At 33.9% G+C, this 110783-nt stretch overlaps 2 long non-coding RNA genes across 2 annotated transcripts; both read right to left on the reverse strand.

Moving 5' to 3' along the window:
* Positions 1-8079: 8079 nt before the first annotated feature.
* LOC127718462 (uncharacterized) lies at positions 8080-11288 on the reverse strand. The gene is made up of 3 exons (XR_007989851.1): positions 10604-11288; positions 9802-9870; positions 8080-9035 (listed from the first exon to the last, which is right to left on the reverse strand). It is a non-coding gene; the product is annotated as an uncharacterized LOC127718462 (long non-coding RNA).
* Positions 11289-30985: 19697 nt separating this feature from the next.
* Positions 30986-70080, reverse strand: LOC127718457 (uncharacterized). The gene is made up of 4 exons (XR_007989840.1): positions 69610-70080; positions 51654-51862; positions 33201-33401; positions 30986-31214 (listed from the first exon to the last, which is right to left on the reverse strand). It is a non-coding gene; the product is annotated as an uncharacterized LOC127718457 (long non-coding RNA).
* Positions 70081-110783: the final 40703 nt, after the last annotated feature.

Consider the following 110783-nt stretch of genomic DNA (forward strand, 5'->3'; position numbering starts at 1 on the left):
AAACGGTGTATCTCTCTTTTAACCTACAGTTTTGAAAACCCAAAATGTCACCCCACACACGAGTATCGGTAAAATAGTTTTGTCGAGTAAATCTTTTTGTCCTTCAAATAATAGAATGTTTCTTTTTTCTACAATTAATTGTTGACTAAATATAAACTATTCAGTCCTAAAGCCGTAATGACTACCTCTATGCAAATAATTCTTAGTATAACTAGTTTCCAGCAGCTTTTTATAGAACGCTGTCTATCTCATTAATAGTATTGCAGGCTGGTCTCATGGATGTACACGCGGGCCAAACTTCTTTCAACGGCTGGCTACACACAATTAAGACTCAAATGTATATTCTACCGTCGAATGTTACCGTCACACAATCAGACTTTTTTTTTTAATTGTTTTGCGTTATTTCGCAAACATCTGCGTTAATTCACAAACTTTTGTGTTATTTCGCAAACATTTCCGTTTTTTTTTCGCCATATTTTGCACGATTTCGCAAATATTTTGCGGGTTTTTTTCGTTAAATTTTCAAAATTTCACAGAAATTTACTTCATTTTGCTAAATTTTTCATTATTTATTAAACAATGCGTTAGTTTACAAACAATGTGTCATTTCGCAAACATTTGCATTCATTTGCCGACTTTTGTGTGTTGTTATATTTTCTAGTTTTCGCCACTCATTGTGTACTAGTAACTTGTTAAATCTTATAGTTCAACAATCATCAGCGATTTTAAGTGAGCCTTGCCAACATAAAGTAACCCCTTTTTATTTACCCAAATACATGTCATACCCTTTAAAATGCCAGAACAAAGAAATCTTGTTACTTGTTCTTTATATAAGAACGGGTTTCTTATATTTGTGAGACAGATGGGTTGTCAGACAAAAGTTCTATGGATTTAGGGGTGTGGGGGTGTTTATGTCGGAAAATTGGGCTATCATACTGCTGTAAGAGGTCACCCAAGTTTTATAAACATTTGTAGCCTTGTGGAACATATGTAGTTTTCAAGATGTCTTCTTGTGTTTGTTCGTTAGGAAGGTCGTACATCTGTTCATTCGTATGTAACTCCTGTATATGGATTCTGCAACAACTCATAAAATGCAACATATTTTTTGCCAAACCTTTATCCTATCTATTTGGAGTACTATGTATTTTTTCGTCATGTATAAGGGTTTTTGAGTTCCATGTAAATATAAGATCAAAAGGCAACATGATTTGAGATACTCGTGAGCTTGAGAAACACTGTAATGGAAAATTATCAATAGGAAAGAAAAAATCGTACCACTCTCATAAAATTCTATTATCAATTAAGTTCTCAATGTTTGTTATTAATTTTAGAATATTTGTAAGAACGAATTCATGGTAAATTTCAATTAATATTATATGCATTTATGATAAATTTTCCTCTAATAAATGGGAGTTATCACATTAGTTCTACATGCAGTCACAAGAACAATTGTTAACTAGGTAACTATTGCACTTGGTTTTGCATTATTACATTCAAATGTTATACCCCCCTGTAAACTTATCCGAACTCGGGCTACAAAGTCTGAAAGGAACAACAACAAAACTGTAGTTACAATTAATTGTCCTGTATTATGGAATCTATTATAATCAATGACAGCGAAAGCAAACGTGTCTTACAAACCATCTCAAGTGACTGTATTTATAAGAGTTTGGTTGGGGGGTGTTTTTATCCGGACATTCCGGTTTGCTCCACCAATAAAAACTAAAATGGCATTAAACGCCATCAATCAACCATTTAATCAATCATTTTTTGATATTCTTTAATTCATTTTGGTCATTTTTTTCTTTTCATTTTGTCCAATGGTATCTATTCTTTGTATGATAGCATTGCGGCGATATAGCCTTTTTTTTTGCTGTTGGTGCGTAAAGCAAACAGCAATCACTTCCATATTTTAGCACCCCATTATTTTATATATAAAAATAAGGAGATGCGGTATGATTGCCAATGAGACAACTATCCACCCAAGTTCAAATGAAGTGGATGTAAGCAATTATAGACAACTGTACGGCCTTCAAAAATGAGAAAACTTCATACCGTAAAGTCGGCTATGAAAGGCCCCAACATTAAAAAGATGAAACAATGCAATTGAGAAAACCAACGGCCTAATTTATAACAAAACAAATTACGAAAAACAAATATGACAGACATGAACCAACGACAACCACTGAACTACAGGCTCCTGACTTGGGACAGGCACACAAAGAATGTGGCGGGGTTTAACATATTTGTGAGCGCTAAACCCTCCCCTAACCTGGGACAGTTGTGTAACAGCACAACATCATAACAATCTATAAAAATCAGTTGAATTAACTCATCAGATCGATACAATGCAGTAAAACATCAAACAAAAACACAGATCGGACATGGCAGGGTATTTATCCATCCCTCATCCCTAACAACAAAAAAGACACTAAGTACAGATCTGAGAGTACTCGCAGTTACTGACAGCTAGTTTAAAGCCAATAATAACTAATAAAAAAAAATCATGTATCTAACACTAAAATATCAATCAGTACGCATCCAACGTCCAATGGATTTAGTGTAAAGACGTCATTAACAATCAGAGAAAAACATGACCTTGTGCAATGCCAAAATATAGGTATCGACAGATTGTAGTACTGTGAAAGTACATATGTGTATAACAATAATATTAAGTATGGTTTTAACTTATTGATAACAAAATTAATATTTATACCAATAAAAACAACATTCAAAGATTTAATTACAATGTTGAATTGGTAACCTTTTAAAATAAGTTTATTTAAAGGATTTATAAGTTTACCCGGATCGTATCTAAATTTCCGGGCTTGGTTAACAACATCACTGTAAAATTTAGGATGTGCTACTCTGTTTTAAATCAGTTTTCTACAGGTACAGCCAAACTTGCAATACATATTTTACGCTCATTGAAATCCAAAACGTCACTACAGACACGGGCATAGCGTACTAGTTGGGATATATAAACACCATAAGACGGTGCCAAAGGAACATCACCGTATAAAAAAGGAAAATTAACAAATTTGTGTAGAATTTCTGGTGTTACATTGTAATGTCTAAATTAAAGAAAGGACACATATTGTTGTTAATATTTGATTAATTTAAGGTAAGTTCCTTTGGGTAAATATCGGTAGTATATTTAGAGAATTCTTGATAATTTAACGAAAAAATATCATCAAGATAACGGTAAGTGTTTTTGAATTTATCAGTGAAGGGCATCCGATACAGTTTCAAGGGAGTTAACTCTTGGCGCGACGTTCAACGTTCAAATTCCAAAAAACGTTACTTTCGGCGGGACGTCATGCGTGTTATTTTCCTTAATAAACTTCTCCTTCCCATTTGAATGCCATGACGTCACTGTAACTGGAACAGGTTGCAGGAACCGCCATTAAAAATGGTAAACTCCGGGCACTTTCTTAGCCATAAAGAGAAAGAGAGACGAGAAAAAGTGAAACAGTGGAAGCAGAAAACGTCAAAAGATTGTCTATCAGAGCATGTTATAAAACTAGCGAAAACAGAAACGGTCACAGTTGATGAAGAGTCATGGAAAAAAAGGAAGAATGATAGATCGATTTTATGTAGCCAAATAGCTCTTTTGTCAACAGTGCAAGGAGGCACTTGCTCTGATAAACATTTCATCAGAGAAAAATATGGGGTATGCAAGCCATTTGTTTATACGATCTGAATGCAGGCAAGTTAATCAGATTGAGACCAGTGAAACACATGTACATGGGAAACGTGGCCCACAGGTGTATGATGTAAACACAAAAGCAGCATAAGGTAATTAAATAATAGAGCTCTTGAATTGATATATCTTAGTGGCTCATTCTCTTGCAATTCCATTCCTTAAAATTTAAAAAAAACCAACCTTGAACAATATTTAGTATAAACGATTCCCGAATTAATGTTTCTCGAACACATCAACTTCTACGTCTTTATAGTAGTGCATTTTATTCTTAAAAATGAAAGGAAGCGGTCACAATGGTATGCAGTCAATCTATACAAAACTAATAATATAACGGCTTTACTTTGAGCTTTCTACATATATTCCATAACAGTCAACAACTTCGTGAAGGCGTCAATAAAAAAATTCGAAGTGATAAACTGCTTCCTTGTAAGCAGCAACCCTCTTTCAATGAGTTTGTGTTCTTTGTGAAGGAGACAGCATCCAACCAACCAAAACAATTTACAGAAAAAAACTAAATAACTAATGAAAATAATCACCTAGAAATCCTCCTAATGTCTTCAACAATAGTTGCGTGTGTAACTGTTACTGTAACAGTACCAGTATATCTAGCTATAAATTGAATTCAATCTATCAATTCAGCCATGAAGAAATTTAATAATCAACAATAAGTACCTGCGATGTTTCTCACTACATAGCTACAGGAACATGAACCCGTGACGGGGTTAAGATAGTTTTATTATATGTAAAATCGGTCCTCTTACTTTTTTGAATAATCACAGTAGCAGACAGCAAGACACCTATCCGAATCGTATAAAATCATACTGCCCCTACATTGTAATATCGGCAACTGTACCTCGGAGTAGATTTCCTATAACAAACCCATATACTATTTCAAAGAATAAAGGTTCCTGTATATACAAACAGATCTTTCATTTTATACCCATTTCTTCTTTTCTGAACTTGATGATTTTAAACACGATGCTATGCTTCCCGAAGAAGAAAAATAACGGAAGCATATGTATTATTTTAGTTTTATTCGCCAGTCCGTCCTACTCCGTTTTATTCGCCAGTCCTTCCTACTCCGTTTTATTCGCCAGTCCGTCCTACTCCGTTTTATTCGTCAGTCCGTCCTACTCCGTTTTATTCGCCAGTCCGTCCTACTCCGTTTTATTCGCCAGTTCGTCCTACTCCGTTTTCAAAACCAAGCATACACAGTCTAGTATTCTGAATACATGCGATGAAAATGTTTCTGTAAATAGGTATGCCAGTGTCAGCTTAATTGATGTTTTGATTTGAATTAAGTAGACTACTAGTATAATCCAATTTAATTTAATTAACCAAAAATTGGATATTTTCAATTTAAGCAATGATGATAGATGTTGGCATAGGTGTACGTAATCTTGCAAGACTTATGACAATAATGGGTGTTCCTGGTAGTTATGAAAGAACGATGAAGAAGAGAGAACGCGAACTGTTTAAACCAATGGTAGATGTAGCACGATATTCATGTCATGAAGCAATTACAAAGGAATGTTCCGAAACAAGGTAATTATCCATATACCGGAATTAATTTTAAGAGTTTAGATTCAGCATATCAAAAGAACCCTTGAATTAATCTTTTTTTATACCCCCACCGTAGCGGCATTAAGTTTTACCCTTGTCCGTCCGTCCGTACGTCCGTACGTACGTTCTAAAATTGGTTTCCGTTCTCTAACTTTAGTTTGCCTTAACCAAATGTTATGAAACTTATATATAATGCTTATTACTACAAAACACAGATCAAGTTTGAATTTTGGTAGCGTCACTTTTACAGTTCTAGAGTTATGCCCTTTACAAATGGAAAAATTTCTAATTTTTTCGTTTCCGTTCTTTAACTTCAGTTTGCCTCAACCAAATGTTATGAAACATGTACACAATGCTTATTACTACAAAACACAGATCAAGTTTGAATTTTGGTAGCGTCACTTTTACAGTTCTAGAGTTATGCCCTTTACAAACGGAAAAACTGCTAAATTTTTCGTTTCCGTTCTTTAGCTTCAGTTTGCCTCAACCAAATGTTATGAAAAATATACACAATGCTTATTACCACAAAACACAGATCATGTTTGAATTTTGGTGGCGTCACCTATACCGTTCTAGAGTTATGCCCCTATAACAAATGAAAAAAAAATGCAAAAATTTTCGTTTCCGTTCTCTAACTGTAGTTTGCCTCAACCAAATGTTATGAAACTTATTCACAATGCTTATTACCACAAAACACAGATCATGTTTGAATGTTGGTGGCGTCACCTACACCGTTCTAGAATTATGCCCATTTATAAATGGAAAAATTGCTGGATTTTTCGTTTCTTTTCTCTAACTTAAGTTTGCCTCAACAAAATGTTATGAAACGTATACACAATGCTTATTACCACAAAACTCTGATCAAGTACAAATTTGTATAGCAATTTTTTTTACAGTTCCTGAGATATGTCCCATTACAACTTTATATGCAAGCGGGGCATCATCTGTGTCCCATGGACACATTCCCCATTTATTTATTTTTTTTTATTAAAATCGAACTAAGTTGAATTTTGATCCCAATTCCAAAACCAGGCATAAAATTTAAATTCACAGTTAAAATCAGTATATCAAATAACCCCAAGAATTCAGTTATTGAAGAAATCAAAATAAAGTTTAATTTTGGAACTAAAGGTGGACCAATTCAAAAACGGGCACATATTCCAAAATCAAAGTAAACAGTTAGATTCAACACATAAAATAACCCTAAGAAATCAAGACTTTTGAAAAGTATTGTTTTTTTTTACCCCTTTTCTCTAAAAAGTTAGGTCCATAACCTCCAAAATCAATCCCAACCTTCCTTTTTTTGGTTTACAACCTTTTGATACAATTCCATAGAGGTCCGTACAATTATTGTCTGGAAACTAAATGTCTTCGGACGAGGACGAGGCTGACAACGTTATAACATTATACGAACGCAAAAACTTTTCGGTCGTATAAAAAGGTAGTGCCTCATCTATGTAATCATTTATGAAATTTCCAGAATTACATGATGAATGTATAGACCATCTTATTTACAAGGACAGAGTATCTACATGTTGATGTCTTAATTTGTTCGGTTCACTTCTAATTGTCTCCTATACACAGATTCCCTTTATTCCTGTACGAAGCATTTTAAAAGTACATCGTCCTGAACATGCATGAAATAATTGCCACTGGACATCAAGCAATCATCAATCAATCAATCCCCAAAACTACGCGTAGCTCATAACATAATTGGCATTAAACGATTTTGCCGCTACATCCGGTTTTGCTTACAATACTAGTCTTTTTAATATACTACGTGGATTTTATAATTAGAATTATAAAACCAATATAATCAAATATAATAATGTAAAATTAATTTTCTTTTTTAAACTCCAGGAAAAGGATTGTCAGTAAAGTACGATATGTGTTGGCAGAAGCGAGGATCAGGTCGCTCGTACAGTAGTTCGTCGGGCGTTGGAACAGCAATTGGTCAGGTAACTGGGAAAATATTAAATTATGACCTTCGTGTTACACATTGCGCCATATGTCACAGTGCTGAGAAAGCCAAAAGAGACGCAAAACCGCACAACTGTCAAAAGAATTGGACAAAAAGCGCAAAAGCCATGGAATCGTCAACAGGAGCATCCCTGATGGAAAATATTGAAGAAGTGTCTGGGGTTCCTGTTGATGTGCTCATTATGGGTGATTATGCAGCTACTTTGTCTAGGGTAAAATAAGCTTTGGACCACGAGGTAAAGAAATGGAGCGATATCAACCATTCAACAAAATCACTCGGTAATGCTTTTTATATTTTGAAATCTAAGCACAAAACACTGAGTACAGATATTAAAGAATATTACAAAATGTGTTTTTCATGTGCTATTCAACAAAATAAAAACAATGAAACTAAGCTCAAAGAAACATTGACAGCAAATGTTCCACATTCATTCGGTAATCATGACAAATGTGGCAATTGGTGCAATAAAAGCATTGAAAATAATTTTCACAAATATCTCCCTCATGGTAAACCGCTAACGGATGATGCTATACGACAAGACGTCCAAATCATATTTGACACGGTAGCTAACCATGCTGAACGGCTAGCACCGGCTGGATCCACAAAGGATGTTGAATCTACACATAATATTTATGCATCAAAAGCACCAAAACGGTTTTGTTTCGGTAAAAGTGAAAATCTTAAAACACGGGTGAGTGCTGCAGTGTTGCAAAAAAACAGGATATTCTTATATTTCTTGCATAAATACACAAGCTAACCTATTAACTGATGAAATCACTAAGGCGTTTAGAAAAGAAGAAATTTAGAAATAAATTAATACAGACAGAAAAAAAACAGGGTGTTACATATAAATCGGGATTGTCTCTTAGTTTAGTAACTGAAGATAAAGAGATTACAGGAATCAAACAGAAACCTGCACTATTGCCCTTTTGCTCTTTTACTGGTAGTTGCATACTTTTTTGCCTAGAAACATCTTCGCTGAAATTAGATTCCGAAATTCTGCAAATAGCTGCACTAAACATAGTCTCTGGTGATACGTTTGATACTTATTTTCAGCCGAATAAATCAAAAAACGCCGAGTTCCAGTGCCGTTACTGGTTTAACAGCAAATGGAAATATCCTTTTTTACAATGGAAACCTGTTCATGCAGTCACTTCTAAAGCAGCTTTCCAGAGTTTTGTACTATGGTTAAAACAATACCATGAATACGGTCAGGTCATGCTTGTCGCACATAATTGGGTCAATATCTTTAATTGTTTTTACATAGGCTGTAATAGTAACGTTTTTTCCTGTAGCTCAGTCAATATCGTAAACTTGGATATGTATGATAGCTCGTTTCAAAGCTGTGACATTTTCACATATGTGGTTAAATTTTCGGGGTACGAAGTGAGATTACTTTTTCCGTAAATTAGCATACCCCGAACATCCTTTCGTGATGCGGCTCCTCGTGGTAAAAAATCCCTTTTTTGACACAATAAGTTCTTTGAAAATTTAATACTTTGAACACATTTAATAGCTCCATAGTTTTTACACATTTATTCTATGTTCCTCTACTTTCCTAATCACCGCAAATGGTTAAGCTCAGTCATTTGTTAAAAATAGAAACATGTCCAATATCACTACACAGAGATTTTTTGTTTACACACAACTTTTGAGTTCCTCATTTCGAGGCGCATTAGGGATATTGACCCATATTGAAATCCATAGTTCTGATTTTTCCAAATATTTTTATGTGATCTTTATCGGTATGACATTTTGAATAAATCTGTGTATTTTTGTTCATTTCTGAAAAAAAATAAAGTTGTTTCAGCACTATAAGGCAATGACACTTTTATCGCTATATTTATTTGTTTTGAATACAGTGTGTATGTATAATTAATTTCTTCCAGTATACCTTCATTAGTCAAAACATGGACAAAACATCTGACGATAACCTTGAATTACAATACACAGACCCTGTTAAAGCATTCAATAAATTTTCTGGTGCTCAAAAGTGCATTTTGACAGAGAAATTATGCAAAAATGTAGATTTCATAAAAAAAAAACACCAAAATACTTAATTATTTTTACCAGTGGAAATCTGGTTTATTATACTGTAGAAACCATTCTAAACTACTGTGAATGTCATTTTTATCATATAATTAGAGTGCAATGAAGTGCAAATTTTCAAAACTTGTCCTTTCACATAATTCTATTTGAAAAAAAAAATGTTTTTTACATGTATTTCAGTGAAAACCTTTTATCAGTGAGAAATCCACATGAGGTTTTAAAGGAAACATTGTGACATCACACGTATTGTGGCGTCACTAAATAACGACGGATCAAAATAATGCTAATTATAGTTTGAAGTGTTACATGAGGAACAGTTGCCGCAAGATTTAACTCGAAATATGGAGTCGAAAAGATCAGTAACTAAGCATTTTTATATAATCTCAAGACCATAGCAACAGTTTTCATATCAGCATATTTTTAACATACCGACTGTAATTTCAATTGCATAAATACCATAAATAAACAGTTTAGAGCTTGCCTAATAAAACAAAATGCTTACCAGTTATTCAGAACTTTTTAAAACCTCTAGTTTGCCGTCTCAGGTTAAAAATTAATGATATGTCTGGAACTGAAATAAGACAACAAATTTTACTCAGGCTGTGTTATCATTTGATTTAAATACACAAGTATTATTGAGAGAGAAAACATTAAATTTTTAAAAGTTTTACCACAAAGAAAGAAAAATGCTTCTCCCTTGTGGCTTATCAACCTTCATTTAAACATTAGGAGTAATGAGTAATAGCTTAATAGTTGAATAGCCCATCACTATTGTTTTCAAAAGGTTTGACCCTCCCCCTTTTTCACTGAGAAAAGACAATATCTTGTGATTTGCTAGTGTGCATTAAAATACATAATAATTCATGATTTTCTTAATACATGTTTGTCTGTTTATTTGCATATGATTTCTAATGACCAGGGGTCAAATTTATTGGATAAAAGCACATGTGATGATGTATCTCACTTTACTCGTATGAAGAGTGTTATTTCCCTTGATTATCAGTTATTCCTGTAGACCGGAATGATAATTACATAACAAAGACTTTATTGTGTTATGTTTACTTACAATTTAATAATATAAATGTTTTCATAAGTTAGTTCATGCCTTTTTCAATTAAATAAGGTGTTCCTTTTGGATCTCTCGGGGTAAACAAAGCTATGATTGTGCCTAAAAAGAAGTGTTCAGCCCCGTGCATGTAATGCATTTTAAAAGCGAAAATTTCATTGAATTTTTGCTGATCTTTATCGATAATGTTTATCTAAAACCAGCTGGGATAACTTGGTATAAATAAAAAACTATTAACCGTCATTTTCACACTTTTCTCTGGTGTACAAGGTGCAATCATCCATAAATCAGTCTGAAAATTGTTGAAAATTTTCTTGTAATTTGGGTCAATATCTTTAATTGTTTTTACATAGGCGGTAATGGTAACGTTTTTTCCTGTAGCTCAGTCCATATCGTAAACTTGGATATGTATGATAGCTCGTTTCAAAGCTGTGACATTTTCACATATGTGGTAAATTTTCGGGGTACGAAGTGAGATTACTTTTTCCGTAAATTAGCATACCCCGAACATCCTTTCGTGATGCGGCTCCTCGTGGTAAAAAATCCCTTTTTTGACACAATAAGTTCTTTGAAAATTTAATACTTTGAACACATTTAATAGCTCCATAGTTTTTACACATTTATTCTATGTTCCTCTACTTTCCTAATCACCACAAATGGTTAAGCTCAGTTATTTGTTAAAAATAGAAACATGTCCAATATCACTACACAGAGATTTTTTGTTTACACACAACTTTTGAGTTCCTCATTTCGAGGCGCATTAGAGATATTGACCCATATTGAAATCCATAGTTTTGATTTTTCCAAATATTTTTATGTGATCTTCATCGGTATGACATTCTGAATAAATCTGTGTATTTTTGTCCATTTCTGAAAAAAAATAAAGTTGTTTCAGCACTATAAGGCAATGACACTTTTATCGCTATATTTATTTGTTTTGAATACAATGTGTATGTATAAGTTATTTCTTCCAGTATACATCACTAGTCAAAACATGGACAAAACATCTGATGATAACCTTAAATTACAATACACAGACCATGTTAAAGCATTCAATAAAATTTTCTGGTGCCTAAAAGTGCATTTTGACAGAGAAATTATGCAAAAATGTAGATTTCATAAAAAAAACTCCAAAATACTTAATTATTTTTACCAGTGGAAATCTGGTTTATTATACTGTAGAAACCACTCTAAACTACTGTGAATGTCATTTTTATCATATAATTAGAGTGCAATGAAGTGCAAATTTTCAAAACTTGTCCTTTCACATAATTCTATTTGAAAAAAAATGTTTTTTACATGTATTTCAGTGAAAACCTTTTATCAGTGAGAAATCCACATGCGGTTTTAAAGGAAACATTGTGACATCACACGTATTGTGGCGTCATTAAATAACGACGGATCAAAATAATGCTAATTATAGTTTGAAGTGTTACATGAGGAACAGTTGCCGCAAGATTTAGCTCGAAATATGGAGTCGAAAAGATCAGTAACTAAGCATTTTTATATAATCTCAAGACCATAGCAACAGTTTTCATATCAGCATATTTTTTAACATACCGACTGTAATTTCAATTGCATAAATACCATAAATAAACAGTTTAGAGCTTGCCTAATAAAACAAAATTCTTACCAGTTATTCAGAACTTTTTAAAACCTCGAGTTTGCCGTCTCAGGTTAAAAAGTAATGATATGTCTGGAACTGAAATAAGACATCAAATTTTACTCAGGCTGTGTTATCATTTGATTTAAATACACAAGTATTATTGAGAGAGAAAACATCAAATTTTTGAAAGTTTTACCACAAAGAAAGAAAAATGCTTCTCCCTTGTGGCTTATCAACCTTCATTTAAACATTAGGAGTAATGAGTAGTAGCTTAATAGTTGAATAGGCCATCACTATTGTTTTCAAAAGGTTTGACCCTCCCCCTTTTTCACTGAGAAAAGACAATATCTTGTGATTTGCTAGTGTGCATTAAAATACATAATAATTCATGATTTTCTTAATACATGTTTGTCTGTTTATTTGCATATGATTTCTAATGACCAGGGGTCAAATTTATTGGATAAAAGCACATGTGATGGGTGTTGTATCTTTACCCTAAGCCCTGGGTTCTCCAAGCTAGGAGCAGATAACTGACACCAGTGGGCCTCTTGATGGATGCAGCTGAGGACGGAGTCTGCGCACGCCTGCAGCGCCCTCTTGCGACTGACCTTCGAAGTGAAGAGACGTGACACACGAAGAGACAGCATCAACGCCCGATAATAGAGGTAATTACAGTAATAGAGCCTTCTCTTGTCATATATCATAAGTCCAGGTCGGGTCCTTTCAGGGGAAATAGTCTTTCCCGAGACGAACACCACATTATTGGTAGTGCGGGTGGTTCGAACGCACATCGTGGGACCTGGGTAGCCATTTTGGTCAGGGAATTTTGACCAGGTGCAATCAAGCGTGACTTGCAGAATTTATTTGGCTATTATGTGACTTCGGAAGTCGGTTTAGGCTCAAATAAAAGCTTTAGAAGCAGTACCTCATTGAAAAAAGCGTTTTGGGATAGGTTTTTCACTGTCTGTGAAAGTTTTCAAACTTTGTTCAAAGTATTGATTTTTTCAGATTGAGTCTCGCGTGATTTCGTGTTACCAGGTAACGACGACACTTGAGATCAATACCGGAAGTGATTTCCGTGATTTGTTTACATATGCAATACACATCTTTGCTATTTGTAAACGGGATTTAGAATCAATAAAGACTTGTTTTTTCTTTAGTTATTGTCTTGTCATTTATTTATATTGAGAGTATCATTGCATATAGGTCATTATTAAACACAATGAGTGGGTATAAAATTAAAATCAACTCCAGTCCGGAGTCTGTTCTCCTACATGTACCTGGCATTGGTACGGCTACCGCTCATAGAATCATGGTTATGAGAAATAATGGCATAACAATTACACCTGAAATATTGGCCCAAATACCATATATGAGAAATAAAATGTCCCAGGTGTCAGAGATGATTGATTTTTCCCCATGTGAATTGAATGACATGGACAATGTTGATGCAAGGTATCAAGGTCAGCCACATGTGTCACAAGACTATGAGACAGATACCCAGGTAAAATCACATGAGGGAGGGGGAGCCAATTTTGAGTCAACACCCTGTACTCCGCGTACTATTAGGCAGGAGATTGCTCATTTCCAACAATTTAAGACGGACACACAGAGGTGGATAGACCAACACGGTTCTACGTACGCACCTGTCCAGGGGGGTGAAATCTATACAAAACCTAAATTACATCAACCGGTTTTTTCTGACTCTGAGATTGTCATGGATTCGACACTTGCAGTGCAACGTACAGTGTGGAACTCACAGGTTGATCACAAGTCGACAAGATCCATGCCATCATGCATCGACGAAAATGAATATCCTACCCAGGAGATGGACCGTTGCAGAATATCAGATGATATTCTGTCCTGTTGTGAGGAATCACTACTTCACAGTCAAACATTACAACCAGAAGTAATTGGCTCTGGACGTGGATCACAATATGATAAACAGGAAAATGTCGAATATGAACCATCAGATAAGCCAGATCCGCCAAGTCAAGATCAGGCCTTTAGGTGTCAAGAAAACAACCAGTCTGTAGGTATTCAACATGACAATAGTGAAAGTATGATAGAAGTTCAGCTGAACCAGCAACCCAGGTTTGTGGGTGGAAACTGTAAAGCATACGAGCTATCAACTGTTATGATAGAGCGAGATTTAGAGAACCCTAATCTCAATGATAGGTTTCAACAAAGTCAACCGCCTACTGAGCAGGACTTCTACAGCCAGAATAGGCAAACAAGCAACCAACACAGTCGGTCGTTAGATAATTCAGTCAACTATATTCAACCGCCTCAACAAACTGTTCAACTCCCTGTTGAACATACCATCAACTTCAACCAGCAACGTCAACAAACTGTCCAACTCCCTGTTGAACATACCATCAACTTCAACCATCGTGAACAAAATGTTCAACAGCCTGTTGAACATACCATCAACTTCAACCAACAACGTCAACAAACTGTCCAACTGCCTGTTGAACATACCGTCAACTTCAACCAACAACGTCAACAAGCTGTTCAACTCCCTGTTGAGCATAACGTCAACTACTCTCGATCACATACTCGAGCCATTCAACTACCTGGTGATCACACTATCACCAACACACACCCAACTCAACACACAAATCAACAATCTACCCGGCATACTTTAAGCAACATACAACATCAACCACAGGTCACATCCATGTCGAGCAGACAAATGCCTACTCAACCAACTTTCAACAGGTCAATTCTGACAACTGTCAATCCACCAGTCAGGGAAAGGAAACCTTGTCAACAACCTCAACCCACCGTCAACAGTGCCCATCAACCACACTGTCCCAGGTCAACAAGACAGTCAACTAGTCAACAGAACTATACCATTCCAAGTAATACAGCCGAACGACAAAACTTCATCAGGGTGATTGATAATCCACAACATCAACCACCGATCAGCCAACCTGTACCTATACCACCTATCAGCAGCCAAGTTCCATCGACACAACAATTTTTTAACAGACCAGGTCAACACCAACCTAACACCAACCAGTCAGGGTTTCAACAACCCCTCATCAACACAATTGGTCAACAGGGGCAGCCGCCTCAGACCATCCTGCACCAACAAGAATTTTACAGACAACAGCCGGTGCGACATCTCCACAATGTTACTGCACCTCTACATCAGCCTCAACAGCCATTTGGAAATATACCATATCAACAAGGGAGGCCTGATCAGCCTTCAACAACACACAATCTTGCTCAGGGAACAGCTCAATCATGTTATTATGGTGCAGCTCCACACTTGCCAGTGTACCCTCAACAACAACAACAACAGATGTACAACAACCGACCAGAGGCTCAGTTTCAGGACCGAAGAAGTATATCTAGGGTTACAAGCTGCTCAAATAGTGATTCAGATTCATCTAGTACTACATCAGGGGTAGTTTACCGTCGGAGTCGTCACAAAAGTAGAAACCATAGAACACATTCTAGACAAAGTGTGTCAAGTAGACATGTTTCTCCCGTTGAGGAGGAGGTGAGTGATCACTCATCGCCACACCACAAGAGCTCAGGCAAAAAGCACGCTAAAAGGAAGTCAGACAGACATAGTCAGTCAGACACAGATGGTCACCATTCATCGAGCAACCGTCATAAAGCTAAGCCAGCTCCGATGAAACAAGATAATAAATTTTTCTTTTCTATGCCCAAAAACCTAAAGTATACAGGAAAAGGCAACTGGAAGGCATTTTACACAAAGTTCACCGGGTACGCTGAGGCTGCAGGTTGGACAGACAAACAAAAACGAGACCAGCTTTGCTGGTGCTTGGAGGACAAGGCTAGTGATTTTTATACAGTGCTGCTGGACTCTAACAAAGACATTGCTTTTAGTGCAGTAGTGACTAAAATGGTGAAACGCTTTGGATTTCAGGAACCACAAGAAACTTCACAGATACAGTTTCAGACGATAACCCAAAAGAAAGAGGAATCCCTGGAGGACTGGGCAGATCGTGTGTTATCTTTGGCAACACAATCCTTCAGAGATCTCTCTGAAGAGTACATGACAAAACAAGCAGTAATGAAATTTTGTCAAGGTTGCAATGATCCAGAGGCTGGCCAACATGCATGTGGATTTAAACCAGTATCGGTTGAAAATGCAATTGATATAATTAAGTGGTTCCAACATTCAAGAAAAGCTGTACAAGCCCACATTGCTCAAGGAAAAACACCAGAGGTGAAACAAGCAGCAGCTCCAACACCAGTAGCACAAGTAAGTGATACACCCTCAGTGCATGGGGTAGGCTCTTCCAAATCAGCCATAGACACCCGAGTGTCGCAGATGGAGCAGCAGCTTCAACAACAACGAGAAGAGCAACAACAGAGCATGCAACAGATGCAAAGCCTACTATCCTCAATGGCTACACTAACTGAGGAGATGCGACAATCAAACAGATCTAATGGTACTTCGCCCAGTCGTGACTATAGAGTAGATACCTCTCGTGGACGTGGACAAGGCAGGAGAGGTGGTTATAATAATCGTTCCGGTAACCGCAGGACACAGATTCCAGATGGGGCGTGTTTTTATTGTCAAAAGCAGGGACATTACAAAAGAGATTGCCCAGAGTTAAATAATTCACCTGGCAGGCAGCCTCCCAAACAGAACAATCAAACAGCACGCAAATCAGTTACAATTAATGTGCCAGAGGACTCAGTTACTGAGGGGCCATCTAATGGGTTTACAGTTGTAGGAACTATTGGGACTGCTCGACTCTTGAGAGTGAAGGTACAAGTCCAGGACAAGCTAGTGACTGCCTTGATTGATACAGGCTCGGAAGTTACCATTATGCAAGACAAGGTTTTTGATTCCTTACAAGAACAACCGTATGTTATTAAAGAGACACTTATGCATGGTGCAGGACGAGACATGCAGATGACCTGCCGGATTACTAACCCTACTCTTTTCAGGATAGATGACTTACTTTTCAGCCATCAGCTATATATTGCTCCAATTGACTGTGAGATGCTTCTTGGCCATGACTTCCTAGCTAGTAATAATGTCATACTCAACATTGGTCAAGGATACATGTCCATCAACGACAAGACGGTTAAGCTCAACCCTCAGTAAACAGAATTACGATACCAACCTCGGTAGTAGTCCCACCGAATTCAGTAATGCGAATGAATTGCACAGTACCAGTACAAGATAATGATTTTGTGATAGAACCAAACTCAAAGACTACACTTTTGATTCCCAGATCAGTTTGTGCTAAAGGACAAAGTCCAGTGGTTTGTTTTATGAATGTGACGGACAACCCTGTCCGACTCCAGAGTGGACTAGAAATAGCTGAGGCACATGCTGTGGCAGTAATTGAATCTATGGAGGATCCTCAAGAGCCAAGTGTTGGTACTTGTTCAACCAGTCAGCAGGGTACCAGTTCAAATGGGTCACCACCCCAACAAGTGGACCTACCAGACCACCTCCAAGAACTCTTTACTACATCCAGTCAGGATTTGACAGTAGACCAGCAATCAAAACTGAGAACCTTGCTTTACACCTACAGTGATGTCTTTGCAAAGACAGAGTTTGACCTTGGTAATTTCAGCCATGTAGAACATGAGATTGACACTGGCGATACCCGACCTATTCAGCTGCGTATGCGGAGAACCCCAGCTTGTTTTGTTCAGGAGGAGGAGGCGCACCTCAAGAAAATGTTAGATGCTGGAGTTATACAACCCTCAACATCAGAATGGGCTTCAGCACCAGTCCTTATCAGGAAGAAGGATGGGGGAGTGCGCTGGTGCATAGATTTTAGAAGGCTTAATTCAGTGACATCACGTGATCTCTTTCCTTTGCCACTAATAGATGAATGTCTGGATACCTTGGCTGGCAACATATGGTACTCCAAACTGGACGCTAATAGTGCGTACTGGCAAATCAAGATCAAGCCAGAGGACCGTAAGAAGACGGCATTTGTTACCAAGTATGGGTTGTTTGAGTGTGTCAAGATAGCTTTTGGACTGTGCAACGCACCAGGGACTTATGCCAGAGTGATGAACCTTGTCCTCAGGGGATTAACGTGGAAAACTGTCTTGGCTTTCATAGACGACATATTGGTTTTAGGACCATCTTTCGATGAACACCTCACAAACTTAGAGAAGGTATTTACAAGATTTAGAGAGTACGGACTTAGATTAAAGCCTAAAAAGTGTGCTTTGTTTAGAACGACTGTAGAATTTTTAGGGAGGAGTGTGAGTAACCAGGGCCTCAAAATAGGTCAGCAACATTTGCAACCAGTTAGTGGTTGGGTGGTGCCTACATGCACAAAGGAAATTGAACAATTTCTGGGATTTGTGAACTACCACCGTTCATTTATCAAGGACTATGCCAGGATCTCTGCTCCACTATATGAAATAACAGGAAAAAATTTGTTTTCATGGAACCATGAACGTCAACTTGCATTCCAGACGTTAAAAGACAGCTTGTTAACTGCACCGGTATTGACATAACCAAACAACAAAGATTATTTCATCCTAGATACAGATGCCTCCCAAAATGCAATAGGCGCTGAGCTGATTCAGGTGCAAAATGGAGAAGAACGCACCATAGCATATGGTAGTTTTGTACTTACAGCAGAACAAAAACGTTATTGTACAACTAGAAAGGAGTTGTTGGCAGTAATTAGATTTACTAGACAGCTTAGACACTACCTTCTGGGAAGACAATTCACGGTGAGGACAGACCACAGTAGTTTGACATGGCTTGTCAATTTCAAGGAGCCCCAGGGACAGCTGGCTAGATGGTTGGAAGAGCTCAGCCAATATGACCTTGTTATAAAGCATAGGCCAGGTAAACAACACATTGATGCTGATGTCTTGTCCCGTCTCCCGGATAGGTTGAAAGAATGTCCACATTATACTGCAGACACCATACTAGCAAGTTTACCTTGCAAGGGCTGTAATTACTGCCAGCGAGCACATCAAAGTTGGGCACAGTTTTTGTGTGATGTAGATGAAACAGTCCCACTGGCTAGAAAAAGAAAGCAGAAGCCAAGATTACTTAAAAGGGTAGCAACAGCAATGATGCTGTTATTTGAAACACCGGAAAAAGTTTCAACCTTGGAACAACCTGCAGTACCAGTTGAACTTGCAGTTATTGAAGATTGCTGCCACACCAGTAGCTTGGACTCAATTGAGCCAGTAGCCAGCCAGCCGACTCCGGAATGTGATTTACTCCCGTTCAGTACAGGAATGGAATTGATTTTTACTCCTTCGACAGCAAGAATTGTAATGGACAGTCATTCTGATTGCGTCGTGGCAGCAACCGCACCAGAAGAGGGCATAACCATCTCAGGTTTCAGTGAGGAGGAAATCAAAACGGGACAGGAGAGTGATCCAGACCTGATGTTCATCCTACCTTATTTAAAAGATGGCAGTGAACCTCTGTCCAATGATTTGTTCTTGGCATCACCAGCAGCCAAGAGTCACTGGATTAATAAGCAAAGATTTTTTATGGACGACAATGGTGTTTTAAAGAGTCAACCCAAGACGGAGGGAGCCAATACAAGGCTGGTTGTACCTGCTTCTTTAAGACAGACAGTAATGGAGCTCAGTCATGAACTGCCAAGCGCAGGACACCAAGGTGTGTCAAGGACGATGTCCAAGATCAAGGATAAATATCACTGGTATAACATGACCAAAGACATAAGCGTGTTTGTACTTAGTTGTGATACCTGCAACAAGAACAAGAAAGCAAGCAGACATGGTAAGTGTCCTCTCACCAAGTACCATGCTGGGTACCCTATGGAGAGAGTTCACATAGACTTTATGGGCCCTTTACCAAAGACAAAACAGAACAACGAACATATCTTGATGATGACAGATCAATTCACTAAGTGGACAGAATGCATACCACTACCGTCACAAACAGCTGAAGTGACCGCTCAAGCTGCCATTAATGAGTTTTTCACAAGATTTGGTTACCCATTCCAGTTATTCTCAGATCAGGGACGTAACTTTGAGAGTGCACTCTTTAAAGCAGTATGTGAATTGCTGCAAATTCATAAGGCTAGAACAACTCCATGTCGTCCTCAGTCAAATGGACAAGTAGAGAGACAGAACCGCAGTCTCATGGATGCAGTGAGATGCTTTGTTGACTCACAACAAGATAATTGGGATCAACACCTTGCTCAACTAGGGGGAGCCATGAGATCTAGTGTCAACAGGAGTACAGGGTACACACCGAACAAGCTCATGCTAGGCAGAGAGACCAATCAGCCAGCGGACCTTATGTTCGGTAGTCAGAGTGAAAAGAAATATGAGGGTGCTGACAGCTATATTGTAGATCTAGAAAAAGCTATCAAAAGTGCACATACCATTGCACGCGATAAGCTTAAGACCTCCCAAGAAAAAATGAAAAGGGACTATGATCTGAGAGTATTGGAAAAATCATACCAGCCGGGGGATCTTGTATATGTCCTCGATACTGCCCAGATAAAGGGAAAATGTAAGAAATTGGGGTCACCATGGAAGGGGCCAGGTATCATTATTAGTAAGGTTACTGGGTATGTGTACAAGGTGAAACTCCAACGGGTGGTTTTTAATACTAACCATGACAGGCTTAAGCCATGTGGGGATAGAAAAATTCCTGCTTGGTTAGAGACATGTAGGGACCAATTTAAAAGGGGTGAGGATGTCTTGGCAGGCAATAAGACCAAGCCTACTACTCCCCAGTACTGTGTGTGTCGGGGCCCAGACACTGGTGAGACAATGGTTCAATGTGATAACTGTAGGGAATGGTTCCACCTGACCTGTATAGGTATGTCAATACAACAGGCCAATGAGATAGATCCCTACATCTGTCCCAACTGTCAACTTGTTCGTACTACTCCACCCTCAAAAGACAAAGGAGGGGGAGAAATCAAGTAGTTTAACAAATTCACTAAATTGTCAGGTTTTCTAATGTTTGTTTTTTTTTTAATATTTTTCACAATGTCAGACTCTGAATCCTTCAGATCGTGCTCCGACGAGGGCAGTGAGAATGAAACAAGGTCTTGGAGGCCAAGCAGTTGTAACTCCCAGCCGGGAGTGGGCATTCAGCCATTTGACACTTCGGTGTTGGATCCAGCCACCCACAGGAGAAGGGTCAGGAGGGAAGAACCTGTCCAGGAAGGACCTGTGGCCACCACAGTATCGCTGGAGGTACCAGTGATACCAGAGGTAAGTGTCTCTAGAGAGCCGGAGGCACCTGTTCTGGTACAAGGTAATCCAGAAGAGACACTGGAGGCTCGAGGAGAGATACCAGCAGCACAGGAAGAGGCACCTGTAGTTAAGAAGGGGGAGCAGTCAGCTCCAGTGCCCGCCAGCACTAAACCCATGGCTTTCAAGAAAGAAATACCAGCGGCCTGGAAAGGGAAAGAGGACCAAGTGTGGACTGGCCCCTACAGCGGGTATAAAGAAAGGACCTGGCGGGTGAGTGACCGGGATGTGGCCTGTCCCGTACCAGAGTGCCCTGTCATCACCAGGCACCTCAGAGAACATGCCCTGGCTGACCACTTGTCACCCATGTTCGAGACGAGATTCTCTCGAGAAGTTATGCAGGACCAGCGGTTCCAGAGATTTAGAGGCCACATGGTTATCTTGCTGGCCAGGTGGCTCACTGGGCAGGAGGACATTACCTCAGGGGAGTTTGTGCTGTGGCTCCAGCAGCGAGCAGGCATTCCCAGGGGATGCAGAATCCAGGGACCAGACATGCCACCACTACGAGCAGTGTGTTCCGCTATGAAATGGCCACAGGTTAGCATCTATTCATTACATCCAGTGAATAGCCCTGTCGTTATCTTGTATTGGAGAGTTATCCTGTCGGTGCTGCGTCACCTGAGCCCTGCCCGTAGAGCTTGCGTGGCAGTGGAGGAGTACAGAGGGAACAACGGCCCTTCTTATGATGTGATATGCCAGATGAACTGGAGGTTCCGCAGTTCACCTAGTGTGGCAGAGCCCGTCGTGGCTCAGTCCATACCTAGTGTTCCAGTGGTCCAGCCAACTGTTCAGGCCAATGTTCCAGTGGTCCAGTCCACAGTTCCACCCAGCACTCCAGTGGTACCACTTACTGTGCCAGAGGTACAACCTGCCCCCAAAGAGGATGAGAGGAAGTCGGCTGGAATGATAACCCCAACAGTGGAGGAGCCAGTGACAGTGGCGGCACCTGCCTTCCGGGAATCCTTGGTGGTTCTGGTTTACCAGAACACCAAGAAGATGGTCACAGTGACCACGATGGAAAACGCGGTGGCACAGGCAAGGGATCTCTTTGACCTGGACGGGCAGGAGGTCGTGCTTACCTACCTAGGAGCGGAATTAACACGATCGGTGAAGATGGAGTTGCTGCCTGCCATGACAGAACTCGAGGTCGTTGTGAAGGAGTGAATGTACAGCATCGGTGTATTCAGAACTCCATGAAAGGATTTTGTTTTTTTGTTGGCTTTAGCCTCCGCTTCCTGTCTGGAAGCTGTACTCCACAGGATTTGAAAGCCAGGCCAGTGTAAAAATTGTAGTATAGTAGAATAGTGTTGGACATTTTTTATATTATCGCCATATTGAAGAACGGTATTGGTGTATACTTCGTTTTTTGTGGTCATGGTTTTCCCTTTTTGTTCCATGCTGGAACAGGTGCTTTGATATAATTATGGGGATTTAGTAGAATAGTAGTACGTAGCTTAGATTAATTGGAAATTCGAGGGGAGATTAATGAACTGGCGATTACAGATATCTATGTATATTTTGATTATTGGAAATATCTTTTGTTTTATGTGTTTTTGAAATATTGTATATGCAATCAATAATTAGGACGATTCTGGGTTGGACAACACCATTTATATCCATTATGTATTGGACTCAGTTCTTAGCAAGAACAGTGAGCTATCGTCTCATGGTGAGATGTTTCCAGGACTAGGTCTTGAGGGGTTGCTTGCACCTATGGCCGGTGCGGAGTTGTAGCTCAGAGTTATAGTGGTTAAGGGAAAGGAAAGATGAGTGAAATTTTTTTTTAATTAATTTTTTTTAGTTGTCCAATGCCGAGTTGTCTATAGTGATTTTTATATGCCATGTTTTTAGGGAAAGGTTAAAGTTAATTAGAAACCCCATACCCAGGGAAAAGGGGGGTGGATTTTAAACAGCAAGTTTTATGATATTTGCTGGGTTAGATAACCCATTCGTAGGTTATGTTAATAATTAAGGATTTTGACTTTTTATGAAATAGGGGCGTCTTCAGTTGTCAGGCCTTTGTCGGAACTTACAGTTCCTCCTTTTTAGGAAGGAGGGGGGTGTTGTATCTTTACCCTAAGCCCTGGGTTCTCCAAGCTAGGAGCAGATAACTGACACCAGTGGGCCTCTTGATGGATGCAGCTGAGGACGGAGTCTGCGCACGCCTGCAGCGCCCTCTTGCGACTAACCTTCGAAGTGAAGAGACGTGACACACGAAGAGACAGCATCAACGCCCGATAATAGAGGTAATTACAGTAATAGAGCCTTCTCTTGTCATATATCATAAGTCCAGGTCGGGTCCTTTCAGGGGAAATAGTCTTTCCCGAGACGAACACCACATTATGATGTATCTCACTTTACTCGTATGAAGTGTGTTATTTCCCTTGATTATCAGTTATTCCTGTAGACCGGAATGATAATTACATAACAAAGACTTTATTATGTCATGTTTACTTACAATTTAATAATATAAATGTTTTCATAAGTTAGTTCATGCCTTTTTCAATTAAATAAGGTGTTCCTTTTGGATCTCTCGGGGTAAACAAAGCTATGATTGTGCCTAAAAGAAGTGTTCAGCTCTGTGCATGTAATGCATTTTAAAAGCGAAAATTTCATTGAATTTTTGCTGATCTTTATCGATAATGTTTATCTAAAACCAGCTGGGATAATTTGGTATAAATAAAAAACTACTAACCGTCATTTTCACACTTTTCTCTGGTGTACAAGGTGCAATCATCCATAAATCAGTCTGAAAATTGTTGAAAATTTTCTTGTAATTTGGGTCAATATCTTTAATTGTTTTTACATAGGCGGTAATGGTAACGTTTTTTCCTGTAGCTCAGTCAATATCGTAAACTTGGATATGCATGATAACTCGTTTCAAAGCTGTGACATTTCACATATGTGGTTAAATTTTCGGGGTACGAAGTGAGATTACTTTTTCCGTAAATAAGCATACCCCGAACATCCTTTCTTGATGCGGCTCCTCGTGATAAAAAATCCCTTTTTTGACACAATAAGTTCTTTGAATATTTATTACTTTGAACACATTAAATAGCTCCATAGTTTTTATACATTTATTCTATGTTCCTCTTCTTTCCTAATCACCACAAATGGTTAAGCTCAGTCATTTGTTAAAAATAGAAACATGTCCAATATCACTACACAGAGATTTTTTATTTACACACAACTTTTGAGTTCCTCATTTCGAGGCGCATTAGGGATATTGACCCAATTGCAATTTATTTGATGCAAGGCGTTTGATTAATAACGTGTCCAAATTAACCTGCTATGCAGCTTTTGGGAAATGTGTTTCTGGATAGCGGCTGACAAGCTTCCGCTTTTCTGGCAAAAATTTCCAGGCCTAAATAGCTACAGTCAGCAAAAATTATTTGAACTTTTTGGTAATGAGCAGTACAATGCGCATAATGCCGTTGATGATGTCGATTCCTTACATAAGTTAATGACTTTTTCCAAAGTAGAGAAACAAGATATACTTGAATTTTCTTTTAGCGTTGAATCGATTGCTGAAAACATGAAATATGATAAAATCGTAAAAGATGATGCTGAGAGTTTTGGAGATCTTGTTAAGGGAAAATATATGTCTGCTCACTCAGATGGCTGTGAGATGTGCCCAATCCGGTCTTAAGAAATGTCATCTGGATCTAGCGTTTAATAGAAAAGGCTTCCATGGTTTACTTGATTTGTTGTCTCAAAGAAGATAGGACGGTTCACCTCGTGTTACAAAAACCGCGGACGTCATAAAAAAAATAACTGGATATAACGAAAATAAGTAATTGAAAAAAACATTGTTTGGAGTTCTTAGTTATTCATTCAAATAACAAACTTTTTTTTTAGAACTGTTCTGTTTTTATTGTACAACTATCATCTATTTCTACAAAATTTAGCTTGGTAATCACATAATCATTTAAAATTGTTGAACATTATCAGATAATCTTAATTAATCATGTTAACAAAATGCTTTTGCAGTTCGTGATTCTCCAATAAAAAGTTTTATCGCCTTTTTTTTTAAAGGAATGCTAGTTTATATATAGTTTAGAAAAAATAATGTAATCTTAATTTGTTCCTTTAGGAAAATATATAAGTACAAAATGTATTGTGCTTTTATTACTGTGTAGAAAGAAAAAAGTATTAGCTTCTTTGATTATAACTGATAACTTATAAATCTTGTTTGAATGATCTTTGTTCGTTTATAGCATGTATATTAAATGCAATATTTTGTACTGATAAATGTATTAACACATTTATTTCTCGTGTTGTTTTTACTTTTTTTCTTTAAAAAGAACTCAAATAATTCTGGAACAATAAAAAAAAAGTTGGGGTATCAATGATCATGACACAAAATCAGCACACGCTCAGCCAAAAAAAAACCACATTAAAAGCAAAGGAACAGCGCCTTTATCGCTGTTCTTCATCTCAAAGTCTCAGTTTGATGTTTATACTAATCATGAGAAGACTTGCCGGAAAAGTACAAGTGTGTATAGAAATGATAAATGGTCCAAGGTTTGTAAGTCAATCAACATGCAAGAGAGTAATTTTAAATTTTTTTAAGTTATCAAATATAATTGTGCTACTATATATTCACAGTAAATATTCATACAAAATCAAAAGGTGTACAACGTTTGAAAATTCAATGACAGAAAAATAGTAAACTAATATGCATATGGTGCATAGCTATCCTTACATGACAAAAGAATGTTTGATCTTATTTTGGTGCTAATTTTTTCTTGCATGTGGATTGTTTGGTCTTGTGTTTGTGACAGCATAATTCTATTAATTTTTTGTATCTATTTAGAAAGAAAGACTAAATATAAAAAAAAACATACAAACCCATTTGTTCATATTGATTACAGAAATATTGGTATTTGCTGCTTCTGCGCTAAGCATGCGCCATAAAGGAGTAAGAGCAAAGACTGGTAAACTTGGATTCGGGTTAATATGTCAAGCTATGGTGACATGTCTTCCTGTGTACGGTTACTTTGTTAACTAGAACGTTAAACTAGAACGACCATAGTGTCTGTCTAGTCCAAAGCATGGTTAACACTCATATTGCATTAACATTCCCTCGTTCTGATTAAAAAAAGAATATGTAGTAAGATTACCAATGAGACAACTCAACACAAGAGACCAAAGGCCACAGAAATTAACAACCATATGTCACCGTACGGCCTTCTACGAATGCATTTGATTTGCCACTGGACATAAAACAGCAATACATCAACATCATTTCTAATACCAGGTATGTAGCACTAATCAATTGATGAAGTGTATAGTCACTTTTGTAGCTTTTCAAAAGGTGAATGTGCATCTGTCTGTCCTTCCGTCCATTCATCTTTTTACATGTTCTTTTCTTCTGAATAACTGGGCGTAAAACATCAAATCATGTATACAAGATCTAGTTTTTAATTCTCCTGTCAATTTTCAATGTTCCCGTTGACTATAAAACTTTATTACATTATAATGGAAAAATGTTTGTTAAAATTTTTGTACCTGCTTATTAATTCTCCTGAACACCAAAATGATTAAAGCAGTACTGAGGTGCGGATCCAGGATTTTTAAGAGAAGGCACTATAGAAAGTCATCGTTGGGAGTGATATTTGTAAAAAGTCTATGCATTTATCATATATGTAGCTCCTTAAGGATTACCCGGACCCTGCCCCCTAAATCCAAGTCTTGAATGGGTAGGAGGATGTCATCCCGAATTCCCGATAAGAAATTCACTAATCCGATTTCCAATTAAAATAATAAGTTTCCGCATCACGATATAAATAAATCTCGACTACCTGTCAATTTAACTTGCTGTTCTTGAACTCCGTCAAATATTAGACGTATTAATCCCAAATTCCTGAATATGGCCCTTCCACCCCTCAAAGTAAAGAGAAATAATCATTATACACCTTAGACAAAATAATTGTATAGTTTCTCTGTCTGGTAAAAGCCTCCTTTAACAAATTGAAGATTCTGCTACACAAGATTTTTTTTGTTTTCTGACAAGTTCCGTTTGCAGGAAAAGACATCATGTAAGTAACGTTTGTGCTGTGATCCAATGGAAAAAAGTATATGTCAAGTTCTAAATTGCCGTGAGTCTTTAAATTAAGCCGTAAAAAAAATCAACAGTCCGCAACAACTATGCTTGAGATGTTTCTCACTTTGATCACAAACGATAGATGTATTTATGATACACATGATTTTTTTTTCCGAAAACAATATTACCGATTTATGGATAGCCTTATATAAGCAATATTTATACATCTGAAAAATGTTACCGATAACTTGCAGATAATTGGCGGGAGACGTCAAAATTGTCTGCCAGCGACGTCGTGCGTTTTCGCGCTAACGTTGAGGTTACATAGAGGGGACGCAATTTTTAGGATAAATCGCGATTTATCTTCGAATCCAACACGGTGACATATATTTTTTATTTGAGATTTGGAGAAAGCATGACAAAATGCAGTTAATGTAGAAAAATAAAATAAATGACATTTTCAGAACCACTCGATTTCGGTATTTTTAGGTTAAAAAATATGACACTTTGAGCATCTTGTCCGCAATGTCAAGCAAGGCTTGAACAATTATATAGTCATTCTTGTAGGGATTTATTTGTTCCTTATTGTCACTTATCACAGCTTCAGATTGAACCCAATCTTATTAATTTACGACGAAGAATATCTACTCCAAAATTTAACAACATTGCCTAACTTTTTTATAAAATTGCACAAGTCCCCAACTTTCGGCCTCAATTTTCTCGTCAACAAGCACGGTGACCTATCTTTTATTTGGTGTTTTTTTTATAACTCGCCAAGGCCTACAACATAATTCAAAATTATAAAAATGACATTGAAACTGTATCGGATGCCCTTAAATGGAATTTAGACGGGTCTTTACTGATTTTGGCCATAAACTGTGATTCATAACACTATAGGAACAAGTCTGCTATTAAAGGGGAACAATAGGTGCCTATGGGAATTATACATACAATCTGTCGATAACCTAATTGCCGAGACGTACATAAATGTTGTCAAGGAGAAAATTTATTGTTTAATCATCTCATCACACCTCCAGTCTCATTTGAGAAAAAAGGCTTTATATGAGTTACAGCAAATAAATTTGCAAACAGATTTATCAAACGAACACTTAATTATATAGGAAAACTTTTGTTTGTTAAGAATGTGTAGAAGTGTAGTATAAAGAGTTGAAAAGTCAACACTGTCAACGGAATCAAAATGACCACCAAAAGCACGTAATTTATCTAAAACATCCAAAGAATTTTTTACACTCCAAAAATGGTTATAAGTCCACTCTTTTCATATGTTTTATTACAAAAATTAATGATAATTTCTTTGATAATATTTAAGGAACTCGTTAAAAGCACTGAAAGATTAGTAGTAGAACACTTACTGGAGGCGGAGACGAAACGATATTTGACGGATAGTTTAGGTAACTAATACATAGTAAGGACCTTCAACTGTTCAGAGGAGGCCTTAAACTGAGCTGTGGTAGTGACATGATTATTTACTATATGACTCTCTGTGGAGCGTACGGCCTTGAATGCAGTTGAATGTATAATTTCATTCCTAAGGACTTCCGTATAGTATTTACGACATACCACCACCAAGACATGGGTGTATTGTTCTTATATCTATTTCTAAGTTATTTTTGAAGTGTGATATGCGAATACCAACAATATTCAGACATTTTACACTAGTCATTTTTGTACCCCTTATAGGTTGCTGTTCGATGTGAGCCAAGGCTCCGTGTTGAAGGCCGTACTTTGACCTATAATGGTTTATTTTTTACACATTGTGACTTGGATGGAGAGTTGTCTTATTGGCACTCATACCACATCTTCTTATTTCTATTTATTTGAATAGGAATCACGTGACTTTTTGTCAGATTTCTCCCGTTTACACCACTTTTTACAATAGGATGAAAGAACATCTTTGATAAGCTGACGACACTCTTCCCAATTATTTTTCGACGATCGGTAGACGATATTTTAGTCCTTTTTTCAGAAAGTTTACATCTCGGTCTTGAACGATTTTGAGGTCCCCTGTAAGTACAAGGTCATAGTGATCATAGCTAAACTTCAATGTTTCATAGTCTCATGTCGAAGGAGCATTATTTGCTATTCTGACATCCTGGTTCTTTGAAGTGGTTGGAATTTTACAAATTTAATATTGTGTTTGTTTTTTTCCAAATGTTGGTAAATTAATTTTTTTGAATTTCTTAGGTTTGCGGAAGCGGTATAGATGTTCTTGTGTTCGTTAGAAAAATTCACGTCCAGTTTGCCCTACAAATTGAATTCTACATTTCGGTTTTGTTCGTGTTACAAGATATATGAGGTTTTGGGTTTTTCAAGTAATGTCACACGAACAGGAGAGAGGAAAGGTTCTTCCGTTCACTGATGACTGAACAGTATTATCCGAAGATAATCTGGAGAAGTTTTGTCATTTTCTGGCATTGCACGGGAATATTTGTTGATATCCACGTGCGTTTTTGTTGAAAAATCTAGCTGCAGAGGCATTGCCTCCTTTAACACAATTGTCATGATTGCGTCATGTGTTATATTTTGAAGGTAAATTTCGATTAGCGGCAGTGGAATTTAAATTATGAACGCGATTTTTAAGCACATGGGTATTCGAAGTGTGGAGAGGTTTTTTGTTATTTTACCGTTTCTTAAAATATAATATAGTTTAAAAGTAGATAAGTAAAAGAGGCCGAAAGTCAAAGCTTTGAATTTGGATCATAATTACGGGATGAGAAGTAAGTAGTGCAGTCGAAGAATTCTAAAAAAAAATTGTAGTTAACTGGCGCGAGACCACAGTTATTTCGTTGTGCATTTCTCTTTTGACAATAAATTCAAATGAAAAAAAACCGCTCCTCCTCTATCTATATGTTCGTTATATTTTAGCACCCCATTTCTTCTATTCGTTATATTTTAGCACCCCATTATTCTCTTTTTTTATAATATCATTTTCTTTTCATTTTTTTGTCCATTCTGTAGTCTTTGTCCATTATTCTGTGTTAACACCCATCCAGACCTTCATTCATGTATATGGCAGGCATCATTATTTGTCTAGTTATATAAAAATATTTAGAACGAAATGTACATTTTAGTCTTTTAGCTTATAGTTAACATAATATTCTTTATTTATATCAAAATATTTTTTATTCCTTTTTTTGTGTCCATTCTGTAGTCTAGCTTTGTCCATCATTCTCTATTATATAAACACCCCATCGAAAACTCATTCATGCATATGGCAGGACAGGCTTCATTATTTGTCTAGTTATATAAAAATAATTAGAACGAAATTTACATTTTAGTCTTTTAGCTTATAGTTTACATAATATTTAAATCTAATGGAGATACTACAAAGCCAATGAAAAATACTTACATTTTCAAAATATTAATTCAAATAAATCCTGACGAAACAATTCAAATTAGGTTAAAAACGAGAAGAAAAAAGTTGTATATTAGATCTTTTTGAAAAAAATACATTTGTGGCTGTATGTGTGATTTAAAAATGGTTGTGGAAGCGCACATCTCGATCGTCAATGTTTCTTTTTAGCAATCCAATATTTTAATTTTTCTCTGAAAACTTAAGATTCTGTGCAAAGGGAGGCAAATCAAATTTAACAAAAAGGTGCCATATTGCCAGCTGATTGTGGTATATCAGCAGGTGCACTATCAGCAACTTAGTGATCTAGACCTTACTGAATGATATATGCATTCTCTTATAAAACCAAAAACAAAAAAGAGGAGATTCAATCTTTAATAAGTTAATTCAACATTCTGCAAACACCTTAACTTCAAGTAGATGGAGGTATTCAAAGGCTTTTAAGGTAATCTTGACATAATGTCCATATATACCACGGTTGCAATTCAGAGTTAAGTGCTGTCCATTCCTAGCCGGGCCTTTGTATCTCTTGCATAGCACCATCCTTCTTTTTAAACTGAAACCAACCGTAACTTCTACTTCACGTAATCTTCTACCTAAAATGAATATGAAAATGTTCAACACTGTGCAGGCAGTATGAATACATAATCATAAGGCAACTCTGAACAAATATAACAGTTCTTGCATTAAAAAGAAATTCGTGCAAATCAGAAAAGAAACGTTCAGAATATCACTGTATCGCCTGTCATTCTAACAATACATGCAAGACAGATTTTTCAATTCAACATTTTTGACATGTATAACTCAATCTTTCAATTTCATGCGGAATAAAGTAGCAGTTTGTTCTTGCCAGAAACTTAAGACGAAAGACCCAAAATCCATCTACGTTTGTTAATTATGGCTACTTTGCTTGTGTAATGTAAAATTAACTATAATCACCGCAGTATCACTTTTCAAGGATTTTGGACTTAAGCTTATTACAAGATTATATACAAAAAAACTTATCAAACGAAAATATAGTCCGACACCCCAATGGTCCGACAAATGAAGAAAGAAAGGGATTATCATTTCAATTGACACGGGAAAGGCGGGTTGGTTGGTAAGAACGGGTAATTTTGCGTTAAAATAATAGTAACTGAAAGTCACAAAAAAGTATAAAAATGAAAACTATAACCTTTAGGTAAAAGGTGGAGAAATAAAAAAATAAATATACAGCAGTCAGGAAAATAAGAATTGAGCAACCTGAACCCCACAAAAAACAGAGATTGAATATATGTTCCTTAGGGATCAGCAGTTCCTAATCCACTAGAGACACCAATCATGTAAATCCTGTCGTAAACTAGCCATTTGGGGAGTCAACATCCTGTATTTTAAGACGTCGTGAAACAAATGATAGCGTAAATATAAAAATAAGAAGATGTGGTATGATTGCCAATGAGACAACTCTCCACATGGACCAAATGACACAGAAACTATAGGTCACCGTACGGCCTTCAATAAAGAGCAAAGTCCATACCGCATAGTCAGCTATAAAAGTCCCCGAAATGACAAATGTAAAGATATTCAAACGAGAAAATTTAAGGCCTGATCTATGTACAAAATAATGAACGAAAAACAAATATGATATACAGCAACAAACGACCACTGAATTACAGGCTCCTGATTTGAGACAGGCACATACAGAATGTGGCGGGGCTAAACATGTTTGACGGGCGCAAAACCCTCCCCTTACCTTGGACAGTGGTGCAAACAGCACAACACAAGAACAAACTATACAACACAATAAACGAATAACAAATATGATATACAGAAACAAAAAACAACCACTGAATTACAGGCTCCTGACTTGGGACAGGCACAACAAGAATGTGGCGGGATTTAACATGTTAGCGGGCGCACAACCCTCTCCCTAACCCGGGACAGTGGTGTAACAGTACAACATATGAACAAACTATAAAAATCAGTTGAAAAAGGATTACTTATCAGATAGATACAAAGCAAAAACAAGTAACAAAAACACAGAGTGGACGTGGCAGGGTACTTATACATCCCCACAACAAAACGACACTAAGTACAGATCTGAGAGTACTCGCAGTTACTGAAAGCTAGTTCAAAGCCAAAAACAACTAATTAAACTAGACAAAGTGATGCCCCCGCACTCCACTCTGAAGTAACTGTATTATAACAATGTCAATGTAGGACTTTCTTTGAGATATTATTGTGTCTAGAAGACACAAATGATGCCCCCGCAGATGCAATGTGTCATTTCAAAACACACAAAGTTGAGCATAGGAGCATATAGGTCTATCATTAACCTTGTTCAACAATCCGCTAACATTTGCAAAGTGCATGGAACAAATCAGCCAGTCATCATCAATTCGATATTCAGACAATCTAATTAAAATATCTCTGATTTCGTTATGCTCGTAAGCGAATTACGATAGATCTGAATTTTAATCAGATTAATATTCAGATAACATGACCATTGAATATTATTTTAATAGAGATGGGTACTTTCATTTCCAGTATTTTTATTCCCAATTTTGTACTTTTTTGCAAACATCAGGGATTAATTTACTTACCTTCTAATCTTGTATTCCACATTTCGACACGACGAATTGCGTAGGGTTTTCCGAAGAATACCCACCAATATGGATCACGTTCCTTGTTCGTACAAAACATTGTAGATCGATCGTTGTCAACACCATAACGTGAAGGGAAACCATGGTTATAGGTTGAACTTTGACCTGTATGTTTCTTGTATGACACTTCTTTAAAACACGCTATGAAGAAAAAATAAAAAAGTCGTTGAACTGCCCTGCTATATCTATAAATATACAATTCGTCGTGACTAAATTGTTCAGGAAAGAAAAGTTGGTGTGCAAAGTTATACGTTTTGAAAAGCAATTTATAACCCAATGTTGTAATGCTTAATCCAAAACAAAGTTCAAACTTTATTTCTATTTGGAGAACCAGGATATACGTCAATAAGGAAACAACCCGACAATACAAACAAGTTGCTTTCTTAGCAACCATTGCAATTCAAAGTCACTATGCTATTTTTTAAGCTACTAGTCGTGCAAAATTGCCAAAATTTGCATAGATTGTTCATGAAAAAACATTTTTGTAAATAAAAAGAAATCAATGAGATAAAATAAGATAAGTTTTAAAATATGCTTTAAGGAAATGAAAAGAAAATAAGGTGTCACCGACCTTGTTTTCTTGCTACTAGTAAAAATTAAAAACTTTATAAAAAAAATTACTATGTGAGTTATCCCCCCTTAAAAGGCTAAGTTGATAATTTGATTCAAACAAACGCAAATATTTGGTATTTGATAAATCAGTTTGATTACTGCAACAAATCACTTATTTTTCTTTATTCCAATAAACAGTATAACCCATTAATTGCAAATCTGTGTCAGAATTTGCAGAATTAAGCAAAGAACTAGACTATTTTACAATCCAAGATGGCGGTATACAATTAATCTACCTTAAAAAAGCAATTCATCCACTAGTGAGGCGGATGATACAAAAAGTATGGACTTCCTGTCTGGCTTCCATGTTGAAAAGACGTACATTTGCAAGAATAGCAATCTAGAAGATTTAAAGTGCATAACAGGCCATCCGTGGTCGGTGGCCTGTCTTCAATCAAGATCAGTATATAAGTCAGGTATTTTCTGAACTTTAGAAAGTTTTTTTTTTTTACTTTTTGTTGAACTTTACCGTTTCCCCTTCACCATGCCTGGTGGTGGGGGAAACCGCATGTGCAAAGAATGTGTTATAGACAATAAGAAAGTTGGACCCTTAAGTGTTATTGAAGAAGCTGAGAGCTTGTGTGGCGATGGAAACGTTTTGGCCGTCGTTCCACGAAGTGGCAATCTATACGAAATCACCGTGGCAAGCAAGGATGCCTCAGATGAACTAAGTACGGGTCCGTTTGTATTAAGCGGACAAAGGTACAACTGTAAAGCCGTTTATTCTGCGAAACGAGTGGTAAGCTTTCTTCATTTACCGGCCTTTATACCAGACGAAGAAATTCGCAAGAAGCTGATAGATTATGGCGCCGAGTTAAAATCATAGATAAAACGACGTGTTCATTCTATAACAGATGTAGCTGACGGCATGAGGTTTGTTGTTGTTAAATTTCCGCCCAATGTTTCAAGCCTTCCATATTCAATGAAATTTGTAGTTGACAATAAACCCGAATATATAAGAGTGAAACATGACCACCAGTCTAAAGTCTGTTCAAAATGTCTGTCATCAGACCACCTTTATGCAGATTGTCCGGACAATAAATGCTACCGTTGTGATGAACATGGTCATCTTTGTAAAAATTGTCCTAGTGAGCAATGTGAAAAATGTAATAAGTATCCGAAAAAGTGTAGATGTTCTGAGTCCGATATGAAAAGCTTTAAACGACAAATGGCGGAGAGAACCCAAGAGATGAAAGACTCAATTAAAAACTTTAAATTCGTTAAAGAATTGAATCGCGAGGATGAACATTCTCAGACGAAAAAAAACACTTAGAGAAGTGGATAAGTCCAAAAATGTTGCAGAACCGTCGGAAAATGCAGAAGTTATAACTGTCGATGTTCACGCGACAGCAAATGATGAAGTTAATATTACTAATGACTCCCATTCACCCCCTAACGAGACTTCCGATCCCGGACAGAAAAATATTGAATTGTGCGAAACCGGAAATGAAGTTCAAATGAGCGATGATCAAGATGATTTCAATGTTAATGATAGATTCTGTGTCAGAAAATTGGGGCACCGATGAAAACAAATGTAATGAATCAGAAGTTGTGGGTCAAACAGAAAATCTTACCTCTCCTGAAGTTGTAATTACTAATGCCATGTTGTCTTCACAAAATAGTGAAGCTGATATGAATGATGAAGAACTAGCAAAAGCAATGGTAAAAACTAGTGGTAAACCATATATGAGGCGTAGTCGTTTAAATGTTAGGCCTAATATTCCTTATGACAGGAGGCAGTCTGTTGTTTATGGTGGTACTCAAAACAAACAAAACTAATAACCTTCTCGTTCATAGTCTATATTCAGAGAGCACTCATTCTATTCCTGATGGTACAGTGCGTATCCATCAATGCAAATGGTCTTAGAGATGTAAATAAATTTATTAAGTTTTGTTCTTTTTGCTCCGAAAACAGATATGAAGTGGTTGCTGTGCAAGAAACATTTTGGAGTCCCGATTAGATTGAAGATCATAAAAAACATTGGAATGGTGTAATCATTTTCTCTTGTTCAGGTTTAGACAGACAAGGGGTTGCTTTTCTGGTCAGTGAGAAATATAAAAATTGTGTAACTTAAATTAAAGGGTTTGATGGAAGGTTTATATATATTCAGCTTGAAGTTGACAATAAAACTATTGATTTGGTTAACGTCTATGCTCCAAATATTGTCAACGAAAGAGATATATTTTTTCAGAAAGTTGGTGATAATATTCCAAAGTCGGATGAAATAATTTTGTTGGGTGATTTTAATACATCATTTTCTCCTCTATATAGAGTTTGAAAACACACTGAAGATAAAGCATTCAAACGTATTTCTAAATTATTAGATGATTTTAATATTTATGACGTTTGGCGTGCACGGTTTTCGAATTTGCGAGTATTTTCTTGGCGACGTATAATTGAAAATAAGTTAGTTCAAAGCCGTATAGATTTCATATTCATTTCGAAAATGCTTTCTACGTTTGTTAAAAATATTTATTACAAGCATACGGCTTTTAGCGACCATTCGTTTGTAATTCTTAACTTCGATTGTAGTCAAACAGAACGCGGTCCCGGTGTATGGATTTTCAACAATATGCTGCTAAATGATGAACATTATGTAAATAAAATTAATGATTTAATCTTAAAAGAAAAAGAATGTAGACTATTTGACGAATCCCAATTAATTTGGATTGATAACCTAAAATATAAAATTAAAAAAGAAACTCAGGTTTATGCTAAAGACAAAAAATATATCGAAAGATCTGAATATTTTAAACTTCAAAATAAATTTGAAAAAATATCAAATCTTGCCGCTAATAATTATAAATATAATGTAAATGAATTTGAAGAAATAAAATCAAAAATAAAAAACTATGAAGAGGAAAAATGTAAAGGAGCAATTTTGAGATCAAAAGCCAGCTGAGCTATTGAAGGTAACAAAAATTCTAAATATTTCTTACAATTAGAAAAACACAGACAAGAAAGTAATTCAATCAAAGAAATTGAAAATGATAATGGTAAATTATTAACAAGTACGCAAGATATTCTTAACGAAATTAAAATTTTTTATGAAAAGCTTTATTCACGTACTAATATAGATGAATCAAAAATGGAGGAAATAGGCGAATTTATTTCAAAACCAGTTTCTGAAGATGATATAAATACTTGTGACGATGACATAACTTTAGTTGAAATTTTTAATCCTTAAGGTAGATTCATGGTATACCGCCATCTTGAATTGTACAATCCCAGTACAAAATCGGTTTAGTTATTTGCCCAAATCTGCAAATTTGGAGACAGATTTGCAATTTATTGGTTAGACTGTTTATTTATATAAAGAAAACTTAATGATTTATTGCATAACTCAAAATATTTAAACGAATATCAAATTTTGTGTTTTTAGAATCATTTTTTTTCAAATAAGCCATATGGGGGGAGTTAACTCTTCAAGTAAAAAATATATACTGGACTAATAGGGAAATTTTTTATTTTTACTTGCAGCAAGAAAACAAGTTCGGTGACACTATTTTTTCTTTTTATTTTCTTAAAATATATTATAAAACCTATCTTCTCACAATTTATTTCAAAATTCCATCTCATAGATTTTTTTTTATGCACACAAATGTGTTTTTTCATGAACAATCTAACCAAATTTAGGCAATTTTCAACGACTCATAGCTTAGAAAATAGCATGGTGACCCATACTTTTTATTATATTTTTGAAAAAAGCATAGTAAAATCTTCATTTTGGCAAAGTATAAGAAAATTCTATCTCATGAAATATATACCTATGATCTACCTTAAATGGTATGAATAAAAATAAAAGTCCGGGTAATGACGGCCTCAGGGTTTCATTTTACTGTAAATTTTGAGGCAAGGCTGTCCAATTTCTGCGTTGTGCTACGTAATAGCTGCGGAACCATTATTACAGGCAATTTTAAAAAATAAAAATATAAAAGGTATTGAAATTCCAAATTCTAAAGAAAATTCTAAAATATTTGCACATGCAGATGATTTTACATTAACTGTTAGTGATAAAGAGTCAATAAATCAAACTTTTGAAGTTTTAGACCTTTACTGTAAAGCCTCCGGGGCTAAAATAAACAAACAGAAATCCGAAATCATGTGTCTGGGATCGGAATCAATTTCCGAAATTGAATTTATTGATTATGGTGTAAAATTAAGTGCAGAAGTTTCACAAATATTAGGAATTTACATGGGTAAAAATTCTGAATTGTGTGACTACTTGAACTGGGATTCAAAAATTAAAAAAACAAAAAACAATTTTATATTTTTGGTCATAAAGAGAGAATTATCTCTGCAAGGTCGAGCTACAGTCTTAAATACATTAATAATGTCTGAAAAATATGAAGTTGAAATAAAGTCTACAATTTTAAAATTTCTTTGGCAATATAAATCGCATTAAGTAAAATATAAAACAATAGTTGCGCCTAAACTTGAAGGAGGATTAAATATCCCAGACATTTATTTAAAAATGCAATCATTCAGACTAAAGTTTTTCAAAAAATATTTAGATGAAAACTGTAAAACAGTTTGGAAAAATACTATGACTTATTTTATAAACAAAATCGAAAACATGAAAATAAATTCAAACATTGTTTACACTTGCTTTCAGTTTTATAGATGAGTCCTCCTGAAAAAATTCACAATAAGTTTTGCAAATTTACACTTGGAGTTAAGAAATGTGCTAGTAATATTGCCTCTAGATCTGAATTAGGAAGATTTCCCCTTTTTTGTTTCATTGCCACACAGTCACTTTTATATGAAGACCGACTTTTGAGTGAAAACTCATCTGATTTACTTAAAGAGTGTTACTCTCTTTCTAAATCACTTCATGATCAAGGTATATACTCATGGTACTCATATGTAAATCATATTAGGTCCGATAATAATATTAGTAAACCCAAAGATGTAACTAAAAACAAAAACGGAGACTGTAAGAATTTCAGTAAAAAATTCTATAAAAATGAATTTCAGCAAAGATATAAAGAAATATATGACAATAAAATATCATCTCTCGACCAAAATAGCAAACTTCTTCTGTTTAAGCATATAAAAGCTGAATATAAACAAGAATTTTATTTGACATACCCTAATCTTGATACAAGAAAACTTATATGCAAATTTAGAATAAGTGATCATTCCCTCACTATTGAAACTGGAAGATATAAAAATATTCCACGCCCTCAAAGACTTTGTAATAAGTGCAAAGTTCTGGATGATGAATCACATTTCTTTTTAATATGTAAAATAAATGATGATTTAAGACATGTCTTTTTTAATGATTTAAAAACTCAATACAAAGATTTTTCTGATAATAAAATGAAATATATACTAAATCCAACCACTAGTCAGCAAGTGAAATCTTTAGGCTCCTTTATTAAACAGTCTATGGAACTGAGGACAGGGGGCACTTGAGGTCATTTGTTGTGTTTAATGTTTTGGTTTATTTTTATTTTTTATGTACATTTAATGTCATCATTATATTGTTGTTATTACATGTAGTTGTCATGCCTTTGGCCCTCTTGTGGGTGTAATTTGTGCTTTAATAAATTTATTTAAAATGAGTCAATTAAAAGTCTTACCACGTGTCTATCAAGAAATGATCCAAGCTTATTATTCACTAAAGTCCGAAGTCGATTTCGATATTGAAATTCAGCATATTTATGTAAATCCAATATTTTGTAACCCGGTTATCAGTAATAACAGAAGAGCATTGTTGTTTAGCGAATTCATTAACTCCGGTATCGTTCAAATAAAAGATATTTGTTACGAATTTATTCCCGGATTTATATCAAAATATTCTATCGTTGAATTGGTACAAGAAAAACATCCAGAATCACAAAGTCGGATTATAGCTGAAGCGTACGCCAAAATTTTAAATGCCATTCCTAAACCGTGGAAAAACGATTTTTAAAGACCAAACAGCCTATTCAGTTCAACCAGAGATTTTTCCTTTAAATTTTGTGTGAAGGTATTTCATGATTTGAGGAACAAAATATGATGAAAAAAATTGGGGGTCACCGACTTAGTTTTGTAACTATAGCAACCTCAGTTTTGTGTCTTCCCGAATATTAACATGATATTTGCTTGTTACTAGTATCTAAACTCTCAAAAATCCCTTTATATCAAACATACAAGCATAATTCTTGTTTCACGTTCAACAGTAGATTTGTGTCTATCAAATACAGGTTCAAGAGTTTAAGACTCTTATTGTTTTGATCTTTGAAAATATGGTTTATTTCATTCCCGCCAAAAATAAAACGTAAGAATGAAAAACGTTTCCAGTATTAAAAAATATCTACCAGTGATTTCTTCATAAAAATTTCAAGAAAGAAAGTGCCATGTGCACTCTATAAAATAGAGCAAAAAAAGTATATGTCACCGACCTTTCAAAAAAGTTATGAGTAATTTTGATATTTTTTTCTAGTTCGTTTTGAAGAAAAGAGTTGTCGTTCTTCAGAACATTGAATCTGACGTCATAGTACATGTTTTCCTTGGTGGCGCACTATTTGAAAAAAATCTCAAATCGGACGTTTGAAACCCACATTGAATTTTCCAGAATAACAACTTTATTCATCTACTTTTTTATCTGGTAATACAAGAGATCACATGTATGTATCAGTATCAGGGCTCAAGGTCATAAAACTGTACTCAGTACTTGGAGTACAAAATTTGTGCTCGAAACTCCAAATTCAGTATTTTGATTGGTTGATATCTGAGTCTGAGTACAATAATCGTGCTCGAAAGTTTTATGACCACAAGGCCATATCTCATGATGTTGTTGCCGCACAAAATTAACCTTCAGACAAATCATCCGTCGGAATGAAAAATAGTTCGAAATAACCTTTTACGCCGCGGTTGAAAGGATCCTCTCCCACTCATTAGCAAAATCTTTTAAAATAAAAAGAGAAATGAAAGATAACACTGGCTAAATTACAGACTATTTGACTATATTAGACTAGATGTGTGGGCTTTTTCGTCGCGTCAGTTTCAGAAGTTTGCCCTAGCGCACTCCTTCGCCACTGTTGACAGACGGACAGACATAAGCACGGACGGACTTCTTTATACCATTATGTGTTCCGACTAAGACGAGCGTATACAAATTATTCCATCTAGCTTGTGGATTCATTATTTATGAATATTTAAAATATAAGGACATTAAAATTAAAGGTATATTATATGAATTAAAGTTTTTGATTCTAAAACGTTATACATCCATTTATCATAAAATACGATCACCGTTATTACTATAGCTCACGTGTTTTTGAATAAACGAGATAGTAAATATAAAATACAAATAAGTTTTTAATTCAAAAAATAACTTAGAATCTAAGAAATTATTTCTCAAAACAGGATGAAATATTATGTATCTAAATTGCTCATTTTGGCAATTAAAACAAAGACCAGGCTGTATGTATAAATTGCCCGCATTGGAAATCGAAATTTGTTTTCAATCTTTCCGGTCATTATAGCTTTTTGAAAGTGAGAAATTTAAGGTTGGATCTTATTCTTGAAGCAATTTTTTTTGTCATACAAGATTAGTTTTAAACACCGTAAATTCTGCATGATTTTAATTCACATTCACTGAGTATTAATTTTTTATATGTTTTGCCTTCAGCTTCAGTGAGATCAGGCGAAATCTTTATTATTTCTCCTTAAGACTAACTAAGACAATTCAAAATGAAACAAATGACAAAAGACAATGAACCTTTATCATTTTCATTTTTACTATAAGATTTTGTCAATTAAGCAGTATAAATAAAATTTAACTTCATTGCAAGATCAGATATCATTTTACAAGAATCATCCAGAAATAAGTTAATCTCAACATACATACGTTGCCAGTTTAGTTTAAACATATTATAGTGTCTAAATATACAATAGGATTGGATACAAGTTATAACAACTTAAGATAATCCTCTCCAAAAAAGAACAATATACCAAACTTCAAGATGACAGCAATTATATAATTCAGTACAATATGAAAAATTATATACAATAAATATATTATGTTTAAACTGTAACAGTTGGATACGAGTACACTTCATGATACAGCAATATTAATCAAAGAATCTTTTTGTATGGCGTACATAACTATGTACATTTCTGAAAAGGATTGTGTTTTGTTCAACAGTAATTTCGTCTGTTCCAAATAAAATATGTTCTATGGAGATAGCAGATAAGTGTTGAATGGATTCAAAGAGCTGATTTCTAAAATTTATGTAGAGTGGACATTCTAAGAAAAAATGAATCGAATCTTCTAATGGACACCCACATTCACAACTTGGGTCATTTACTAAATTAACTCTGTATAAATCAGCTTTTAAAGAACTACATCTATGTCGCAATTTTGTATGCAGTATATTTTCCATCCTGTTTCCAATGAAATAATATTTAGGTACCAAAAATGAAATATTATTTCGCCGGATTGTGTTTTTGAAATTTGGAGATGATTGTATGGATCTAATATCTAACGGTAATAAATTCCATGCACGGATTGAAGAAGGGAAAAAAGATTTAGAAAATATGTCCAATCTACATCTCGGTACTCTATAATGAGAACGGTTTCTAGTATTATAATAATTATCATATGTATAATCCGAGATACAATCCATAAGATATTCTGGAACATTATTGCTGTGTATTTTATGAAATAAACATAATTTACGTCTATTTCTTCTAGAACTCAAAGTTTCCCATCTAGTTTCAAAAAATAGGGACTCTTTACTTGCAAATTGCGGAAGTCCAGTAATAATTCTGGCTGCCTCAAGCTGCAAGCGCTCAATTTTTTCAGAATCTCTAACACAACATCCATCCCATAGTTCGCATGCATATTCTAAAAGTGGAAGTATGTATGCAAGATATATCTTATTAAGATTGTTTCTGTTAAGAATATATTTCAATTTTCTCAGAACAAAAATCTGTTTAGAGGCACTACAGCAAATATTATCTATATGTACTGACCACTTGCAATTATTAGAAAAACTAACACCCAAATGTTTGTGGTCATCAACCTTTTTAATAAATTGTCCATTGAATTTCAAATTAATAGGCTGGGAATCCTTACGGAATTTAAAAACCATATATTCTGTTTTCTGAGGATTAAAATCTACAAGCCATTGTTTTGACCAATCATTTAATGTTTCTAGATCCATATTTAATCTCCTTTCAATATCTATAGCATCATTCGAGGAATACATAAGTGAACTATCATCGGCAAAAAGTCTAACTAAACATTGAATTTCATCTGCTATGTCTTTTATAAACATAAGAAATAATAAGGGCCCAAGTACTGAGCCTTGGGGCACACCTGCTTTTAATGTTCCAAATGCAGATTCTGAATTTTTTAGAAGCACTTTCTGTTTCATATTACATAAATAATTTTCAATCCACACCAATAATTTGCCTTTCTTGTCATAAGTTGCTAATAGACCTTTATGCCAAAGTCGGTCAAAAGCCTTCGAGATATCACAAAAAAATCATACACATAATTTCTTTATCTTCCATAGCTAAACAAATTCTGTGATAAATCTCAATCATTTGATGAAATGTTGAATGACCAGGAACGAAACCTGACTGGAATTTATACAATAGCGTGTGTTCAAAAATGAAATTAAAAATATGTTTATAAACTATTCTTTCAAAAACTTTACCCACACAGCTTAACAATGCAATAGGACAATAGTTTGAAACCATCAATTTATCCCCTTTTTTAAAAAAAGCTAAAACATTAGCAACTTTCCAGCAACTTGGAAATTTTGAAGTTCTCATTGAACAATCAAATATATATGATAAAGGTACACACACACTATTAGCAGTATATTTTAACATTTGATGGCTAATACAATCTTCACCGGATGCTTTACCAATTTCCAAAGATTTGAGTACGTCTTTAATCTCATCTTCCGTTATTTCATCAATATCTAAGCTATGTTGGGTACGAAGTGGTAAATCTGGAGGTGTAACCCCATCATCCGAAGAAGTAGAAATATTACAAAAATATGAGTTAAGTAAATCTGCTTTTTCTTTTTCACCAACAGAAATGTCATTAGTATTTGGATTTAATAATGGAGGAATCGACGTGGAACGACAATTAACCATAACTTTTTTAACGCGAGACCAGAATGCTTTCGGGTTTTTGTTTGACTTTTCATCTAAAAGACCATTAGCGTTTAAATAGAACTGTTCCTTTGCATAAATAATCACATGTTATTTACTTTGTTACGTTGAACTTTAAATTTTTTAGTATTTTGCACAGTTCTCAATTTTCGTAATTTTTATACGCCCGTCAAATTTTTGACGGGACGTATTATGGTATACAAATGTCCGGCGTCCGTCCGTCTGTCTGTCTGTCCGTCCGTCCGTCCGTCTGTCCGTCCGTCCGTCCGTCTGTCTGTTCGTCTGTCTGTCTGTCTGTCCGTCTGTCTGTCCGGCGTAAACATGTCGCACCGTAACTTGAGAATGACTTATCCAAATTTCATGAAACTTAACATAGTTGTTTCTTATGATGGTCAATCGATCTGTATACTTTTTGGTGAAAATAAGATTAAAACTTTTTGAGTTACGGGACTTAGTAACTAAACCAGGTGTGTGTTTTTTTTCACCTGTCGCACCGTATCTCAAAAACAATTTATGATTATTGCTTAAAACTTTACACACTTCTTAGTTATATTAACCTTAAGATGTATACTTTTTGGTGATGATTCAAAATTTTATTTTAGAGATATTGAGTATTTTGTTAAAAAAGGGGGAGGGGTTTTTTACATGTCGCGCCGTATCTCAAAAACAGTTTATGATTATTGCTTAAAACTTTACACACTTCTTAGTTATATTAACCTTAAGATCTGTATACTTTTTGGTGATGATTCAAAATCTTATTTTTGAGTTATTGAGTATTTTGTAAAAAAAGGGGGAGGGGTTTTTCACATGTCGCGCCGTATCTCAAAAACGATTTATAATTATTGCTTAAAATTTTACACACTTCTTAGTTATATTAATCTAAAGATCTGTATACTTTTTGGTTTTGATTCAAAATTTTATTTTTGAGATATTGATTTTTTTTTTTAAAAAGGGGGGTTTTCGATCTTTAAATTGCACAGAATTGATTCTTTCATCAGTGTCTATTTTATTTTGTTATCACTAGCGCCGATACCATATTTGCTTTACGATTAAATACATGTACATGCAGTAAACCTAGAATGTATATTGGTAATATATGGATATAAACAGTGTTCCCTTATGTTTAAGATCACTTACATCATATTTTTCGAGAACTTCGGTTTGACACGAGAAAAAAAAGATGGACTTCGTTGTTGGCAAGTACAACACGTATAGAAAAGATTAAATGACGAGAAAGGAATATATCATTTGAATTGTTTTACATGAGGATGGAAGTTTTTAACGACCTTGACTGGCTATACAGCCCTTGCACGGTCCGTTGTTTTACATTTGTTATTTCGAGGCCTTTTATAACCGACTATGCGGTATGGACTTTGCTCATTGTTGATGGCCGTACGGTAACCTATAGTTGTTAATTTCTGTGTCTGACATTTGGTCTCTTGTAGAGAATTGTCTCATTGGCAATCATACCACATCTTCTTTTTTATATATCAGATGTGTAGCATATAAAATACTCGGTAAGAACAGATAATAATTAATTCATTGTAATACGTTTTTATGGATTTAATTGTGGTGCTTTAAAATGCTGTAAATAGAAATTTACTCCGTGATTTGTATTAATGTAAGGAGAATGCACAGATATCTTTTAAATTGACTTATCCTGCTCGAAATTCTACTCCCACCGCCCCTTTGTGAGCAGGGGACAACAGTTTAATGAGTTATATACATTATATAGTTGACAATTCATAACATATGTATAGCTGGATAACGGAAGAGGTTTATATGATAAATCAAAAAAATAACTTTCACCTATAATTTACCTGTACACAATCGGCGCAAATGAAAGACAAAATAGGCGCAAGTGAAAGAAAAAAAGTTAGATGCAGATCGGCGCAAATGCAAAAAGCCGAGTTCAAATTTAAATTTCATTTTATTAGTACGGAAGTCACAGATAGTGTAGTCCATTCGTGTTTAATTTCCACTTAATATCAGCGCGACGCTTAATTCCACTTTTCTTGGAAGACGTAATTTTAAGCGTACACCATGTTGGAATCCGTGAAAAACGCGAAATAGGACGTTATAATTTGACGTTTTTTCATGAATAGAGCTTTTATGTCACTACCAAGTTGCGTTAGTTGATGCGCATAAACAATAGGCTGTTTGGTCTTTAAACGCAATTAATCCTGTCAACGTAGACAGGTTTCCCTTCTTGACGGTCGCAACTAAAATGATAGAATTTTCAAAAGTTACTACCAAAATTTTTTATAAGCTCCTCCTTCAAAAGTTTTCTGAATCGCCAACGTCGTAACATTTCTGGACTCAACATTATATTTCAATGTGTTTTAAATCTCTATATTTGGTTGTCAATCAATGTCATCTTCCACCCGAATGTGTCAGTCTTAATTATAGGGTGGTGACAAATACTATATTTACACTCAGTAAACTGTGTCGAATAGGTAAACATGATAACAGCACGTGCTTGTCATGTAGAGCAGCTCCAGAAGATATGTTTCATCTATGGACTTATACACCTTATCGCTATTTGTCCGCCATTACTGGACATCACACAAGTTCCCGTAAAATTTTGACGTCATAATAGAAAATATCTGACGCCACAATGGAAAAGTGATTGTTGTATGACGTCAAAAGTTCGAGCGGGACTGATTCTCGGGTCAAGCGGGATTAGCGATAAGGTGTATTGCCCCTCGCTTGTCAATTTCAAATCGTATGTAATTGACATTCTACACAATGTACTTTTGAACAAATATATCATGTTAAGGAGGGGTATTTGCGAAAAATACCAGTCGAGAGAATGTTAAATTTCGCGAGCCGTAAGGCGAGGGAAATTCATTCTCAAGACTGGTATTTTTCGCAAATACCCCTCAAGAACATGCTATATCTGTTTAATTACACCGAATGTTAACGTTCAAAAACGCATTGATGATCGTGACGTTACAAGCGTCCAGTCGGATAGAGTATTTTTTGGCAAATACCATGGCAGAGAGGGTAAAAAAGGCATATCCTTTTTGCATATACCCCGGCGGCGTTAAAAAATGAACGATATTCTTTTGATAACAGTAAATTGGTGAAAAATACACTGGATATCAACCAATCAAAACCCAGGATTCTTACATAAGGTGTAATTATGAACAGATATATCATGTTAAGGAGGGGTATTTGCGAAAAATACCAGTCGAGAGAATGTTAAATTTCGCGAGCCGTAAGGCGAGAGAAATTCATTCTCAAGACTGGTATTTTCCGCAAATACCCCGCAAGAACATGTTATATCTGTTTAATTACACCGAATGTTATTGTACAAAACGCATTGATGATCGTGACATAAAACGCATTGATGATCGTGACATGACAAGCGTCCAGTCGGATAGAGTATTTTTTGGCAAATACCACGGCAGAGAGGGTAAGAAAGGCATATCCTTTTTGCATATACCCCGGCGCTGTTAAAAATGAACGATATTCATTTGATAAAAGTAAATTGGTGAAAAATACACTGGCTATTAACCAATCAAAACCCAGGATTTTTACATAAGGTGTAATTATAAAAGATACACTTAATCAAATTCTGGATTACACACAATTAATATTACATGGGTATCTCAAGAATACAAAAGAAATAAATACATATTTTGTGAACTTTTTGCTCAGTGTAGCAAGGATATCTATATATAAATCTTGTCGAATAAAAGTATTTGATGACAAAGACATTGATATAAAAAGGTTATTTATTTTTACCATGAAAAAGTATGTACTGTATGCATTTACATATTACATTACAACGACAGATTGCTTCTTTTCGAGAAATATTATGTTAATAAAAACCCACTTATGCTATATGACCAAAAAAGTTTTCAACTTCTTATATAAGAAGGACTGACTATGTTATTTGGTGAAATAGTATTTCTTTTTTCTTTTTTTTACTGTGGACTTTAATTGTTCTGAAAATAAAGAACGAGTTACCTCGCCTTAGACGGTAAAATGACAATATGATGAAAAGACAGTCATTTGTGTTTTTTCTGTTGTAACTCTTATTAGAATTAATTATTATTTGTTTGGTCAAAATATGTATCTAGATGGAGTTCTAAAACAATTACTTACAATTTGAGGGATAAAACTAACAAATACTGTTTTTATTACAGTGATCTCAGAGATTTGCTGAATCACTTTTATTTGTAAATATGTGAATAAAACTTTATAAGAGAAAAAAGTATATCCAGGAGTCAGTTTCACAAAAAAACTTACGACTAAGATTGATCGTAAGTATACTGAATTGTTCATGGCTTACGACCAATCTTAGTCTTTTGTGAAACCGACTCCAGTCTCATATGACGAAAACAAAATGACACTGGAGTGGCAGGAGTGGCAGCAAATAAAAAAAGACCAAAGGAAACAGTTAAGTCTATAAAACTCAAGATATTAAACTAAAGACTGAGCAACACGAATCCCATTCTAAATCAGGTGTGATATCGGGTACTCAAAAAGGGAGATCCTGCTCCACATGTGGCACCGATTCTTTTAACAATTAACAGCTGATTTTGAATTATTGACCACAAATAAAAATGAGAATGGAAATGGGGAATGTGTCAAAGACACATAACATTTCTATACATATAACTTAATTAGTCGAAATGATAGCTTGACAACAGATTATTGCTTAGCAATCTCTCTCTCTCTCTCTCTCTCTCTCTCTCTCTCTTTGTTTAAATTGTGCATGATCTGATGAAAAGGCAGCTATTTCATTCACGGCTAAGGGGTTAATTCTGATCCCTTTAAAATTGTTCGCCTAAAGATTAGAGTTATTTAACTTAAAAAATCTGTGTTTCCTGTCTTAGGTGTAAAAAATATGTATCTTGACACAATTGGTATATGTAGTTAAAAAAAAGAGGCGAAAGATACCAAAGGCCAAAGGGACATTCAAAATCATTAGTCGAAAGTAAACAGACAACGTCATGGCCAAAAAAAGAAAAAGACAAACAGACAGACAACAGTACATAAAACACAACATAGAAAACTAAAGACTTAGCAACACGAACCCCATCAAAACTTGGGGTGATTTTTTCACTGAATAATTCTAATATGATTAACATATCTGCAAATGCCTAAATATGACTTAAGGATGTTCGCTACTCTTGTTTTTGACTTTCTGTTTGACATTCGGAATCCTCTGTTTTATCAATGTAATGCCAATAAAAATTTTGCCCACTAACCTTCATGTTTCTTTATATAATTTTAATTCATATAGTTTAAAAATCCATTTTTGTCTCGCCTTGACGGAGCAAAAAAGCGAGACATAGGTATGCTGTTTCCGGCGTCGGCGGCGGCGGCGTCAACAATTTTTAGTTTGCAATTAGGTCTAGTTTATGGTGAACCACAAGTGGTAGGTGACTGGTCAATCATATTTAGTATGCAGTTGTAATAGCATTGGCACATCTCATTTCCATGGAGATTATTTGGCCCTGCCCCCTCAGTCATGGTCTATTGACTTTGAAACTTTTGCTTAGTTTTACATGTGTTAGTTTTGATTAGGTCAGTTTATGGAGAACCACTAGTGGTATGTCAATGATATTTGGTATGCAGTTGTATAAGCATTGGCATATCTTATTTCAATGGAGATTATTTGGCTCCACCCCCTTAGTCATGGTCTATTGACTTTGAAAATTTTGCTTAGTTAACATGTATTAGTTTGTGATTAGGTCAGTTCAAGGGGAACCATTAGTGGTAGGATAATGTTAATTGGTATTCAGTTGTATAAGCACTTGCACATCTCATTTCCATGGAGAATATTTGGCCCCGACCCCTCAGTTATGGTCTATCGACATTGAAACTTTTGCTTAGTTTACATGTATAAGTTTGTGATTAGATCAGTTTAAGATGAACTGCTAATGTTAAGTCAATGATATTTGGTATGCCAATTTATTGGCATTTGCAAGTATCGTTTCCATGGTGATTATATAGCCCCACCCCTCTTCATGGTTCATTGACTTTGAAACTTTTACACGATAGTTTACAAGTTAATGTTTGTGTTTAGGTTTGTTTAAAGGGAACGACTTATAATAGGTCAATGGTATTTGGTATGCAGTTGTATTAGCATTGGCACATCTCATTTCCATGGAGGTTGTTTAGCCATGTACCTCAGTCGTCGTTCTTTGACTTTGAATATTTGCATAACTTACATGATAAAGTATTGCTTTTTTAATTTCAACATTTGCATAATCAAAATTACAGAAAGGCGAGACATATCTCTGTGATAACAGTTTATTTCAAAATATAATAAAATCCTTGTTATTTTTTCATAGTTTTTGAAGAAAAAAGGTTAAATGTATGAAAAACTATAGAGAATCATTCCCGCCAAATTTTCAAAAGCTTATATCTCAAAAACAAGCACACGGACCCTTCATTTTTTTCTGCTTTTTTATTCCCTTTATTCATATACTATCAATTTATAACAGTCTTTTAAAAAGCTTGTTATTTTGAAACAGAGTAGCGAACATCCTTAAACGTGATTGGGTCATTACAGAATATTTTGTTTGCCTCTTATTCAATCTTTGTAAACATTTTGTCGATTTCACGTTGAAATATTCATGCATTTTACATATAAAAGGAATCCAAAGATTCTAAGAAAGAAAACAAGAATATGTGTCAACAGGACACAATGCCCCGCTCGAGCTATCATGTGTCAATGTGTTTATGGTCAGTGAACTGTGAAATCTTATCATTTGGCATCAATTTGAGAAGTGTGACTCCCAATAAAACATGTGCATTAAGATTCAACTTAAGGATGTACTTAGGTGAAATTAAAAAAATCTAGAAACCTGACTTAAGTACATCCTTAAGTCCAAGCCTAGCAGTAATACCACAGTAAACATTACCCATAATCTCGACCAATTCTGATACTATTGTCATTTTTCAAAAATTCGAGTTAGGTAAATGGGAATTTTTTTCATAGACAAGTGCCTGTGGTAAAACGCTAATAAATATGATTTATTAGATCAATTACATAATACGTATGACGGCAGGTGGCCATAGAAAAAACCCAGATGTATTCCGAAAAGACAGTAGACTACAAAAACAACCAATTGTGACTTGGATGGAGAGTTGTGTCATTGGCACTCATACCACATCTTCTTATTTATAATATATATACGTGAACCCTCAGGTGTTCGCGCAATAACCAAAAGAAAAAGACATATAGTAGGGAGTCGGTTAAAGAGCTCTTACGAGCTCATGTTCATTGTTATTATGTATATATGCAACCCGACTTTCAATAAAGATTACTTACTTACTTACTTACTTACTTACTTAACTTACTTAACTTACTTAACTTACTAACTTACTTACTTACTTACTTAGAGAAAACATACAATCTTCAAAAGTAGACAAGTGTCTTATTAAAAAAAAATAGACCGGTGTCTCTACAATAGTATAAAACGATTGTAAATAAGTTAACCGATATAACCACCAGAAAAATCTTCCACCAACAACAACTTTTCATTTGTATGGCCTGGGACTATTATACAAATATATTATGTCCCAGGTGTGGCCAAGGACGTATAACTAACATCTAATATACGTCCTTGGTATCGCAAAATGATATTTTTAGACTTTGGTTAATTTCTTAAACTTGTTTCATATTATTTCCATACCTTTCTTGACTATATTTTTTCTAAGTATCTTTCCTATATTTATTTTTAGCATCTTTTCTTTCAGCTTTTTCTCGACTCTCAGGATAGTATGTTCGGAAAGTTTGCAAGCAGACGACAACATAATACATCCGAATATCAAAACAGTAGCACAGTATAGCATTTTAGCAAATCCCATACTGTTGTAAACAGTCAACAGATAACCATTTGAGCTGTAAATAAAAAAAGGAAACACTGAATAGGATATTATCTTACCTCCTATACATTTCTAGGAATATGATTGGTTAAAAGCGTCCGCGTGGAGACCGTGTATATTCCATATTAGGTAAACGTTAGTAGGGAGACAGGGCTTATTTTATACACGGTTACAGTCGGACAGAGGCAAGCCTTAGAAACGACCGTTGTTGCTACTTTCTTATGACAACAATGGGACTGATATTAAAACCCGCCATTCTGAAATTGCGTTAATTTCGCGGAAAAAATAATTTGGCGCCAATTTGGAATTTTTTTCTTTTTTCTGTTTCTTACTTGCCATTAGGGTCAGATATAGATTTCTTTCGATTTTTCAAGCATGGTTCTTATTATCAAAGAAAATAATACTTAAACATGTTATAACTTGTCCGTCTTTTAAAAATAACTTAATGCCTTTGATCGTCGTTTAAGAATTATGCGAAATTGTCTGTTATTTTTTTCCAGATAAACAAAGAATATACAAACTATATAAAAAATTAATAATAAGTATCTCAAAGTTAAAACAAAAATCAAGTCTAACATTCTATCACCCGTTAAGAAACCCCGTTCGAACTAAATTCCAAACGAAAGACATTTTTTGACATTGTAGTTTTTTTATCTTACACACCGATGTCAACTTGCATCTTTACACAATGTACACACATTTAGTGTGTTTGTTTGAAAAAGCAATGGCGAGTTCAGCTGTGAATATTTGACTGGATTAATTATTCTCTTTAAGTCAGTGAATTGTTTGACTTAACTAAAACAAGGTAAGGAAATCGTATACTGTCTTTACACAACCTTAACCAATACTCATTCATCGTTTATAATATTATAAAAATAAAAAAAATTGTGATGAAGTAATCCTGCAAAACTGCCAAAGGTAAATGAAAAAGTCTTGTCCTAAATATGAACTTTAAACAATCTCTTTCAGACTAGCATTTTAATCACTCTTACTCAAAGCATGTTCATACTGACATGAAGTGTGACTTACTTATGAGTAGTGAACTAAAACATAATAGTGTTGACTTAGCACTCAGAATCTGCTCTGAAATACTTTTATATAAATATAAAAATGCATAATTGTTAAAAAAAATTAAATAGAAGAAGAAAAATATTAGACCCAGTCTTTTTTGTTCTTATCTATTTTCAAGTTCATGATTAGAACCATTTATTTATTGGTTTATTGTTTTTTTTATAATTTGAGTCCATTCATTAGAATCTTCAAAAGTGCATGGAATCAGTGAGACAAAATTTATTGTTATATTTAGTTTGTTCATACAAGATTTGCAAACTAATTTCCTTTTATTTCAAATAATGAAGAATTTACATTCAGAATACTTTCACTATGGTCTCGTTTAAGTTTAAATGAAAAAGGTAGGATCAGGTATTAGTAATCATGAAAAGGAGTTCCTGTATCAGTCGGAAAGCAAGCCCTTAGAAACGACCGTTGTTGCTACTTACTTAAGACAACAATGGGACTGATATTAAAACCCGCCATTCTGAAATTGCGTTAATTTCGCGGAAAAAATAATTTGGCGCCAATTTGGAATTTTTTCTTTTTTCTGTTTCTTACTTGCCATTAGGGTCAGAAATAGATTTCTTTCGATTTTTCAAGCATGGTTCTTATTATCAAAGAAAATAATACTTAAACATGTTATAAATTGTCCGTCTTAAAAATAACGTAATGCCTTTGATCGTCGTTTAAGAATTATGCGAAATTGTCTGTTATTTTTTTCTTCTTTTTTTTCCAGATAAACAAAGAATATACAAACTATATAAAAAATTAATAATAAGTATCTCAAAGTTAAAACAAAAACTAAGTCTTAGGAAACCCCGTTCGAACTAAATTCCAAACGAAAGACATTTTTTGACATTGTAGTTTTTTTTATCTTACACATCGATGTCAACTTGCATCTTTACACAATGTACACACATTTAGTGTGTTTGTTTGAAAAAGCAATGGCGAGTTCAGCTGTGAATATTTGACTGGATTAATTATTCTCTTTAAGTCAGTGAATTGTTTGACTTAACTAAAACAAGGTAAGGAAATTGTATACTGTCTTTACACAACCTTAACCAAAACTCATTCATCGTTTATAATATGAAAAAATTTGTGATGAAGTAATCCTGCAAAACTGCCAAAGGTAATTGAAAAAGTCTTGTCCTAAATATGAACTTAAAACAATCTCTTTCAGACTAGCATTTAATCACTCTTATTCAAAGCATGTTCATACTGACATGAAGTGTGACTTACTTATGACTTGTGATCTAAAACATAATATTGTTGACTTAGCACTCAGAATCTGCTCTGAAATACTTTTATATAAATATAAAAATGCATAATTGTTAAAAAAAATTAAATAGAAGAAGAAAAATATTTGACCCAGTCTTTTTTGTGTGTGTTCTTATCTATTTTCAAGTTCATGATCAGAACCATTTATTTATTGGTTTAGTGTTTTTTTTTTTAATATAATTTGAGTCCATTCATTAGAATCTGCATGGAATCAGTGAGACAAAATTTATTGTTATATTTAGTTTGTTCATACAAGATTTGCAAACTAATTTCCTTTTATTTCAAATAATGAAGAATTTACATTCAGAATACTTTCACTATGGTCTCGTTTAAGTTTAAATGAAAAAGGTAGGATCAGGTATTAGTAATCATGAAAAGGAGTTCCTGTATCAGTCGGAAAGCAAGCCCTTAGAAACGACCGTTGTTGCTACTTACTTAAGACAACAATGGGACTGATATTAAAACCCGCCATTCTGAAATTGCGTTAATTTCGCGGAAAAAATAATTTGGCGCCAATTTGGAATTTTTTCTTTTTTCTGTTTCTTACTTGCCATTAGGGTCAGAAATAGATTTCTTTCGATTTTTCAAGCATGGTTCTTATTATCAAAGAAAATAATACTTAAACATGTTATAAATTGTCCGTCTTAAAAATAACGTAATGCCTTTGATCGTCGTTTAAGAATTATGCGAAATTGTCTGTTATTTTTTTCTTCTTTTTTTTCCAGATAAACAAAGAATATACAAACTATATAAAAAATTAATAATAAGTATCTCAAAGTTAAAACAAAAACTAAGTCTTAGGAAACCCCGTTCGAACTAAATTCCAAACGAAAGACATTTTTTGACATTGTAGTTTTTTTTATCTTACACATCGATGTCAACTTGCATCTTTACACAATGTACACACATTTAGTGTGTTTGTTTGAAAAAGCAATGGCGAGTTCAGCTGTGAATATTTGACTGGATTAATTATTCTCTTTAAGTCAGTGAATTGTTTGACTTAACTAAAACAAGGTAAGGAAATTGTATACTGTCTTTACACAACCTTAACCAAAACTCATTCATCGTTTATAATATGAAAAAATTTGTGATGAAGTAATCCTGCAAAACTGCCAAAGGTAATTGAAAAAGTCTTGTCCTAAATATGAACTTAAAACAATCTCTTTCAGACTAGCATTTAATCACTCTTATTCAAAGCATGTTCATACTGACATGAAGTGTGACTTACTTATGACTTGTGATCTAAAACATAATATTGTTGACTTAGCACTCAGAATCTGCTCTGAAATACTTTTATATAAATATAAAAATGCATAATTGTTAAAAAAAATTAAATAGAAGAAGAAAAATATTTGACCCAGTCTTTTTTGTGTGTGTTCTTATCTATTTTCAAGTTCATGATCAGAACCATTTATTTATTGGTTTAGTGTTTTTTTTTTAATATAATTTGAGTCCATTCATTAGAATCTGCATGGAATCAGTGAGACAAAATTTATTGTTATATTTAGTTTGTTCATACAAGATTTGCAAACTAATTTCCTTTTATTTCAAATAATGAAGAATTTACATTCAGAATACTTTCACTATGGTCTCGTTTAAGTTTAAATGAAAAAGGTAGGATCAGGTATTAGTAATCATGAAAAGGAGTTCCTGTATCAGTCGGAAAGCAAGCCCTTAGAAACGACCGTTGTTGCTACTTACTTAAGACAACAATGGGACTGATATTAAAACCCGCCATTCTGAAATTGCGTTAATTTCGCGGAAAAAATAATTTGGCGCCAATTTGGAATTTTTTCTTTTTTCTGTTTCTTACTTGCCGTCAGAAATAGATTTCTTTCGATTTTTCAAGCATGGTTCTTATTATCAAAGAAAATAATACTTAAACATGTTATAAATTGTCCGTCTTAAAAATAACGTAATGCCTTTGATCGTCGTTTAAGAATTATGCGAAATTGTCTGTTATTTTTTTCTTCTTTTTTTTCCAGATAAACAAAGAATATACAAACTATATAAAAAATTAATAATAAGTATCTCAAAGTTAAAACAAAAACTAAGTCTTAGGAAACCCCGTTCGAACTAAATTCCAAACGAAAGACATTTTTTGACATTGTAGTTTTTTTTATCTTACACATCGATGTCAACTTGCATCTTTACACAATGTACACACATTTAGTGTGTTTGTTTGAAAAAGCAATGGCGAGTTCAGCTGTGAATATTTGACTGGATTAATTATTCTCTTTAAGTCAGTGAATTGTTTGACTTAACTAAAACAAGGTAAGGAAATTGTATACTGTCTTTACACAACCTTAACCAATACTCATTCATCGTTTATAATATTATAAAAATAAAAAAGTTTGTTCATACAAGAATTGCAAACTAATTTTCTTTTATTTCAAATAATGAAGAATTTACATTCAGAATACTTTCATTATGGTCTCGTTTAAGTTTAAATGAAAAAGGTAGGATCAGGTATCAGTAATGAAAAGGAGTTCCTGTATTTGATCATTTTAATCCTGTCTTGATCCATTATTCATGAATATTTTGGCTACCCCTTGTATGATTAAAGTAGAAATTTATTTCTGTGTTGAACTAATTTGGTTACAGCAGTATAAATACTTACCAAAATATAAATATTAAATTAACTCTTGGAATAATAATATTATGGCACATACTGACATAAGGCCTATTTGAGTATTTCACTGAGACTGAGTTCTGAAAAGTGATAAAATGTGTTTCGCTAATTTTTTTGCACATGTCTTTAGTATCAAAATATATTCAATAAAATTATTTTAATAATATCCTCATGTAAATAACAGCATAGGGTGCTTAATATAATAATAGTTTGATCATGAGAGTGTCAAACAAAGGCACGTAACTCGTAAATTACTATCGGCTCCGCTTCGTCAGAAATATCGACACATCGAAGTGGCACATTTGCGTATTACAGCGTATTAAGTGGCACACATTTGACATATCATAGTCAAAGTTATGTTACATTACATAATTTAAATTCAGCATAGCTTCCCGAGAAGTTAAGAAAGAAAATTACGATTTTAATTTCTAGTGACCGATTTTTTTGGTCAACACCTAGACTTTGAAGACATATTTTGAGACAAAAAATCAGTTTAATCCATAATTGAGTGGATCAATATATTTATTATATACTCAAGAATGTTCACTTAAAAGGAAATTGGTTTTAATTCATGCAAAAAACTACAAATTCCAAAAAACGGGCTTCACTTTTTTTGGTAAAAAAATGCCCATATATGGTAATCACATGACTTCCATTGTTGCTTTAAGAAATGGGGTCAAACCGGGGTCAGCTTTCCGACTGGTATTTGATCATTTTAGTCCTGTCTTGATCCATTATTCATGAATATTTTGGCTACCCCTTGTATGATTAAAGTAGAAATTTATTTCTGTGTTGAAATAATTTGGTTACAGCAGTATAAATACTTACCAAAATATAAATATTAAATTAACTCTTGGAATAATAATATTATGGCACATACTGACATAGAGCCTATTTGAGTATTTCACAGAAACTGAGTTCTGAAAAGTGATAAAATGTGTTTCGCTAATTTTTTTGCACATGTCTTTGGTATCAAAATATATTCAATAAAATTATTTTAATAATACTATCCTCATGTAAATAACAGCATATGGTGCTTAATCTATAATAATAGTGTGATCATGAGAGTGTCAATCAAAGAGACGTAACTCGTAAATTACTATCGGCCCCGCTTTGTCAGAAATATCGACACATCGAAGTGGCACATTTGCGTATTACAGCGTATTAAGTGGCACAAATTTGACATATCATTGTCAAAGTTATGTTACATAACATAATTTAAATTCAGCATAGCTTCCCGAGAAGTTAAGAAAGAAAATTATGATTTTAATTTCCAGTGACCGATTTTTTTGGTCAACACCTAGACTTTGAAGACACATTTTGAGAGAAAAAAATAGTTTAATCCATAATTGAGTGGATTAATATATTTCTTATACACTCGAGAATGTTCACTTAAAAGCAAATTAGTTTTAATTCATGCAAAAAACTACAAGTTCCAAAAAACCGGCTTCACTTTTTTTGGTAAAAAAAATGCCCATATATGGTAATCACATGACTTCCATTGTTGCTTTAAGAAATGGGGTCAAACCGGGGTCAGCTTTCCGACTGGTTAGTAGTGGTGTTACGTCCCTTTATAAAAACAAAACGGTACGGAGAAAAAATCTTAAAGGTTTCAACAGACGAAAAAATTGATGATGAAGATTGAAATAAATTCATAAAACACATTTAAACCTAACAAGTTGTTATTATTGGCATCTGTTTTTATAGGATCAATGGAAGTAGTTTCGTAATGCTAACGGTATTGAAGACTTGCTCATTCAGTTGGAAAGCAAGCCCTTAGAAACGACCGTTGTTCCTACTTTCTTAAGACAACAATGGGACTGATAATATGAGGCAGGCGTTACCTGTGAAAGGGGACGAAGTCTGTATGAATAATTTTTTTTTAATTCAAACATATTTTAACTTCAAAATCTGTTCAAAAAAGAAACGGAAATACCCTTACGTTTCCGATTTCGGTTCTGTTGTTCGGAATTTTAGTTGTGACGTTATTTATGTTATGACGTCATATTCAATGTAAACAAAGAAACGCTATCAGGTAACGTTTTTTCATATCAAGCCATTCAAGGAATTATTGAAAATGGAATTGGTATTGCGTTCCTTCCTATATTTTACTAGACTGATAAATATATATTTTACTCAAAGACTCATGCAAACGAGACCGGAAAAAGGAAGTAGATTTCTGCGCAAATGCGGGAAAATAAAAAAGTCTGAAAATAAAAAAGTTAACAATTTTGAGTTCATTAGTAGAATTTTCCCGATTTATTTTTTTTTTTTTTTTTTTTATTGATTTTTCTACCGTAATAGGGGACTTCGTCCCCTTAATATGAGGCAGGCATTACCTGTGAAAGGGGACGAAGTCTATATAAATTATTTGTTTTTAATTCAAACATATTTTAAGTTCTAAATCTGTTAAAAAAGAAACGGAAATACCGTAACGTTTCCGATTTTGGTTCTGTTGTTAGGGATTTTATATGTGACGTTATTTTAATTATGACGTCATGTTCAATGTAAACAAAGAAACGCTATCATCAGGTAACGTTTTTTCATATCAAAGAATAATTAGAAATGAAATTGTTATTGTGTTCCTTCCTATATTTTACTGGACTGATAAATATATATTTCACTCAGTCTCATGACAAACGAGACCGGAAGAAGGAAGTAGATTTCTGCGCAAATGCGGGAATTAAAAAAAGTTACAAAAAAAAAGTTAACGATTTTGAGTTCATTAGTACAATGAAAATTTCGGGAAATTTTCCCGATTTTTTTTTTTTTATTGATTTTTCTACTGTAATAGGGGACTTCGTCCCCTTATTAATGCCCGCCGTTCTGAAATTGCGTTAATTTCGCGGAAAAAATATTTTGGCGGCGATTTGGATTTTTTTTTTTTTTTCTATTTCTAACATGCCATTGGGGTCAGAAAAAGATTTCTTTCTATATTTCAAGCATGTTTCTTATTATCAAAGAAAATAATACCTAAATCAGTCGGAACGCTGACCCCGGTTTGACCCCATTTCTTAAAGCAACAATGGAAGTCATGTGATTACCATATATGGGCATTTTTTTACCAAAAAAAGTGAAGCCCGTTTTTTGGAATTTGTAGTTTTTTGCATGAATTAAAACTAATTTGCTTTTAAGTGAACATTCTTGAGTATATAATAAATATATTGATCCACTCAATTATGGATTAAACTATTTTTTTCTCTCAAAATGTGTCTTCAAAGTCTAGGTGTTGACCAAAAAAATCGGTCACTGGAAATTAAAATCGTAATTTTCTTTCTTAACTTCTCGGGAAGCTATGCTGAATTTAAATTATGTTATGTAACATAACTTTGACAATGATATGTCAAATTTGTGCCACTTAATACGCTGTAATACGCAAATGTGCCACTTCGATGTGTCGATATTTCTGACGAAGCGGGCCCGATAGTAATTTACGAGTTACGTTCCTTTGTTTGACACTCTCATGATCAAACTATTATTATATTAAGCACCATATGCTGTTATTTACATGAGGATAATTATTAAAATAATTTTATTGAATATATTTTGATACTAAAGACATGTGCAAAAAAATTAGCGAAACACATTTTATCACTTTTCAGAACTCAGTCTCAGTGAAATACTCAAATAGGCCCTATGTCAGTATGTGCCATAATATTATTATTCCAAGAGTTAATTTAATATTTATATTTTGGTAAGTATTTATACTGCTGTAACCAAATTATTTCAACACAGAAATAAATTTCTACTTTAATCATACAAGGGGTAGCCAAAGTATTCATGAATAATGGATCAAGACAGGATTAAAATGATCAAATACAGGAACTCCTTTTCATTACTGATACCTGATCCTACCTTTTTCATTTAAACTTAAACGAGACCATAATGAAAGTATTCTGTATGTAAATTTCTTTATTATTTGAAATAAAAGGAAATTAATTTGCAATTCTTGTATGAACAAACTAAATATAACAATAAATTTTGTCTCACTGATTCCATGCAGATTCTAATGAATGGACTCAAATTATAAAAAAAAAACACTAAACCAATAAATAAATGGTTCTAATCATGAACTTGAAAATAGATAAGAACAAAAAAGACTGGGTCTAATATTTTTCTTCTTCTATTTATTTTTTTTTTAACAATTATGCATTTTTATATATTTATATAAAAGTATTTCAGAGCAGATTCTGAGTGCTAAGTCAACAATATTATGTTTTAGATCACAAGTCATAAGTCAGTATGAACATGCTTTGAATAAGAGTGATTAAAATGCTAGTCTGAAAGAGATTGTTTTAAGTTCATATTTAGGACAAGACTTTCTCATTTACCTTTGGCAGTTTTGGCTTTTGCTTGATTACTTCATCACAAATTTTTTTATAATATTATAAACGATGAATGAGTTTTGGTTAAGGTTGTGTAAAGACAGTATACGATTTCCTTACCTTGTTTTAGTTAAGTCAAACAATTCACTGACTTATAGAGAATAATTAATCCAGTCAAATATTCACAGCTCGCCATTGCTTTTTCAAACAAATACACTAAATGTGTGTACATTGTGTAAAGATGCAAGTTGACATCGATGTGTAAGATAAAAAAAACTACAATGTCAAAAAATGTCTTTCGTTTGGAATTTAGTTCGAACGGGGTTTCCTAAGGGGTGATAGAACGTTAGACTTGATTTTTGTTATAACTTTGAGATACTTATTATTAATTTTTTATATAGTTTGTATATTCTTTGTTTATCTGGGAGAAAAAAAGAAGAAAAAAATAACAGACAATTTCGCATAATTCTTAAACGACGATCAAAGGCATCATTACGTTATTTTTAAAAGACGGACAATTTATAACATGTTTAAGTATTATTTTCTTTGATAATAAGAACCATGCTTGAAAAATCGAAAGAAATCTATTTCTGACCCTAATGGCAAGTAAGAAACAGAAAAAAGAAAAAATTCCAAATTGGCGCCAAATTATTTTTTCCGCGAAATTAACGCAATTTCAGAATGGCGGGTTTTAATATCAGTCCCATTGTTGTCTTAAGAAAGTAGCAACAACGGTCGTTTCTAAGGGCTTGCTTTCCGACTGAATATTGGCCGTCCTTTAACAATTACGTTAATAAATTATTCGAAATTGCCTGTTATTTTTTCTTCTTTTTTTTCACAGATAAACAAAGATTATATAGATCTATACTATAAAACAAATCTAAAATAATACGTATCTCAAAGTTAAAAAAAAATCAAGTCTAACGTTCTGTCACCCCTTAGGAAACCCCGTTTGAACTAAATTCCAAAAGAAAGACATTTTTTTACATTGTAGTTTTTTGGTCTTACACATCGATGTCAACATGCATCTGAACAGAATGTACACACATTTAGTGTCATTTAGTGTGTTTGTTTAAAAAAGCAATGGCATGTTCAGCTGTAAATTTGAATGGATTAATTATTCTCTTTAACTAAAATGTTTGAAGTTAACTAAAACAATAAGGTAAGGAATTTTTATACTGTCTGTGCGCCACCTTAAGATGACTAAAAAAAATTCATTCATTGTTGGGAATGTCATTTTTTTTGTGATGAATCAAGGAATCCTGCAAAAGGGTTGTCCTTTGAACTTAAAACAATCTCTTTCAGACTTGCATTTTAATCACTCTTATTCAAAGCATTTTCATACTTACATGAAGTGTGACTCACTCATGACTTGTGATCTAACTTGGAACATAATTGTTGACTTCGCACTCAGAAACTCCTACTTTTAATATGCATACTTATTTATTTTGTTTAAATAGAAGAAGGAAAATATGAAATCGAATCTTTCTCGTTCTTATTTATTCGCAAGTACATGATTATAAACTTACCATTTAAATCCATTGGTTTAGGCTTTTTTATAATTTGAGTCCATTCAGTAGAACTTGCATGGAATCAATGAGACAAAACTTATTGTTATATTTAGTTTAATCATACAAGGATTGCAAACCAATTTCCTTTTATTACAAATTATGAAGAATTTGCATTGAGAATACTTTGATTATTATCTCTTTTAAATGTATATCCTATTGGAAAAAGGTAGGATCAGGTATCAGACAGTATTAAAAAGGAATTCCTATTTGTGATCATTTTAACCCTGCCTAGGTCAAGTATTCAAGCATATTTTAGCTACCCCTTGTCTTTATGTAGTAGAAATTTATTTCTTAGTTTATATAATTTGGTTTATAAAGCAACAAATATATTTACCAAAATATAAAAAAAAGTAATAGAGTTACTCTTGGAATAATATATTATGGCACAGAGTAACATTTACAGTCGGAAAGCAAGCCCTTAGAAACGACCGTTGTTGCTACTTTCATAAGACAACAATGGGACTGATATTAAAGCCCGCCATTCTGAAATTGCGTTAATTTCGCGGAAAAAATAATTTGGCGGCAATTTGGAAAATTTTCTATTTTCTGTTTCTTACTTGCCATTGGGATCAGAAATAGATTTCTTTCTATCTTTTAAGCACGTGTCTTATTATTAAAGAAAATAATACTTAAATTGGCCGTCTTTTAACAATTACGTTAATAGATTATGCGAAATTGTCTGTTATTTTTCTTCTTTTTTGGCCGTCTTTTAACAATTACGTTAATAGATTATGCGAAATTGTCTGTTATTTTTTCTTCTTTTTTCACAGATAAACAAAGATTATACCATATAACAAATTAATAATATCTCAAAATTAAAAAAAAATCAAGTCTAACGTTCTGTCACCCCTTAGGAAACCCCATCCGAACTAAATTCCAAAAGAAAGACATTTTTTGACATTGTAGTTTTTTGGTCATACACATCGATGTCAACATGCATCTGAACATAATGCACACACATTTAGTGTGTTTGTTTGAAAAAGCAATGGCGAGTTCAGCTGTGAATTTGACTGGATTAATTATTCTCTTTAAGTGAAATGTTTGACGTTAACTAAAACAATAAGGTAAGGAAATTTTATACTGTATGTGCACAACCTTAGTTGACTAAAAAAAACTCAGTTCATTGTTAGTATCATTTTTTTTTGTGATAAAGGAATCCTGCAAAAGTAAATGCAAAAGTATTGCCCTTTGAACTTAAAAAAATCTCTTTCAGACGCATTTTAATCACTCTTATTCAACGCATTTTAATACTTACATGAAGTGTGACTTACTTATGACTTGTGATCTAAAACATAATTGTTGACTTAGCACTCAGAAAGTGCTCTGTCCCTCTGAAATACTTTTAATAAGCAAAGCTATTTATTTTTTTTAAATAAAAGAAGAATATGAGACCGAGCTTATTTATTCGCAAGTTCATGATTAGGCTATAAACCATTTTAAATAATTATCCATTGTTTAGGCTTTTTTTTATAATTTGAGTCCATTCATTAGAACTTGCATGGAATCAATGAGACAAAATGTATTGTATATTTCGTTTAATCATACAAGGATTGCAAATCAATTTCCTTTTATTTCAAATATTAATAAGGAATAGAATACTTTGATTATAATTTCTTTTTAATGTAAATGAAAAAGGTAGGATCAGGTATCAATACTGAAACAGAATTCCTGTTTGTGATCATTTTAACCCTGTCTAGATCCAGTAGTCATGCATATTTTGGCTACCCCTTGTCTTTATGTAGTAGAAATTTATTTCTGTGTTGATACTGGGAACAGTCAATATATATGTTCCTGGTTGATATATATTGGTTACAGCAGTAAAATTATTTACCAAAATATGAATATGAAAGTTACCCTTGGAATAATATATTATGGCACAGAGTAACATCAAAGCCCTATTTCAGTTCTGAAATTGTTGTAAAAGTGATAATATGTGTTTACCTAATTGTTTTATATATGTCTTTAGTATCAACATATATTTAGTAAAATTATTTTAATAATAATCACTTGTATATAACAGTATATGGTGCATAATTTTAATAATAATATATATGATAGTACCAATAAGTTTGTTCATGAAAAGTGTCAACAAAGGGACGTAACTCGTAAATTACTATCGGCACCGCTTCGTCAGAAATATCGACACATCGAAGTGGCACATTTGCGTATTACAGCGTATTAAGTGGCACAAATTTGACACGGGCCAGTTTATAAAAAGCCTCATCACATATTTTAAATTCAGCATAGGTTCCCCAGAAGTTAAGAAAGAAATTTCAACTGATGTGTTGAAAAAACTTGACGCGACGAGTGACGACCTTTGGTTTGAAGGCTTTGTATTCTAATTCAGTACGTTTAATCAAAACAATTTTTATGTGAGAACTTCTAAAAAGTATACACAATTGGCATTTGTAACGTACAGCATGCTTTGATTTCATTTGATATGACTTTTTGGAGGAAACAGAGTCGTTTCAGTTGAGGAAAAAATGACCCAAAAAATGCCCAAATATGGTAGTCACATGACTTCCATTGTTGCTTTAAGGAATGGGGTCAAACCGGGGTCAGCTTTCTGACTGTTACTGTAATATTAAAGCCCTTTATTTCAGTTCTGAAATTGTTGTCAAAATGATAAAATGTGTTTACCTAATTGCTTTACATATGTCTTTAAAATCAAAATATATTTAGTAAAAAGATAATAGATTATTTTAATAACATCCACTTGTAAATAACAGCATATGGTGCTTGATAGTACCTATAAGTTTGTTCATGAAAAGTGTCAACAAAGGGACGTATTTCGTAAATTACTATCGGCACCGCTTCGTCAGAAATATCGACACATCGAAGTGGCACATTTGCGTATTACAGCGTGTTAAGTGGCACAATCTTGACACGGGCCAGTTTATAAAAAGCCTCATCACATATTTTAAATTCAGCATAGGTTCCCCAGAAGTTAAGAAAGAAATTTCAACTGATGTGTTGAAAAAACTTGACACGACGAGTGACGACCTTTGGTTTGAAGGCTTCGTATTCTAATACACCTTATCGCTAATCCCGCATGACCCGAGAATCAGTCCCGCTCGAACTTTTGACGTCATACAACAATCACTTTTCCATTGTGGCGTCAGATATTTTCTATTATGACGTCATAATTTTACGGGAACTTCTGTGATGTCTAGTAATGGCGGACAAATAGCGATAAGGTGTATTCACTATTCAGTACGCTTAATGAAAACAATTTTTATGTGAGAACTTCTAAAAAGTGTGAAATTTAGATTAGTGACCTATCAAAATCAGTCGGAAAGCTGACCCCGGTTTGATCCCATTTCTTAAACTTTAAATAACAATGGAAGGCATGTGATTACCATATTTGGGCATTTTTTGGGGCATTTTTTCTTCAACTTCTTCGCTCTCACCAGGGTTTGACACTAACTTATTGTATGTACTAGCCTGCAGGGCTAGTGAAATTATTCTACTAGTCCTCTTGTCGATACACTAGCCCTCCAAGTGCCGACGGTCGTGCCATCCTGTGTTCTGGAGCATTTCCAGAGGGTTTTGAACATATTTAGTTTCATGAAATTTCACTGGTTTGCTAATAAAAAATACCAACAAATTTTTTTTCTCATATTTTATTCATCTATAGGCCCTATTAAGAATGTGTTTGACTTATTTTGAAGACCCCTTTAGATCATTACTTCATCATTATTGCTAGTGTCTTTAATGAAGATGGATAAGTTAGGGATTTAAAAATACACCCACAAAAGAGGAAAGGTTTGCCCTTGCTGTTTTTTGTCATAATTCTTCATCGACTCCTTCTTTTCCCTTGTTGTTTTAGTATATTTCTTTTTGCAGGACAAGATTTTATTCCTAATAATCTGTATATTTTTACCAGAGAACAAGGAATTGTATAGTATACAAATCCTTGCAGAGACCTATAATTTTTTTTTTATGACAATAATTCAGTGATATTGTTCGACTGAAATTACATTCGAAATACAGCTTTTTCCCCTAAAGAAAATTCCCAATTACTATAAAAAATGGATTAAAATTCCTCCCAATAAGTTGTACATTTTCCCCAAACAGTGATGGTATCGGTAGTAATGTATGTAAATTTCGTATTCATGTACAGTCGGAAAGCTGACCCCGGTTTGACCCCATTTCTTAAAGCAACAATGGAAGTCATGTGATTACCACATATGGGCATTTTTTTACCAAAAAAAGTGAAGCCTGTTTTTTGGAATTTGTAGTTTTTTGCATGAATTAAAACTAATTTGCTTTTAAGTGAACATTCTTGAGTATATAAGAAATATATTGATCAACTCAATTATGGATTAAACTAATTTTTTCTCTCAAAATGTGTCTTCAAAGTCTAGGTGTTGACCAAAAAAATCGGTCAATGGAAATTAAAATCGTAATTTTCTTTCTTAACTTCTCAGGAAGCTATGCTGAATTTAAATTATGTTATGTAACATAACTTTGACTATGATATGTCAAATTTGTGCCACTTAGTACGCTGTAATACGCAAATGTGCCACTTCGATGTGTCGATATTTCTGACGAAGCGGGGCCGATAGTAATTTACGAGTTACGTCCCTTTGTTTGACACTCTCATGATCAAACTATTATTATATTAAGCACCATATGCTGTTATTTACATGAGGATATTATTAAATTAATTTTATTGAATATATTTTGATACTAAAGACATGTGCAAAAAAATTAGCGAAACACATTTTATCACTTTTCAGAACTCAGTCTCAGTGAAATACTCAAATAGGCCCTATGTCAGTATGTGCCATAATATTATTATTCCAAGAGTTAATTTAATATTTATATTTTGGTAAGTATTTATACTGCTGTAACCAAATTATTTCAACACAGAAATAAATTTCTACTTTAATCATATAAGGGGTAGCCAAAATATTCATGAATAATGGATCAAGACAGGACTAAAATGATCAAATACAGGAACTCCTTTTCATTACTGATACCGGATCCTACCTTTTTTCATTTAAACTTAAACGAGACCATAATGAAAGTATTCTGAATGTAAATTCTTCATTATTTGAAATAAAAGGAAATTAGTTTGCAATTCTTGTATGAACAAACTAAATATAACAATAAATTTGGTCTCACTGATTCCATGCAGATTCTAATGAATGGACTCAAATTATAAAAAAAAAAAAAACACTAAACCAATAAATAAATGGTTCTAATCATGAACTTGAAAATAGATAAGAACAAAAAAGACTGGGTCTAATATTTTTCTTCTATTTAATTTTTTTTAACAATTATGCATATTTATATTTATATAAAAGTATTTCAGAGCAGATTCTGAGTGCTAAGTCAACAATATTATGTTTTAGTTCACAAGTCATAAGTAAGTCACACTTCATGTCAGTATGAACATGCTTTGAATAAGAGTGATTAATTGCTAGTCTGAAAGAGATTGTTTTAAGTTCATATTTAGGACAAGACTTTTTCATTTACCTTTGGCAGTTTTGCAGGATTACTTCATCACAAATTTTTTTATAATATTATAAACGATGAATGAGTTTTGGTTAAGGTTGTGTAAAGACAGTATACGATTTCCTTACCTTGTTTTAGTTAAGTCAGACAATTCACTGACTTAAAGAGAATAATTAATCCAGTCAACTATTCACAGCTGAACTCGCCATTGCTTTTTCAAACAAACACACTAAATGTGTGTACATTGTGTAAAGATGCAAGTTGATATCGATGTGTAAGATAAAAAAACTACAATGTCAAAAAATGTCTTTCGTTTGGAATTTAGTTCGAACGGGGTTTCCTAAGGGGCGATAGAACGTTAGACTTGATTTTTGTTTTTAACTTTGAGATACTTATTATTAATTTTTCAAATAGTTTGTATATTCTTTGTTTATCTGGAAAAAAAAGAAGAAAAAAATAATAGATAATTTCGCATAATTCTTAAACGACGATCAAAGGCATTACGCTATTTTTAAAAGACGGACAATTTATAACATGTTTAAGTACTATTTTCTTTGATAATAAGAACCATGCTTGAAAAATCGAAAGAAATCTATTTCTGACCCTAATGGCAAGAAAGAAACAGAAAAAAGAAAAAATTCCAAATTGGCGCCAAATTATTTTTTCCGCGAAATAAACGCAATTTCAGAATGGCGGGTTTTAATATCAGTCCCATTGTTGTCTTAAGAAAGTAGCAACAACGGTCGTTTCTAAGGGCTTGCTTTCCGACTGGTAATTATTTTGATATTATGAAAGCACTTTTGAGATCCAGGTTTCTAATTAGAATCATCACGGCGTTTGTAACACACGTGGTTTTCAATGTATTAAGTACCATCATTGTTTCCGTTTCTTTCCCCTCATCAAAAAGTACCTTTCATGTTATAAAAATGTCTGACAATCAAAATATATAAATAAAATAATACAATAAAGACAGCAAAGGTCAGCAAAAATCTGGGATTTGTTGACAATTAAAATTTTGTAAAATTCCTAGTTTTAAACAAAATTTTGACTAGCCCGTCGGACTACTGTGATGAAAACTTTACTAGCCCTCCCTAATTTTTACTAGCCTCAGGCTAGCGGACTCGCGTTAGTGTCGAACCCTGCAGTCACCCCATAAGGAATTTACTAACCCAATATATACCGTATTAGGTCACTAGCACACTATGTAACTAATAATATCACGCAAAATATCAATAAACAAGCTGTGTGTGTGTTACGCGAGGTGTTACGCAACTGATTCGAACGATCCGTAAGTATATAGTACAAACCTTTACTTCAATACCTGTTATTGATAATTCAAAGCGAAGAGACTAAATAATAAAATATATATATTTTTTTAATTCCCTCTCCATTTATCTAGAAAATAAAATACCATAGAGCATACAAGTCTGCCTGTTCTTACCTTGTCGTTCGCCTACTCTTGCTGCCAAAGGCACATTTATGACATTCTACACACAAATCTTGTTGATTGTGTAGAACGTCAAAGGTCCATGGTAACGTCACAATACACCTTATCGCTATTCCCGCTTGACCCGAGAATCTGTCCCGCTCGAACTTTTGACGTCACACAACAATCACTTTTCCATTGTGGCGTCAGATATTTTCTATTATGACGTCAAAATTTTACGGGAACTTGTGTGATGTCCAGTAATGGTGGACAAATAGCGATAAGGTGTATACTGAGGGGCACTGACAACGTCAAAAGACGGTGCCAAAAGGACGATTTTGGCGGGAATTAAGCAAACTGAATAAAATGCATGTTTTGTATACTTAAAACGGATGTCAACAAATGATACAGGATCATAAGTTTGCTAGTACTATAATATCAACTTATTTAACGTGTTTACTAATTATGTAGTTCGTCATTTTCATGTAAAATGTTCCAAACTTTCGAGAAATTTGAGGGGGGGTAGGACCTTTATCGGGACTCCGGGATCGGGTGTTTTTAAGCACGGGATTTCGGGATTGATCCTTTCGGGATCCGGGAATTCTTTTTTCGAATTTCGGGATGTCGGGATTTAAATTTTTTAAAATTCGGGACCTCGGGATTCCATGTTTTTAAGCCCGGGATTTCTGGATCAGGACCCCTCCTACCCCCCTCAAATTTGTTAAACGTTTTTTTTCCATACATCTTTCAATCAGAATATCTCAAATAATAATTGCATTCCTAATAAATAATCATAGAAAAGGTAACTGTTATACATGATAACGCGAAATAATAATATTCACAATACACGCTTTACTTTAAAAGAGAACCGCTGGAAAATTTATTTAAGGCACAAACTACCATGATTGAATTCTCAGTTAAGATTTTTTTTGTATAAAATGTTACCCGATATATATACTTGTATTGCCATACAATATTTCAATACATTTTATATCCGTTTTGATAATTGAAGCACTAATCTAAAAATATTTATTTTCATTCGAAAATGGGGATGTTATATTAGTAGGTGACCCAACGATTACTATTCCTATCCTACATACCATCATTTCCCTGTGGAACCTCAATTTTCAGCTATTCATCACATATCTGAGGGTGGTAAAGGGTTATTTTCGTGCAACGTGATCGGCGCCGTTTTTTGTTTCACGTTCAACGTGTTTTTACTTTTTTATTTGACGTTCAGTCGTGCATGACAAAGGCCTCCTTCAACGTATTCTGCTTATTTAATTTTACGTGCATCGTGATTTTCAAATGCTTATTTTACGTGCTCGGCATTTTTCAAATAAAATTCAAACATTTGGCAGGGATCGTCAAGAAATACTTTTTTAAAAGCCGTAAACCATTTATATCATAAATGTGTATACTAAATCGGGAATAACAAGTAAAACAGAGAGTTTATATATACAAGAAGACAGTGACTCAGTCACAAAAGGTTCACATCAAAGTCTTTATTTTTCGTGCAACGTTCATGACAGAAATTATTTCACGTTCAACGTGAAATTATGTCTTATTTCACGTTTTTTCCGTGCAAGCATAATAATGAATTATTATTGATTCAGGTTCACTTGTAGACAATAGAAAATAATTTAAGAGAATTTCTTCCCCCGTTTTTCTGGGTTCAGCGTTCCAAGCATTCCAAAATCAAGCACTTTTCTAGCTTTCAGACAATAACTTGTGTTTAAGTGTATGGATCTCTCTAAAATTGTACTACATGGTTCCATACCGTAAAGGGAATGCTGGGATTGAGTAGGGGTAATTTCTCCCAGAGGGGGGGTTCAAAAAGTTTGGGGGGATTTTTTTTTTCCATTTTTTTTGGGGGGTTCATATTTTTTTTCTTCAAAATTTTTAAAATTTCAAATAATTGCACAGTATTGCGCAATAGCACAGTTTTGTACAATACCACAGTATTGATCAATAGCACAGTATTGCGCAATAGCAAGAAATCTTCAATTGCACAGTATTGAGCAATATTACAGTATTGCACAATAGCACAGTATTGCGCAATAGCAAGAAATCTTCAATTGCACAGTATTGAGCAATAGCACAGTATTGCGCAATAGCAAGAAACCTTCAAGTGCACAGTATATATTACACAATAGCAAGAAGTCTTCAATCGCACAGTATTGCGCAATAGCAAGAAATCTTCAATTGCACAGTATTGCGCAATAGCAAGAAATCTCCAATTGCACAGTATTGCACAATAGCAAGAAATCTTCAATTGAAAATAAATACAAATCTTTTAACCAATTTCAATGGGATTAATTTTAAGTCTTAAATTTTTGGGGGTTCTAACCTTGTATTACTTTTTTGGATATTGGGCCCCATTATGAATTGGTCTACATTGAGGTCAAAAGGGTCCAAAATTAAACTTTGTTTGATTTCATCAAAAACTGAATTATTGAGGCTGTTAATATGCTGAATCTTATTATGCATTCAGTTTTTTTATTTTGGCCCTGTTTTCAAAGTAGTCTATATTAAGGTTTGAAGGGTCCAAAATTAAACTTTGTTTGATTTCAACTAAAATAAAATTTTTGGTGTTTTTTTATATGCTGATATTTTTCTAGTTTCAGGATAATAACTTGTGTATAAGTATTTCGATTGCTCTGAAATTGTACCACAATGTTTAATACCACAAGTAGAAGGTTGGGATTGATTTTAGGGGTTATGGGGCCAACAGTTTAGGAATAAAGGGCCAAAAAGGGGCAAAAAAAAACCCAGGCATTTTTCTAGTTTCCAGACAATAACTTGTGTGTAAGTGTACGGATCTCTCTGACATTGAACCACAAGGTTCCATATAACAAAGAGAAGGCTGGGATTGAGTTTGGGGTTAATTGCCCCAAACATGTAGGAATTACGGGCCAAAAAGGGCCAAAAAGAAGCATTTTTCCAGTTTCCAGACAATAACCTGTGTTTTCAATGTATGGAACTTTAATGTGCGTAAATATAGTTTATCCATGTCTATATTATAGTTCCACAATTGTTAGTGTTCTGACTCAATGGAAGAAGTACGTTCTTTTTGCCTTTATTCTATAACCATGATCCAACCAGAAATGGCCTCTCAATATTTTTTTGAAAAAAACACATCGATTTATACGAAATGTATAGCAAAATATTGTAAGTGACGAATTCTTATGGCCATGTACTCACACGGTATATCCCACATATTCTTTCATTCAAAGAACACAATACGTATTCTATACATTTCTGTTTACTACAGAACACAAACTGTATACCTATATCTTGTTTTAATCACATAAAACAATGTATAAAAAAGATATACTGAAACGCAATATTACAACACATCAATATGTATATATGCTTTTTACGTTAACATTCGACGTTACAAAAAGTGACACCAATATTGTCCATTCGTTTGATGTGTTTGTGCTTTTGATTTTGCCATTTGATTAGGGACTATCCGTTTTGAATTTTCCTCGGAGTTCAGTATTTTTGTAATTTAACTTTGAAGATATTTAGGCAACTATTTGAAAGTAAGGGGCAAAGTTAGGTGTTGTCTCACTGATTTTTTTTTCATTAGTTTAACTCATAAAAAATTTTAAAAAATGTTTCGTATATATAAATGAACAATAGTATTCCCACACGCATTTTACCGATGTTAACTCGATATGTACCGTAAGCCTATTTGCAAATTCCCCGGCAGTTCCAGCTCCGATCCACAAAGGAAACGGTCACTGTACTGAGTTTAGCCTATTTGTATACTAACAAATATGTATGGAATATATCTCTTATTACATTTTTTTTTTTTGTAATTTTACTGTAACTTGGTATAGTTATTAAACAAAATCCGAATTTGATTTATTGCAGTTGTACCCAAGTTTGGCTTAATTTATTATAAGTTAAAACGATCAACATTTGAATTAATATGAATATTATACTTACATTTTGTATATGATGTAAGTAATATTTGATTTCTACTTTGGTAATTGGAAGATTTTAGTAAATATGTATTGAGTTGCTGTCTCATTGAAATGTACCCATATCACGTTTTATTAAAATAAATGTTATATTGAAAAAAGGAACCATTTCAACGAGGTGAAATGAAAAATATATATTCTAATTTCATATATTAGGTATTCTTTTATTAGAATAGATACGTTACAAATACATAATAATACACCATAATGCGAACATACGTTGCCTATATATAGTTAACGTCAAAAACGTCAAATTAGAGATGCTGTGACATTTTGGTAGACCACCATGTGACCACTTTATTTTGATGATTTATGCATTAATCTTTATTTCAAATATATCGAAAGGTTCCTTTTGCAAAGGAATTTGATATTATGATATTTTTTTTCAAACAACTGATGTTGTTTTCACTCTTTTTTGAAGATTTATAATAACTTGCCCTTCATAATTCAAAGCAAAAATGAAGACGCTAACATTGTGACATTTTGGTAGACACCCTTTCAACGCATTGATATTCGATACTAATCGATAAAAGTATAAATGAATGCATTGAATATTTTCATTTTTATTTGGAATTTATCATACTGGTTTCATTTCTCCGTTCTAAAATGTTTAACACATTATTTTACATTGTTTTCTGTAACCTACCCCGGAATTACTAACCTTAAACGTTGGTTAAAAGTTTTGTGACGGGATCCCTTTGAGAATTCATATACCTAGTATTTTTTGGTTTAATGCTAAAAATGAGATTGACGTCTGAATAAATGCTGTTCAAATGTTATAGATTAGGAGACATGTTACATTTTCTGACTACATGAAATGTTTTGCAGAGTTTTACTCAATATTGATAATTTCTTTATACAACAGTTTTTTTTAAACGTTGTTGTGACAGTGTACTTCGGGCTAGGTTTTTGGTAATGATGTCGAAGTATTCATGGGATTTGCTCTTTTCCATTGGATTTCTTTGCTTTCAAAGAGTTTTCCAAACTTGTTTTACAAAAGGATATGCGCTATCCTGAATTTGATAACATAAATATCTCGCTATACATGGACTATGAACTGTTGTGCCGTAAGTGAGTGATATTTATCAGTGATGTCTACAATCAATAATGACTTCTTTCAAGGTCTACTCAGTCCAAAAATTGCGTTTTTTCCGTCTTAAACACATGTCATCCCAAAGCCCTAATTTTACTCTTCCACATGGTATAGCTTGTTATGTTTCATATACTTATAAGTAACCGAAAATAGGAGGAATACTCAAAGAACAACATTAGTATGTTACCCGTCTACACGGAAAATATAAGATTTTTCTCGTTAGTATTCGGACAGCTGATTGACAAAACCGAATAAAAAACAATAAGCCATCTGTAATTTAAATTCTTAAGTGCTTTAAAGTTTTATACACAACATTACACTTTATCTGTCCTGTATTTTTCTTATCTAAAGCTGATTTTTTTGTCAAAGGTACATGAAATCAGAAAACGTCACCAACATTGTGCGTAACGTCTTTATATTACCAGGTATATACAAATAATGACCAAAAATGGGAAATTAAATATATACTTTAAAACGTGTATGTACATGACTCCTCTACTAGCTATCCATACTTCTGCTTGTATAGTTCACAAAAGTTCTCCAGATGGAATTGTTCACAATTTAGCGGTTTCAAAATTATTGTCACTTGTATAATTCTAGATTATTTGAAGTAGCAAAGCTCTGATGCAGTCTATAGCAATAACCTCTAGATATGCATTCGATTATAGAGATGGTGGATTCATCTAGGAATTCCAAGGATGAACAGTCAATAATAACTTTGAGTTGCAAATCATCAGATGACAATATTTCATTATACACTCCTACATCAACACTGTCATATAACTTTACTAGCATAATATTTAGGAAATGTTCCTGTATGTCTCTCAATTTTTCACAACATAAAAGGAAATGTTTAATGTCCTCGCTTCCTTTGCCACATAATTTACATGCTGAATTAGTTCCACCAGACAACTTGGCAAAAAAAAAGGCAGGACGACAATTTATGTTAAAAAAGTCAGGATAAACTAATAAAAAAAAAAGGCAGGCCCGAATAGAGTGAAAAATAAAAATGCAGGACAGAGATTACAACTAGAAAAAAATGCAGGACAAAATTTTTCATCCTAGCCCCCCCCCCCCATAAAAATCAAATGGTAGCTCCCTTAGAAGCTTGTTTAACCATGGAAAAATATAATACTTCCATGGTTTAACGTACATATCGAGCACCTGTCTTGTCGTCTGGTGAAGGAAGGACTTCTTCTAAATGTGAAATAGACCGCAGTTTTTTGTTTTTTTGTTTTTTTGTTTTTTTGGTATGACAATTCGCGTCACTGCTAGGACTTAAAAACTCATTTAGATGGGTTACACTAATATAAAATGAAAAATGCTAATAACTTTTTTGTTCTTCAAAGGATCGACTTCAAATTTGATATAAAGGAAGATTATAACATTAAATATAGAAATATAATAAAAAAAATTGAAAAAAATAATTTAAAGAGTTAGAAAACTTGACCTTACCAACGTCGACACTGCCCTGACTAATGTCCTGACCGATAAGAAAATGCTAATAACTTACTTTTTAATGAAAGAATTGACTTCAAATTCACTACCAAGGAAGATTATAATATTCAATATAAGAATTTAAGAAAAAAAAATGAAAAAACATATTTTGAAATATTAGAAAACTTGACCTGACCAACTGAGACTTTGCCGTGACGATCGAATGTCCTGACCGATATAAAATATCAACAACTTTTTTATTATTGAAAGAATTGGCCTCAAATTTAGTATCAAGGAAGATTATAACATAAAACATAAGAATATAAGAAAAAAATTACGTAAGTGAAAATTCATCCTGAAAATAACCGCATTTACGTTGATTTTGGTGTCCGAAAGCAGATTTTGTCTAAAAGTTTGATCACATGTCGACTAACCCCACGTGTTTCTCGGCTGCTCATATAATATCCCGTTTAAAAGTGTGGCGGCTATTAACTGTCCCTTAGATATGATACATTCCATTTGCTAAAAAATATTAAGAGGCGATATGCACAGTGATTTTGTCTGAAAGTTTGAACACATGTCGACTAACCCCACGTGTTTCTTGGCTGCTCATATTATATCCCAAGTTTACAAGTGTGGCGGCTATTAACTGTCCCTTAGATATGATAAATTTCATTTGCTAAAAAAGATAAAGAGGCGATATGTACAGAAAATGATAACCTCAATATGAATAAAACCAGACGGAAGAAGGAAGAGGCCTACAAACAGTCAAGGGTGTAACTTGAATAAGTTATTAGAGAAAAATAACATACATGTGTTATTACAGATACTTTAATGAGTTGTCTACTCTTTTTAGCTCACCTGGCCCAAAGGGCCAAGTGAGCTTTTCTCATCACTTGGCGTCCGTCGTCGTTAGCTTTTACAAAAATCTTCTCCTCTGAAACCACTAGGCCAAATTTAACCAAACTTGGCCACAATCATCATGAGGGTATCTAGTTTAAAAAATTTGTCCAATGACCCCGCCAACCAATCAAGATGGCCACCATGGCTAAAAAAAAACATAGGGGTAAAATGTAGATTTTGGCTTTTATCTCAGAAACCAAAGCATTTAGAGTAAATCTGACCTAGGTAATACTGATTATCAGGTCAAGATCTATCTGCCCTGAAATTTTCAGACAAATCTGACAACCCGTTGTTGGGTTGCTGCCCATGAATTGGTAATTTTAAGGACATTTTGCAGTTTTTGGTTATTATCTTGAATATTATTATAGATAGAGATAAACTGTAAACAGCAATAATGTTCAGCATCTACAGTTATCTACAAATAAGTCGCCATGACCAAAATTGTCAGTCGACCCCTTTAGGAGTTATTGCCCTTTAAAGTCAATTTTTAACAATTTTTCGTAAATTTTTGTAATCTTTTACAAAAATCTTCTTCTCTGAAATTACTGAGACAAATTTAACCATACCAGGCCATAATCATTATAAGGGTATCAAGTTTAAAAAATTTGTCCGATGACCCCGCCTTCGAATCATCATGGCCGACATGGTTAAAAATAGAACATTGGGGTAAAATGCAGTTTTTGGTTTATATCTCTGAAACTAAAGCATTTAGAGCAAACCTGTTCATCAGATTTAGATTTATCTGCCCTGAAATTTTCAGACGAATCCGACAACCCGTTGTTGGGTTGCTGCCCCTGAGTTAGTAATTTTACAGAAATTTTGCAGTTTTTTGTTATTATCTTAGATATCATTATAATATCTAATATCTAATACTATTAATCATGATTTTAACCTTATTTTACATGATTTCCAAATCATCAGTAAATACAGGTGAGCGACACAGGCTCTTGAGAGCCTCTAGTTTTATTTTCTTAAAAATTTTCCATTTTAAGTTGGTTATTTTTATACGACCGCAAAACATTTTTTGGGATCGATGATGTTGTCGTCGTCGTCCGAAGACACATTGGTTTCCGGACAATAACTTTAGTTAAGGTTAATGGATCTCTATGAAATTTTTCAAGAAGGTTCAATACCACAAACGAAAAGTTGGGATTGATTTAAGGGATGATGGTCTTAACCGTTTAGGAATTAGGGGCCCAAAAGGGGCTCAAAACAAACATTTTTCTAGTTTCAGGATACTAACTTGTGTATAAGTATTTCGATTGCTCTGAAATTGTACAACAATGTTTAATACCACAAGTATAAGGTTTGGAATCATATAAGGGGTAATGGGGCAAACAGTTTAGGAATTAAGGGCCTAAAAGGGGCCAAAAACAACAATTTTTGTATTTTCCGGACAATAACTTGTGTGTAAGTGTATGGATCTCTCTGATATTGTACCATTAGGTTCCATATAACAAAGGAAAGGCTGGGATTGAGTTTGGGGGTAATTGCCTCAAACATGTAGGAATTAGGGGCCAAAAAAGGACCAAAAACATGCATTATTCTAGTTTCCAAGCAATAACTTGTGTTAAATGTGTATGGATCTCTCTGAAATTGTACTACAAGGTTCCATATTACAAAGGAAAGAATTGGATCGAGTCTTGGGGTAATTGCTCCAAGGGGGGATTCCAAAAGTCGCGAGGGGGGGGAGGGGGTTTCAATTTTTTTAAGGAATTCATATTTATTTCAAAAATGTTTAAATTTCAAATTTTGTAAAAGTTTCAAGAAGTAATCTTCAATTGCACAGTATTGCGCAATAGATTTGTAAGATCTTTTACCACATTTATTTTGTGTCAGAAACCTATATTATGTCAAAAATTTGATCACAATCAAAATTCAGACAGTATCAAGCTAAAATATTATATCCAAATTTGCCCCAACTGTTCAGGGTTCGACCTCTGCGGTCGTATCAGGCTGCGCTCAGCGAAGCATTTTATTGATTTATATATACAAGCTAATAATAATGATATGGTTTGATTTCATCAAAAATTGAAATATTGGGGTTCTTTGATATGCTGAATCTAACCGTGTATTTAGATTCTTAATTTTTGGTCCCTTTTTCAAATTGATCTACATTAAGGTCCAAAGGGTCCAAAATTAAACTTAGTTTGATTTTAACAAAAATTGAATTCTTGGGGTTCTTTTATATGCTGAATCTAACCGTGTATGTATTTAGATTTTGGATATTGGACCATAATAGATAAATTAAAAATTTTCAAGTTCTAAGACTATATTTATTCTGTGTCAGAAACCTATGCTGTGTCAAATATTTAATCACAATCCAAATTCAGAGCTGTATCAAGCTTGAATGTTGTGTCCATACTTGCCCCAACTGTTCAGGGTTAGACCTCTGCGGTCGTATCAAGCTACGCCCAGCGGAGCATTTTATTGGCTTATATCTCTGAAAATAAAGCATTTAGAGCGAATCTGATATGGGGGTAAAAATGTTCATCAGGTTACAATCTATCTGCCCTGAAATTTTCAGACAAATCAAACAACCCGTTTTGGGGTTGCTTCCCCTGAATTGGTTATTTTAAGAAAATTTTGCAGTTTTTTAACGACCGCAAAAATTTTTGGCAGTCGTATATTGGTATGACGTTGTCGTCGTCGTCCGAAGACGCATTGGTTTTTCGCACAATAAGTTTAGTTTAAGTGAATGGATCTCTTTGAAATTTTACCATAAGGTTCAATATCACAAAAGAAAGGTTGGGATTTATTTTTGGGGTTATTGTACCAACAATCAAGGAAAAAGGGGCCAAAAATAAGCATTTTTCTAGTTTCCAGACAATAACTTGTGGAACGGTGTATGGATCTCTCTGAAATTATACCACAAGTTTCCATACCACAAAGGGATGGTTAGGATTTTCTTTGGGGGGTTATGGCTCAAACCGTTGAGGAACTAGAGGCAAAAAGGGGGAAACACAAGGGTGTCTAGGTTAATTGACAAATACTTTACTACAAAACATAATTTAAAGCAGTGTAAGGGAGGTAATTCAAATACATCATTTGAATTATCTCCCTTACACTGCTTTTGAATTATTTATAAAGTAATGGTTAATGAACAATTAAGACAATTTAAATACAACGTTTTGATTACCTTCCTTACACTGCTTTAAAATCATGTTTAAAGAAATGCATATTTATAAAGACATGAGAGGAAGACCAGTAAAAATATCTGCAAATGTTGCATCTTTTTTTTTTACAAAAAATCCATATGAAAGATTTGACACCATATGTAAATATCTATTATAAAATAAATTAAGTTAGCACTATGGTAAATTTAAATGGGTAATTATGGTTGCAAACTCCATTTGAAATTTGAATTGAGATTATGACCATATCTTGAGGGAAAGAATTTTTTTGGGGGGAAAGGGGGGGGGGGGGGGTAAAAAGAAATTGTTGGGGGTCAATCTCATTTCAGATTTCAGAAATTAAAAAGAAAAATTCCTCAAATATTATTTAATTTGCAAAAAAAAAGTGTGTGTGGAAAGGGGGGGGGGGGTTAATACGTAACAGCGTAGTGTATTGCACAGAAGCAAAAAAAAGGGGGGGGGGTCAATTCACAACAGCAAAGTGTATTGCACAAAAGCAAAACATTTAATATAAATTCAAATCATATAACCAATTCTAAGTTCTTTGACTACAGTTATTCTGTGTCAGAAACCTTTTATGTGTCAAATATTTAATTACAATCCAAATTCAGACATGTATCAAGCGCGAATATTGCGTCCATTTTTGCCCCAACTGTTCAGGGTTGGACCTCTGCGGTCATATCCAGCTGCGCTCGGCGAAACAATTTATTGGTTATTATCTTGAATATTATTATAGATAGAGATAAACTGTAAACAGCAATGAAAAAGTAAAATCACAAAAATACTGAACTCCGAGGAAAATTCAAAAAGGAAAGTCCCCAATCAAATGGCAAAATCAAAAAAACAAACACATCAAACGAATGGATAACAACTGTCATGTTCAGCAAAGTAAGATCAACAAATAAGTCAACATGACCAAAATTGTCAATTGACCCCTTAAGGAGTTATTGCTCTTTAACAATTTTTCTTTAATTTTTGTAATATTTTACAAAAATCTTCTGCTCTGAAACTATTGGGCCAAATTTAATCAAACTTGGCCACAATCATCATTATAGTATCTTGTTTAAAAAAATGTGTCCAATGATCCCGCCTGCCAACCAAGATGGGCAACATGGCTTAAATTAGAACATAAGGGTAAAATTAGTCTTTAGCTTATATCTCTGAAACTAAAGAATTTAGAGCAAATCTGACCAAGTTAAAAATGTTCAGCAGGTTAAGATCTATCTGCCCTGAAATTTAAACGAATCAGACAACCTGTTGGGTTGTTGCCTCTGAATATTGGTAATTTTTAGGAAATTTTGCAGTTTTTGGTTATGATCATAAATATTATTATAGATAGAGATAAACTGTAAACAGCAATAATGTTCAGCAAAGTACGATCTACAAATAAGTCAATATGACCAAAATTTTCAAGTGACCCCTTAAGGAATTATTGCCCTTTATAGTCAAATTTTTTACATTTTTTTGTAAATTTTTTTAATCTTTTGCAAAAATCTTCCCCAATGAATTTAGTGGGACAAATAGAATTAAACTTGACCACAATTTTCAATAGGGTATCTTGATTGATAAATGTATCCGATGACCCTGTCATCCAACCAACATGGCCGCAATGGCTAAAAATAGAACATAGGAATTTACTATAGAAGTCTAAGGGAAAATTGTAAAAAAAATAATTTCAAATGGTCACAACTTGAAAACTACTTTAAAAAATGATAAGGGGTCTTCAGTAACTATTTTAAGTCTAGTTACTAGGGGGATGACCTGCTTTTGATTTAACTACTGGGCCAAATTAAACCAAACTTGGCCTCAACCATTATTAGGGTATCTAATACTATTTACTATGATTTAAACCTTATTTTACATGATTTCGAAAACCACAGAAGATGCAGGTGAGCGACACAGGCTCTTGAGAGCCTCTAGTTTTCTTAATCTGTAGTAATATATGTTTGTTATCAGTTAAATGTATCATAAATATTTTTATTTTCAGTGGGCACTTGGGAATTCTTGAAACTTGCGCAGTAACTTAAGACATAGCCTTGAAAACTAATTTTCCAATTCAATTAATACATTTTCGATCAACCATGGTAAATCAATGAGACAAGGCTTTTAAGTGATAAACTTAGCTGTTATAACAAGGCTTAGTTATTACAGGCATGCAACTTATTATATGAGACATATGGGAATTACTTTAAAGCTTGCGCAGAACCTCATTACATGCTCTGATCATTATTTATTACAATAAATTAAAAGGCATAATTAAGTCTTTGAAGAGATGTAGAAAAGCTGTAATAACACCTTTTAGTTATTACAGGCATATATTTTCTGTAATAACATAGGTGTACTATGCATGATCGGCAAACTATGGACTGTTATATCTTTCTAAAGTTTAATATACATAAAGACAATTATAATATCAAAAGAACTTGTATAAAATTTAACAAAATAAAGGATGTATATTGCCCCTTTGAAACATGTAACATACATATGTTATCACAGATTTTTGATTTTTTAGCCCACAATAACAAATGTATGTTATTTTTCTCTAATAACTTATTGAAGTTACATGTACACCCTTAACTGACAAAAATGTACATATATATATTACCTAAAAACAATTGCCTGTTATTCAATCTGATAGATAAAAAAGTAGAAATGTCCATTTGATTTTAAAACCAATAAGAATTATAACCAATTGATCTTTAGCTAGCTTTTATCAATAGTCACTGATGTACTTTTCTGTGTTCAGTGGCGGATCCAGAAATTTTCGTGAGAAGGGGCCCGCTCCAGTCATGCTTCAGTGATTTCCTATATAATCAACCAAATTTTTCCCTCAAAAGGGGGTCTGACCCCCCTCCCCCCCCCCCCCCCCCCCCCTTAAATCCGCCTCTGGTGTTCCTCCAGCTGACTTTGTCCATTTTCAAGTTCTGTCATATGCACCATATAGCTGTGGAACCGTAGCTCTTAGGTCCTTATGATGTTTTTTTTTACTATTTTCTAAGCTGGTCCTGGTCAGCAAATAGTAAAAATTTATAAGGACCTAGTATAAGAGCTGCAGCTCGTGCACAATATAACATACAAGTCTCATTACTGAGGGAAATGAACTTCTCTCTTGTCATCTCCTACCAATTCAAACCAGTCATTCTACGTAATTTGAACCAATTCCAAAAAAAAATATATATGTAGTATTTTTTCCTTCATATAAACACACAATGTGATAAGAAAACAACAAAAATACCCACAAATATTCTTTCATTTTTATATGCCTGTTTATGGGACGTATTATGGTATACTGTTGTCCGTCCGTCCGTCGTCAACATGTCGGACATTAACTCAAAAACGCTTTAACCAATTTGCATAAAACTTTGGTGAATTGTTATATCTATTGACGTGAGCTCCCTTTCGTTTTTTATAAATTTTAGATTTTACGTTTGCGAGTTATGGGGTTTTAATCATTAAAAAAAGGGGGATTTTCCAGTTTTCGGACAATAACTCAAGAATGCTTTCACCAACTTGCAAGAAATTTTGGTTACTTGTTTATATCTATTGACATGAACTCCCTTTTGATTTTATAAATTTTAGATTATACGTTTCCAAGTTACGGGTTTTTTTTTTTATTCATAAAACAAGGGGGGATTTTCCAGTTTTCGGACAATAACTCAAAAATGCTTTCAGCAGTTCTCATGAAACTTTGATGAATTGTTGATATCTATTGATGTAAGCTCCCTTTAGAATTTTATAAATTTTAGATGAAACATTTCTGAGTTGTGGGGTTTTATTCATTAAAGAAGGGGGGATTTTCCAGTTTTCGGACAATAACTCAAAAATGCTTTCAGCAATTCTTATGAAACTTTGGTGAATTGATTTTATCTATTGATTTAAGCTCCCTTTAGAATTTTATAAATTTTATAAATTTTATTTGTTTATAGTCTGACAACAGATTTACTAAGTATTGCGCAACAGCATAGTGTATTGCACAACAGCAAGAAATTTTTAATTGAATATAAATTCAATTCATATAACCAATTTCAAGTTACATTTATTCAGAAACCTATAATATGTCAAATATTTAATTACAATCCAAATTCAGACATGTATCAAGCTTGAATATTGTGTCTATTTTTGCTCCAACTGTTCAGGGTTGGACCTCTGCGGGCGTATCCAGCTGTGCTCAGCGAAGCAGTTTATTACATGTATATTTTGACCCTTTACAAACCTGTAAAAAATCTCGTTACGAAAGTTATAAGTAAGAAAGAACAGAAAAATATGATAATTGACGGACCAGTATTTTACTCTTCTTCTTTCAAATGTAATTTTCATGCTTTTTATAAAAAAAAAAATGTATAGGATCATGCATCAATTTGAAATATAAGTTCAAAATAAATCTTGGAAGGACACTCCTTTTGTTTTAGACGAGTACCAGACAAACGACAGCCAATACTATACAGATGTTTGAGAATGTTGCCCAATTTCATTACAATGTCAAAGTATGCATATCATATTTCCAAAAAAAGAAGTATAACATTCGCAATTGACATGAACTTTGCCTTTATTAAGATGAATAATTGACCTACTGAATTGTGTAACGGAAGTTAATATGCAAATGAACAGTCAAGAATATCAGTGAAAACACAAGAAGTAAATCAATAAACAGTTTGTATACTTCAATATTTCTTTTGAATAAATAAAATATGATTCATTACAAGATATTCATCTAAATTTTAAGTAATCTAATCTTTTATAAAATCCATGATCAATAAAAATAAAATATCATTCAAAGGAGACCAAAAATGTTCAATTTAAAAAAAAACTTTATAGTTTCTAGAGAGAAAGTTGTTGTATGTCATAAGGAGATATAAAATAACAAGAACAAATATTGATTTATTGCTTGAACCACTTTCTATCTTAAATTTAAAAAAAAAAAGAAATTTTTGATAAATTTAAAAACATTTTGCCATAGATTTCATGTAAATATTAACCTTTCTTGTCTTTGGTGATAATCAAACATTGATACAGACTTAATACTGCACTGAAATCTAAATCTTTATTTGTCATGATCTATTTAAAAAGAATTCCTAAATCTATAGATTTAACTTAATAGTCTATACGTAACTATACTCAATGTCAACAACAAAGTCTCCCTATTTTTCCCGCCTAAATGACAGGAAGTAGATATAAATAGATTTAACATGTGCTTATGGATAAATTTGCAAGATTACTTCTGTTATTCATTAATTGTGGATATAGATATCCAGTTTGAAGATTCAGTCATACATTTTATTTATTAAATAGAATAGATTGCAATTAATTGCAAATAAACTTTAATATTCTACGTGAACTAACTGGGTCATGTGATATGTACATATGTCCGTCCCCTTCACAGATACTATAGTTTGAAACCCGACATCATGCACTATCTATGTCATAATTACAGAAAATTTTGGCCATGGTTTAATCAGAAATATTATACTATACTAATGAGCCAACTTTATTATGTACAAAAAATGTACAGGCGTGTGTGCAACTATCGGGTTCACACTGTTTGTGTACTCTTTAGAAACTATAAAGTGTTTTTTTAAATTGAACATTTTTGGTCTCCTTTGAATGATATTTTATCCGTAGTTTGGTTTTCAATTATAGTCATGAATTCATCTTTTTTTACTGTTTCTTCTATCTCTTTCCTTCTTTGTTTGTTTCCATCTAAAAACAATTTCCACTGAGTGAACTTTACCTCTTCAGGTAGCCCAGTGTGTTTCTTAGTTTCTAATTTGTATCCTGGTCTTTAATAAATGAGTCTGGACTCTTAGAAAAATGCAATCCTAATGATCTCATAGCTTTTAATTTAAGTGCCATGTTTTGATGTCTAGAACAGAGACATGTTTTTCTCGATGCAAAATTGGCCAGAAGAAAATAGTTTGGTCTTGAACGGTAAAACTGTTTGGGAAACTTTCACCTCTGGATTTTCTAAACGAAATGTATCGTGGAGATTGTGCATATAGTCAGACAAAATCTTCTTTTGGTACTCAATCTGGTCAATATATACAGCATCATTTTTGTTGAGCCTGCGACTTTTGTCGAAACAAAGCTCGACATAGGGATAGAGATCCGGCGGCGGCTACGGCGGCGTTAACTAACTTCTTAAAAGCTTTATAATTTAGAAGCTAGAAGACCTGGATGCTTCATACTTTGTATATAGATGCCTTATGTTACGAAGTTTCCATCTGTCATATGTCCATTGTCCTTGACCTCATTTTCATGGTTCTGTGACTACTTGAAAAAAAAGTCAACTTTTTTTGTAATGTTAATTTCTCTCTTATTATGAGTAATAGGATAACTATATTTAGTATGTGCGTACCTTGCAAGGTCCTCATGCCCGTCAGACAATTTTCATTTGACCTCGATCTCATTTCATGGATCGGTGATCAAGGTTAAGTGTTCGTTGTCAAGTCCATATATCATATACTATAAGCAGTAGGTCTACTATATTTAGTATATGGAATGATTGTAAGGTGTACATGTCCAACTGGTAGGTGTCATCTGACCTTGACCTCATTTTCATGGTTCAGTGGTCAAAGTTAAGATTTTTAGTTTTAGTTTTATTTTCTAATACTATATGCAATAGGTCAACTATATTTGGTGTATGGAAATATTTTATGATGTACATGTCAGTCTCGTAGATTTTCTTTTACCTTGACCTCATTTTTAAGATTCATTTCTCAGTGTTAGGTTTTGTGTTTTGGTCTGTTTTTCTTAAACTATAAGCAATATATCAACTATATTTGTTGTATGGAACGATTGTAAGGTGTATATGTCTGTCTGGCAAGTATCATCTGACCTTGACCCCATTTTCATGGTTCATTGGTCAATGTTAAGTTTTCATGGTTAAGTTTGTTTCTTAGATACTATAAGCAATAGGTCAACTATATTTAATGCATACATTGATTGTAAGGTGTACATGTCTGTCTGGCAAGGTTCATCTGACCTTGACCTCTTTTTCATGGTTCATTGGTCAATGTTAAGTTTTCTTGGTTAAAACTGTTTCTTAGAAACAATAAGCAATAGGTCAACTATGTTTGGTTTATTGAATGATTGTAAGGTGTACATGTATTTCTCGTTTGGTTTATCTGACCTTGACCTCATTTTCTTGGACCATGTTAAGTTTATGTGTTACTTGTAGTCAAGCTTTATATTCAAAACTATCAACATAAAATTAATGGTTAGTAAAGAAGGCGAGACATTTCAGCGTGTGCACTCTTGTTCCTCTTTCCAACAAGTATTGAACTGTTGTCTTCTCGTTCTAAGAAATTGGTAACTTGCCCTTGCAGTTTCAGTTTTGCAGACTCTTTCTTTGTTGGTTCAGTTCTTTTTGTCGTTTTCTTTCTATCTATTCCAGTTTTTGTCGAGCCAAAAGTCGCAGAAAGCTTGACATAGGGATAGTGATCCGGCGGCAGCTTTAACTAACTTCTTAAAAGCTTAATATTCCAGAAGGTAGAAGACCTGGACGCTTCATACTTTGTATATAGATGCCTTATGATATGAAGTTTCCGTCTGTTATATGTCCATTGTCCTTGACCTCATTTTCATGGTTCAGTGACTACTTCAAAAAAAGTTTAAGATTTTTTGTAATGTTAATTTCTCTCTTATTATGAGTAATAGGATAACTATATTTGGTATGTGCGTATCTTGCAAGGTCCTCATGCATGTCAGACAGTTTTCACTTGACCTCGACCTCATTTAATGGATCAGTGAACAAGGTTAAGTTTTCGTGGTCAAGTCTATATTGCAGATACTATAAGCAATAGGTCTACTATATTGGGTGTATGGAAGGATTGTAAGGTGTACATGTCCAACTGGCAGGTGTCAACTGACGTTGACCTCATTTTCATGGTTCAGTGGTCATAGTTTAGTTTTTGTGTTTTGGTTTGTTTTTCTAATACTGTATGCAATAGGTCAACTAAATTTGGTGTATGGAAATATTTTACGATGTACATGTCAGTCTGGCAGGTTTTATTTGACCTTGACCTCAATTTCACAGTTCATTGCTCAATGTTAAGTTTTTGTGTTTTGGTCTGTTTTTCTCTAATATACTGTATGCAGTAGGTCAACTATATTTGGTGTATGGAAATATTTTACGATGTACATGTCATTCTGGCAAGTTTCATTTGACCTTGACCTCATTTTCACGGTTCATTGCTCAATGTTAAATTTGTGTTTTGGTCTGTTTTTCTAATACTGTTTGCAGTAGGTCAACAATATTTGGTGTATGGAAATATTTTACGATGTACATGTCAGTCTGGCAGGTTTTATTTGACCTTGACCTCATTTTCATTGTTCATTGCTTATATTAATTTTTGTTTTGGTCTGTTTTTCTTAAACTTTAAGCAATAGGTCAACTTTATTTGGTGTATGGAATGATTGAAAGGTGTATATGTCTGTCTGGCAGGTATCATCTGACCTTCACCTCATTTTCATGGTTGATTGGTCAATGTTCAGTTTTCCTGGTTAACTTTGTTTCTTAGATACTTTAAGCAATAGGTCAACTATATTTGATGCATGGAATGATTTAAAGGTGTACATGTCTGTCTGGCAGGGTTCATCTGACCTTGACTTCATTTTCATGGTTCATTGGTCAGTATAGAATTTCAATGGTTTGGTCTGTTTCTTTTATACCATAAGCAATAGGTCATCTATATTCTGTGTATGGAATGATTGTATTAAAGGTGTACATGTATTTCCGGCTTGGTTTATCTGACCTTGACCTTATTTTCTTGGATCATAAATAATAATGTGATACTTGTAGTAAAACTTTATATGTAGAACTATCAACATAAAATCATTGGTCAGTATAGTAGGCGAGACATTTCAGCGAGTGCACTCTTGTTCTATTTAGCTCAGACATAAATGTATATTTTCTTGATGTAAAAAATGGTAGTTTCTTTATTATGCCCTTACTTAGAGTACCCACAGCTTCTTTCAAATCTCTAGTTATACAGCTGGCAAATAAAAGTCTATTTCGAAGTATTTTTCTTCCTGTTGGATTAAGTTTTAGTCTTTTTAGGAGAGCATCTGTTTTTGATCGTGGAGTCATATTTGTTGAGTTTGGTGGTGTTGTCAAGGACTCTGTTTCAGGCGCAGTACTAGTTTGATTATCGGCATCTGAAGATTGATTTATTTTTATGCCCCTGCCGTAGCGGATTGGGCAATAAGTTTTACCCTTGTCCGTCTGTACATCCCAAAATTGGTTTCCGTTCTCTAACTTTAGTTTGCCTCAACCAAATGTTATGAAACTTATACACAATGCTTATTAACACAAAACACAGGTCAAGTTTGAATTTGGGTGGCGTCACTTTTACCGTCCTAGAGTTAATGCCCCTTTACAAATGGAAAAATTGCTTAATTTTTCGTTTCCGTTCTCTTACTTTAGTTTGCCTCAACCAAATGTTTTGAAACTAATACACAATGCTTATTACTACAAAACACAGATCAAGTTTGCATTTGGGTGGTGTCACTTTTATCGTTCTAGAGTTATGCCCCTTTACAGATAGAAAAATTGCTGAATTTTTCGTTTCCGTTCTGCCTCAACCAAATGTTATGAAACTTATACACAATACTGAGTACCACAAAACTCAGATCAAATACAAATTTGTGTAGCGTCACTTTTACAGTTCTTGAGTTATGTCCCTTTATAATGTTATATGCAAGCGGGGGCATCATCTGTGTCCCATGGACACATTCCCCATTTATTTGTTTTGCTAGTCTTTCAATTCTTTTCTGTATACGTTTATTGCCGCGAACCAATTTGTAATTTTTACATTCTAATTCTTGTATTTTACGGTAGGCATTTCTTAGAGATTTCTTATAACGTTTTTTTCGTATAGTGTCCTTTTCTTTCATATGATGGAAATTTGACTAAAAGAACATCTCTCTTCTGTAGACTAGTCATGCTAGTTGCTTTTCTAGTTGATGTGCTAGGGCCTTCATCAGGCATATTTATTACGGACATTTTTGCAAGCCTTTTTCTTTCATAATTTTGTTTCACATGATCTCTTACTTGTTTTCGTCTCTTCTTACCTAAATTGGCAATAGTAATACATGATTCCCTTTTTCTTTTCCTTTCTGTATTTTGTTGTTTGCAGCCGAAATGTGGTTTATTGTATAAGGATGGTTTCAGCGTTTGATTTAAGGAAAACCTCCTTTTTAAGGTAGCACAATACAAAAGCAACTAAATTTTATCAAAATTTCATTTTCAGCTGTTTTTGTTACTTTTTAATATTACAAAACCACAGAAGAAAAAATTATTTACATATCTTGCACTGTTAATGAGTTTTGATGATAATTAGTTTTATAAACAAATGCAGGTGTCTTACTGATACAAGATAAGAACATGTGGGCAGTACTTTGTGGTTAATCAATAAAATCATTTGATATCTTTATGACCACTGACCAGCAATAAAAATAACAGTTATGAAAAAGAGGTGGAATGATTGTAAGGTGTACATGTCTGTCTGGCTTGGTTTATATGACCTTGATCTCATTTTCATGGATCATTGATAATATTAAGTTTATGTGATACTTGTAGTAAAACTTTATCTTTAGGACTATCAACATAAAACGAATCATGGTTAGTAAAGCAGGGGAGACATTTCAGCGTGTGCACTCTTGTTGTACATGTATCAGCATTATAACATCTTATCCATGGAGATTAGTTGGTCAACCCCCTTTGTCATGGTCTATTGATATTGAAAATGACAATAAGACAACCACATCAACATCATCTAACATGTATATTGTTTAGCATATTATCAATATGGTGAAAGAAGTTAATCCACTCGATCTACGTTGTCATGTTCCCTTTATATAAATAAGAAAATGTGGTATGAGTGCCAATGAGACAACTATATATCCAAGTAACAATGTGTAAAAAGTAAACAATTATAGGTCAAAGTACGGCCTTCAACATGGAGCCTTGGCTCACACCAAACAGCAAGCTATAAAGGGCTATAGACTACTATAAAACAATTCAAACAGGAAAACCAACGGTCTAATCTATAAAAAACGAGAAACACTTATGAACCACACCAACAAACCACAACCACTGAACAACAGGCTCCTGACTTAGGACAGGTGCATAAAAATGCAGCGGATTTATATAAATAAATCCAACATCGATATTACAACAATCAGACAACAACCCAACGCCAAACTGAAAGATAAAGACATCTAGAGGTCAATATACTGTCTCAAACAATAGACAAAATAAAAAAATTCAGCCAATTATTGAAAAGAATTATTATTACATATATTTGCAAGATTTAAAATATTATATCTTTCTCAAGTTTTTGAGTTTTAGGTTCCACCTACCATTATATAAAACTGTGATTTCATTGCGACAAGTCTGTAAAAGGATGTCAATTAAAGAAGCCAATACTATTGGGACATTGATAGACGTCTATTAGAGGGGTATATATTTGGTCGTAGATTTGGAATCTTATTGTATTATGAGGTCAGATTAGGACATCGACTTGAGGAATGGAGGTCGATTAGAGACGGGATATCAATCTGAGTCTTATATATGTATACATAAATTATTGATTCAGTTGTGACGGTAAATAGACACTGATAAGTCTGATAACATTTTATAGTTTTAAATGTTTGTTCACCTGTTTCCTGTGATTAGGTGGAAGTATGTTCTTGTTTCAAAAAGAGGGGCACTCAGCGTATATTAATTTGTGCATAAAGCGATTGCTACTTGCTAGGTATCCAATGTTTTTACCACAACTTTGTATAAGTTTTAACCGGTGTATGTACTTATAATATAAAAAAAAATCATGTCTTTTTCAGGACTTCTGATCTATGTATTATGGCATGTTTGTGAGATGTGGTTATGAAGGATGGATGTTCATGAAGTGTCTGTAGTCCAAAGTATAGAACTGGATTAAGCTCTTTGTCTAAGTGTATTATTAAAGTGCTTTGCTTTGAGCTCAGTTCATTGTTATGCAATTCATTCTATTTGAAATAAAGATTTGACAGACAACTCACATCTACACAAGGAGTTGTTGAAGTAGCATTCATTCTATGTACTGTTAAATTCGTTAAATAAGCAGCAGGTTTTTTTCTCTGTCACTGGAAAAAATTTTATGAGCAGTATAGTATAGGATATCATAAAGGTTTGTTATTATTACTTGTTCTGTTAAGAATCATGTTATTAAATAAAATTGAGAATGGAAATGGGGAATGTGTCAAAGAGACAACAACCCGACCATAGAGCAGACAACAGCCGAAGGCCACCAATGGGTCTTCAATGCAGCGAGAAACTCCCGCACCCGGAGGCGTCCTTCAGCTGGCCCCTAAACAAATATGTATACTAGTTCAGTGATAATGGACGTCATACTAAACTCCAATTTATACACAAGAAACTAAAATTAAAAATGATACAAGACTAACAAAGGACAGAGGCTCCTGACTTGGGACAGGCGCAAAAATGCGGCGGGGTTAAACATGTTTTTTGAGATCTCAACCCTCCCCCTATACCTCTAGCCAATGTAGAAAAAACAAACGTACAACAGTACGCACAGTAAAACTCAGTTTAAGAGAAGTCCGAGTCCGATGTCAGAATAGGAAACAAAAGAAAATAAACAAAATGACAATAATACATAAATAACAACAGACTACTAGCAGTTACTGACATGCCAGCTTCAGACCTCAATTAAACTGATTGAAAGATTATGTCTTCATCATATGAATATCAGGCACAATCCTTCCCGTTAGGGGTTTAGTATCATACCATCATAAAATATATGAGAAGAACATAACCCGTGTCATGCCAACAACTGGTTTTAGAATAAATATCATGTTTAATTCCGATGCAAAAACCCTATAAGTGAATCAATATTAAAGCCAAAATATGCAATCTTTAATGACCTGACAACAGTATCGTAACTATATCCCTTCTTAATAAGTCTGTATAAAGGTTTTGTTAGCTTTTGAGGTGAATACTGACATTTTTGTGCTTTGTAAAGAATATTACCATAAAAGATTGGATGTGAAATACCCGAACGTATAAGATGTCTGCATGTTGAGTTATATTTACGAATGATGTCCTTATACCGATGATAAAATTTAGTAAATGTTTTGACTAGTTTATGATATCGAAAACCCTGGTGTAATAATTTTTCAGTAATATATAAATTTCGCTCGCTAAAATCTAATACGTTGTTACATACACGAACGAATCGTACAAGTTGAGATATATAAACACCATAAGATGGTGACAAGGGAACGTCACCATCTAAAAATGGATAATTAACGATAGGAAATGAAAAATCATCTCTTTTATCATAAATTTTTGTATTAAGCTTCCCGTTAATGATATAGATATCAAGATCGAGGAAAGGACAGTGGTCATTGTTAGTATTAGCTTTATTTAAAGTAAGTTCAAAAGGATAAATTTCTTTAGTATACATACTGAAGTTGTCATTATTGAGAGCCAATATATCATCCAAATATCTAAAAGTATTGTTAAATTTTTGTATCAGATATTGTTTCGATGGGTCTTTGCTGATTTTAGTCATAAATTGTAACTCATTACAATACAAAAACAGGTCCGCAATAAGTGGTGCACAGTTAGTCCCCATTGGAATTCCGATAACTTGACGATATACGGAATCGCCCAAGCGAACAAAAATGTTATCAAGTAAAAATTCAAGGGCAGATATAGTATCAAAGCATGTCCAATTGACATAGCTCTTTTGTTTGTTGCTACTAAAAAATGACCTAAAAGAGTTTGAACATATATGTATTCGCATTCCGACTTTTTAAATGCCCATTTAATTAGGTGTGTGAATTTTTAATTTTTTCTTAATAAGAATATTAGGCAAAGTGGTATATAGGGTAGAAAAATCAAAACTTTGAACAGATTCAAAATCACCAATATATGCATGCAATTTATCAAGTACTTCCAACGAGTTTTTGACACTCCAAAAGTAGTAAATTCCACTATTTTCAAAGGCCTTATTTGAACAATTTATTATCAGGTTTTTGATTGTACCAAGTGTACTTGTAAGAAGAATAGGCAATTTAGTAGTGGAACAATGAATTGAAGACGAAATAAATCTTTATTTGTAAGGTGATTTGTGTAGCTTCGGAAGCCAGTACATAGTTGGGACTTTCATTGTATTTGGTTCTGCTTGTAAATAAGTAACTAATAGTTTATGTTTGTTACAGATATCGTTTTCTGAAAATGAAGTCAGTTGGAATGTTGGTGAATTCGTGAATTCGTTATTTCCTTTTGCAGAACCTCAATGTAAAATTTACGTCAAACTATAATGATATTATTAGCAGCTTTATCAGCCGGGACAAAAACAAATTCCTTGGCTAGTTCTTTTAGTTTATGTTTGATACGAGAGATAGGATTTTTATGGTTGTTGTTAAGAGTAAAATGTTCTTTAAAATGTTGTATACGTATATCAAGTTACAATAATAAAATTGAGTTATTTTTGCGTTAAAAAGAATATTTATTCGCCTTTCAATACAAAAACACACGCTATAGTGTATAGCCATTGATGTTTGTAGTACTTCTAATGGTCCGATAAAAAGGACGCACATCCACTGAGACTAATTTTAAAGCATGCAGAATTTTCCATATCAACCAAATAATCTTGATTCAAAATTTTAATCAAGTTCAACTTTCCATTACTAGCTGGTAACTTAGCTAAACCCCAGTACAAAATGTTAAATTACTCGCGTAAGAGTAGTAAAATATGAGGTACAAAAAGTTCCCTCCCCAATCAAACTCATCTAAGAAAGATCTATTCCAAGTCTAGTTGTGGGAAGAATTTTACTCTCATCACATTTATGATATTGTCTTATTGGCAAACATCCACGAGTCACTTCTTGAGGCTTTGAAAAACCGATTTTTTAGCCTGTCTTTGTTTCTTTCGTTTCCGCAAAGAACTGTCGAAAAAAATGGTTCCTGTAAAAAAAAATTATAATGTATTTTTCAGTTAAAAAACAGGGCATAAAATGTGACTAGTATTCTGACATATTTCAATAAATTTCAGTGACAAATTATTTTGCCTTTAAATTTAATAAAATAAGAATTGGTTTTCCTGTTTGAATTGTGTTACACTGATTATTTTGGGGCCCTTTATAGCTTGCTGTTCGGTGTGAGCTAATGATCCGTGATGAAGGCCGTACTTTGATCTATAATTGTTTACTTTTTATACATTGTGACTTGGATGGATAGTTGTATCATTGGCACTCATACCACATCTTCTTAATTATATGTATTCTTAAGGTAGATCATAGGTATATATTTCTTGAGATAGAATTTTCTTATACTTTGCCAAAATGAAGATTTAACTATGTTTTTTTCTAAAATATAATAAAAAGTATGAGTCACCGTGCTATTTTCCAACCTATGAGTCGTTGAAAATTGCCTAAATTTGGTTAGATTGTTCATGAAAAAACACATTTGTGTGCATAAAAAAAATGTATGAGATAGAATTTTGAAATAAATTGTGAGAAGATAGGTTTTATTATCTCGAACTTGTTTTCTTGCTACAAGTAAAAATTAGAAATTTCCCTACCAGTCCAGTATATATTTTTTACTAAAAGAGTTATCTCCCCTTAAATGGCTTATTTTTAAAAAATGATTCTTAAAACACAAAATTTGATATTTGTTTAAATATTTTGAGTTATACAATAAATCACCAAGATTTCTTTAAATAAATAAACAGTCTAACCAATAAATTGCAAATCTTACTTCACATTTGCAGATTTTGGCAAATAACTAGACCGATTTTGTACTGGGATTGTACAATCCAAGATGGCGGTATACCATGAATCAACCTTAAATGCCTAGGTAAAATGGACTGATGTGAAATATATGTAGAATTGGCTCTATCATCATTAAACTTATAATGCAATTTGATTTTCTACCTCTGGCATTGAAGATTGTTTGGTTTTTATTGTTTTCAGCTTTAAAATTGACTTTTTAACTTTTCGAATAGACCGTCAATGATGAGTCTCCAGATGACGATGGATGGATGGTTATTTAACGTCCAGTGGCAAGTATGATGCAAAGTGGAGAGGGATTAATATAAGTTACGATAGCTTGTTTCCCAGTCCACTATAAATAAATATGTTTAAACTAAACTAAGTCGGGTGCATATTCAGGAAAAAAACATGATAATGAGAAATGAATATGAACCCCGCTTTGTACTAGGCCGTAATTTTAACGTGCTATCTCACAAGGTAACAGTTCGAATAGAAGACATGTCACCTTACGTCGGACACATTATTCTGACCCCGGGGGTCGACCAGTCTTTTACTCTAACTATTAAATGCCACGTGATTGGAGGAGAAGCAGCAAATACCAATGTTCAAGTCTTCAAGTTGGCTTGACACGGCCAAGGTTAGAGGCCACAACCTACAATACTCACGGTGAGCACAGAGGCTGTCTTTTGTTAGTAAACAAAACTCTGTCTTGAGTGGAAAATGGTTATGCCTGATATCTTTATGTTATCAATTTAACTATCGTTCATAAAAGACAATCATACTTTAATAGAATGTTTTGTATTTGGCCACTTTCGTATTCAATACTATCAAGTATAGGTGTATTCTGCAAGCATTCATTGGTGCCAGATCCTTGTAACAATGGTGGTGCTGGATAGACAGACTTTCTTGTAGATGTGATACTAAATGACCTAAATTTAAATATAAAAAAGAATAATGTATATATGTTGTGTACAATTGTGATGTTGTACAAATAATGAGAATTGTTGTATAACTACAAGTTATCAGTGTTTAATGAACCTTTAACCACAAATGGATAATATAAGCACGCAGTCTTTTGTTTAGCTTATTTCTATCATATTTTCATGACTACATGATACAATCTATTTAATATCATTATCTCCTAATTTATGATAAAACAAATAAAGGAACACACAAAGATTTTTTACCAGATATGATTTTGGTACAATGGGGACAATTAGCTCTATTTACTGCTGAAATACCGGGACTATCTTCAGCCTCGTACCAATTTCTAACTATGCTACAAAACTCTGCCTCATTCGTGTAACCTAAATTTTGCATTTCATTTTCTACTTCAATAGAAAATGTTTTTAAAGCGTATGCATTGTTTTGTTTGTCTACTAAGTCAACCACTAAACTCTTACTTATGATGTCCCTGTTTTGTGCGACAGCATGCCAAGCATCTTATTTAATACCTTTAACACCGTCTTTACAAACTTTAACTCTTAAATTTACTAAAAGATGGTGAGCATCGACACACATCGGTTCAAACTTCTCACTTTTACTGTAGTAATTTGGATAAGAAAATATTTCGGTTGACCCCACATCTTCAATGTTTAATTTCTGGCCAAAGGGAGCGTCATCGTACCACTTTTGTTGCTCACTGGGAAAAGTGAGTGTTGCATAAAAGACATTCAATGTTTGTTTCGGAACGGTCTTGGAATTAACTCGGCTATAGGATTTTAGTGCTCTTGTTGCAAATTCTGTCAATTTCAATAACTGTTTAACAGTCTTCTCAGACACTATATTTTTGTTCTCCATTTCCAACTGGTTTACTTATGGCGTTAGATTTTTCTTTAATAGCCCATGACTTCTTGATTACTATGCCTGCTTGCTTTTGCATTGCATGTGTATGTTCAATAATGACATTCATTTCATCGTGTGTCAACTTCCGTAGTCCCTGTGTATCCTTTACGGCAGTTTTTAAATCAGTTGAACACTTGTCTTTCCATATAATGGACAAGATACTGATAATGAGCTAAAACTAGACTTCATTGAAACCAAATCGGTTTCAACCTTCCTGACGATCGGTATGCTAACAAAGGCATTTAATATATTTTCCCTACTTGTTTTCTTTGCCTTTTCCCAGACATCTTTCTGCAATTGAAGTTATGTCATAGGCTTGTTCTCACCATTTCGTGTTCCTAATTTTACCCATTGTCCGCCAAAGCAACTGCAAATCACATTTATTGCATAACTTGAGCATACCTCCAAAATATTATCATGCATGGATCGCATGATATTTGTTGACTAACTATAACCCTTCATAGCGTAAGCAATTGGCACCGAGTTTGGCATTTCAGGATGCCACTGTCTGTCAGAGTCACTTAAAAGCCACACGAGTACTTCGCTTGCTTTTCGCCTGCAAATTTGGTAAGATTCTTTTATGTTGTAAACAGATTCAGCTAAAACTATTTCAAAGTTTGATTCAGTTTCTTCATTTTCCCTGTGGACATGCAGTGGAAATACATACGGTGTTTCAGTGGTAGTTGGGGATATTCCATTTGATGTACATTTGATGGACGGAATGAAACACTCAACACATGTTTTTCTATATGTGACCATTCTTTGCTTTATTTCTTTTGCATTTTCTGATACGCGTTTTGGTATGTTCTGCCCATACAATTCAATAGCTTCATTCATCATCATTTCCCAAAGGTCCCCATCAAACTATGCTCGAAAAACTGTTGATGACTCTGCTGACCAGGAAAGATATATAATATGATAAGTGTGTGTCGATGCCATTTCACCAAGTATCTGTGGAATATATCTGAAAAATAAAATATTTAAAAGCATTTTACTTTTGAGGTCACTCATGAGGCTACCCTGCAGTTAACACCTTAATCACTGTGTTTTGCATCTGTTTTCATATAATCATTAAGTGTTTTGTTTTGTAGTAATCATAAATTTTCAAATAATACTTCAAAAAATGGACTGATAATCACATAAATATACACTATGAGAAGCCTCAAACTTTTAAAGTTAACATACCAAAATAAACCATTTTGACAGTTGCAAGTTAGTTCGTGATAATAATTTTCATTAAATTTTGAAACTATCCTCATTTTAAACAAATCCGTCGGTTGTACTTTGGCTGCCACTGTCTTGTCTTTTTTCGTTAGAGATATCGGCAATAAGAACTTATATCATCTGAATTAATGTCGGCTTCCTGTGAGGTTTTTATTTTTAGAAATAATTATGTTCATGAAAAAAAAACATGTTTCAGTATATTCAGAACTGAATGAAAGCCCCCAGTTTTTGGTTGGGTTCGTGTTGCTTAGTCTTTAGTTTTCTATGTTGTGTCATCTGTACTATTATTTGTCTGTTTGTCGTTTTATTTTTGGCCATGGCGTTGTCAGTTTGTTTTCGATTCATGAGTTTGACTGTCCCTCTGGTATCTTTCGTCCCTCTTTTGTTCCTTAATCTTTACGACCAATGCTCCCATCGGGTGACACCATAATAAAAGATTGCTCATTGTTGTGAATGATGAATGCACCTTCTTCAATATAACTCATGCTTGGGTAATATACAGGTAAAATTTGTGTTACTAAAGTCGCAATCGCGTGAATCTCTGATTTCGTTTAATGGTCCATTTTTTCCTGGACTTCATTTGGAAAGGTTTCCTCTAAATTCTTTTTCCTAATTACTTTATCGTAATGTTTCTGAAGGTTTTTCAAGCTATCTAGCCCTAATCCCTGAAACAATTTTCTTCCTGTCAATCTAAATTGTTTCCTCTTTTCAAACCATTCTTGAGACCTCTGTTTTACGTACCTTGTATCACTTAGCAAACCTTCTGGGAGATCTTCAGTATCTTTGAGAGAAATCCAGTTAGCTTGTGAATATTGATCCACTTCTGTACCACATACAAATGACATACTGCTGTTATTTATTCTTGCAACAAATTCAAAAATCATGTTGTTTGTCTTGAGAAGTCTTCTTACTATTGACTTGATCTGTAATATAACGGCTTGCACACTGCTGATGGCATAAACAAAGCGGGAAGTTTGGCAGTCATCTCCTGCCTCTTTATAAAACCTTCTTAATGCAAAACTCTGGTTTTGGAAAAGCAATCGCAACTCCTTAATCCTGATTGAAACTATTGTAGCAAGGTATCCCCCTCCCTCTTTTGTTTTTATTTTTGTGAAGAGTATTTTATTTGTAGGTACAATGCTGTTATATGACAAGAGTTATATAATGTGGTCTAGACAGCTGGCCAAAACATAATTGGCTTTATATATATATCTTATAATTCATTTTACCAGAGATTCTTCAAGGTTTCTGAAGTTTTCATTTCTGACCTTTTTTTATCAGATTTTGGATATGTTCAAAAATTTCTATTTAATAATATACTTGTGTTCTCACACAATACTTCTAAGAATTTCAGAGTGTGTTAACTGTGTATAACTTTCGTAGTTGGGATATGTTTTTGTATGGATGTAGATTTTACTTGAAATGTGATTTTCAGAACGTTTATATATTTTGAGATTTTCCCTCATTGTAAAAGTTGCAGAAGCCGAAAACGACGATCATTCACACTGACTTTAAGTAATAATTGAGTCATGTTAGTTAAACTTACTTACACACACACTTTCCTGAAGTCGAATTGACTTTCAGAATTCACTTTAGATCAGTGAGAAGTTGTAAATTACGGCTTAATCTGTCGAACCTCGTGTCGCTGCAACTTGTGCCATCATTGCAATCCGCCATTGTTAACAACTACGGTCTGCGATCCGATTGGCTGGGAAAACTAAAATTCTTATTTTTATTCTTTTATTAAAATAACTTTGTACAATACATCATTTTTATGTACATACAAGAAAAGATATGTGAAACTTATTTTAAAATATGTTTAGTATTTCAAATATTCGATTCTGCTGTGTCAGAATCACTGTGCACCCTTGCGCACAGTTGAACTCTAAAAAGGTCAACGGGGCACTTGTGCGGATGATTTGATTGGTTATCGATCTGCAAATGCACAGTTGACCTAAAAGGGGTGAAATGTGCGGCGCGGGTAGTATAAAAAGGGCCCGAAAACGCTATATCGACGTCACTTTTTCCATATTGACAAAAGGGAGGACTCTGTCAAAAATTTCTGAAAAAAAGTAAGACCAGTTATTTTCTATTGAAAATATTTAACGTTCACGTTTATCTTTTGACGGAAACGTTAATTTTTATTCCTTTTTGGAACTTTTAAATGGAAAATGCATTAATAAACATACTATACAAATTTGAGTGAAATTATTCTATTTGGGAATTATAAATGTTTTAATTCACGGCAGTGCAAACTGATATTTAGAAAAGTATTACAACTTTTAGAATGTACAACCGTTGGTTGTTTAACAGAGTCCTATAAGATTTAAAGTACAAATGATTAAAGGTTCAGAGATAGAAAACTTATTATTTATTTAAGTAAAAGGGTATCTGAGTTCAAAATTCTGCAAGATCTCAAGACTAGTATTATCAGAAAGTCTCTTTAGTCGAAGTCTTTATCATAAATTTACATTAAACTGTAAGCAGTAAGATTTCATGAATTCAGGCACTCAGTACTAGTAAAGTTTCTAGTATTGTGCATTATACATTTAGCACATTAAATGAGCCACACATATTTTATAGTAAGATACATAAGCTAGTATTCTCTAGTATGAATGTCATTTAAATTACCCCTTTCAGTGACCAAACACCTTAGCAAACTGTACCTTATATTTTTATGTATATATATATATATATATATATATCTCAGTATCTGTGCATCTGGAGAAAAACTATATAAATATTTTACTTAAGATAGCTCATAAGATAGCTCTGGTACAGTCAATCCAGTACCATTTTGAAGTTTGTCAAATTGCTCATATTTATTGAATGAATGAATATTCTGCCTTAGCAAAATAATAAAGTATTTAAACTTGAAACGTATCCATTTCTTTGAACCTAGAGACATAGATAGATTGCAGACATAGGTATTGCTTTTCCAGTGTTTATTTGGTTCACCCGGTATTTGGTCGGTGATTCTTTTAGTCAGTTCTTGGTTTTATGAGACTTTCATGGTCTATTATAATATTTAGAGATCTTGGTGGTCATTGAGATACCCTCTATCATCATAAACTCTTGCGCGCTACATTTTGGCATCCACGGTGGGATCCCTATATTTTTATTGGGGGATCCAGAGATACGAACTTAAGCAATGGTGAAAAAGAGAGCTCAAGCACCACCTAGAACAGGTGGTGATGAAAATGAAACTGAGACTGACATGTTAGAAAGTGAGACAGAATTTAATTTACCCGATGATACAGAACCTGAGTCTGACGAAGGTCAACCCCCTGTTCTGCCTAGAGCAGAGTTATTTCCCTCTCCAAGCACAAGTGGGTTAAATATGCCTCCCCCATTAGATTCAAGACCTAGGAGAAGTCAGAGATTACTTAAGAAGAAACAAGTTTTTCATGAGCCTGATTTGTCGGCTAATGAGACAGATGTTGAACCCCAGGGTGATACTGCTGGGCTTTATGGGGTTATAAAAGGGGCAATACAAGATATGACCAGTCAAGTTGTTACAGCTATGCAGGCTGCATTTAGAGGAAACTTTTTTCAAAGTCCTCCAGACCCTCATAGGTTATCAGAGACCAGAGCCATACATGCTAGATCTAGCAATGAAAAAGGCAGTGTAAGGTCAGCTAGGTCAAGATCAAAATCCTATGCTCCGTCTGATAATACCTCAAGCTCTGAGGACAGTTGTCCTGATTCATCTGACGATGAAAGTTTAGGTACAAGTTTGTTAAATGGGTCAAAATCTAAGTCCAAATCTGCTTTTCCTCACAATGTGAAATTGCCCGCTTATACTGGTAAAGAAAAATGGGAGGTTTGGTATAACATATCTGAGGCTGTTGCCCGCCTTGGTAAATGGGATGACAAGAGTAAACTCAGGGAGTTGCTTCCCCATCTCCAAGGGGCAGCATGTGACTTTGTTTTTGATCAGCTTCCTCAGAAAATTTTGTCTAGTTATAGTAAAATAACAAAAGAAATGCAAAATAGATTTGGTGTATTTGAGACCAAAAAGAACTACAAGGTCCTATTTAAAAGGAGGAACCAAAAAACCAGGCGAGACCTCTGAAACTTATGCTGCTGAGCTTATGCGCATATATGATAAGGCCTATACTAATAGGGATAGAAAAATAAGGCAAGAAGACCTTTTACAAAGGTTCTTAATGGGTCTTTCAGACCATAAAACCAGGGTTCATGTAGAATTGTATAAAGATCCTAGTACAATAGAGGAAGCTATACATGATGTTATAACTTATCTTGAGACTACTAGTAGTCCTCAAGAGGAACAATCAGGGGGAAATTTAAGAAACAAGTAAGACAACTCAAAAATGAGTAAATGAAGCCTGACTGGAAAACAGGCAAATTGAATGGCAAAAAGGAACAGAATGTGACTTCTTCTGTTGAGGGGTTGGGTAAAACACAGTTGGAACAAGTACAGAAATTGTTCAAACAAATTTATGAAGAAAAAAAGAAAGAAGAGAATCAAAATATAGGCAGTTACCAAAGAAATAAACCATTTGGTCCAAGTTCTAATAGGTCAAACTATAAAGATAGAAAACCCAATAAATTTAATGGTCCCAGAGACCGTGTCTCAGGACAACACCCACAGGGTGATAGAAATTTCCTGTGTTTTCACTGTGGTCAACCAGAACATTATGCCCGAAATTGCTTTAGCAACCCTAAAAGACCAAACCAAAAGCTAAATAGTCAGAATTGGTCTGAAAGTAAACCTAGAGATACTGCCCCTGGGTCTGAGACATCTGATACATAATTTGGGAATAATAGACCTTTCCCTGATTTTGCTTTAAACTAGATGGGGTCAACTCTAATGACCAGGAGCTGACCCATCATTTTCAGGAAAAAGGTCAATCTTTGAATGTAGTGAATGGAGATGTATCACATAGTAGCATAAATTCGGAGGTTATTGAAGTTAATAAAGAGGGTTCAAAAGATGAACTTATTACTTCTCAAACTGAGAAGAAAAATCCTTGTACCTACTGTGACGACAGTAAGGAACATGACTTGATTAATCCACAGGTTGTTGGACGTCAAGTACTCCGTAGTGATGGAGTTTATGTTAAGGGTCAAGTACAGGGCTTTTTTGAAAAGACCCATTTTGAAAAGTTCTAATATGCTGGCCAGCTCTGATGGCAAACCTTTAGATCGGTTGGGGAAAGCCTTTTTTAATGTTAAATTCAAGGAATTAGATTTTAATATTGAATTAGTAGTAGCTAATATTGAAGATGAAGCCTTATTAGGTCTAGATGTACTAATGAAGGCAGACTGTGGTCCTTCTAATCTTATATTAAGCGATGGAATTATGCTGCTGGGGGGTACCTCCATTTCTTGCAAACAAATTGGCTTACCTGAAAAAGTTAGAAAAGTCAGGGTAGCAGATAATTTAACTATACCTCCCCGTAGTGAAATGTTAATAGATGTTTTAATTGGTCGATTTGAAATTGATCAAAGTTCCCAGTCCCAAGATTTTGTATTAGAATCTAATGCTGATATTTTACAGAAGTTCCCTATTATTATGGCCCCTACTGTTGTTAATTTAGAAAAAGATGTTACTTGTATTGTAAGAGTTATGAATCCTTTTGATCAGCAATTTGAGCTGCATCAAGATACAGTACTTGGTGAAGCTGAACAGTTGACCACTGAGACTAAAGTATTGGTTGAATGTGAGGACATAGAAGAAATTACCAATTTTTCTTCAATCCGGCGCATCAAGCTGGCAGATGCTGAACCTGTTCAGTGGGAAACTAATACTGGTATTATTAGAAATTTAACTAAAAAGGAAACTGCTGATGGGGGGAAGAGTGGGATAGTCCCAGATCATTTACATGGCATGTATACTGATGCCATAAAGGGCCGTTCAGAAAATGAATGTGCAGGTATTGCAAAGCTCTTGATTCAATTTTCAAATACATTCTCAAAGAATGAAACAGACTTAGGCCTCACCCAGTTAACAGAACATAGTATAGATACTGGTGATGCTAAACCAGTAAGGCAACCGCCACGCAGGGTGCCAATGGCATATGCAAATGATGAGAAGAAATTAACAGATCAGATGTTAGATCAATGTATTATACAGAGGTCATACAGTCCTTGGGCCAGTCCTCCTGTCATTGTGGTCAAAAAGTCAGGCAAGCTGCGCCCCTGTGCAGATTTTCGAGGGGTCAACCAGCTGTCAAAACGGGACAATTTTCCCTTGCCGCGTATACAAGACTGTTTGGATATACTCAGTGGATCAACTCTGTTCAGTTCTTTTGATTTGACCAGTTGATTTCATCAAATTCCCGTTAAGAAAGATGGCATTCCAAAAACAGCTTTTGTGACCAAATATGGTTTATATGAGTATAAAACTCTTCAAATGGGTCTGTGTAATGGTCCTTCCACATGTCAAAGGCTTATGGAGTTAGTTTTGAATGGTTTGCAATGGCAAACATGTCTGATTTACTTGGACGATATTATTGTCTTTGGTTCAAATTTTGAACAGCACCTAAAAAGACTAGATGTGGTACTTACAAGAATATCTGAAGCTGGTTTAAAATTAAAACCAGAGAAATGTCAAATTTTCAAAACTAAAGTAACCTTTCTAGGTCATGTAGTATCAGGGGAAGGGGTACAACCTAATCCTGATAATGTTGCTAAAATATTGGCATGGCCAACTCCACAAAATGTAACAGAAGTCCGAAAAATATTAGGGATGGGTAGTTATTATAGAAGATTTATTAAAGATTTTTCTTTGATGGTGAAACCCCTGACAGAATTGACCATGAAATCCAATAAATTTATTTGGACAGTTGAAAGTCAAAAGGCATTTAAAAGCCTAAAGCAATCACTTATTAGTCCAGATATGATGGCTTTTCCTTTAGACAAAGGGGACTTCATATTAGATACTGATGCCAGTGATGTTTCTATTGGTGCAGTATTAAGCCAAATTCAAGATGGCCAGACTAGAGTTATAGCCTATGGTAGTAGAACCCTTAACAAAGCTGAACGCAATTATTGTATCACTGATAAAGAATTATTAGCAGTCAGATATTTTATAGAATACTACCGACAATATTTGTTGGGTAGAAGTTTTACTGTTCGAACTGATCACCAAGCTTTAATTTGGCTCTTCAGTCTGAAAGAACCCAAGGGTAGAATAGCTCGTTGGGTAGAGATATTATCTCCCTTTGATTTAAGAGAAGAATATAGACCAGTTCCCAAACATGGAAACGCTCATGCCATGTCAAGATGCAGCAACCCCCGTGATTGTGATTGTCCCGAGACCGATAACATGGAATATTTAAAATGTGGTCCATGTGCAAAATGCACAAAAAGAGCTCTTGACATGGCTTGTTCCATGAAAAATTCCCCAAATTTAGAAAAAGTTAAAAATTTACTTTGTAAAGTTGTCAATCATGACAAGTTAAAGCCCTATTGGGGGGAAAATATCCCTAAATGGATGAGGAAAGTTGAACATAAAAAGATTTGAGGTAGTTCTGAGTTACCTTTTATGCTGTATTTAAATATTTGAGTAGATTGACTGTGCCAAACGTTATTCTGATGAGCTGAAAAATATTTGTTCACATAATCAGTAAAATAAAAATTTGTGTACATATTGAATGTATATGAATAAAAATTAATAGTTTGTTAATTAGTTAACAATTTGTTTGTAAGCTTAAGAATGTTTTTAAAAAGAAAGCATATAATGTCTTATGAATCAAAGAAATGAAATTGATAAATAACATAAGCTGATGATATCAGATTGATAATTTTGGAATTAAAAATTTTACAATTGATTAATAGTTCATAGTACTATCAGATGATTATCTCCCTTTTATAAACTGTTGGATTATCTCCTTTTTTTACTCTTCACATCAGTATTGTTGTGTTTTGGCTGCATAAACATTGTCAGCTGAGTATTCAAATCCATGGTTTGTCGATATTTTGATCTACAAATAGAAAATTTATATAAATAAATAAGAACAATCAAAGTTTCTAGATAATGAAACAATAAAAAAAAAATTCATCTCCAGATGAGCAGAGTTATGTGATCTTTTTTTTAAAAAAAACATTTTTATAATCAGACAAGTTTCTAAGGTCCTGTGTTATTTTCAGATGAGTACTTACAACCATGATATCAATAAGGCGGTCAGAAGGTCAACAGTGTGCCTCAGGTGCCCTGAGGAGATACCCTACCAGGGGCCTAGATATAGGGTGATAACTCATATTTTAATGAACCATGTAGAGATAACCCAAGTGCCATTCTATTGCTTGCTATGTGGGTACAAGACAACAAAAGAGAATCAACTAAAGGCCCACATAAAGCTTCCATTGAAAACATTGTGAGCAGAAGGCAGAGGCTATAGCTGCCCAGACATTTGAGGGGGACACTTTCTATTTTAGGAAAAGTGAGAACCCTTATCAGCCTAAGCCAGATAAGGATTTTCGATTGATGGGGAGTAGTACTAAAGGCACCTTAAGAGAACCGATAAGTTGCTCTTCTGGAGATAGCACCTCCTCCTTGGAGTTGACCACAATTACAACTTATGTACCCACCTATGGTCAACCTGATTCTGATGCAGAGCTGGCCTCATCAGAATCTTCATCTGTATTACCGCCTATAAGGTTTGGTCATCTATTATCACCAGAATACATTGCAGAGGAGTCGCCAATGGAGGTTGTGCAGGAGGTCATGGAGCAGGTTTCCACTAGACTTTTAACTGATTCCGACCTGGATTCTAGTTTCAGTTTTCTTAGGTCACCACCCAACTCACCACTAGTATCAACTCCTTCTTTGGCAACACCCATCAGAGAAATTATATTAAGGGATAGTCAAGATGATGAGGATATTTTAAAGCAACTTTTGTCGGCCACTGCTCTACAGGAGGTAGACTTCACACACCCTGCCTGTGAATGGGACCACGTTCCCCTCAGACAGTCTAGTAAGAGTGTATCCAAGAAATCATCGTCTAGTTCTTCCAGCTCTACATGTCATCATTTAGAAAACCTACAAAACATTATAACTTCGAATAATTGTAGCCTCACTATCGAGGTAGGTAAGGTGCAGGACCAATTGCGCAACCTCACCAACCTCATGACAACCATGTCATCACAAGTACAGGGATTGAGGAGCGTGGTTAGGCAGCAGGGAGAGGAGATCAGAGCACTTAAAGCAGACTGTAGGTGTCAGGATGGCTTTACCCGTTTTGAAAGAAGAAGACCCTATTCCAGATCTTACAGCAGGAGACAAAGACCCCAGACGCCAATGAAGAAGTGAACTTTCATTTAGGTAAATTGTAAATTTTGTTTTGTTTAGATTGTATTATGTATTGTTTTCTGGGATAAGTAATGATTTTTTTTTCTTAAAATAATAATATATTTTGAACAGATAATGATCATTCTTAATAACTTCTAAAAAAAATAATACCTTTTGAGATTTATCTTCCTTTGGCTACTTGTAGTTTTTTTTTTTTTTTTTTTTTTTTACTTTATATTCCATATTGGGGTCTGAGGTCTGTTGGGAGTGTGGTCTTTCCTTTCCCTGTTGCCTACAAATATTATATACTTAAAGATTAATTCAATGTCATATATAAAACAAAATAATTTTGGTGTAGGAATGGTCACCATTTCTTTTTTGACTGTGGATCTGTTTTTTTGAGGTTTTTGAGGTATTTAGTATACCTTATCACTTACCCAGTGAGTCAGTGACGCAGTTTTTCAAAGTATTATATAATAAAATAATTATTAGGGTTAGTATTTTCTGACAGTTACTTTATTATTGATGATTAAAAATCAAATGAAATAGTTCCTTTCAGATTAAATATTTTGTGCCAAATAAGTAGTAAACACAAAATTGTCCTTGGGAGTAGTAGGGTGGATATTTGTAGATGATGTATAAATTTTGCTAGTAACTATTTGTCAAGATGACAAAAGGGTAATATATAACTCAACCATGTTGTGTTCAAAGTTGTGTTCAAAGTTGTGTTCAAATTTTAACTAGAATTTAGACTAACTAAATGAGTCAAGAATAATGTGTATTTGTGCTAAATTATTGTTTAAAAGTGTGTATAAGGAAGAAAATGCTTACCTTTGCTTGTTAACTGTGTTACTTTCAATTGTTGATATAAATTTTCTCTTGGGTAAACTACAAAGAAAATTTTAATAGATAGATATATTTATAGGTTCGAGTGATTGGAGGATAGGCATTTAATGATAAATAATGAGAGGATAATTTATTAGGTAAATTTTTCTGAAGAATGAAAGATTGTGTGAAATTGCTTGTTATTTATTTATTTATTTATTGAATCTGTTATGGTAAAGAGTATTCATGTGTTTGCTAAGGTATGAATCGGTAGATACATGTTTTAAGAATAAATTCAGAGCGTTAATTGACAAATAAAATGATTTTGTTCAATTTGTGAGGACACGAATTTTCAAACGGGGGGATAAAATGTAGCAAGGTACTCTCAAAAGGTCAACGGGGCACTTGTGCGTGTGATTTGATTGGTTATCGATCTGCAAATGTACAGTTGACCTAAAAGGGGTGAAATGTGCGGCGCGGGTAGTATAAAAAGGGCCCGAAAACGCTATATCGACGTCACTTTTCCATATTGACAACAGGGAGGACTCTGTCAAATATTTCTGAAAAAAAGTAAGACTAGTTATTTTCTATTGAAAATATTTAACGTTAACGTTTATCTTTTGACGGAAACGTAAAATTTTATTCGTTTTTGGAACTTTTAAATGGAAAATGCATTAATAAAAATGCTATACAAATTTAAGTGAAATTATTCTATTTGGAAATTATAAATGTTTAAATTCACGGCAGTGCAAACTGATATTTAGAAAAGTATTAAAACTTTTAGAATGTACAACCGTTGGTTGTTTAACAGAGTCCTATAAGATTTAAAGTACAAATGATTAAAGGTTCAGAGATAGAAAACTTTTTATTTATTTAAGTAAAAGGGTATCTGAGTTCAAAATTCTGCAAGATCTCAAGACTAGTATTATCAGAAAGTCTCTTTAGTCGAAGTCTTTATCATAAATTTACATTAAACTGTGAGCAGTAAGATTTCATGAATTCAGGCACTCAGTACTAGTAAAGTTTCTAGTATTGTGCATTATACATTTAGCACATTAAATAAGATACACATATTTTATAGTAAGATACATAAGCTAGTATTCTCTAGCTGCATTTCTGATCATATAAGGTTAACTTTATTAACAAGGAGGTGTTTAATCATTAAACACATATATTTGAATTCTATCAAAAATTCATCCTATTCACAATTCTGGAAAAGAACATAATTCAAGTTTTTAATACATACAAGATAAGCAGTGTAAACTGGTTAAACATTACATCATATGTGTTTAGATTCTAAACACTTAAGTTAGCATAAATTGGATATACTCAGATACACCTTGATTATCAGTATAGTTATAATCTTTAAAATTGACCAGTACAGTTTGCTTATAGGTTACCTGTGACACGCTACTAGTAAAGTATTTAGTACCCTTGTCAATTATTTTGGACTTTCTCTATTTTGTTTAGACTTCAGATATACGTTACTGGTAATGTCTCCAGTATGAATGTCATTTTAAATTACCCCTTTCAGTGACCAAACACCTTAGCAAACTGTACCTTATATTTGAATGTATATATATATATATATATAAACGCCTAAAAAGTGTACACAACAACACCAATAACAAAAAAAGGAACTATAAATGTAATTATTTATAAATATTTCGCATAACAGATATCCTTCATCAGTAAATATGATT

Source organism: Mytilus californianus, unplaced genomic scaffold (genome assembly GCF_021869535.1).
Source record: "Mytilus californianus isolate M0D057914Y unplaced genomic scaffold, xbMytCali1.0.p SCAF_10, whole genome shotgun sequence".
Taxonomy (NCBI): Eukaryota; Metazoa; Mollusca; class Bivalvia; order Mytilida; family Mytilidae; genus Mytilus; species Mytilus californianus.